This window comes from Carcharodon carcharias, chromosome 7 (assembly GCF_017639515.1).
Source record: "Carcharodon carcharias isolate sCarCar2 chromosome 7, sCarCar2.pri, whole genome shotgun sequence".
NCBI lineage: Eukaryota > Metazoa > Chordata > Chondrichthyes > Lamniformes > Lamnidae > Carcharodon > Carcharodon carcharias.
Window position 1 is genome coordinate 42018122 of NC_054473.1, and position 144179 is coordinate 42162300.

At 44.7% G+C, this 144179-nt stretch overlaps 1 protein-coding gene across 6 annotated transcripts; it reads right to left on the minus strand.

Moving 5' to 3' along the window:
* Window positions 1–57780: 57780 nt before the first annotated feature.
* On the minus strand, window positions 57781–116129 carry LOC121280500 (protein FAM3C-like). 6 transcript variants are annotated; one of them, XM_041192555.1, is made up of 10 exons: window positions 116050–116125; window positions 109620–109681; window positions 90695–90813; window positions 78344–78451; window positions 75180–75309; window positions 72688–72746; window positions 72534–72584; window positions 67410–67494; window positions 64431–64557; window positions 57781–58486 (listed from the first exon to the last, which is right to left on the minus strand). In XM_041192555.1, the coding sequence occupies exons 3-10, from the start codon at window positions 90705–90707 to the stop codon at window positions 58397–58399; spliced, it is 663 nt and encodes a 220-aa protein (XP_041048489.1). In that variant the 5' UTR covers window positions 90708–90813; window positions 109620–109681; window positions 116050–116125; the 3' UTR covers window positions 57781–58396. The 6 variants fall into 6 exon arrangements, with proteins under 6 accessions (XP_041048489.1, XP_041048490.1, XP_041048491.1 ...); XM_041192556.1 differs by lacking the exon at window positions 116050–116125 and adding an exon at window positions 111267–111302; XM_041192557.1 differs by lacking the exon at window positions 109620–109681 and having other exon boundaries at window positions 116050–116112.
* Window positions 116130–144179: the final 28050 nt, after the last annotated feature.

Below are 144179 nucleotides of genomic sequence, written 5' to 3' on the forward strand. Positions count from 1 at the left end.
AACTGTGGTTGAACACAACACAGTGCACATAAATGGCAGATGTGACGAAGACAGATCCCATGGATTTCTCAGAAACCCACCAGACATCAGTGCCCACTGTAAATTACATAATCTCATTAAATCCCTCATGAGAGATTTCAAGACCTCACTTTTGAAGATCTAGCCTCTGAATTTCTGCTAAAAGGCACTCTGACTCAAATTGTCTCAACAACTGCTCATCTCCTGATGGTTTAATTTCTTCTCCAGAGACTATTTTTGATTGGCTTCCTGAGGCTGTACTCAAGCACTGACTCACAGGTACAACTCCAGGTCTTTTGCCATGCCAAGCAGAACACTACTATCCCAAAGGGTTACCTTTACCCCAACGGCCCTCGGCACAGAGTCACTGACTCTTCACTGCCCTTACATCTCTCCAGGGCTTCTCCTGAGCCCTCACTACCTGAAGCCTGCCAACAGTAGCACCTTTGCTGCCTGGTGTTATGAGACAGCCTTTCGGTAAAGCTGAGTTATTTAAAAATCCAAGAGGGAAATTTTAAACAACTGTCATTACCTGTATTTTTAAGTGGTATGTTTGAGATGCAACTCTAAATTCAGGAATCATATCACCAGTTCTCAAGAGGTTTTATATTAAACTAAATGAAACATGTTATTAATATACACAAGTTAAATATATACACATGGCTACAAATTACTATCATAACTTTTAACAAATTCCCGAACTAATCTCAATTAAGGCAACAGCAACCCATAGGGCAGAATTTTTTGACAGCAGGACAGCAGTTCCCGTTGTCGTCAATGGGGTTTATAATGGCCCGCTGATTTTATGGCCCCGTCCCCGCTGAAATGGGGCCGTAAAATTCTGCCCATAGATTTCTAAGCAGACACCAAGCCAAACATTTTCACCTTACAAATTCAAAATGAGGTTCATTTCACTTTGGTTCCTGTGGAGACAGGTGTAGGCTTATAGCTGCTTTGATCGTCCATTGCCTCTGCTCTGCACACACAAAAACTGCTGAAGTCATACCTAGCACAGCTAATGAATGTAAATTCTCATTGTATTACCAGCCTCTTCTAACAATAAAACTCCTTTCATAGTACCAATTTTATTAGCAATATAAACATAGGGCTTGGTCTCTGCTCGCTTGGTGCCAGATTTCACTTGCCTTCTTGGATGATCTATTCAAAAAATGCAAATGCTCTCTACCTCTCTTACATCTCAAAACTAGTACACATCAAAGCACCCAGACTAGCTGACCTTAATTCAATTAAAACAGACCCACAGACTAGGTCTGTTTTTTAAATGAAAAATACTTTCCAATAATATTATATACATTAATAGCTTCATGACACTCAGAGACTCTTCCTCTGCTCCTCTCCCAGTGGTTTCTCTCCCTGGTAGTTCCTACTGGTGGTTGCCTCCTGGTGGTTCCTTGCCCGGTGGCCTCTCTCTGTCTGGATTCTCCCTCTCTGGGTCCTCTCCCTGGGTTCTCTCTCTCTGTCCTGGACTCCCCTTGTTATGGTGCCAAAACTGGGTCCTGTGATCATTGTTTTCACGCCACACTGGCAAACCCCTGAAGCTGTGAAAAGATTGTTGAAAACAAAGCATGCATGGCCTGAAACCCCTCTGTGGTCCATGCATGCACTGGAACTCTTGGGCCTACTAGGAAATAGAGTCCTTGGCCTTTGCCTGGAACAAGGTCAGTCCAGATTTCTTAATAATGTATTCAGTCCATCTTGCAAGCACTTGGTCCCTTTCCATGATAACTTCCCCATGTTTCCTTTTGATGCAGCCACCAAATGCACCTTGTGTTTTCCCTTATGTCTTTATGCAGCATCAAGGAGATCCTCTCCAACCCAGGAGAGGATAATTAGTCATGTGCTATAGGTGACACTGGATAGTCATCCTGATACTGTTAGCATGAAAAAGAAGAACATCCGCATTGGAACATGGAATGTGAGAACCCTGTTACAACCTGGAAAATTGATGAATGTCAAGCATGAAATGAAGTGTTTGAAAGTCAACATTCTTGGTTTGACTGAAGCACTCTGGAAAGATGCAGGTAGTTCTACATCAGGTGGTATCACATTCCTCTACTCAGGTAGTCAAAAACATGAGGCAACTGTATGAATCCTCCTCGACAAAGAAGGTTCAAAATGTGTGCAGAGTTACTGGACTATCTCAGAGTGATCCCAGTTAAAATCAAAGCCCAGTCTCTCAATCTTATCGTCATCAAAGTCTACGCACCAACATCTGACAGCGAAGATGAGAATACTGATCACTCCTATGAAAACCTGATTAAAGCCAAACACCAGTGTGAGACAGATGATGGGAATTTTGCAATGGGTGATCTAAATGCAAAAGTAGGTTCCATCAGAAAGGGCAACATAGTTGGACCTCATGTCCTCATGGATTGATTGGTGTACAGCAAGTGATCAGGTTATTCTCAATATCTGGTTCAAGGAGAATCCAAGAAGGAAATATATCTGGAAAAGTCCTGGGGATGTGACTAGAAATCAAATTGACTATGTGACAATAAACAACACATTCTGAAATGCAGTTCAACAAGCAAAGACCTAACCCAGCACTGATTGCGGAAGTGACCATATACCTGTAGTTTGCACCATCAAATCAAAGCTGAGGAAGTTGAAAAAAACAGGGATATTAAAGAGACTAGCTTATGAACACTCAATACAGAGAGCTCAAAGAAAGAAAAAATTAAAGTGAAAGTTCAAAACTGTTTCGAACAGCTTGAAGACCAAAGAAACTATTCAACATGGGAAATGTTCAAAGCATCAGTATTAAAATTATCAAAAAACATCATTCCAATTAAAGAAAAACAAAAATGGATAACAGATGAAATATCAGGCCTGATGGAGCACAGGAGGAAGGTAAAGCAAATAGATCAGTGATAATATCAGGAATTGGATAAATGGATCAAAAAGATATTGAAGAGAAGGAAAAGTCATTGAATAAAAAATATGAAGGAATAGAAATTTGTTAAAATACAGACTCAAGAACAATGCAACACTGGAATGACTGAAAAAGATGATGTTAACCCCCTCCTATAAAGGATAGAATGGAAACTTGATTGTGGAGTGAAGGAATGCAACCCAACAGAAAAATGAAAGCTTTTATCAATGGCAGCAAGAATACTGGTAATTGACTTGGATTGCACGTTGCAAAGCTAACACATGATATCAAAGTTTAGAGGAATTTAAAAATTAAGTTTTAATTTCATATATTACATTAGCATAGGCTTTGATTTTATTTAGTTTTAAGATTTCATTTATATTAATTATATTTCATAAAAACATTAGATATTCAATTTACTGAACACAGATCCTTCAACTAACAAGTGCTGTTTTGAAGCCAAAAAGAAAAAATGGATCCTTTTAAAACCTGACGCATGAAATGAACAGGTTTAGTTTATATGTCATTTCACACTTTCTCTACCCATGTCCTTAGCTGATGCTGTGGAGCTTGCTAAACCCTGGAATTCCCTCCCTAAACCTTTCCTGCTCTCTCTCCTCTAAGATGCTCCTTAAAACCTATCTCTTTGGCCAAGCTTTTGGTCATCTCTCCTGACATACAGTCAGAGTCATAAAATCATTACGACATAGAAAGAGGCCATCCAGCCCATTGGAACCATGTGGGCTCTCTGTAGAGCAATTGAGTCAGTTCCATTACCCCACTCTTTCTTGCAGCCTTGAAAGTTTATTACCCCCAAATATCCATCCAATTTTCTTTCAAAAGCGTTGATCATCTCTGCATCCATGAGTTCATTACTGCTCACTGCATCAAAAAAGTTCTTCCTCGCATCCCCCCGGTATTTCACGCCCAAAACCTTAAATCTCTGTTCCCTAGTCCTTGTACCATTGGCTAATGTGGAGAGCTTTGCTTTGTCCACCTTATCTAAATTTGTCATAATCTTGTACACTTCTATCAGATCCTCCCTCAACCTCCTTTGATCCAAAGAGAGCACCCCATCTCTCCAACCTAACCTTGTGGCTAAATTCTCTCATCCCTGAAGCAAATCTGGCAAATCTCCTCTGCACCCTTTCAAGGACCTTCACATCCTTCCTAAAGAGCAGTTACCAGAGCTGGACAAAATATTCCAGTTGTGGCCTAGTCAGTTTTTTTTATAAAGATTCAGCATAACTTCCCTCCTTTTGTACTCAACACCTCTATATATGAAGCCCAAGATCCCATGCGCTTTGCTATCTACTTTCTCAATATGTCCCACCACCTTCAAAGATCTATGTACATGAGACCCTCTGTCTCTGCACACTCTTTAGTACTGCGCCATTAAGTCCACATTGTCTCTCCTTCAGCCTTCTGCCAAAATACATCACCTCACAGTATTAAATTCCATCTGCCACATATCAGCTCATTCTGCTAGTCTATCTATGTCCTTTTGCAGTATTTCCTTATGTGGCTTGGTGTCAAATTCTGTTTGATAGCACTCCTGGGAAGTGTCCTGTGGTGTACATTAAACGCTGTATAAATGTAAGCTTTGCTGCTGCCAATACATCTCACATTTCAAGCCATCTAACTATACCACTTCAACTGATGAATTTCAAACATGTCAAAAATTGTTATCTATACTTCCTTTCTCATATCAGGTTATTTTCAAGGAGGGTCCAAGAAGGAAATACACCTGGAAAAGTCCTGACTATGTGACAATAAACAACATATTCTGGAATGCAGTTCAATAAGCAAAGACCTAACCCAGCACCGATTGCGGAAGTGACCATATACTTCTAGTTTGCACCATCAAATCAAACCTGAGGAAGTTGAAAAAATAGGGATATTAAAGAGACTAGCTTACGAACACTCAATACAGAGAGCTCAAAGAAAGAAAAAAATTAAAGCGGAAGTTCAAAACCATTTCGGACAGCTTGAAGACCAAAGAAACTATTCAACACAGGAAATGTTCACTGAACAGTGAAACGCAAAACCTCTGGGCATCCCAATCAATAATGACCCAGATCCTCCAGATCATTGGAGACTGGACGCATGACCCAAGATACGCATTGGGGCCCTACCCAGGAAGTTTGAATTTCCAATGGATAATTGCCCTGCTCTCTGGGACCCTCATGAATGTCTCCAACTGTGAGCCAGGTTTGGAGACTTTGGACAGTTCCATGGGACTTACCTGGATAGTTACCCAAGAAATTTTAGATGGAAAAAATCATAGTCTAACTGTTGGATAACTAGAGAACTGACCACCCCATTCACTCACACTGACACTCCTTGACTCCACATTGACCGCCCCGACTACTCGCCCAAGCCAACTACCCACTGACCCACCTATCCACTGACCAACCTGCCCATCTGCAACTCTACCCATCTGCTACCCCTATGCACGTACCACTTCACCACACTGCTCAACTACCACCCTACCCACCTGCCACCCTTCCCACCTACCATCTCACCCACCTAGCACTCTACCCATCTGCCACCCTACCCATTTACATAGGAGCACAGGGACAAAAGATTTTGGAGCAGGAGTAGGCCATTCAGTCCTTTGAGCCTGCTACCCAATTCAATAAGATCATGGATGATCTGGCTGCGGTTTCAGCGCCACTTTCCTGTCTGCCCCCATAACTCTTGAATTCCTTGCCTATCAAAAATCCATCTAACTCAGCCTTGAATAAATTCAATGACCCTGCCTCCACGGCTCTCTGGGGAAGTGAATTCCACAGATTAATGACACTCTGAGATGAAAAAAATTCTCCCCATCTCAGTCTTAAAAGGGAGGCCTCTTATTTTTAAACTGGGTCCCCTAGTTCTAGTCTTCCCCATGAGTGGAAACATCTTTCCAGTATCCACCCTGTCAAGTCCCCTCGGAATTTTATATTTTTTTATAAGATCACCTCTCATTCTTCTAAACTCCAGTAGCTATAGGCCCAACCTGTTCACCCTTTCTTCACTTACCTCACCCACCCATCCACCAAACCACCCTGCCCATTCAATCATTTACTAACATTTATCCATTCAGTAACATTCACAGTGAACACTTAAACTTACCTTAGGGCTGCTAGTGCCATAAAAATGGAGTGCGGCTTGTCTTCTCGCTGACGCCACAGCTTTGTGATAGAGCTCCTTCCTGGTCTGTACGGTATTTTTGACAAAGCCGGGCTTGGAGGACCTGACCAGAAAAACAGAGCAACATTGGGGCATTGAAAAGTTCGAGCAGAGTGGCAATCAAACTATGATTGCTACTTTGGCAGAAGATCTGGGCCAATGTGTAAATTTTGCCCTGGGCTTTCCAATTGCCTCAAAGAACCCTAAGCTTGCCTGCATTTGTGTATTACGCCGTGCTATATGCACACATAAAGGTCAGAAGATAACATGTTGCAGATGGAAGTCAATTTGTCACAGTAATTTAACAGACAGATCTTGTATTCATCTTGGCAACACCCACGTTCCTCATTGTTTACATCAATTTATCACAATTTATATTCACAAGGCGTGGCATTTTTGTGTCAAGCCAGGTACATTACAAATTAAATAACAGGAAATTATGTCTAATTGAAGATCATTTAAGCCATTCATTTGGGAATCATTATGCTTCACTGATCGGTGAGTTCCAAGAGTTATACAGAAGGTCTATAAATGCAAGCTCACAGCTTACAGGCTGCACATTTATAACTCCAGCTTAATTCCAAAATTAGCCGCATGTTATCTATGAAATCACCATTTCTTGTTGGCAGTGAGAGCTTATTGCTTAACCTGACTGTTTGATTTCAATACTATTTTGTGATGTAATAATCAAGCTGCCTAAATCTAGGGAAAAAATCCAAATTTGTGAACCAATGATATGTCAAAATGACGTCAGTTCCTGCAAGAAGAGGGATTCGTTAACTTGTTCCATTGGATTAATAGAACAGTTTCATCTTTGCTAAAAAGCATTTACGTAGGCTGGGTTTTTTTAGAAAATGGAAAACAGCTATATTAGAATAATTTTATCAGATTTACTCAGCAGGATAGATCACCATCCAATCACCCCATTGCAGTAATAAAGTTGTGGATACTGACATTACCCCAAACCAGCCGGATATCTCTCCCACAGTAGAATACCAAGTATCAGATTCTATTTCACAATGAGGTTACATACCCTGGCCTTCTGTTATAACTGAGCAGGGTCACTGTTATTAACAGGGCAGTAATGGGGTTGGTAGCCTCATTCAGCCCAATGATACTGCTGGTGCCATTTTGGCAGAGGACTATCATTGGTGCTTGAAGCATCCACCTATTTCAGGCTTTGGCCCCTTTCAATTTGCAAATCAGAGCCAGAGGATCCCATTTGCAATTTTAGGTGAGAAATGGTTGGAGTATGTGGCATGCTGCCATCTCAGAACTCACCCCTGTGATTGCGATCCTCCCCCCTCACTCACATTTACTTCCTACAGGCTGGAATAGCCTGATATTGGCAAACTTCAATTTGACTGGCTGCATCAAGTGTTTCCATGTCAGAGTTAGTGCTGTTAGACTGAACAATCAAATTCTACTGCACTAACTCTATATGTTAATTCCTACAAGAGCTTACAGCCACTTGATTGCATTCAACTACCCAGATGCTCATTTGGAGCCCGCCAGCACAATATTAATGAGGTTACAGCTCAAAAGGCACTGTCAGTTCGCCAAGCGCGGTGATTGACCAACACTCAAAATGAACCTCAGTGGATAGAGGTGCTACTTAGGTAGCCATAAGCCATGCACACTAAAAGTTCTCCTTTCTGAAACTCTCTATGAAGTCAGCTAATCTCAGCTGAGGTTGTGGCAGGGAGCTAAAATTGAGCTCAGCAGGAAGTGGTTAGGGAGGTGGAATAAAATCAGCCAGATTTACTTACTACGTAGACAGTTCACATGCGTGATTGTCAGGTGAGAGTGGCAGCAGTTGTTGTATCCTCCATAGTTCAAGAGCCCGGTGACAGCTAGGCTTACACATGAGGATTGAGGGCAGCAGACACCCATAGAAATGTCAGATGATGGAAGGGGCCATTTTGGGGAGAATTGGTAGAAAAATAAAACTAGAAACAGTAACTGATATCCATTAGGGGAGATTGAAGGTGGATAAACAGAATAACAATACACAACTACATGCATGCTAAGCAGCAACAGCAGCAGCATGCTATATACAAAGCTAAGCAATCCCCTAACCAATGGATCAGATCAAAGCTCTGCTTTTCAGCTGTGAATGGTGGACAATTAAACAATTAGTGGGTGAAAGGGACTTCATGAATATTTCCATCCTCAGTGATGTCAAACCCACCACATAAGTGCAAATGGTAAGGTTGAAGCCTTTGCAACCATCTTCAGCCAGAAATGCCAAGTGGATGATCCACCTCATTCTCCTGCCGAAGCCCCCACCATCACAAATGCCAGTTGCCAGCCAATTCGGTTCACTCCATGTGACAAAGAAATAGTTGAGTACAATGGATACAGCAAAGGCTAAGGACCCTGACAACATCCTGGCTGTAGTTCTGAAGACTTGTGCTCCAGAGCTAGTTGTGTTTCTAGCCAAGCTGTTCCAAAACGGTTACAATACTGACATTTATCCAACAAAGTGAAAAATTGCCCAGCTAGGTCCTGTCCACAAAAGGCAGGACAAATCCAGTGTGGCAACTTGTCACCCTACTCTCATAGTTATAGAGTCATAGAGGCCTACAGCACAGAAAAAGGCCCTTCAGCCCATCAAGTCTGCACTGGTCAAACAAGTACCTAATTATTCTGATCCCATTCTCCTGCGCTAGGCCCATAGCCTTGTATGCCATGGCATTGCAAGTGCACATCCAAATACTTCTTAAATGTTATGAGGGTTTCTGCCTCTACTACCCTTTCAGGCAATGAGTTCCAGATTCCCACCACCCTCTGGGTGAAAAAATTCTTCCTCACATCCTCTCTAAAACTCCTGCCCCTTACCTTAAATCTATACCCCCTGATTATTGATCCCTCCACCAGGGGGAAAGTTCCTTCCTGTCTGCCTATCTATGCCCCTCATAATTTTATACACTTCAATCATGTCCCCCCTCAATCTCCTCTGCTCCAAGGAAAATAACCCCAGTCTATCCAATCTCTCCTCATAACTAAAACTCTCCAGCCCAGGCAACATCCTGGTAAATCTCCTCTGCACTCTCTCTAGTGCAATCACATCCTCTCTATAATGTGGATTCCAGAGTTGCACGCAATACTCTAACCAGTGTTTTATACAGTTCCAGCATAACTTTCCTGATCTTATATTCTATGCCTCGGCTAATAAAGGCAAGTATCCCAAATGGCTTCTTAACCACCTTGTCTACCTGTCCCGCTCCTTAAGGGACCAGTGCACATGCACACCAAGGTCCCTCTGATCCTTGATACTTCCCAGGGTCCTACCATTCATCGTGTATTCTCGTGCCTTGTTCGTCCTGCCCAAGTGTATCACCTCACACTTATCAGGATTAAATTCCATTTGCCACCGATCAGCCCATCTGACCAGCCCGTCCATATCCCCCTGTAACCTAAGGCTATCCTCCTCACTATTTACCACCCCACCAATTTTCATGTCATCCATGAACTTACCTCCTACATTCAAGTCTAAATCATTTATATATACCACAAACAGCAAGGTACCCAAAACTGATCCCTGTGGATCCCCACTGGACACAGGCATCCAGTCACAAAAACACCCCTTGACTATCACCCTCTGCTTCCTGCCACACAGCCAATTCTGGATCCAATTTGCCAAATTGCCTTAGATCCTATGGGCCCTTACCTTTGTTATCAGTCTCCCGTGTGGGACCTTATCAAAACCTTGCTGAAGTCCAAGTAGACTACGCCAAAAGCATTGCCCTCACCTGGTCACCTCTTCGAAAAATTCAATCAAATTGGTCAGACATGACCTCCCCTTAACAAAACCATGCTGACTGTCCTTGATTAATCCCTGCCTCTCCAAGTGTAGATTAATTCTGTCCCTCAGAATTGCTTCCAATAGTTTCCCCACCACTGAGGTTAGACTCAATCATCAGTAAAGTGATTGAAAGTATTGTTGACAATGCTATCATGTGACACTTGCTCACTAACAACTTGTTCACTGGCCCTCAGTTTGGGCTCCATCAGGATTACCTCGTACACCCGTGAACCAAACATGGACCAAAAAACTGAATTCCAGAGATGACGTGAAAGCAAATCCCCTTGACATCAAGAGTGCATCAAGGATCCCTAGCAAAATTTAAATTTATGTAATCAAGGGAAAAACTCTTCACTGACTGAAGTCATACTTAGCACAAAGGAAGATGGTTGTAATTGCTGGAGGCCAATCACCTCAGTGCAGGACATTGCTGCAGGATTTGCTCAGGGCTGTGTCTAAGGCTCAACCATCATCAGCTGCTTCAGCATTGAACTTTCCTCCATAAAGTCAGAAGTAAAGATGTTCACTGATGATTGCACAGTGTTCATTCCCAACTCCCCAGGTGATGAATCAGTCTGTGCCACCATGCAGCAGATTTAGACAAAATCCAGGCTTTGGTTGCTAAATGGTATGAAACATAGACACCAGACAAATGCTGGGCAATGGCCATCTCCAACAAGAGAGTCTAAACGCCTCCCCTTGACATTCGGTGCTGTATTATCATTGCTGAATTCTCCACCATCAATATCCTCTTTCTCAATTGAATAGAAAGAAAAGTGGACCAGGCACATAAATAATGTGTCTACAACTGTAGGTCACAGGCTGAATATTTTGTGGTGAGTGTCTTACGTCCTGACTCCCCAAAGCCTTTTCATCATTCACAAGACACAAGTCAGGGGTGTGATGAGATACTCTCCACTTGCCTGGATGAGTGGCTTCCAACAAGATTCAGGAATCCTCACACCATTTAAGACAAAGCAGCCTGTTTGATCGGCACCCCATCAACCAGCTCAAACATTCACTCCCTCTATCACTGCACACAGTGGCTGCAGTGTGTACCATCTCCAAGATGCACTGCAACAACCTGCCAAAGGTGTCAACAGCACCTTTTAAACCCACAACAACTACCATCTGGAAGGACTAAGACAGCAGCCACATCAATGGGAATACCATTACATCAATGTTCGATTCCAAGTCAGACACCATCCTGACTTGGAATTACATCACCATTCTTTCATCACCATTTAGTCAAAATCCTGAAACTCCCTCCCTAACAGCACTGTGGATGTATCTACAACCACATGGATTGTAGTTGTTCAAGAATGCAGCTCATCACCGTCTTTTCAAAAGCAATTAGGGATGGGCAATAAATGCTGGCCTTGCCAGTGAAGCCCACATTCCATGAATTAATTACAATAAATGATGGTAGGGATTCTTTCATGGGGTAGTTTAACAGAAAACACATTTTGACAGAAAGGCATTCATCCAGTTAGAGGCCAGGAATTATGTGCTGCTGATAAACATGTGGATCTTTTTGGCTATTTTCTTTGCTCCATTAGTTAAATCTAACCTCGAAGAACAAATTGTTGTTGATGCTGGACTGCTCTGGTCAGCCTTGGGAGGAGTTTAGCCAGCCAGGTCCTCCTACGGTTTTTAAAAACCTAAAGAACAGAAGTCAAGCAATGTTCTGTCCACTGCAATCCCCCTCTCTAAAAGTGAATGAAAGGACTCTTTGATTTTATGTCTTGTTAATGGAATTACAGCTGGGCCTCATTTCCATTAGATTGGCAGGCTGGCCAGCCCATCACGTCAGATACAAGCCTCCCACCCACATGCTGCAAATTCCAGTGGGAATCCGGACTGTATTTAAAGACTGAATGCACTTTTTCTGGGGAAACATAGACACCAGACAAATGCTGGGCAATGGCCATCTTCAACAAGAGAGTCAAACCACCTCCCCTTGACATTCAGTGCTGTATTATCATCGCTGAGTTCTCCACCATCAATATCCTTATTCTCATAATTGAATAGTAATATAACTGGACCAGGCATATAATTACTGTGTCTACAACTGTAGGTCAGAGGCTGTGGCTGCTGCCAGGAAAGCACTGCTGGAGTCCCAGGATTGTGGAGCAACCCAGGCCACAGGGAGAGGGGTGTCGGGGGGTTGGCAGCAAGGGCAGGGTGGTGGCTCTCAGCAGCACCCCCCTCTTCCTGATGTCCAGTCCCTCCCAACCCCCACCATCCACCAGGAGGTGACAAGCTGTCAATGACCATTACAAATTAAATACCATTTAGCAGCCCAAGCCTGGACTTTGCCTGAATCTGCTGCATGATAGCACAGTCTGGTTCATCATCTGGGGAGTTGGGAATGGAACATTGTGCAATTATCAGTAAAAATTTTCACTGATGGGAAATACTGGGTGGAAGTTGCTACATTGAAGTTGCAAATATTTCAGGATGGCTGGTGAGAACATTGAAGGTGGCTCTCAAGGTCTTGAATACCTCCTTAGAGGTCCTGCTGTTGGCCATGAGGGCCAGGAGCAAGGTTCACTTCCCAAGTGCAACAAATACAACACTCTGTCCAAGAAGAAATACTGGGGTTGCACAAGAGTGAGCAGTGGACCTGGACACAGTGCCAGTAAAGATTCAATGACTTCCCTAGGTCCGGGAAGGTGAGTGTCGCTTTACCCATTTCTTGCTGTGCACCTGCTCATAGTCACTCTCTTCCCACTTCCACTACATACACCAATCCTCATCCATATATCACTTCCCTACCATCAATCACAGGATCATATTGTACCATTTCCAATCCTTATTCCAAACATGCTCGTGTACCTCCTGCTTTCTCTTCTCATCAGTGCTGAGGGAGCACTGCTCTGTTGGAGGTGCCAACTTTCAGATGAGACATTAAACTGAGGCCCCATATGCCTGCTTGGATGGATGTAAAAGATCCCATGGCACTATTCTGAAGAAGAACAGAAGAGTTATATCTGGTGTCCTGGCCAATATTTATCCCTCAGTGACAAAATGAGAAAATACAGATTATCTGGTGGTTATCACGTTTCTGTTTGTGGGAGGTTGCTGAGTGCATTTTGGCTGCCGTGTTTCCTACTTTACAACACTTCTACACTTCAAAGAGTCCTTCATTGGCTGTAAAGTGCTTTGAGATGTCCGCTGGTGGTGAAAAGCATCGTATAAATGCAGGCCTTTTTTAGAGAGCAACCAGTTTGCCAAAGATACCAAACTTGGAGTTGTGGCAAACAGTGGGGATGATACTAATCAACTGCAACAGGCCATAGATAACCTAGCACAATGGGCAGACAAGTAGCAAATGGTATTTAATGCAGATGATGCATTTTGGCAGAAGGAATAGGAAGAGGCAATGTGATCTTAATGGCAGAGTTCTAAAAAATTGTTCAGGGATAAGGAACCTGTGGGTTCATATGCTTAAAAGCTTTGAAGGTGGCAGGACATATGAGAGAATAGTTAGCAAAGCATATCAGATCCTGAGCTTCACAAATAGAGGTAGTGAGTACAAAAGCAAGGAAGTTATGCTGAACCTTTATGAAGTTCTGGTTAGGCCGGAACTGCATTTTGTCCAGTTCTGGTTACTACACTTTACCAAGGAAATGAAAGTCCTCGGGAGGGCATGGGGAAGATTTACCAGAATTGTCACGGGGATGAGAAAATTTAGCTGAGAGGTAAGGCTGGAGAGATGGGATTAATCTCCTTGGAGCAATGGAGGCTGAAGGGAAATCTGATAGAGTTGTATAATTTTATGACAAGTTTAGATTATGATCTAAGCTATCCCCATTGGCTGATGGTACAAAGACTAAGGGATACAGATTGAAGGTTTAGGGCAAGTTGGGCGGAATCCTGTTGAAGTGTTGGGAGTTTTATCTGCTGGCTGGAGAGGCAGTGAAAGACCCACACTGCCCCTTTTCGGAAGGCCCACCGAACCACAAGGTAATCAGGCGGTGGTGAGGCCAGTGGTGGGCCTTTCTCTGAAATCAAGACCCCGGAGGTGGAGGTCTGACTTACGGAGAGCTGCTGGCAACTCTGGTGCACAGCAGTGCCACAGGGAGGCTGTGGTTGCTGCTGGAAAAACACCTACTGGAGTCCCAGGATAGCAGAGTGACCCAGGCCCCAAGGAGAGGGGTGCGGGGGTTTGGCAGCAAGGACGGGGGAGTGGCTCTCAGCAGCGCCCGCCAACCCCCAACCCACAACACCCCCCACCCCCCCCCCCCGCCCGCCCCCGTCTTCCTGATGTCCGGTCTCTGCCCCACCACAGCCCCCAGGAGTTTGCGAGCTGCTGTGCTCACCACAGAGCGACAGGCCCACCTTCAGCTGGGTTAACCAGTGGTGGCAGGATGAGGCCCTAATGTGGTTATTAATTGCTACTTAAAGGCCTTAATAGGCAACAGGGCCAGAGGGCCGACCATGGCCTACCCGCCCAGAACTAAATTCTGGTGGAGTGGGAAGGTGGCAGGGTCCTGGTGTGCCACTACCTCGCCTAGTTACATGCCCTTCTCACCCCTAAGTCCACCACCAGTGAGAGCAGAAGATTCCACCAGAGATGTCAGGCAGGATGTGAGGAAGAACAACATTTCCACAGTGAATGGTTATGACCTGGAACTTGCTGCTTACAAAAGCTCTGGACGGGTAGGCCATGGTCGACCTTCCGGCCCTACTGCCTATTCAGGCCATTAAGTAGCAATTAATGACCACATAAGAGCATCATCCTGCCCCCACTGGTATTAACCACGCTACAGGTGGGCCTGTCACCCTGTGCTGAGCATGGCAAGTTGCCACCACCTGGGGTTTGCAGGGGTGGAAGGGACTAGACATCAGGAAGGGGGGGGTGGGGGCGCTGCTGGGAGCTACCCCCCTGCCCTTGCTTACAAAGGTGATAAAAGCAGAGATGAAAAATGATTAACAAAGGAAATTGAATGAACACTTGAAGGAAATAAGATTGCAGGATTATGGAGATAGAGTGGGAGAATAGGACTAGCTGGATTGCTCTGCAGAAAGTCAACATGGATCTGATGGGCCAAATGGCCTCTTTCTGTGGTTTAACACTCTGATTCCACAATCCAACACTCCCTACCTTTCTTCTCTCACTGACCAACACATGGTTATCTTTCAGGCAACACAAATATAAAAACCACCCTAAGCACATTGCAAAATTGAATTTTTAAAATTCTATCATTCCTTAATGGATACAAAAATAAACTGATCACCTTTGTGCAATCCCTTAGTGTCTGTTTTCTGTGTACATTTGCTTGTTCTAGTGCTCCGGTCAGGTGGTTCCCCAGTGATTGCAGCATGGGGAAGAATGCTGTTCTTTAATTGAGGAGACTGATTGGCTTCAGAGAATGACCTTGGGCAGCTCTGGGCCTACATGGCCTGGTTTCAGACTGCACCATCTTGGCTCAGGCTGCATTAACCTTGGCAATCTGGCTGGCAAGCAAGAGCAAGTTAAATGGAAGCAGGAATGCTGTCATCCCGAGATCACAATAAGTTCCTGCTCCATGAAGCCATTGCTACTCTAGCAAGGCAGTGCCTCAGAGATCCCACTGATTCGTTGGAGAACAGATTAATGGATTGCTGCAATGTCCTTTGATGGAAGCTGCGGTATTGCAGTAGAAGCTGTAACATCGGCTATCAAATGCTGCACCAAGCTGGGTCCCATAGGTGTCCTAATGGAGGTGACCAAGTAAAGCCCTGTGCCAGTTGGTGCTTGTCTCCATCCTCTTTGATATTAAGGGCAGACTTTTTGGCAGGATTTCCACTGCACCAATCATTTGGTGATGTACACCCATCAGTATTCTTCTTATCCTGACTTATTGAAGTTCACATCTGATTCTGCTGCAGGAGAGCTAATGTGCGGCCTTGCTTACCAGTGGGCTGGCACCTGCACTATCCCCCCCACCTTTGCTTCAGCACACTCGTGCCTGGTGTCTCACTATATGCAGCTCCCTCCTCTATCCCAGCCTCCAAAATAAACACAGTGTCAGCCTCTGAACTGGTGATTGTGAATATAAGATCAAGTGATAGTGCATTCTTCCCCTTCTTTCTCTGATTGGGATGTTTCGAACTCTTGGGTATCTGAAATATAAAAGTGACAGGGTTGCGTTGTGGTGAGGGGAGAGAATAAAGTAAGTGTATGCTTACACCATCTACAGTTTGAAGGGTTGCAAGAGATTGTGGGATGTGGAAGAAGTGAGATGAGATCAGGTGGATTAAGTGTGTGGCTACCCTTAGGATTGATCCCTTCAGCCCTGCCAGTAGGCATTACCTCAGGAGTGCCCCACCCCATGATAGATAGCACTATCTTGTCAACGGATGTTAAAACATAAATATGTGCTTGTTCTTCCCCAGTTGTTTCTTCCTGTCTCCTATTATGCACCACCTTATCATATAAGAAGGAGGGAAGTGTTTCAGTGAGTGCCCTGAAATATGTTTGGATGATGTGACTGTCATGGTTGAATAGCTTCTGGTGTGTTAATCATGGGTACAGGCTTGCAGAGGCTAAGCACGTGAGGGCAAGGTAAAGCATAGGAATGGTAGGATTGATTCCTGATTGATAGAGATTGTTGGTAGATGGGTGATGGGGCTGAAAAGAATTGGGCAGTGGAGAAGGCTGGTGGAGAAGTTGGCAGGACATGTCATGTGAAGATTGAACTCACTCACCTTGACACCTTGTGTCAGGTTGTTAAACCTCTTCCTGCACAGCATCCAAATTCTTGGAGCAACATTTCTGGCTATTGCTTTTTCATACTATCCCCTAAGCATATGTCCGGAGGACTTCCTGCCCCAACCGATACAGAATGATGTCTTGCATCAAGATCTCCAGTCATTGTTGGAAAGATTTGAAATCACTATCTTGCATGTTCAGCCATTGCTCAAAGTATCACAGAACAGATTAATTTTTCAAAGGACACCCACTCCAATGCATCTTCCCTCTAAGAGATGAAGGCTGCCTTTAATTATAGTCAGTCACAGTATTGGGTCTCCTGCTGATGAAATCAGCCAATGAACAGAACAGGTAGTACTGGTCACATGGAGCAATCATTTAAAACAGGAGGCAGCAAAAATTTAACATCTCAATGAATGGACATAGGTTATTAGATTATCAGGAACCCCACATTCATGTTCAGGGTTATTCAATTTAATCTTTTGTACCTTAAAGTGGCTTGCATGTCTCAACCTGAAAATGTACAGAGTCCATGTTTCAAATTACAGAAAGCAATAAAAAAAAGTCCTCTAAACTGTGAAATTATGAAGTTTGAGAACTGAGTAGGGAAAGTAATTCACTTAATAAAGCTAATCACATTCGAATCATATGCCAAACTACCGAAAAAAACAGCTGTTAATGTTTGTCCATAGAGGTGCTACCAAAAGAACAATTGGAATCTAATTTAGAATCGGTGAACACAGACATTAAAAAACTTGTACATAAACAATTCACACTGCTGAATCCAGGTGTGCAAGCAGGAACCTATTTACTTGGAAGCAGGAAATCAAACTGTGCATCAGAATGTGCTGCATGATGGAAGATGAAGGTCACTGTGCCCTCTATAGAGTATTTGGGCGTATTTCTGAGCTTTGCTTTTTTTTCTATTCATTCATGGGATGTGGGCATCGCTGGCTAGGCTAGTACAGCAACAGCGAGAGTGCTTCACACCTGATGACCAGGTTCTTACCCGCAATGAAGAGGCAGCGTCGCTCCCACGTTCCCAGTTTTCTTTTGCACCATAGGCACTCGCTCCTTCCAGTTTCTAACGCATGCCCTGGTCCCTCTGAACAATACCCCCAGCACCTTTAGGCCATCAGCCCTGACGGTGAAGGGGACAAAGAATTGGTCAGCCCAGTTCCCAAAGAACATCGTTCTTGCCACGATTTACCTTGGCTCCTGAGGGCAGTTCGAACTGGTCGCAGACGTGGATCAGTCTGCACACCGACAGTGGTTCCGAGCAGAAGACGGCTACAACGTTCATGTGCAGGGAGGCTTTGATCTGAGTGCCCCCACTGCCTGGGATCATCACTCATCTTATGCCTGGATCCTTCGTGATGGACTCAGCAAAGGGTTCTTTGCAACACATGAAAAGAACAGGCGAGAGAGGGCAGCCCTGCCTGTCTCCAGATTTAATAGGAAAGCTATCTGATTCCCACCCATTGATTGAGACTGCACTACTGATGTTAGTGTAGAGCAGTTGGATCCAATTGCGAATTCCCTCCCCAAACCCCATTTTGGAGAGCACATCCACCATGTAGGTGTGCAATATTCTGTCAAAGGCCTTCTCCTGATGTAGGCAGATGAGGCAGGTATCCACACCCCTGTCCTGTACATAGGCAATCGTATCCCTGAGCAGCACGAGGCTGTCAGAGATCTTCCTGCCCGGCACACTGCAGGTCTGGTCAGGGTGAATGACCAATTCCAGAGCGGATTTGACCCGATTGGCGATGACATTGGACAGAATCTTATAGTCCACATTCAACAGTGCAATGGGTCGCCAATTTCTAATTTCCTCCCTTTCCCCCTTGTGCTTGTAGATGAGGGTGATAATGCCTTTCCTCATGGATTCTGACATACTGCCGGCCAGGAGCATACTCTCGTACACTTCTAGCAGGTCCCACAGAGCCGAATACAACTCCGCCGGCAAGCCGTCGCTTCCGGGAGTTTTACTCTTCTCAAAGGACTCAAGGGCCTTAGTTCGTCAGGAGTTAGCGGTTTGTCCAGGCTCTCCCATCTACTAAAATAAAAACAAAAAACTGCGGATGCTGGAAATCCAAAACAAAAACAGAATTACCTGGAAAAACTCAGCAGGTCTGGCAGCATCAGCGGAGAAGAGAAGAGTTGACATTTCGAGTCCTCATGACCCTTCGACAGAACTAGGTAAATCCCAGGAAGGGGTGAAATATAAGCTGGTTTAAGGTGGTGGGTGGCGGGGGGGGGCGTTGGTGGGGTTAGATAAGTGGAGGGGGGTGGTGTGGTTGTAGGCAAAAGCAGTGATAGAAGCAGATCATCAAAAGATGTCACAGACAGCAGAACAAAAGAACACATAGGTGTCGAAGTTGGTGATATTATCTAAACGAATGTGCTAATTAAGAATGGATGGTAGGGCACTCAAGGTATAGCTCTAGTGGGGGTGGGGGAGCATAAAAGATTTAAAATATTTAAAAATAATGGAAATAAGTGGGAAAAAGAAAAATCTATATAATTTATTGGAAAAAAAACAGAAGGAAAGGGGAAGAAACAGAAAGGGGGTGGGGATGGAGGACGGAGGTCAAGACCTAAAGTTGTTGAATTCAATATTCAGTCCGGAAGGCTGTAAAGTGCCTAGTCGGAAGATGAGGTGTTGTTCCTCCAGTTTGCGTTGGGCTTCACTGGAACAATGCAGCAAGCCAAGGATAGACATGTGGGCAAGAGAGCAGGGATGAGTGTTGAAATGGCAAGCGACAGGGAGGTTTGGGTCATTCTTGCGGACAGACCGCAGGTGTTCTGCAAAGCGGTCGCCCAGTTTACGTTTGGTCTCTCCAATGTAGAGGAGACCGCATTGGGAGCAACGAATGCAGTAGACTAAGTTGGGGGAAATGCAAGTGAAATGCTGCTTCACTTGAAAGGAGTGTTTGGGTCCTTGGACGGTGAGGAGAGAGGAAGTGAAGGGACAGGTGCTGCATCTTTTGCGTGGGCATGGGGTGGTGCCATAGGTGGGGGTTGGGGAGTAGGGGGTGATGGAGGAGTGTACCAGGGTGTCCCAGAGGGAACGATCCCTACGGAATGCCGACAGTGGGGGTGAAGGGAAGATGTGTTTGGTAGTGGCATCATGCTGGAGTTAGCGGAAATGGCGGAGGATGATCCTTTGAATGCGGAGGCTGGTAGGGTGATAAGTGAGGACAAGAGGGACTGGACAAGGGGAGAGAGAAGGGAGCCAAGATAACGGGAAATGAGTTCTGTGGGGCAGGAGCAAGCTGACACGATCGGTCTACCGGATCAGTTCTGTTTGTGGATTTTGGGTAGGAGGTAGAAGCGGGCCGTCCGAGGTTGGGCGACTATCAGGTTGGAAGCTGTGGGAGGAAGATCCCCAGAGGAGATGAGGTCAGTGACAGTCCTGGAAACAATGGCTTGATGTTCAGTGGTGGGGTCATGGTCCAGGGAGAGGTAGGAGCAAGTTTCTGTGAGTTGACGCTCAGCCTCCACGAGGTAGAGGTCAGTGCGCCAGCCAACAACAGCACCACCCTTGTCAGTGGGTTTGATGATGATGTCAGGGTTGGACCTGAGAGAATGGAGTGCAGTAAGTTCAGCGAGAGAGAGATTAGAATGGGTGAGAGGAGCAGAGAAATTGAGACGACTAATGTCGCGCCGACAGTTCTCAATGAAAAGATCAAGAGAAGGTAAGAATCCAGAGGGAGGGGTCCAGGTGGAGGGAGAATATTGGAGGTGGGTGAAAGGATCCGTTGAACTGGGAGAGGACTCCTGCCCAAAGAAGTGAGCCCGGAGACGAAGACGGCGGAAGAAGAGTTCAGCATCATGCCGAGCTCGAAATTCATTAAGGTGAGGGCTTAGGGGTATGAAACTAAGTCCTTTGCTGAGCACTGAACGTTCAGCATCGGAGAGGGGAAGGTCAGGGGGTATAGTGAATACACGGCTGGGGCTGGGATTGGAACATGGGGTGGGGACGGAGGGACAGGCAGGGGTGGAGGGTCCTAGATGGGTGGTGGTGTCGATGAGTTGTTGGAGCTTGCGTTCCTTAGCACTTGACACTCCTTAGTTCCTTAACACTCCCATGTACTGTCGTCTAAGACCTCCGTGATAGAGGACAGGAAGGACTGGGAGGCCGTGCTGTCTGTGGGCTTCACGTCGTACAAGCCGGCATAAAAGGATTTGCTGATCCTCAAAATGTAGGACTGTGATGACTTCACTGAGCTGTCTTCTTCCTTCAGGCTTCTGATCTCTCTGTGTACCTTTTGGAAGAAGAAGTGTGAGCATGTCTCGTTCTGCTCCACGGAGCGGACTCTGGAATGGAAGATGATCTTGGAGGCCTCCGAGCAAAGAGCGAGGCTTGCTGGCTCTTCACCTCTTAGAGTTCCTCCTTGACATCGACCCCCATCGCCTGCAGCCGGAGCAGATTCTGCATGTTTTCTGGAGTCGGGACATTTCCCTCTGTTCCTTTCTAGCTTTCTGGGTGCCTTTGAGGACGAAAAACCTCTTGATGTTTCCCTTGATTGCTTCCCACCAGTGTGTCAGGGACTCAAAGAGGGGTTTTACGGTTCTCCAACCTCCGTAATCCCTCTTGAGCTCCTCAATGTTCTCTGGGGTCAGCAGTTTCACGTTTAGCTTCCATGACCCCCTGCCCACTCTCTGGTCCTTCTCTAAGTAGCAGTCAGCCAGTAGCAGGCAGTGGTCAGAGGCTTGACGTCGGTGGATCTGACTGCGAATGAATGGGACACAAACAGGAAGTCTATCCTGGAACGGACGGACCCGTCTTGCTGCGACCAGGTGTATCTATGCTGCGCTCCATCTGCAGGGTTGCTGAAGACGTCGTTCAGCTTGGCATCCTTTACTGTTTCCATCAGGGATCTGGACGTAGCGTCCAATCTGCTGTCGGCACTGCCGGATCGTCCAGCCGCATCGATGATGCAGTTGAAGTCACCGCCCAGAATGACCGGCCTGGAGGTTGCCAGCAGCAGTGGGAGCTGCTGAGAAACCTTCAGCCGCTCAGCCCCTTGTGATGGGGCGTAGAGGTTAATTACCCGGAGTGGAGCATTCTTGTACATTACGTCTGCTACGAGGAGGCGCCCGCCCACCACCTTCTTAACCTGGGAGACGGTGAAGTTGCCTCCCCGCAGCAGAATACCCAGGCCGGAGGAACAACAGTCGTTTCCTCCCGACCAGATCGATGGCCCATGGGACCACCATCGTGACCATTGCCTGTGGGAGCTGAGGTGCGGTATCGCACACTCCTGCAGAAACAACAGGTCAGCTTTGACCTTGGCAAGGTAGTCCAAGGTCGCAACACATCGCGTAGTAGATTTAATGCTACGCACATTTATGGATACAATCTTTAAACCCATTTTAAAGCATTAATTCTCTTACCAAACCTGTTGTCTCCGAGAGTCCCAGACCTTTAGTCTGCTCCTTCATACCCGTAGTATGCTCAAATTGCCTCACTTTGGATGGGCTGAGGAAATCCCCATTGGCAGTGTTCTGCTCGGGTGACACCTGGGGGTCCGTGCAAAGAGCGGGGTTTGAAATGTCCTCTGTTGGAGAAGCTTCTCCAATCCTCTCCCCATCTGGGGCGTTGCTGCTCCCGGCTTCGCGGAGCTGGGGTGCGCTGAGCGCCTCACTGCTCCCAGATTCCTGGGGCTGTGGTACACTGGCCTCTTCGGGTTGTGGGCAAAGTTGGGGTGCGCTGGTCTCCTCATTGTCTCCAATGGTCTGGAGCTCGGATGTCTCATCCTCCAACTCCTAGAGCTTTGCTGCTTCTGTCGGTGCCACCCTGGCACTTCTTCGTCCGAAGAGCTGCTGCCCTTGTTATCCATGTCGGATGGGAGACACCTCTTGCCACTTGTCTGGGAAATGGCTTGGTTCTTTCTTAGCCCCTTCTTCCTTTTAGCTCTCTTCACCATCTGCCACTCCCCCTGCTGCTTTCCCACTGCTGCCTCCTCCTCCTCCATTGATTCGCTCTCCTGAGGAGTGGGAGGTTCATGGGGCAGTGCTGTTGATTGGCCATCTGTTGCCTCACTCTTTTCCTCCACCTTGTCTCTCTCTGTGTCCCCCTTTGTCTCGTTGTTCTCCCTGGGGGCCTTGGTGGTTGGAGTGACACGAAGCATTTCTTCTGCTTCCCCCTCGTTGGCTTTGGCTGCCTGTGCATAAGTGAGGCAGCGTTTGGAGCAGGTCTTGTAGAGGTGACCTGCCTCGCCACACAGGTTGCAGCACTTAGCCTGTTCGCAGTCTTTTGTCTGGTGCCCTTCCTGTTTGCAGTTCTTGCAGAGGACGGCACTGCAGTTGGCCGCCACATGACCAGCCTTGCCACATGAGCGACAAAGTTTGGGTTGCCCACTGTAGACAAGGTAGCCACGGCTTCCCCCGATAGCGAATCTGGAAGGAGGGTAGAAGGGGCTCCCTCACCGTCGGTCTTGAGAGTGACCTTAACCTGGCGTTTGCATGTCCAGATCCCTAAATCGTCTCTAACCTCAGTGTAGCTCCCAACCTTGTCGAAGTACCTGGTGAGGAAGGTGAGCACGTTGACGACAGGGACGTAGGGGTTGTAAAGATGCACTGTCACCACTCGGTCCCGTTGCAACGGCAGAGCAAAGAGAGGCTCCTCCATCAGGATCTTCATCTCCAGCAGGTCTTTCTTCTCCTCGAACACCTTCAGGAACTTGACGCAAGCCGCCACTCACTTGAATGTCACATCAAAATATCCAGTGCTGGGCAAGTCTTGCAGGCAGTAGATCTCCGCAGCTTCGAATCCACATGCCTTAAACAGGATCCTCTTGGTGAAGAAGGCCTGATCCATAGATGCTCCTCCTTCACTGTCCTTCACCGTGACTCGGACAGTGTTAGATACCCCATAGTATGGGGTTGGATTGGCTATAGCATTTGCTTCACGACCTTGCCCTGGCAGAACCATAATCATGGTCTCTCCCCTGCCAGGTGGTGTTGGTGAGCAACAGACTGCATATTAATCTCAGCAAACACAAGGTACATGAAACAACACAGGGTAGTCATCATCTCTTGGGGACAGGAATAGTAGGGTGGGGGAGGGGAGGAATGATGGTTTAACTTCTGGGGGTAGAGTTTCTACTTGGAGCACAATTAGCAATCCAGACGCAAATTGCACTGTTTTTGAAAAGTGTTTCTTCCCCCATGCAAACTCATTTACATATTGCTGAATGCAAAATCTGCCATGAACCAATTCAATTGGACAGTGTTTTAAGATGCAATATCTTTTCAGAACCATGCGGGAGGATTTTTCCCTTGCCGGGAGGGCTTGGCGGGGATGGGCAGGAAGTCGACCGCTGCCCGTGATCGGGGCCTGGACCGTGATTTCACGCTGGTGGGCCAATTAAGGCCCGCCCAGCGTGAGTCGTGCGTGTCAGCGTTTCCTGTGTGGTGGGGGGAGGAGGGTGAGAGCACACGTTTGTACATGCGCGCTGGAAAAACTCCGAGGCACAGAGCTGCCTCAGGGAGAGGAAGAGTTTAAAACATTAAAAATAAAGATTTTTAAAATGTTATAAAACACGTTCCTTCATGCGACTTTGTCACATGAGCAGGGACATGTTATTAATGAAATGTTTTAATTTTTAATAGCTGTTGGAAAACTCATCCTGTGGATGAGGTTTCCAAGAAAGTGCAAAGGCTGCTTGGCCATTTTCATTCAATTACCTTTTTAATGGCCTTAATAGGCCTTTTAATTGTCGGTGGGTGTGGTGCCAACTCCAGCAGATGCCCGCTAACTGAAATATTGCGCGAGTGCGCGATGATATTGGGACGCTCACCAGACATCATCGCTCGCCATGATAAGCTTGTTCAGGTCAGGCAAGCGCCTGCCTGACGAGTGTTATATTCTGGCCCATTTGCTTTGAAGTAGATTCCCTGATACATTTAAGAGTGGCAACATGGTGCAGTCTGATTAACACAACTGAAAATGGGTTTAAAACAAAAAAAAAGCATCTCAGCAGATGGAAGTGTGGTGAGGCAATGGGACTGCCAGGTAGAAGAAGAGGAAGGCCTAAGACCAGACGGAAAGATGTGGTAGCGAGAGGCTTGAACGCAGCGAGATTGGAAGAGGGAAGGGTGACTGACAGGAGGGAATGGAGAAGGGTGATCAACCAGCATTGTGACGACCCCAAATAAAAATGGAGAAGCAGAAAGAGGAAGACAAAAGAAACGCATTTGTGATCAATTCACCACCTGAGAGTGACACAATTTTAAATTACCGAAAATAACTTTAGAAGCATACAGAACCGTTTGCTAGTTATATTGTGGCATGGTAGACAGTCTCTTAGTAAGTTAAAATAGTGACATTTAAAAGCCTTTTGCACATGCCTATCAGTGTCCTTGCACTGAACAGATGCACATTCATTTTCGGAGCCTTCTTGAAGGCCTGTGATGAAGTCAAAAGGTGATTAATTCACCATGGAGTGCAGCCAGCTTTCTGAGCAACGTGGTTAAACTAGTGTAAAGAAATCAAGGAAATTTGAACATAATTTGCATTTAAAATTCAGCAATAAACCAATATCAGGCAAGTTACTCAAAAGCCCAGGCAACGCAACCCTTGATGTTTTCTTCACTGATGTTGACATTTACTTAATGATATTATATAAAATGCAGAAAAAGTGAAGTTACAGGTGCTGCAAAATTGTATTTGTCCTAGTGCTAGCTCGAGAACTGTCCAATCCCAATTGCCTAATAATTTATTGTATTGTGTAGATGGTTGCAGATATTTCAGGACAGTCCAGGCTAAAGCTAGATAGTGTAATCTGTATTATAGACTATATTGTATAGATATTGTATATATTGTATATTGTAGACTATATTGTATAGACCTAATTATAGGATAATGTCAACAAAATTAGAGAAGTGATATATGCATTGCAACAAGAAATATTTTCATTAAATTGCAAGTAAAAGTTATGATGGAATATAACAGGGAAATCTATGACAGACAATTTGCATATATAGAATCACAGAATCACAGAATTATTACGTTGCAGAAGGAGGTCATTCAGCCCATCGTGTCTGCACTGCCTCTCTGAGCGTTTTAACTTAGTGCCAATCTCTTGCCTTTTCCTTGTAACCCTGCACATTGTTTTATTTAAATAGTTATCCAATGTCCTCTTGAAAACCTCATTTGAATCTCCACCACACTTACAGGCAGTGCATTCCAAACCCTAATTACTCGCTGTGTGAAAAAGCTTTTTTTCACCTTGCATTTGCTTCTTTTGCAAACCACTTTAAAACTATGCCCTCTGGTTCTCGATCTTTTTATGAGCAGGAACAGTTTCTCTCTATCTATTCTGTCCAGACCCCTCATGACTTTGAAAAATTCCATCAAGTCTCCTCTTAGCTTTCTCCTCTCTGAGGAAAACAGACCCAACTTCTCCAATCATTCCTCTTAACTGAAGTTTCTCATCCCTGGAACCATTCTCGTAAACCTCTTCTGCACTCTCTCCAATGCATTCACATTCTTCCTATAGTGTGGCATCCAGAACTGTACACAATACTCCAGCTGAGGTCTCACTAGTGTCTTGTATGAGTTCATCAAAACCTCCTTGCTCTTGTACTCTATGCCCCTGTTAATGAAGTCCAGAATACTGTACGCTTTAGAAACAGCTTTCTCTACCTGTCCTGCCAACTTTAATGATTTATGTATATTTACACCCAGGTCTGTCTGCTCCTGCACACCCTTTAGAATAGTATCCTTTATTTTATACTGTCTCTCCATGTTCTATGTACCAAAGTGTATCACCTCACACTTCTCTGCATTGAACTTCTCTGCCACCTATCTGCCCACTCCACCAATGTATCAAGTCCTTTTGAAGTTTTACACTGTCCCCCGCACAGTTTACAATTCTCCCAGTTTTGTGTTGTCTGCAAATTTTGAAATTGTCCCCTGTACTCCAAGGTCTAGACCATTTATATATATCAGGAAAAGCAATATAAACCTCTAGGGAACTCCACTACAAACCTTCTTCCAGCCTGAAAAGTACCCATTAACCATTACTCTGTTTCCTATCCCTCAGCCAATTTTGTATCCACGTTGCTCCCGTCCCTTTTATTTTACCTACATTTACAGCTCAAGGAATGCAACTTCACAAGCACGAATTTAAAAAAAGGCATAGCTTTTTAAATTTATTAAAGAAAATATAATCAAGTACAAACCTGCTATTAGAAAACCTCTACCAATCACTAACTCCAATAATTCAATGGCTCACTGCTGAAGAAAGGGGATATTCTGAAACATAAATCAGAAATCCAACAATAAAACAGCAGCACCATCTGGTGGTGTACAAGGCCCATCCATTAAAATCACCACAGTCTCATTTTATTGTGGGTGGACAGGAAACGACTTGGCCAACATGAATTCCCATGGAAACCAGTTGATAGTTAAAATCCAGGTTCAAATGTGTGTAGGCAACAGAACCTATGAACAAGATTGAAGTAACAGTGTTCAACTATTCACTCATAGCAGTAGCTTAATCTAACAGGAGCACAGGGGTCAGTAACAGCACCAAAGTAACTCAGACAAGAAGTACTGACTAAAACATTGGAGAGTTAGATAATATTAGCCTTGTAAATGTGTGCTGGGTTTTAGTTTAGGGTTTCATAAATTGAGTGGATAAGCTTCTATAATGGCCAATGTAATTTAATCTTCAACTATTAAATGTAGCTTTCAAAAGTCATCTGCTTTTTAATATCATTCTCTGTACATACCTAATATTCCATGTGGCCGTTAGAAAAAAAGATTTTCCAATAAAATCTTAAGGCAAATATTTAACTTTGAGAGGCAGATTCCTCTCACTGTGTGAACTTGAGAATCAAAAGGAATTCAAGTTTAAGAGGTTGAAATTCATTAGTTTTGCCAGCTACAAGGCGCTAAATTCTCCTTTGACACAGCAATTCGGTTGACCCACACAGGAGGTAAGCATGAAATTTGGTGCCTGCTGTATGGTTTGAGGCATTATCTTAGGTGTCTCTGGCAATGAACAAACACTAGGCTCATTAAGATATTTAAATAGGGATCCTGCACTGCTATTCAGACCCTTTTGGGAAATTGGCACCTGGGAACATTTATTTTGGCCATTTTGAAGACCTTGCAGCAAACATGGGTCAATGAAAGTAACAGTTTAAATGAATCCTCCCTCCACTTGTTGTAGGTTGCTGTGCTGGCTGCTTTAGCTTAATTTGGTAAATTTGCATTGCGCAAATCTGAGGCAAGATGCCGATCCGCTCTGTCATCTCTGTGCACTTTTGCTGAACATGTTGTTGGAGACCTTCCTGCCTCCTGAGAGGACGTTCGCCTCCTGGTCTCTTCCACCAGTACCACCAAAACAAGATCCAAGAACCAGAGGGCCCTAGCGGCTTCCTTCTTGTGCTAGCGACAGTTGTCTACCTGAAGGGTTCTCAAAATTTTTCATATCGTCAACAAGAATATGACTCTTGGACTTTTAAACTGCTGAGTTAAGTGTAAAACCCTGCAGACAGGAGGCTGGGCCCATGAAGACCTGGGACTGCAGATGCCCGGGCTTATTGAGTACAGTGGGGATTGTTTTACTTGAAAACAGACAACGAAAGGAGACAGAATACGCATTCTTCCCTTTAATACAATCAACCCAGAGAAAGACTTCACCTCACACGAAACTGAAGCCCATCAAACTCTTGCATAAATAATCGCTACTAACTACTAAGGCAGGAAGGGACAATCAATTCAATTTTGTGAAGCCATCAATATTCCACACATACAATGGCTTTCAGTTCAAAAACTAATTACTAGGCAGGAAGACAATGATAAACATCATGCGAGCCCATTAAAAACAACGAGACATACAATCACCTAAGGAAGCCCACCAAAGTCAAACAAAGAATTAACCTTGATTTGGATTCCGATAAGAAATTTGAAAGACAGTATAACTGGCCTGGTCTGTTACGAGAGAGAGAGAGAGAGCAACCAGCTAGCAGAAGGGTGAGAGGGAGAAACCTGCTAGCAGAAAGGTGAGAGGGAGAAATCTGCTAGAAGGGTTGCAGTTTTGAAAGCTGACAGAAAGGGAAACCAGCTAGCAGGCAGTGAGCAGTTGGGAGCTGTTGAAACAGAGTTTAAGCAAGAAGATCTGGGGGTGGCAGGCTCAACCGAAGACAACAAGGCCGCAACCGCAGCCCTCCACAAAGACTGACCACCCACAACCGCATCCTCCACTCAACTGAGGAATCTTCGCAGATTCCACACACCAGGACCACGTGGGGATGGCAGGCCCCAGAAGACACAAAGAGCGTACCCCAAAGCTGCAACCGGCTTACCTGGCTGGATTTCAAGCTGTCAAGGAACCTTGGTTTGGTGAGTATGATCCCTGACCTCTCCTAGTTCAATTTAGTTAGGTTTTGGAGGTGGGACAAGGGTAAGGGGATTAGTAGCATGATTTTCCCTCATTATTCCATGTGCTTCCCATTCCTAACTAAGTGTACTTTGTAGGTCTGTATAATCTCAGTGTAATCCTAATGTTATAAGTTCATTTGTGACTTCAATAAACTCAGTTTTTTTCTTGCACCAAAACCAGGTGTCTGCTGCACTTTGTCACAACCCCCAAATAAGTCTAAGGTCTAGAACCCAGGGAGCGGGAGTGATTCGAACCACTCAGAAGTCAGAGGTGAAACTGACTCACACCACCACCCCCTACAATCGGCAAAGTGCACCTCCCCTTTAAGAGGTGCAAGCTGCCTTTAAATAACTGCCAATGTTTCTACTCCTAGATTGGCAAGCTATCAATCATTAAGATTAGCTACATTGGCATGTTGCCTATTTAATGAAAGGAGGCTCCTAACCAGTTTGGTTCCTAATTGTGCCCATATAGTCTGTACAGGCTGATTTTGAGACTGAACACAGGCCTAGGCAAATTGCTACTCTTAATACTTCAGCAAAGGAAATACATGTTGCCAGTGACATTCAATGAGTCTCACAGAGATTTTAACACCAATATTTCTCAAACATTCTATTCTTTGTTATTTCCTGTGTCAGTTTTGTTAGCTTCCTTTCATGTTCAAATATTTCAACTGTCCTTGGATCAAAATGCATTTTTATAACAATGAATGATAAAGAATTATTTTTTAAATAAGTTTCTAATACTCACTGAGGGTGATTTTAACTGTGTGTAAAACAGCCAGTAACAGGGTGGCTGCCCATTACATGTCCTCATAAATTTCCTTTCCACTCAAGTTGATAAAGGGAAAAATTGGGTGATGTATATAATGGATGGTCAATTGGACAACACCCTTTATATACCATCAGTTAAAATGAGCCCTCATATGTTGCAGAGACACATGGGACAGAATTTTCTGCCTATCAGGTGGGTGGGCCCGACCCAATCTCCGGCAGGTGGGGAGCCGATCCCCATCGGAGAAGCGGGCCCCGCCGCCATTTTAAGTGGGCGGGCCAATTAAGGCCCGCCCAGCGTGACGTCCGGCAGGAAGCGCTATGCGTTTCCTGTGCAGGCGGGGGGAGATTCCCTAAATGCGAGTGTGCGCTCTTTGGCGCATGCGCACGAAAGAGTGCACAGCTTCCTGAGGCTAAGTGCTGTCTCAGGGAGATCGCTGACACTTTTAAAAATATGAAAAATTAGAAAAAAAATTCCCTAACATGTCCCCTTCATGTGACAATGTCACATGAGATGGGACTTGTTCATAATTTACATAATAAGTTTATTAAACTTTTAAAAACCCCACATGAAACCTCATCCTGCTGGTGGATGGAGTTTCATGTTTTTTCTATTCCCTGCTGGGGCTCCTGGCCGACCTGCCAACCTTAATGTTGGACGGGCAGGTCCTTTAATTGTATAATTGACCCTGTCAATGGATTATGTACATAGTGCACAGAATTTTGACTATAAATTTATTGGTGTCATTTGTAGTACACACATTGAGGTTAGATTCATCCTTATAATATTCATAGTCACTTTTGGATGTTCATTAGCAATGACCAGGTTTAATACACTGTCACATTACATGTAATTTTATGATCTATTTTACAGGATTGAATTGCCATTTAGTGGGCACTTAAGACATAGCCATCATCACTTGCCTGCATTGTTTTGCACAAACCTATCATAAAGTGAGATCAGATTTAATTATCAAAACATTCAACATACCAATTGGAAACATCACCGAAGCAAAATTGTAACATAAGCCAGGATTTTACGGCCCCTCCTGCCCAGCAGGACATTACGGTCCTGTCGAACCGAAAAGAGATTTAAATGGCTCACTGCATCTGCTGGGGGGAGACACGTTGCAGCAGGCCTGTAAAACCCTGGCTATAATGTATTAGTACTGTTGGAAAACTGTCTATTTTGAACTATGGATGTCTAGAAGAAAAATGTCAATTTTGCAATGCAATGTCAAAGGCAAACCACATTATAAAATTCACCAAGCTTTCCCAGATCCACAGGCTGAGCAGCAGTTTGATTTATTAAGCTTTTGTGCATCTTCAGTTTGCATAAATTCATGGTTACGAAGAGAAATAAGAATTCATTCAAGGCAATTTTCATTTATTGAGGAGTTATTGAAATTGTGGGACATCACCACTGTGCTTCATAGAATGTTCATTTTTGAAAACAGAAGCACTAACTCAAAGAATCCCAATTTTAGATTTTTTTCCACTATTTTTTGAGCAATATACTCAGGACCAAGAATATACACTCTGAAGTTCTTCTTGCAAATGTATACAAGCTGTGACCTGTGGGTGTGGCTTGCAACATTGCTAAATATGTGAAGGTGAGGTGAAGCTATGAATGTGAGGCATAAGTAATGCTTGGTGGAAATTGTTGCTAGGTGAGTAATAGGGGTGTGATGAATTGAGCAGTGTTTGTGGCTAATTGTTTAAATAGTGGGTGTGACATTTGAAGATGCATTTATTGACCTTGATTACTCATGTGGGGTCATTAAACTTCTAACTGCACTGCGTCAAGGTCCTCAGGGCTAGACTTCAGGCTGTGACTCCAAAAGCTATCTGGTCCCACTATCTTCATAATATCTGTCAGGAGGGCATATTAGTCCCCAGTGGATACAGGACCTCTCTCTTCTCCTTCACTTCCTGCATCAAGGTTTCCAGTGTTGCATCTAAGAACCTTGGAGAATATTCTTTGATGTGTTGCGCCATTAGTCTCTTCTTCCTGCTCTGAATGTCTTCCCCCGGCTACTTCTACAATGTGCAGCAGCTAGAATGCAGCCTGGCTTTAACCAGTGCTTAAAGGTGTGCTTTAAGTTGCGCTAGCCTGGCATGAATGTGGGCTCACTGCTGAGACATGGAGCTACTGTATTTACCATTGGGCTGCACACAGTAATCATGTAAATGAGGAGGTACACACATTAGAAGGAACATGTGCAGATTAATCGCACATTACAAACTCCAAGCCCAGTTTGAGGGCTACCCAATTTTGCCCCTTCAAAGTCAGCAAATTATATCAGATATTAAACAAAAAATGCCTACAGTGCATAGTGAAAAAAGAAACAAACACAGAGCCTGCCCTCCAGGCATTATCTGTGTTTCAATAGTCTCCAACTCAAAGGATAAGCTTTATTCTCTCATCTCAGAAAATAGATGCACCTCACACCCCCGGCAACCCCTACTATCATTTTACATGGCGGATTTAGTTCAGGTCTGAAATTAATAAATTCAGTGTTGAGATCAGAGGGCTGCATTGTATCCAAAAAAAAGATGAAATTCTCTTCCATTGTAGGGGTCCAGAATGGAGAGGTTATGGGAATTGTATTGAGAGTGGTTAGCTAGAAAGAGGTTAGGGTTACACTGGCAGACAAAACAGAAGTTTTAGGCATAGTGATTATCTAATCTGCAGTTGATCTCCCCAGTGTGGAGCAGACCATACTATTAGTGGCTACTGTTTATTGGTTGCAGTCTTAACCAGAGGGAGTGAATGTTGGGGCCTTGACCAATGATATTGATGAAAAAAGTGTCAGGGAATTCCAAATGTATGTTAAGGTATTGAGAGAGTGAATCGGAGTGCTGTGAGGAACTAGTCTCCTCAGGAGGAGATTCTTGCTTTCTCCATGGGCAGAATTTTCCGGTTGGCATGTGGGGGCAGGCCCCGCTTGCATGCATGTAAAATGACCCGTGGTGACATCGGGCGAGCGTCCCGATGTTACCACACACCATCACGATATTTCATTGGGCAGGTGCACGATGATCTCCGCTACACGCCCGCCATTAATTAACGGGCCACTTAAGGCCCTTGAGGCGCTAATTGACGGTGAATTTTCAGCACCTGTGCAATCTTCAGGTCGTTGCACGGGCGCAACAGACAGGTGGGTAGGACACATTTGTATAAACCTCATCCACGGGCGGGATAAGAGGACTCACTTGGGTCGCGAGTGTGCTCTGTCAAACATTGTTTTTTCAAAGTTACTGATACTTGCCTGTGTGATCTGCAATACTTCAAAACGCATACCAGCTGCTTGGTCTGGACTCACGACCTTCAGGTCAGCACTCGGCAGAGAGGAATCTTTTTTGGGCCTGCAGGTTTCAGGAAGCCTTCCCTTAGCCTGGGAATGGGAACTGAACTCTCCTCTGGAGACACCTCCTCTGAGGAGGAAAGGAGGGCTAGAAGGGGGAGGAGGCCAGGAATGTACATTCAGCCTCCAGGGGAGCCACCTTTTGGAGGTCAGGCGCAGGCACAAGGGGTGCAGGGCCAAGAGGTATTCCAAGGCGGAAGAGGCCACAGAAGATGCCACTATCCTACTGCCAGGATATACAGACAGCAAAGCAGCTACCTCAATATGTCTGAGGTGCAGTGCCGAAGAGGCTCCGCCTCTCAAGGGAGAGGGTCAACTATATCTGCTAGATGATTGGGCCCGAGATCTCCCCTAACTGTGTGGGTGGACATCCCATGCCTGTGGCTCTAAAGGTCACAGCTGCCCTCATCTGCTATGCCTCTGGCTCCTTCCAGGGCTCGATGGGTGGTCTTTGCGGTGTCTCCCAATCAGCTGTCCACACTTGTGTCAAGCAGGTCACAAATGCTCTTATTTCAGGTGTGCATTGACCTGCATCCACTATCATTGAGACCAGGCAAGCCAGACACAGCGAGCCAGAGGCTTCGTGGCCATTGCTGGCTTCCCCCGCGTCCAGGGTGCAATAGACTGTACACATGTGGCCATCAAGGCGCCAGCAGGTGAATCCAGTGCCTTTGTCAACAGGAAGGGCTTCCACTCCATGAACGTGCAGATAGTGTGTGATCACAGGATGCTGATTCTACAAGTCTGTGCAAGGTAACCAGGCAGCTCCCACGATGCCTACATCCTCAGGCACTCCTGGGTGCCGGGGTTCTTCAGTGCTCCAGCCCAGCTTGATGGATGGCTGCTGGGAGACAAGGGCTATCCCCTCAGAAGGTGGCTCATGAAGCCTCTCCACCATCCAAGAACAGAAGCTGAGCAGCGGCTGTGGTGGAGAGAGCCATTGGTCTTCTCAAGATGTACTTCTGATGCTGGACCGCTCAGGGGGCGCACTCCAGTAGCTCCCAGATCGTGTGTCACTGATAGTGGTTGCATGCTGTGCTCTCCACAATCTGGCGCTGTGGACAATGAAGATGTAGACACAGTGGCTGCGGCTGCACACGATGAGTCCAGCAGTGAGTCCGAGGATGAGCACGCACAGGGAAATGCTGAGGGGGTTGACGCTGACCCGGGCACACTCCAGGGAGGCAGGGACACCCGGGAGGATTTAATCCAATGAACCTTCAGCTAGCACACCACATATGGACCTCCAGGACAAGCCTGGGCTGCAGGCTCCATATTCGAGACCTAAGTGCAAAATCTGCCTCATTAGGAATATTAACTAAGGTCCTTGGTAATAAAGCTGAATGTCCCACAAACCCCTCATTACATTATTGGAAACCATCCACTTGCAGAAGAAAAGAGTCAACCTCAGCCATGGTGACATGTCTGAATTTAATATTGCAAAAAAATAAATTTATTGAAGCAAATTGAAAAAGGTGTTAAAAATCACACCAACTCAAAGACCTCATTGCAGGCTAACACAAAAGCACCAGTGATAAACCCGTGGTGTGCCTAAGGTGCCTTATGTTTACATTTTCGGGTGCTATGTCTTGATGCTGATCCTTCGCTGGGAGTGGATCTGAGACAGCCTGCTGACTGCTGTCCTGCTGGCCTCAATGACCTTGGAGGTCATCCTCTGGTCCATGAAGCTTGTGCTGGCCCCCACACACAGTTCCACAGTTGGCATTGCCCCAGTCATCACAGACTCACCGGTTACAACAGTCACTGGCAGAGGGGCGAAGGAGCTGCCGCCCTCATCTGGAGCGCCCTGAGAGGAGCCCACAGAGATGACAGGCAGCTGCTGCGCTGACGTGAGGTCACTTCGGACCTCCCTCTTCACCGTGGATGGATGGGCGCCGAGCTTGGTAACTTGGTGCCCAGACCATCTCCCACACTGGCACTGACCAGCTGAGGTCAATGCCGATGTGAGGGCTTGCTGGTCCGAGTCCATCCCCAGGAAGCCCTGATGGCTCTTCTGGATGAGCCTCTCCACGAGAGTCACCACTCTATCCACGGAGGACGCATGGCGCTCGGACATGAGGCTCATTGCATCGGTGATAGTCCGCGTAGACTCTTCCACCATGGAGACCAAGTCAAGCATAGCCTCATGTATCTCCTCCGATGCCCCCGCACACTCAGCTGCATTTCCTGCATTTGCTGCGTTGCAGACAACCCCAGAGGCACATCATCAGGCACCGACTGAGCATGTGCCTGGTCCCCTGCAGTCCTCTGACTGCTGGCGCCATGGGCACTCTGTCTCTGCCAGCTCCTGCACCTACTGTGAAGTGCCCTCACCGCTGTGCCCCGGGACACTAGCCGATGTTCTAATTCCCACCGAGGTGCTAGTATCTGTGCTGGTGCCTGCCTGGCAGAGATGGTGTGACGCTGGTGAAACTTCAGGACCCTCAGGTGTGAGAGGGGCCTCTGCTGCTCCTCCTCCCAGCCCTGCTCCGATGATGCTGAAAGGAGGAACAAAGACATTGGGTCAGTTAACATGGAGACAATGTCAATGTGCACCCCTGTCCCCCGGATCATTATGTGCTCATCCTTCCATAAGCAATGGTCAAGCCATGTTGCAAACTTCAATCACTGAACATTCAGCACTGCCATGGCTGTTGGGAGAACAATGGTGACCTCACTGCTGGGCAAACATACCTACCCGTGGCACCCCAGCCTCACCGACACTGGTGGACCTGGGCGCATGGCGCCTCTCCAAATCTAGGATCTCCTGCCCGGAGAGGCTGGGAATCAGCAACTGTGCTGGGCCGCTGCCAGTCCTCACCCCCTCCGCAGCATTATGTGTATTCTTCTCCTGAAAAGGAGAGAAAAGCAGTGATTAGTGCTACTTGTACCTGGACTCTCTTTGCAGATGGCCTATCCCAACCAGAGTGGGACATTGCAGGGCTCCAGTGTCTCCTCATCCTGCTGCTGTTAAATGCTCACACAAAGATGTTAGGCTTGTCTCCACCCCACCACCCCCTTGGCAAAATGCTGCCTACATCATATTAGGTACCACACAGTCTAACCTTTCATACCAAGGAGGAGCAAGCATGTGGAGCACAGAGGACAGCAGATCATACCACCTTGAAGCTCCCCTCCCCGCGTGTCATCACCCTGACTTTGACATGTCCTGGAGTTCCAGCACTCAGCCTAGGTGAAGCTCCTCCAGGTTACCCCCAAAACAGTAATGTGGGTCTCAGCGTACCACATGCTGCGGGGGCAGAACCCATCTCTTCACCACCCTCTCAGGGCGTCGTCAGCATGGGCAATATCTGCTGGCCCACCTAGCGAAGGACATATGCCGTCAATGCAGTCACTACACTCAGACTTTGGGGGGGTGGGCGGGCACCGGGGGGAATGCCTACCTGCTGGGTTGTGACCAATGCCAACATTGGTACTCACCCTTCCTGAGCGCAACAGGTCATTGAAGCGCTTGCGACACTAGACCCAGGTGCACTGCACCACGTTGTGGGAGCTCATGACCTCTGGCACCTCCTCCCATGCACATTTGATCATGTAGGGGGGCATCCTCCTTCCATCCTGGGGTTCAAGGACCTCCCGCCGTGCTGCCACCTCCTCGAGGAGGGCAGCCAAGGCAATCATTGGAAAAACAAGGGGCACAGTGCCCCCCGACCCACCCTCTTGTCTGGCCTGTTCACCAGCAGCGCTCTGGGGAGCCCTTTCACCGGCCATGATTCACAGCCTTTGAAAGGCTGCAGCAGCTTTTTTAAACAGGCCATCGGGTCACCATTGGACCCGGCGGCCATTGCAATCCCGCCACCGCCCACTCACTCCCGCTGACCTCGGGAGCTGTGATTCACACTGGGTGGGCCTAAAATGGCGGCGCGGACCCAATCGCGAGTAGCAATCCGGTCAGGCAGGCATGATGGGAGGGCCCAACATCGATTTCATGGCTGGCTGGCCAATTAATGGCGAGCTAGTGTGAAACGTTCACTGCAACGCAGAATGCTGCTGGGGTGGGGGCGGGAGGGGGCGAGCGTGGAAGTTTGCGCATGCGCGCAGATGTGTGTTAAGAAAGCTCCTTGAGGCACAGAGCTGTCTCAGGGAGCTGAAGATTTTTAAAATCAAAAGCAACTTAGAGATTTTAGAAACATGTCCCCTCATGTGACTGTCACATGGGGAAGGACACGTTATAAATGATATTTCAACTTTTTTATTCTTAATTCCTGTTGGAAACCTCATCCCACCCATGGATGAGGTATCATAAAAAATCCGAAGGCTGCCTGGCTGATTTGCCTGCCTGCCAACTGTAAGGCTGGATGGGCAGCAAAAAATTGCATTTAATTAATACTTTAATGGCCTTAATAGGCCTGTTAATTGTCGGCACCCACTGACTGAAACGTGGCGCGAGTGCGCGATGATGTCGGGACGCTCGTCTGATCTCATCGCGTGTCATTTTACGCTTGAGCGGGTTGAGTGCGAGCCTGTTTGCTCAGTGAAATATTCAGCCAATAAGTATATTCATACTGTAACTAAAAATTCTAAGGGGAGGACCCACCATCTGTGGTTAACTAAAGAAATTAAGGAAAGCATCAAACTTAAGGAAAAAGCATACAACTGCGAAAATGAGTGGCAGGTCAGACGATTGGTCAGAATATAAAGAATGGCAGAGAATGAGTAAAACGTTAATCAGGAGAAAGAAATTACAGTATGAGAGGAAGCTGGCTAGAAATGTAAAAACGGAAAGCAAGAGTTTCTACAGGCATTTAAAAAGGAAAAGAGTAAGTAAAATGGATGTTGGTCCTGTAGAGAGTGAGAATGGGGAGTTAATAGTAGATAATAAGAAATGGCGGATGAAGTGAACAAATCTTTTGCTTCTCTCTTCACTATAGAAGATACAAAATACATTCCAGTAAACATTCCAGTAATAGCTGTAAATCAGAAGGTGGAAGGGAGAAGGGAACTTTGTGAAATTACAATCACTAGGAAAGCAGTACTGAGCAAACTGATGAAGCTGCAGGTTGACAAGTCTCCACACCCTAATGGACTTCATCCTTGGGTCTTAAAAGAAGTGGCTAATGAGGTAGCAGATGCGTTGGTGTTAATTTTCCAAAATTTTCCAGATTCTGGAAAGTAGCAAATATAACCCCTCTGTTATAGGCAGAGGGAGGCAGGAAGCTATAGGCCAGTTAACTTGACTGTCATGGGGAAAGTGTTAGAATCAATCATTAAGAAGGTTATAGCTAGGCACTAAGAGAAATTCAAGGTAATCGGGAAGAGTCAGCATGATATTGTGAAAGGGAAATTATGTTTAATCAATTTATTGGAGTTCTTTGAAGGAGTGACAGGTGCAATGGATAAAGGGGAGCCCGAAGACGTGCTGTACTTGGATTTCAAGAAGGCATTTGATAAGGTGTCACATCAACAGATATTGCAGAAAATAGAAGCTCATGGTGTAGTGGGTAACTTATTAATATAGATAGAAGATTGGCTGGCTGGCAGAAAATAGAGAGTGTGCATAAATGGGTATTTTTCCTGATTGGCAGGATGTAACGAGTGGAGTCCCACAAGGGTCTGTGCTGGGGACTGAAATTCTTACAAGTTATATCAATTACTTAGGTAAGGGGATCAAAGGCATGGTAGCTAAGTTTGCAGACAACACAAAGATAGGTAGGAAAGTATGTTGTGAAGATGACATAAGGAGGCTGCAGACAGATATAGATAGGTTGAATGAGTGGGCAAAAATGTGGCAGGGGGAGCATAATGTGGGAAAATGTGAAGTTGTTCACTTTGACAGGAAGAATAAAAAACCAGAGTATTACTTAAACAGAGAACAACTGCAGAATTCCAGGAATCAGAGGGATCTAGGTGTTCTAGTGCTTGAGTCACAAAGTGTTAGTTTGCAGGTACAGCAAGTAATTAAGAAGGTTAATGGAATGCTACCCTTTATTACAAGAGAAATTGAACATAAAGATAAGAACATTATGCTTCAGTTGGTGAGACCATATCTCGAATAGTGTGTTCTTATTTAAGGAAGGATGTAACTAAATTGGAGGCGGGTTCAGAGGAGGTTTACTGGGTCGATAACTGGAATGAGCGGGTTGTCTTATGAGGAAAGGTTGGACAGATTGTTTCCACTGGAGTTCAGAAGAGTGAGGGGTGACTTGATTGAAGTACACAAGATCCTGAATGGTCTCGATAAGGTGGATGTGGAAAGGATGTTTCCTATTGTGTGTGTGTCCAGAACTAGATGGCACTGTTTTAAAATTAGGGGTAGTCCTTTTAGGACAGAGCTGAGGAGAAGCTTTTTCTCTCAGAGGGTTCAGAGGCTTTGGAACTCTCAGAGTCAGAAGGCGGTGGAGGTAAGGTCATTGAATATTTTAAAGGCAGAGGTAAATAGATTCTTGTTAGGCAAGGGAATCAAAGATTTTTAGGGGTAGATGGGAATGTGGAATTTGAAGCACAAACAGATCAGCCATGATCTTATTGAATGGCGGAGAAGGTTTGAGGGGCCGAATGGCCAACTTCTGCTCCTATTTCGTATGGTTGGCTACAGATGAAGAGGTAGTCTCTTGTGTGTCGGCCTGCTTTGAGTGCAGCTGGCATCTATTGCGTCAGGACTAATCAGGTGCTGGGCTGCTTATTTACATATGCAACAGGCCTAACATCTGTGTCAGGTGTGGGCACTGCACAATGGTTTTTTGGCCTTTATGGCGAATAGTCCACATAGTGAGCGTATGCTTCTTGCCTGTCAAATTGGAGACTTAGGAGGCCATTTAATACCCAAAATCTGGATGCTGAGACGCCCAATTTTTAAAAACCATTACCTTTTTTTTGCAAAAATATACTTTATTCATAAATCTTCAAAAACATTTCGAACCATTTCAAAATCACCATTACAAAAATACAATCAGGTTCAACTTTTACAACATGAATCACAAGTTGTATCAGTACAGACAATGAATATTACAATCATTGGCCGACATTCATTTTAAGCTGTACAGCCCGAGGGGCTCTTTACAATTCCCAGCCCCCCAGTGCACTGTGGCAGAAAGGTCTTAGGCAGCGACCCTTCCCCATTGCGCCTTTGTGGCGGCTGCCCCAAGCTTAACTGTGTCCCTCAGCACATAGTCCTGGACCTTGGAATGTGCCAGTCTGCAACACTCGGTCGGGGACAACTCTTTGTGCTGGAAAACCAACAAGTTTTGGGCAGACCAAAGAGCGTCTTTCACCGAGTTGATGATCCTCCAGCTGCAGTTGATGTTTGTCTTGGTGTGTGGCCCTGGGAACAGCCTGTAGAGCACAGAGTCCTGTGTCACAAGACAGCTCGGGATGAACCTCGACTGAAACCACTGCATCTCTCTCCAGACCTTCTTCGCAAAGACACAATCTGCAAAGAGGTGAACAACGGTCTCTTCCCCACCACAGCCACCTCGAGGGCAACGTGCAGAGGGGGTGAGACTCCTGGCATGTAGGAAGGATCTTACAGGGAGGGCCTTTCTCACCACCAGCCAAGCTACGTCTTGGTGCTTGTTGGAAAGTTCTGGCGATGAGGCATTCTGCCAAATGACTTTGTCAGTCTGCTCAGGGAACCATCCCACAGGATCCATCCTCTCCTTTTCCCTCAGGGCTTTTAAGACATTACGTGCCGACCATTGCCTGATGGACTTGTGGTCAAAGGTGTTTCTCTGCATAAATTTTCCCACGAGGGAAAGATGGTACGGCACAGTCCAACTAATTGGAGCGTTCCGCGGCAGCGTGGCCAGACCCATCCTTCGCAACACTGGGGACAGGTAGAACCTCAGCATGTAGTGACACTTGGTGTTTGCATACTGAGGGTCTACGCACCGCTTGATGCAGCCGCACACAAAGATGGCCATCAGTATGACGGTGATGTTGGGCACGTTTTTTCCCCCTTTATCTAGAGGCTTGTACATCGCGTCCCTGCGGACACGATCCATTTTCGTCCTCCAGATAAAGTGGAAGATGGCTCGGGTGATCGCCACCACACAGGAGTGTGGAATGGGCTAGACCTGCGCCACGTACAGCAACAGCGAGAGTGCCTCACACCTGATGACCAGGTTCTTACCCGCAATGGAGAGGGAGTGTCGCTCCCACATGCCCAGTTTCCTTTTCACCATAGACACTCGCTCCTTACAGTTTCTAACGCATGCCCTGGTCCCTCCGAACCATATCCCCAGCACCTTCAGGCCGTCAGCCCTGACAGTGAAGGAGACAAAGGATCGGTCAGCCCAGTTCCCAAAGAACATGGCCTCACTCTTCCCACGATTTACCTTGGCTCCCGAGGCCAGTTCGAACTGGTCGCAGATGTGGATCAGTCTGTGCACCGACAGGGGATCCGAGCAGAAGACGGCGACATCATCCATGTACAGGGAGGCTTTAACCTGAGTGCCTCCACTGCCTGGGATCATCACTCTTATGCCCAGATCCTTCGTGATGGACTCAGCAAAGGGTTCTATGCAACACACGAAAAGAACAGGCGAGAGAGGACAGCCCTGCCTGACTCCAGATTTAATAGGAAAGCTATCTGATTCCCACCCATTGATAGAGACTGCGCTACTGATGTTAGTGTAGAGCAGTTGGATCCAATTGCGAATTCCCTCCCCAAACCCCATTTTGGAGAGCACATCCACCATGTAGGTGTGCAATATTCTGTCAAAGGCCTTCTCCTGATCCAGGCTGATGAGGCAGGTATCCACACCCCTGGCCTGTACATAGGCAATTGTATCCCTGAGCAGCACGAGGCTGTCAGAGATCTTCCTGCCCAGCACAGTGCAGGTCTGGTCAGGGTGAATCACCAATTCCAGAGCGGATTTGACCCGATTGGCAATGACCTTGGACAGAATCTTATAGTCCACATTCAACAGTGCAATGGGTCGCCAATTTCTAATTTCCTCCCTTTCCCCCTTGTGCTTATAGATGAGGGTGATAATGCTTTTCCTCATGGATTCTGACATACTGCCAGCCAGGAGCATACTCTTGTACACTTCTAGCAGGTCCGGGCCGATCCAGTCCCACAGAGCCGAATACAACTCCGCCAGCAAGCCGTCACTTCCAGGAGTTTTACTCTTCTCGAAGGACTCAAGGGCCTCAGTCAGTTCATCAGGAGTTAGTGCTTTGTTCAGACTCTCCCGTGTACTGTCGTCTAAGACCTCCGTGATAGAGGACAGGAAGAACTGGGAGGCCGTGCTGTCTGTGGGCTTCACGTCATACAATCTGGCATAAAAGGATTTGCTGATCCTCAAAATGTCGGACTGTGATGACTTTACTGAGCCGTCTTCTTCCTTCAAGCTTCTGATCACAGAGCTCTCTCTGTGTACCTTTTGGAAGAAGAAACGTGAGTATGTCTCATCCTGCTCCATGGAGCGAACTCTGGAACGGAAGATGATCTTGGAGGCCTCTGAGGCAAAGAGCGAGGCTTGCTGGCTCTTCACCTCTTAGAGTTCCTCCTTGACATCGACCCTCATCGACTGCAGCCGGAGCAGATTCTGCATGTTTTTCTGGAGTCGGGACATTTCCCTCTGTTTCTTTCTAGCTTCCTGGGTGCCTTTGAGGATGAAAAACCTCTTGATGTTTCCCTTGATCGCTTCCCACCAGTGTGTCAGTGACTCAAAGTGGGGTTTCATGGTTCTCCAACCTTTGTAATCCGTCTTGAGCTCCTCAATGTTCTCTGGGGTCAGCAGTTTCACGTTTAGCTTCCATGCCCCCCTGCCAACCCTCTGGTCTTCCTCTAGGTGACAGTCAGCCAGTAGGAGGCAGTGGTCAGAGAAGAACACCGGCTTGACGTCGGTGGATCTGACTGCGAATGCACGGGACACAAACAGGAAACGTATCCTGGAATGGACGGACCCATCTTGCTGCGACCAGGTGTATCTATGCTGCGCTCCATCTGCAGGGTTGCTGAAGACGTCGTTCAGCTTGGTATCCTTTACTGTTTCCATCAGGGATCTGGACGTAGCGTCCAATCTGCTGTCGGCACTGCCGGATCGTCCAGCCGCATCGATGATGCAGTTGAAGTCACCGCCCAGAATGACCGGCCTGGAGGTTGCCAGCAGCAGTGGGAGCTGCTGAAAAACCTCCAGCTGCTCAGCCCCTTGTGACGGGGCGTAGACGTTAATTACCCGGAGTGGAGCGTTCTTGTACATTACGTCTGCTACGAGGAGGCGCCCGCCCACCACCTCCTTAACCTGGGAGACGGTGAAGCTGCCTCCCCGCAGCAGAATCCCCAGGCCGGAGGAACAACAGTCGTTTCCTCCCGACCAGATCGATGGCCCATGGGACCACCATCGTGACCATTGCCTGTGGGAGCTGAGGTGCGGTATCGCACACTCCTGCAGAAACAACAGGTCAGCTTTGACCTTGGCAAGGTAGTCCAAGGTCGCAACACATCGCGTAGTAGATTTAATGTGACGCACATTTATGGATACAATCTTTACACCCATTTTAAAGCAGTTAGTCGCTTACCAAACCTGTTGTCTCTGAGAGTTCCAGACCTTTGGTCTGCTCCTTCATGCCCGTGGTGTGCTCAAATTGCTTCACTTTGGATGGGCTGAGGAAAGCGTCCTGAACCTCCCCATTGGCAGTGTTCTGCTCGGGTGGCATCTGGGGGTCCGTGCAGAGAGCGGGGTTTGAAATGTCCTCTGTTGGAGAAGCTTCTCCAATCCTCTCCCCCTCTGGGGCGTTGCTGCTCCCGGCTTCCCGGAGCTGGGGTGTGCTGAGCGCCTCACTGCTCCCAGATTCCTGGGGCTGTGGTGCACTGGCCTCTTCGGGTTGTGGGCAAAGTTGGGGTGCGCTGGTCTCCTCATTGTCTCCAATGTTCTGGAGCTCGGGTGTCTCATCCTCCAACTCCCTAGCGCTTTGCCGCTTCTTCTATTGGTGCCGCCCTGGCCCTTCTTCGTCCGAATAGCTGCTGCTCTTGTTATCCGTGTCGCATATGAGACGCCTCTTGCCTCTTGTCTGGGAAGTGGCTTGGTTTCTTCTTAGCCACTTCTTCCTTTTGGCTCTCATCACCATCTGCCAATCCCCCTGCTGCTTTCCCACTGCTGCCTCCTCCTCCTCCATTGATTTGCTCTCCTGAGGAGTGGGAGGTTCAGGGGGCAGTGCTGTTGATTGGCCATCTATTGCCCCAATCTTTTCCTCTACCTTGTCTCTCTCTGTGTCCTCCTTTGTCCCATTGTTCTCCCTCGGGGCCTTGGTGGTTGGAGTGACACGAGGCATTTCTTCTGCTTTCCCCTCGTTGGCTTTGGCTGCCTGTGCATAAGTACGGCAACGTTTGGGGCAGGTCTTGTAGAGGTGACTTGCCTCGCCACACAGGTTGTAGCACTTAGCCTGTTTGCAGTCTTTTGTGTGGTGCCCTTCCTGTTTACAGTTCTTGCAGAGGACGGCGCTGCAGTTGTCCGCCACATGACCAGACATGCTGCATGAGCGACAAAGTTTGGGTTGCCCAGCGTAGACAAGGTAGCCACGGCTTCCCCCGATAGCGAATCTGGAAGGGGGGTGGAAGATGGCTCCCTTACCGTCAGTCTTGAGCGTTACCTTAACTTGGCGTTTACATGTCCAGATCCCCAAATCATCTCTAACCGTGGTGCAGCTCCCAACCTTATCGAAGTACCTGGTAAGGAAGGTGAGGACAGGGACGAAGGAGTTGTAAAGATGCACCATCACAACCCGTTCTCATTGCAACGGCAGAGCAAAGAGCGGCTCCGCCGTCAGGATCTTCATTTCTGGCAGGTCTTTCTTTTCCTCAAACACCTTCAGGAGTTTGACACACGCTGCCACTTGCTTGAAAGTCACATCAAAAAATCCAGCGCTGGGGAAATCCTGTAGGCAGTAGATCTCCGCAGCCTCGAAACCACACACCTTGAATAGGATCCTCTTGGTGAAGATGGTCCTATCCATTCCTGTTCCTTGCTCGCTGCTCTTCACCATGACTCGGATGGTGTTAGGTACCCCATAGTAAGGAGTTCGACTGGTTATAGCCTTTGCTCGTTGATCTTTCCCTGGCAGAAACGTGATCAAGGTCTCTCCCCTGCCAGGTAAGTTAAAAAGTTCTAAAAACCATTACCTTGCAAACACCAAAATTGTATTATACAATGTTCAGTGCAACATCCTGGTGTAGATCTGACCAAACAACGTGTAATACCTTTTAAGCTGTTCCTGCTCCAATGAGTATTGGCATACTTGGTTGAAAAATTGCCAATATTTACATAACCAAAACAATCCTGATAATCATTAACCAGTTTTAAGGCTTAAAGTACATTTTGGAACAATGAAGGAGTTCTTTCAGAAAATCAAATCTCAATTTGGATACAAAGAATATAGGGTTGCAATAGTTATATTTAGCTTGAAGTCAAGGTGACACAGTGAGGAACCATGACATGACAAGAGCAGACTCTAACCAGAAATCAAATAGCCAATGATACATTCCCTTTAATTCTGGCTTTAAATCCAGCGTATTTTCCCCCAAATCAAAGAGCAGCATTTGGAACAAATGGGAAAGAGTGAGTGGAGAAAAAGGAACAACAACTTAGCCAACTGTAGTAATACTCAAAAAAGGAGCAAGATTGGTTTGACAGATTACACGTTGCGCATCTTTATTGCCAAAGCGTCCTCATTAACGCCTGTCCAAACTTGAAGCAAGAGCATGGGGTGTAACATCTGAGCTCCCCAGTGTCGGGTTCGGAGGGTGCCCCAAAGATGAGCTGCGGAATCCCTCTGGGAAGTTCCCAGGTAAGGCTTTGCATGGCAATTGCCCAGAAGTGCACACTTCCTCTGGGTAATTGTGCTGCGCTGGGAACCATCCGAAAATGCAGTTTAAATTGTAAACTTCGGATGGTTCCACCAGGGTTATGCCAATAGTTAATCAGAAAAAGGTAGAAGAATTAAATCCTCTTCTAACTTCTGGGCAGCTATTGTAAAGACCCAGACCGATCCCCACACAGGACTCCCCCATCGCTGACTAACCAACCCCATGGTATTCCACACCTGCTGATGCCCCCATGGGACTCCGGGACTCCCCCCCCGCCCCAGCATGGGACTTCTTACCCGACAACACCCCCCCACCCCACGGGCACAACTCCTACTACCCCAACCTGATCTGACTGCCCACCGCCCAATGTCTAACCCACAACTCCAAAATTCCAACCCCCCCCAACCCCTCCTGATGTCCAAACCCCCAGACCCAACCCACGAATGTGCAAACTGCTCCACCCCCACCCCCCATGCCTGACCCACTCCATCTCCCTCTGACGTTTGAACTCTCCACCTGATGACCGATCTCCCTACCCCCACAAATGTCCGCCCCCTCCCAACGAATGTACAACTCACTGCACACCCTCCCGATATCCAACCACCCCAGCTCCTCCCCCCCACCGAATGTCCGACCCCCCAACTCCCCGAATGTGCGGCCGGCTGCATCCCCTCCCGAAGTCAGACACCCCTCCCCCTCATTATGATCAGCCAGATCTCAAAGGGCTGAATGGACCACTCCTGCTCCTAGTTTCTATGTTTCCCCACACCAACCCCCTCCCCACATCCGCACCTGACCTCTGAACAACCCCAGTCCACAAATCCTTTTCACTTAAGGCACTTACCTTCTCTCTGGCCTGTAAATTTCAATGGGACCTTTAAACAGACCTGCTTTACGACAACTAATGCCATTAAAAAAATGGGGCATGTCCTCCTTCAGCTGGAAGGTGCTGGACTGCAACGTTGGACTTGGGACCGTCGGCCTGAGTTGGGAGGTTGGGCGAGACAGGCACAGAAGAAATTTGGCATAGGTAAGTGGGCACGGAGTGGCAATCCAACGTCGATTTCCACTCCAAGGAAGTTATTGCCCCATATACTTTTCTCTGTATTCATTTTAATCTGAACACCTCCAGTCATTAAGATTAGTGGCTGCTATGTTCCTTCTTAAAATGATCAAATTGTTCATGTTTGAGGCTTTTCAAGTAACTGCTCTAATGCACAGTTCAGAGACAGAGGGCATGGCTCGGTTTCTACAGTAGCATTAAGAAAGCTGTCGTTCCTGTTATAAACAAATACAAGGGAAAGGGAAACCAATATTTACACAAAATGAAAACGTATGTTTTCAAAAATACATTGCAAAAACTTAAAATAACATCTAAAGTAAAATATATGTTATTTTAAAAACAATATTTTAATGTGTTAGTTCACAATGAAACAATTCATATTATCTGGTTAATGTTACAGTATTTTGACAATATTAACAGCACAGTCCCTTCTATCAACTGCTACTAATATAGTACAGCAAATAAAGATTTTTAGAGCTGAAGCTGTGAATCATCACAAATATTACCAGAAATATTTCACTTATTGTTATATTTAAGGATTGAAACTTGTCATGATCTTGAGGAAGAGTATTAACTTTTAAAAAAGAAATGTGAACTCCCAGTTATTACCTGAAAGAACCACACTACAAGGATTCAAGTTTGAAACTAAAACTTTTACTATACAAGAATTAAACAAAGCAAGTATTATTAACTTAACAATATATTTTATAAACCCTTATTATTTAAACCCCAAAATCTTCATAGACCACTTCCCATTCTGTTTTTAATTCCACCCAAGAGTTCTGCTATATTTTCCAGAATCTTGAGAGTTATTTCACCTTTCCTAATACTAAACCTAGGTATGCCACAGCTCTCAGGAATTCACTTTAATTCCCCTCAGTTTTCCAGTCTGGCCCTCAGACTTCCAGAGTGCTCTCTCTCGGTACAAGGATTTCACTGACCATCTCTTCCACTCACTTTATCAGGCAGATCTGCACATTTTAATTCCTCATGAGCTGGGATTTTTCATTCTGAGCATGGGTTTTCTGCTTAGTGACTCCAATTTAAGAACACCACTGGCTTGTAATGACCTCTATGCTCCTTGTTCTGGCTGCCAGCAGATGTACCACTACCTTCTCACGATCTTCCAAGTTGACTGCTGTTTCTGTGAGAAAAGCACATAGATTAACCCAAAACAAAAGAATACTTCACTGCAATCTATCCCCACAACAATGTGGCAGACCTGGTCCCAGATAAAGATTTTGATTAACTTCAATTTTAAACTGGTCCTTTGATTTAAAAAGTGTATGGATACTTTAAGATCTTCCCTTATTTGCTACAAAACATTTATTTGATCAGGGATCCACAGGAATAATTTAAATCACTTATAAAGACAACTATTATTGATATACAGGTGATGGGCATTGTCTGATTAAAAACTGAGAGCACATATAAAGAGAGTCAGCTAAGGCATTGGGTGAGTTGTGAGGAGGCAGAGATCTATGATACTGTATCCTGTGAATAAACCTATTAACAAGGAAAAGATCTATGTCTGGTTTTGCACTTTGTTATCTGGCTTAGCTCCATTTACCAAAATAGCAAAAAAAATGATTGCCTAAAGCTGAAGATTGGAAATTAAGATTTTTTTCTTCAAACAGAAGGTTGTAATCTGAGTTATTTTTGAGAAGAATGGCTGAAACCAAGCGTAAACCGTGAGGGTATGATTTCCTGCCTATATTCTCTGAATCTGGATCTTCTGGCCAATGGAAAATGAAGTAGATATATGGACATGAGTTATGTCCTTACCAAAGAGAAAACAAGGTATGACCTTGGCTATGTTGCTTCCTAACAAAAGCAGGATCAGGGCAATATCCAGGCTTGTGCTGATAAGTGGCACATAGCATTCATGTCACACAAGTGCCAGGCAATGACCATCTCCAACAAGAGAGAATTGAACCATCTCCCATTGACATTCAATGGCATTACTATCACTGAATCCCCCACTATCAACATCTTGTGGGGGGTTACCATTGACTGAAAACTGAACTGGACCAGCCACATAAATACTGTGGCTACAAGAACAGGTCAGAGGCTAGGAATTATGTGGCGAGTAACTCACGTCCTGACTCTCCAAAGCCTGTTCACCATCTACAAGGCTCAAGTCAAGAATGGGATGGAATACTCTCCACTTGCCTAGTTGAGTGCAGCTCCAACAACTTTTACAAAGCTCGTCACCATCCAGGACAAAGCAGCCTGTCGATGCTTAGTGGCTGCAGTGTGTTCCATATACAAGATGCCCTGCAACAACTCACCAAAGCTCCATCGACAGCATCTTCTGAACCCTGAACTCCTCCACCTGGAAGGACAATGGCAGCAGATGCATGGAAACACCACCATCTGCAAGTTCCCCTTCAAGCAACATACCATCCTGACTTAGAACTATTCCTTCACTGTTGCTGGTCAAAATCCTGCAACTCCCTTTCTAATAGCACTCTGGGGTTTCCTACAACATGTGGACTGCAGCACATGGTTCAAGAAGACAGCTCACCATGACCTTCGCACGGGCAATTCAGAATGGGCAATAAATGCTGGTCCAGCCAGTGATGCCCACATCCCATGAAAGAAAAAAATGTGCAAAGTATTTTTGGAGCTAGAGACTCATCAGTTGGACACTGAAGTAGGTTTAAATAATCTATTAAAATTTATGTATAAAATTTATAAGAAAGATGATCTTTTAAATGCATAGAGGCGTGTTTAGACTTTGATAAATTTAGAAAGATAGGTGGTTATTCTGTTGAGGAATGTATTTTGGAATTTTACAGGCTATATACAATATTGCAGAATTTCTATTTGAAAATTTCTTGTTCAGTGCTCACTTTCAAATTGTCAGAATTGCTAAGGTGGTGCACATGGATAGGCTCCTTGTCTTAACTGGAATTAGATTCTTAGAAAGATACACTATTTTGGAACAGATATCTAAGGCTTAAAAAAAAATCCTGGCAAAGCAGTAATTTCCAGGGGACCTCATGGCACAAATGAGACATTCAACAGTATCACAAGATATGGAGGATTCAATGTACGAGGCATTTTGAAACCTTTCAGATATGCAGGGCAGGTGTCAATGCAACAAAGGAATCACAGACAAAAGAAATGAGGATGAAGATCTTTCTGGTAGATCTGGCAGACAACAGGAATGGAGTATTGATAACAGAAAAGTGAATGCCAGAAATTCCCAGGGAATTAGTAACAGGTGTTTTAGATATGGTTTGAAATATCATTGTGGCAAATTATCCGAAATGGAAAAATGGAGTTCTCAAGGCAGTGCACCACATGGAAGGTTCGGAAGGGGAAGATGATATTGATCAGACTGACGGAATTGTACTGGTCACAAGCTTCAGGCTGATAATGAGTATACTGTTTGGATTAATTGCACTGTTTTAGACAGTGGTTGCACATCCGCAGTATGTGGAATGGATTGGTTGAAATGTTATTTGGACTCACTTTGTAAGGTCAAGGAATATGAAAGTTCTACATGCTTCAGGTTCAGGAAAGACAACATGTTAACATCACTGAAAAGGGTGGTGACTCCATGTAGAATAGCTGGGGTAAGCGCCTTTATTAGAAAACAATTATCTTTGAAAAGTCCGCAGATTTGCAATTTATCCAATTAAGATATTATTGCATTCCTTTAACAAAACCTAGCATCTTTAATCAGAATGTTAAAGAAGTGCTAATTGTATCATGTGATAGGAATTTGAGGAAAAAAAGCAAATTGCTTTAAAGTTACATCAACAATTTGCTCATCCATCTTGTCACAGGTTAAAAATCCTACTAAAGGATGCAGGGGTAGTTGATGATGAATACACGAAGCTTATTGAGGAGATTAGTGCAAAATGTGAAAAATGCAAAAATTATCAGGGGACACCATCACGGTCTATTGTAAGTTTCCCATTAACACGAGACTTTAATGAAGTAGTAGCTATGGATTTAAAGGTGTGGGACAAGGACAGAAACATTTTATTTACATTTCATAGACATGGAAATATGATTCAATCTGTCTACAATAATACACAGTAAATACAAAAGAGTGATTGTAGATAAAATCATAGAAAAATGGATCAGGACTGGACTGGGGGCAATGGCTAAATTCCTAACTGACGGGGTTGGGGGGGGGGGGGTTGAATTTGTTAATGACTAATTTAGAGATGTGTGAAAATATGAACATTTGAGTGATGAACACTGCAGCTGAAAGTCCTTTCAGTAATGGGCTTTGTGAAAGAAATCACATGGTGATTGACAAGATACTCCCATAAGATCTTAGCTGATCAACCAAATTGCAAACTAACATCTACCCTAGCATAGGCAATCCACGTGAAGAATTTTCCTCAAATGGCTGGTGGCTATAGTCAGTATCAATTGGTCTTTGGGAGATATCCAAAAATACCTTCAGTGGTGTGTGATCATGCCCCAGCCATGGAAGGGACTACAATGAATTCCCCCTTTTCTGTGCACTTGAATGCCCTACACATAGGGAGAAGGGAATCCATCAAGGCAGAGGTTTCAGAGAAAATTTGGTGAGCTTTACGGCATCATAAGACCGTCGGAGATAGGCTTTAATCCTGGGGATTCTCCCTCTCTGGGAGAAGGTCAGAAAGAGTGGAAAGGTTCAGGTAAAGTGATAGGATGTGATGGGAAGATAGTGGTTCTCCAACGTAGTGGTCAAACTATTAGGGTACATTCATCTAGGTAAATCTGGATTGATTATAAACTTGCACACTCTGAGCAATTAGTAAAGGTGATTAGGCCGCCTGAACCTCACATATTTGTATGTTTGACAATTATGAGGAGCAGAATATGGTAGATATGGGGCTGGATGACAATAGGCAAAGTGATAACAATGTACAGGATAGGGCTATTTTTCCCAAAAGATAACAGCCAAAAGTCGATACTAGGGTAACAAATGTACCAGAAGGGTCCAGTGAATGGAGGGATGCCACCATTGTAGGAGAACAGGGAACACCAATGGCAAATTCAAACACTGGCTAATGTTCAAGATGATGGACAAGAGGGAAGATCTATGGACCAACAAAATGAGGTGAAACATTGGAAAGATAAAAAAACACAGTACAAGTTCCCATAGCAGATCTGGAAGTAACATAAGGCCCTAGGAAATGATCACGTACCTGCAACAGAACCTCTGATTGTGGGAGGGAGAGATCACATAGCTGTAGTCCAAAACAAGACAGGAGGGCAAGGCCAGGCCTCAGTTTGACTAGAACAACTACTGTAGAATAAAAGAGGAATGTCACTAGAAGTAAAAGCCCTTATAATCGGAAAGTTTTGGTGGCTACAAACAAATTAGAAGTTAAATTGTTGACAGGTAAAACAAAAAGAGTTGGATAGTTGGAAAGAATTTGAGGTCTATACTCTGAAGTGCCCAACAGGGGAGAGCCAGCCTTATCAAACAGGTGGATATATATGGAAAAAGTACACCCTGATGGGATGTATAAGGCTAAAGAGGGACTAGTGGCTGGAGGTTTCAGAGAGAGACTTGGTGATCAAGATGGTAGAGTAGAGTCCCCCATTGCAGGAAGAGCGATCTTGAAGAGTTTCTTAGCTCTTTTAGCCACATATTGGTGGGAATGTAAGTCGATTGATATAAATGCCACATCTTTGTGGGGTGAAAAATTTCAAAGAGAAGTGAATCTGAAACTGCCTAAAAAGTGAATGATATAGAAGGGAAGCTGTGGCACCTAAATGTGTTAATGGATTAAATAATGCATTGAGGGTATGGTATTTCCCAGTTAGGTCTGTCTTGCTAAAAGTAGGCTGTATTCAGCTAAAAGAAGACCCAGCAATGTTCTGCTGGCATCACAAAGAGAAACGCACAGGCATCTTTACGCTGCATGTTGATGATTTTCTTGGCGGGGGGGTGGGGGGGGGTAGTGTGGTGGGGGCTGTGTGTGTGTGTGGGTGGGTTCTGCAGAATTTGAGCAATTTGTTATAGGTAAGATAAAATGGGAATTTAAGATTAGAAGTCAGGCTTCAGAGGTCTTTAAATATATAGGGTTAGATATTGATCAGAATAGGTCCAGAGAATGTCTAGAAATTATTAATCATACCATGAAAAATCAGGCCTGGTCCTCATAAAAATGCGATGTTGCATCCAAAGAAGAATAGAACAGTTAAGAAGATTAATTGGACATTTAAACTGGCAATGCACTCAGATAAGACCCAATGCCAGCAATGAAGTATTGGAACTTAGTACTATGATGAAACACGCTACAGTTGAGAAGGTTCTGAGAGCAAATAAAACATTAAAGAAATTAAATTCAGTGAAAAACACACTCAAGTTTCTATCCTTGGGTGATTTGAAAGAAAGGAAGTCAATTGTTTTCAGTGAAGTTTCCCATGCCTATCTTCCGGATGGGTATTCGAGTACAGCTCGATTTATAATATTCTTGATGGGTGAAAATGGAAAATGTTGTCCCTTGGCCTTGGAAGCCAAGAAAATAAAAAGCATGGTTAAAAGTACCCTAGCTGTAGAAACACAGGCGCTAATGGAAGCTAAATATGGGATTGTACCTCTCTAATATTCTGAAGGAAATCCTATACAAAGGGTATTCTGAAAAAGTTTGCCCATTGAATGATATGTGGATGACCATTCTGTTTGGGGTAATGTTCATTCAGCAAAGAATTTCATTGAGAAAAGGTTGAAGATAGATGTTAGGAAATTTTGGGAGAGAAAAGAGGTTTCTAAAATAAAATGGGTAGATACAGATACAATTATCAGACTATTTTACAAAGAGGAATACTCGCTCCATGAAATTGTTAGAAGTCCTAGAGGAGGGATGTCTTGTCTTATGATGAGTTGTAAGAAATATGGAAAACCAAATTTTTTCTTTGACTGTATTGTAATTAGTTAAATATGTTAGAAAGTTTTTGCTTAAAGAAAGAAAGGGGAATCTGTTAATGGTTAGTTGATTATGTTAAAGATACAAAGGTGATGGGCATTGTTTAAGGACTGGGAGCACATATAAAGAGAGTCAGTTGGGACACTGGGCGAGTAGCTAGGCGGCTGAGATCTGTGATGTTGCATCCTGTAAATAATCCTACTAACAAACAAAAAATCTGCGTCATGTTTCACACTTCATCTGGCTTGGATCCATTTAACATAGGAATCTTGTCTCTATCAATAAACTCAGGGAGAAGTTACCCATTGTTTAGTGTTTTCAAACTTCTACCTTTGACCTCGAAGTAAACATACGGTAGAATTTTCTGCCTGGCATGTGGGTGTGTGCCTGACACGCTGGAGTGTGAAATAGTGCGTGATGACGTCGGGTGAGCGTGCCCACGTTATCGCACACTTGCGTGATATTTCGGTCGGCGGTCGCATGTAAGAGTCGGAGGTACATCTGCTGACAATTAAGAGGCCTATTAAGGCCATTGAAGTAGCAACTGACGGCGATTTTTTGTTGCCTGTCCAACATTATGGTTGGCAGGTAGGCTTTGCCTTTTTGAGGAAACCTCATCCAAGGGCAGGATGAGGTTTCCAGGATTAATTCAAAAAAAGATGACAATGTTTTGAAACATTTTCCATTGTCCATATGTTGAGGTGTCTTGGTCTGACATGTGGACATTTTTCCTGATTTTACATTGTGTTTTGATTGATTTTAAATTCATCAGCTCCCTGAGGCAGCTCTCTGCCTTCAGGGAGCTTTCCTACCGCCCTCCTCCCGCCCCACTCTGGCAGCACTGAGCCTTTCAGTGTGCCTTTCATGCTGGCTGGTTGCTAATTGGCTGGCCGGAGTGAAATCACGTTCAGGGCTGATCGTGGTCCCCTTCCCCAGCCGCACCTACCCATGGACTATCCTTTGAATGGTAATTATCTTAGGATTGTTTACCTGTTTTTCAAATCCAGGGTTTTCCATTTACCTTATATTTAATAAGAACATAAGAACTAGGAGCAGGAGGTAGGCAATTCAGCTCCTCGAGCCTGCCCCGCCATTCATTATGATCATGGCTGATCTCATTTCGGCCTCAACTCCAATTTCCCGCCCTCTCCCCATAACCTTTCAACCCATTACTAATTAAAAATCTGTCTATCTCCTCCTTAAATTTATTCAGTGTCCTGGCACGCACTGCACTCTGAGGTAGTGAATTCCATAGATTCACGACCCTTTGAGAAAAGTAATTCCTCCTCATCTCTGATTTGAATCTACCACCCCTTAGCCTAAAACAAAGAATGCCAACCAGAAAAACATCGACTCCACATCTACTTTGTCTTTCCCCTTTAGCATCTTATATACCTCAATTAGACCTCATCTCATCCTTCTAAGCTCTAGTGAGTATAGGCCTAAACTGCTCAATCTCTCCTCATAAAACAAGCCCCAAATCTCTGGAATCAATCTAGTGAACCTCCTCTGAACCACCTCCAATGCAGCTACATCCTTCCTCAAGTAAGGGGACCAAAATTGTCCACAGTACTCCAGGTGCGGTCTCACCAATGCCTTGTACAGTTGCAACAACACTTCCCTATTTTTATACTCTATTCCTTTAGCAATAAATGCCAAAATTCCATTTGCCTTCCTTGTTACCTGTTATAGCTGCATACTAGCTTTCAATTCACGCACAAGGACACCCAGATTCCTCTGCACTGAAACATTCTGAAGTTTCTCTCCATTTAAATAATAAGTCGCCTTTTTATTCTTCCGACCAAAATGGATAACTTCACACTTATCCACATTAAACTCCATCTGCCAAATTTTGGCCCATTCACCTAACCTGTCCATAGCCATTTGCAAATTTCTTATTTCTTCATTGCAGCTTACTTTCCCAATTATTTTGGTGTCATCTGCAAATTTAACTAAATACCTTCTATCCCTGAATCCAAGTCATTAAAACAGATTGTAAATAGTTGAGACCCAAGGACTGAACCCTGTGGCACCCCACTAGTTACAGTTTGCCACCCAGAAAAAGACCCATTTATCCCGACTGTCTGCTTTCTGTTGGTTAGCCAATCCTCTATCCAAGCTAATATATTACCCCTAACTCCGTGTGATCTTATCTTGTGTATTAATCTTTTGTGCGGCACCTTATCAAAGGTCTTCTGGAAGTCCAGATATACTACATCGACAGGATCCCCATTATCCACTTTGCTTGTCACATCTTCAAAGATCTCTGACAAATTAGTCAAACACAATTTACTCTTCATAAAACCAAACCTTAATCCCAACTAAAAGTTATATCCCTAAAAAATACGAATCATGAAATTAGGCATTTTCATAACAAACTTTTCAGAAATCTATTTCGAAGGAACTAAAACTAATAGATCAAAGTGAACTATAAATTTGAGACATTTTGAATTTTTTTTCAAGTGAGGGTTATTAGTGCAGAGAATTGTATATTTTCATTTTTGGGTAACTATTATCAATATCCAGCATTCCCAATTGCCCAAGCAGCTGCAAAGTAATGCTGTCGCTAGCTTGTGTTGATGACTTGTCTCAGCCTTGAATGCAGCAAAGCAATGTTCAATGCATCAGCACAATACTTTCATTTCCCAGAAGCAGCTGTTCTTGCCCTCTCTCTGAATAAGATTAACAACCAATATCAAACTTTGGACAGCTTAATGCTATAGGTTCATATCCTCTGGGAACTGGAATCAAATTTCCCAAACTCATTGCACATATGGAACTTACAGTCAGCAGGGATGAGAGAGAGAGAGAAATCTCTCTTATGACTCTGGGCGAATAGGCAATTGAGTTAACTTGCAGATACCAGGTGCAGAATCATAAAAGCTGCCCAGTAACAGTCCAAACATGTCTGTAATTATCCTCCAATTGCCAAATTCATTATATGAGTGTTACAATATTTCTCTCTCTTTTTCTTTAATTTGTTTGTGGAATTTGCGCTTAACTGACAAGGCCAGTATTTACTGTTGATCCCTAACTGTCTTTGAAGAGGTGGTGGTGAGCCACCTTCTTGAACCATTGCAGTCTGTGTGTAGTCCTAGGATTTTGACCCAGTAACAGGATGATGAAGGAACAGCGATATGTTTCCAAGGCAGAGTGGTGTGACTTGGAGGGGGACGTAGTGTTCCTGCCCTTGTTCTTCGAGGTGGTAGAGTTCATTGCTTTGGAAGGTACTGTTAAAAGAGCCTTGGAGAAGTGCTGCAGTACACCGTGTAGATAGTATACTCTGCAGCCACACTGTTCCAGTGGTGGAGGAATTGGATGCTTAAGGTGTTAGAAGGGTTGCTGCTCGAATGGGCTGCTTTATCCTGAATGGTTTTGAGCTTCTTGAATGTCGTTGCAGTCATTCGGGCAAGTGGTCAGCATTCCATCACTGTCCTGACTTGTGCCTTGTAGATGGTAGAAAGACTTTAGGGAGTCAGAATATGAGTTACTCACAGCAAAACACCCAGTCTCTGACCTGCTCTTGTAGCTATAGTATTTATGTGGCTGGTCCAGTTAAGTTTCTAGTCAATGTTGGCACCCAGCACATTGATGGTGAGGAAGTCAGTGATGATAATGCCATTGAATATGAAGGAGAGATGGTTAGGTTCTCTTTTGTTGGAAATGGTCATTACTTGACATTTAAGTGGCAAGTAACATTTGTGCCACACCTCAGCCCAAGCCTGGATGTTGTCCAGGTCTTGTTGCCTGTGGGCACAGAACAGCGTCTGAGGAGTTGCGAATGGTACTGAAAATTTTGCAAGTAACCCCATTTCTGACCTCATGATGGTGAGAAACTGAATCTAATCGTACCTATCCAACACCGTGTTATGATGAGTTCACTGTATAATTGAGGTACCTGGAAGGTGTGGGGCGGTACAATAACAGAGCATGTTATGTCGAACAAACAAATTTGCAATGAAATATATGTACACACTTGAATTTACAGCAATAGCATTAGCAAGAAATGTAATATGCAAACAAAGTGCACTGTTAGAATTTCCTTAGTTTTATCAGTGCAATCCGGGAGAAATTGGCTGAACCAATGCAGATCAGGAAATTTTAAACGCAAGTTACAGCAGTAGTAAATTTAGTTTTTGCACTCTTTAACATTAGTTCAAGCAAAATTTTGCCCAAAACTGGCCTCTGCCCATGAAACTGGCCACAACCCCGGACTGACATAATGAATATGGCCAGTTTCAGTCAATAACAGTCTTTAAATTGTAAAGTATTAGTTCCATTTCTAACTTCATACACCCACTCTAAGCTCTGCCATCCAGCTCTTGTATCATTTTGTTCTAAACAGTGTAAAATGCATTTCAATGGCCCAGTAATGCAAACCGACAATGAAATTTTACATGGTGACAATAATATATTTGTGCAGATGGTAAAAAACTTTAAAAATGGTCATTTAGTGGTGATGGGTATGGTGTGCCAATGCAGTGCCTCCAAAGAGATTAAAAAATATGGCAATCTATCAAGAAGTAACTAATCCAGCTTCCTTGGCACGCAACCCTCCATTTCTACTGCTTCAGGCCAATTTCCGTACTTGTTCTTTGCTTTGTCATTCTTCAGGACCTGTTAAAGAAATATGCATCCTTAATGACAATACTTATGGGGCCAAATCTTCCATTCAGGGTCGGAACCCCTATTTCCGACCCTGAACAGACAAAAAAAGTACACACTTACCTTCCTCCAATATTTCAGGGCAGTCTTCCGAAGGAGAATCCTTCCAAACTGACTCGGCACTGCAAGCCTCAGTGGGAGCAGTGGAGAGAATCCGTGCAGAAACTACGCCCCCTTTTAACAGCACTTACTGCCATATTTTGTAAGTAAAGAGCTTAAATGTCCTAAAGATTCTTTGAAAAGCTACGGAGAGAAGGTAAGCGGGTGGAGTAGGTTGGGTGAGGGGCTAGGGTAAGTAAGGTGAGTGGGTGAGGAGACAGGGTGGTGAGGTCAGGTTAGATTGAGGGGAGTCAGGTGTCAGGGGGATAGTCAGAGGATCCGGAGGGGGTTTGGGGCTAGGTATGTTGAGTCAGGGGGTGAAAATGATTTGGGGGTCCATTGTATAGTTACCAAGATGTTAGACCAGGTTTTAATCTATCTAACATTCCCTGTGTAACAATTCTGGTAAATAAGTCAGAATTGTCCAAAGTCTCTGACTCTGACACAGAGTTGGAGTTTTTTCCAAGTGGTTCTGGGGAGCAGGGGAACTGTCCATCAAGTTCAAACTTCCCGAGCAATTCCCACAGGGTCATTGTGTCGGAAGTTCGCATATCTTAGAGGGTATGTCCATCCCGTCCCCAACAAATGGAGCCCAGAAGATCTGGGCCAAAGTGTATCTTTGTTTCTTGATTGAAATGTAGCCATTCTCAGTGACATTTGTGATATATTGTTCTTTGTTTGGGACTGAACAAGTTTTCTCCGATTTATGGACCTTCCCAAAATGTACAACCAACAACAGGAATTCAAGTATTTCAACACTTCTAAGTAAAGAATTTACAAAATGTTCCAGTCCCACAATGAAGCTGGGGCTGTGTATCCAGTCTCTGCTTGAGTTCACACTAGTACATCCTTTTTCATGGTTATCTGTAAGGTTCAGCTGTCCTGTTCTCTGTTAAACAGACAGAAATAACTCAGCATCTGGGCAGCAATAGCATCTAAAGATGGGAAGCTGCATTGGGTCCACACTTGAGAATAGCAATGAATAGACTGGACATTGGCATGCTTGGAACATTGGTTTTCACCCTCTGCCCCATGCTTATGGTTGTCAGTAGAGAATCTCATGAATTAAAAATAATAGATTGTGAATTGTCAGATAGAAATGTAAAGTGTGAACCATAATGTGCGCAAATGTGAAATTGTCCATTTTGGCAGGAAAAATAAAACAATAAGCAATTATCTAAATGGTGAGAGATTACAGAGCTCTGAGATGCAGAGGGATCTGGTTGCCCTAGTGCGTGAATCACAAAAGGCAAGGCTAGTATGCAGGTAAAGCAAGTAATTAGGAAAGCTAATAGAATGTTATTGTTTATTGCAAGGGGAATTGATTATAAAAGTAGGGAGGTTATGCTTCGGCCATACAGGACACTGGTGAGGCCACATCTGGAGTACTGGTGTACAGTATTGATCTCTGTCATGAGGATATTAATGTATATAATGTTATTGGAAATTATTTTAAATTGGACTTGTAGTAGGGTCTATGTCTTGTGGGTGCGAGTGTGTGTGTTAATTGGATTAAAGCCAGCTAGTCTGGGTACTTTAATGTGTAGTAGTTTTGAGATGTTAAAGCAATAAGGTAGAGGGTATATTTGCATTTTGTTGAATAAACCATTCAAAGACTGGGGGCAAAATCTTGCTCCAGGCTAGGAGACACCAAGCAATATGATTATATTACTAATAAAATTATTAATAAAATACTATGAAAGGGGTGTTATTTTTAGAAGAAGTGGATTTCAAAGGGCCTGGTGATATAATGAGAATTTACACTCAAAGGAAAGGCTAGGTATATACAGAAGGGTTTTGTGCAGAAGTCAGAGGCATGTAAGATCTAAGCCTGTAAGCCTACCTCTGTGACTGCGAAGGAACCAAATTGAAAGGAATCTCATTTTGAATTCGTAAGATAAAATGTGCTTTGCCTGGTGTCTGTTTAAGTTGCCTTGGGGAAGATTACCTGGGAGTGATTAATTTGGGGATTTGTTTAATAGTTATTATGGTAGTAATTTGTAGATGTGTATGTGTTTAATTTCTTATTAAAATTAATAAGTGTTTAATTTAATTTATATAAAACATCTCTGGAGGCTTGGTGGTTTCATTTCTGAATTCAGAGTTTTATCTCAAACATACCAATTGAAAATATAGGTTATGACAGTTGTTTAAAGTTTCCCTCTGGGATTTTTAATAATTCAGCCATTACTAACTGCTGTGTCATAACAGTCTTCTTATTTAAGGATGGACATAAATGCATTAGAAGCAGTTCAGAGGAGGTATACCAGACTAATACCTGGAATGGGTGGGTTGTCTTATGAGGAAAGGTTGGACAGTTTAGGCTTGTATTCACTGGAGTTTAGAAGGGTAAGAGACAACTTGATTGAAACCTTTAAGATCCTGAGGGGTCTTGACAAGGTGGATGTGGAAAGGGTGTTTCCTCTTGTGGGACAATATAGAATAGGGGACACTGTTTAAAAATAAAGGGTCGCCCATTTAAGAAAGAGATGAAGAGACTGTAGGAAGGGAACCTCGGGCCAAGGGCTCCAGTGTGTGTAAAGAATGTGGAAGATTGCACACAAACACATGACTGCAGGGGGTGGGTGGATGGGGTCAGTTCGGTGGGGGGGAAGGAAGGGGCCATGCAAAAGGAGAAACAGTTCAAAAATGCGGTCTCTGCCAAAGCTGAGTCTGGTTAGCATCAGCTCAGTTGATATGCTTGGAGTTAAGCTAGTGAAGCAATTATGCTCAATCAAGCAACACTAATTCCTGAGAGTGCCAATGATTGCTCCTCTAGTTTTAACACCTCGGGTGCAGACTTCAAAATCAACTGAGTGTTATGGAGCAGCAGAACCATTGGGTGACTGGGCAAACCTGAGGATCCCCTTGGGAGAAGTGGGAATGGAACGCTCACTGAAGCACTCTGAACCCCTAGCATTATTGTTATGTAGGCATTGAACATTCACCCTCATGGTCCAATGAAACCATGCAGCCTTGGAGTGCAGGTTAGGATAATGCTAGTGCCTGAGAAGAGACCTCAGGATGCAGTGGAGTGGCCTAAGCTGTCGTCGCTTGGTCATGTGTTGTAGGGCAGTGCAGAAGGTACAATGAGGCTCATGCCGCAACCTGGACTTTGGTGGAGCACACCATTGGGATCCTGAAAATGAGGTTCTGGTGCCTCGATGGATCTGGAGGAACATTCAGGTACACTCTCCAGAGGGTGGCACGCATCATCGTGACTTGCTACGAGCTACACAACCCGGCGATGCAAAGTGAGGAGGTGAAAGCTGCACGTTTCCTCCGATGAGGAGGAAGCAGAAGGGGATGAGGGGGATGAGGGTGATAAGGTCCTGGAAGGGGAGGATGCAGGCGAAGAGGCCATTGCATTGACCAGATGAGGCAGGCGTGCTCGTGAGGCCCTCATTGCCACAAGATTCCATGAGGAGGAGGATGACAAAACGCAGTGAGGACACTCCTGAGATCTTCACATCGTCTGGGAACGTCTGACACCTGTCTGGCTCAGGGCAGTGCACATGCACTCTGTGAAGAGGCTCATATCATGGAGACGCTGCTGAGATACAGCGGGCACATGGACTTGATCCTTTGGCAGGCTTCATCACCTGTTCCCTTCAGCACCACACCTTTACCTGTCAGGAATGGTGTCAAGATTGGGGGGCAGCCCTGCCTCAAAGGCGCTGAGAACACACAGAGAACATCTCAGGACCCAGTGATGCTTCAGTACGAGATTCTTGCAGCAAACGCAATCGACATCAATGTGCTGGCTTCACTGATCTGGAGAGTGACTTTGAACCGGGACAATTACTGTGGTCATAAGTTTATACACTGCACAGAGAAGAGGCCTTGGACTGCGACACTTACCTTCAGTTTGGGCAGGAACAAAAATTTTACATCTGGAGGAAAAAGAGGAAATTTGAAGGAAACAGAGAAAGAACATCACTTTTATGATGCAAAGGATGTAGCACGGATTCAATGACAATGGGGAGGAGAGTTCCCACTGCCTGCTCCTAAAAATGAGAAAATGAGACAGAGTGGATAGAGATAATCAAACAGTATATGAAGAGGGGTGTTAAGAACGAATTTAATGAAAGAGGGAAATGGTTTAAAATAGCAAGCTCAGAAAGGAGAGACAGATAGAAGAGGATGGTGATGGAAAAAGATAAAGGGTTAGGTGGAGGCTAAGAGGTTTAGGGTTTCAAATCTATTAAATTAAAAAGTCAGGAAATGGACTCAGTGGAATGGAGAGATGTTAAGATAGCCGTGATATAAATTGGCTTTGGCCAACACTGGACTGAGAATTAAATATCCCAAGTTATAACATTTTCAGGAGGCAAAGAAAATTAAAAAAACTGGGAGGAGGGATGGCATTGATACTAAAATACGCTATTACAAGAATAGAAAAGAACATTTATATTAATGCCAGTACACAGCGTTTTTCTGATATAACTTATGATACAACTTGCATTTGCAAATTGGGAACCTAACTCCCGCTTCATGCCCCACTGCAAAATTAGTTTGCCCTTTACTCAGGAAAACCAGTGGAAAAATTTTCCCCTATTGGTGGGGAAGTGCAGGAGTGGGCCCGATCAGGGGCGTGCCGCCATTTTATGTGGGCGGGCCAATTAAGGCTCGCCCAGCATGATGTCCGCCAGGAAGCACTATGCACTCCCTGTGCAGGCGAGGGAGATTCCCTCAGCCGAGAGTTGAGCAAAAGAGTGCATTGATCTCCCTGAGGCTAAATGCTGCCTCAGGGAGATCAGCTCCAAATTTAAAAATGCTAAACAAATGATAGTAAGATTTCCCTGATATTTCCCCTCATGTGACACTGTCTTACTTTTACTGAAATCTTTATTAAATATTTAAAAACCCTCATGAAACCTCAACCCACTCGTGGATGAGGTTTCATGTTTTTTCTTAAGGTTGGATGGCCAGGTCCATTCATGATGTTAATTACTTTGTAAATGGCCTCAGTAGGCTGTTTTCAGGTCGGAGGGTGAGCAGCTGATTCGGCTGCGCCCCTGCCGACCTGAAAATGGAAATGATGCTGGGTGATGTCGGGAGTTCCACCCCAGGAAAATCCTCACCCAGGTCTACATGTGGATGAATGGGCAGCTCTTAAAGCAACTATGGTAGATCACAATCAATATAGTCTTAAAAAATACTTACCTGAATGTGGAGCTGGGAGCTGGGAGAAGGACCCCACATTCAAAGAATGCAGGCGACCACCTCTCTCCATCATTCTGATTGCTGCCACTCACCTCCCCTGCCCAGACATATTAAATCACCACTTTCCACCCACTTCCTTGCTTATCTGAAGGCCACAATGCAACACCAGCAATGGCCTGATCTCCAATCCTGTTTAGCTGGCGAGTTGTCTGTAACTTTTCACGACTCACTAGGCTGATGGAAAGGAGGCCCACGGCCCAATATCTGGGCACCTCAGGCCATGCCATTCAGGCACAATGTTTGTTGCCTGTGCCCTCAAGGACAAAAGTGGGCAGGTTTGAATTTTCGGGCAATAAAAGTATGCCCAAAGATGCCATAATACTTTAATTTTGCTTTGCTTAGTGAAGCTTCATAAAAATAGTTTGAAGTATTACAAGGTGGAACAGAACAAAACTGTTAAACACCACAAGTACACAGCCATCAGCACTCAAATCATGAACATACAAAAAATTTGTACATAAACTATCAACATTCAATCCACCTATATATAAATCAATTGTGTACAAACCATCAGCACTCAAATATTAGATCAGATTAATTAATTTGGGTTGAAATGATATTTTGTTCATACCTGTTCAAATGGACTTTTCTCATTAATTGATTTTCCTCCAACAAAAACCCAGTTGTCTCGAAAATTCACATCATGAATTAAAGAGCTTCCTAGCTCAGTAAAAAGTGTTCTTGCTTCATCAGTCATCCTAAAAAAGTCAGTGAAAAAATTATACTAATGATCTTTAATTTATAATAATAATAATTTATAATAATGTTTAATTTATATTTACTTCACGCAACCTCACTTTTTTTTAGAGAAACGCAGGCTAAACTGCAAAAGCTATAAATAAGAACTATTACGAATCAGAAGAGTCTGGATGACACTCTGAATTAACACACTGCCCTTTGACTTCTGAAGCTGTATTTTAATACAGCTGAGGCTGATGAGATGAAGCCCTCTGAATGGCTGCAAGGGAGCTATCTAAATGATTTTGGACAGTTGATATATTTGGTGTGAGGCATAGGATGAAGTTGTGATATTCAACATTTCCACCTAGCAACAATAAAAGCTTCCATTTATATAGCGCCTTTACTGCTGAAAAATTCCAAGTCACTTTCTAGAGGTGCAAGGAAAATACCAAAGCAAGTGATGTTAATTGTGATGATCAAGAGCTTGACCAAAGGAGTCTAAAGTATGGCCTTAAAGGCAGAAGAGGGTGGAGGGGTAAGGGAATTTCAGTCAGTGGGACCTAGACAGCTGCTGAAGGCATAACTATCAATTGTGGAGCAAAGGGAGGAGGGAGGCACAAGATGTTGAAGCCAAAGAAACAAAGTTTGGCAGTGAGGATGGAAAGAGGTTACAGAGATATGGAGGAATGAAGCCATGAAGGAAGGAGGCCTAAACTTTTAAATTTGAAGTTTTGGGCCACTGGAAGCCAATATTGGTTACAGAGGACAGGGGTGAGATGTGAGAGTGAGGATGGGCAGCAGAGGTTTTGGGAAGGCTGACTTATGGAAGATGGAGAATGAGAGTCCAGCCTAAAGAGCATTCGAATAGTTGAATCTGAAGCTGCCAAAGACATAAATGAAGGCTTCAACAACAGACGGGTTGAAGTAAGGTTGAAACCAGAGGTGGGAGTGGCAGTCCTTGAGATAGAAAAGTCATGGGATTGAAACATTAACTGAAGTTCAAATTGCATACCAAGAATACTGACAGTCTGATTGAACTTGACACAATGGCCAGGATTTGGATGGGGTGAATGATAATGTTGACTGTGGAACAAAAACAGAATTACCTGGAAAAACTCAGCAGGTCTGGCAGCATCGGCGGAGAAGAAAAGAGTTGACGTTTCGAGTCCTCATGACCCTTCTGTCGAGGACTCGAAACGTCAACTCTTTTCTTCTCTGCCGATGCTGCCAGACCTGCTGAGTTTTTCCAGGTAATTCTGTTTTTGTTTTGGATTTCCAGCATCCGCAGTTTTTTTGTTTTTATCTCTATGTTGATTGTGGTACAGGCTGATATAGAATTGATCTTTCTAACAATTAGCTGGAGGAGTTTCCTCTCATCCAAGACAGGCATTGTTGCATGTGATTTATTTACATTCTCATAAAAAACCATTTGCAAATCTGCACAACATGGAATTCACATTGAGGTTATAATTTATCTCAATGACCCAAGTACAAATATTGTCAACTTGCTTTGGGGTGATGTCTATGCAGACTTAAGTTACTTATATTTTGGCATTATTTAATTTTATTCCAGGATGCTGGCATCTAGGCATCATCTACCCTTTAGAACCTGGCTCCCATATCATAGTAGCAGGTGCATAAATCATTTTTTTAAAACACTGCATTTATAAACCGCATTTTAGGGTAAGGAAATCTAATATAAACTTGGAATGCTGGCACACAGATGAACAAGAGCTATTAAAATGCAAAGTGTGGACATTGAAATAGTGGCTACCACAGACAGACCCGCCCAAAATCAGCTTGGAAATACACAATGGGTGAAGTAGAACAGGCCGTGCCACAGCTACTGCAGAGAGATTGCAAGTGACACAGGTAATGTCAAGAAAGTTTTCAGCAGAGGAAACAGGCTGAAAAGCTGCGCTCTCTGCCTCTCTCTATTTTGGAAAAAGTGTATGTCACCCAGTTCAAGAAATCAACCATCAGAAGCCCATCAGTGAACTGAGAACTGTACATTCTTTTAATTTTTTTGTTGGGCTCTAACTTCCCTTATTTCTGATATGTCTGTGTGTGTGGTGTGCGTGTGAGTGTTTGTGTGTGTGTGAGTGAGTGAGTGTGTGTGTGTTTGTGTGTGTGATTGTGTGTGAGTATGTGTGAGTGAGTGAGTATGTGGATGTGTGTGAGTGAGTGTGTGTGTGTGTGTGTTTGTGTGTGTGAGTGTGTGTGGGTATGTGTGAGTGAGTGAGTATGTGGGTGTGTGTGAGTGAGTGTGAGTGAGTGAGTGAGTGTGTGTGTGAGACCGCGTGTATGTGTGCGTGTGAGTGAGTGAGTGTGTGTGTATGTGTGTGTGTGTGTGTATGAGTGAGTGAGTGAGTGTGTGTGTGTGAGACCGTGTGTGTATGTATGTGTGTGTGTGTGTGTGTGAGTGAGTATGTGTGTGTGTGTGAGTGTGTGTGTAAGTAAGTGAGTGAGTATGTGTGAGTGAGTATGTGTGTGTGTGTGAGTGAGTGTGTGAGTGAGTGTGTGAGTGAGTGTGTGGGTGTGTGTGTTTGTGTGTGTGTGTGTGTGTGTGAGTGTGTGTGGGTGTGTGAGTGTTTGTGTGAGTGAGTGTGTGTTGTGACGTTGCATTTTCATTATTTTTCTCAGGTTTAGTGATTAATAAAATTTGCTCTCTTGTTAACTCAAGAAAACCTTTATTGCTCACTGCATAAATAATTAAATACATTTGGATTCAGAAAAAGCATATCCTCATAAAAAATAAATTTAAAACCTTTGTTGTGACCAACCAAGGAGGCTGAATAGAGGAGAGCCAGTATACTCCTTCTCACCTGGTCTTAACAATGACCCATGATCCAATCCTGCCTTTACTTACTTTGTTGCCGGATCATCAAAAGAAGCAAGTAGAAAAAGAGTGCCAGGTTTCACCCGATGTAAGAAATCCAACAGCAGCTTAACATCTGGAAGAAAGGAAATTAGAATTCCCTTACTTTTATTAATTTAATTTTCTTATATGTGGATCTGTTCATTGGTTTGCATTTACAGATAATGGGCCAGAACTTCCGAGAGGTGGCAGTCACAGTTGGATCCGCTATGCTCCTTCTTCCCTATCTTAGTCGGCACGGCACATTCCTTGCCCAGCCTTCTGACTCAGGCCTGGTGAGAAGGGTGCAGTGCAGCGGATCCCGATGCCTTCAGTCAAGGGCAGCAGGGCTGGAGGAAAGGAAGCCGTGCCCCTTTTGTTTCACAGAGCTAGCTGCCATAAAGCAGATAAGTTTAAAGTTCCAGTACCTTGAGAAGCCAGGGACAAGGTAAATGTGTAAAGTAAGTGGGTAGGATTTGGTGGTGGGGGTTGGGTGGTCATTGGGTGGGGGGGGCATGTGGATCATCTAATCAGTGGGGCGGTTCGGGTGGTCAGTTGGAGGCGTTGTTGGGGGTGGGGGGGATAATCGGGTGGGGGTTGGGACGGTAGTTGGGGAGTGCTAGACGAGTAGTTGGGGGTTGTAGTTGGGGGTTGTAGTTGGAGGTATGGGGGTAGTCGGGAGTCAGGAGGGTAATTAGCAGGTGGGGAGGGTAGTTGGGGGTTAGTAGGGGGATCAGAAGGGTAGTTGGGGGTGGGGGAGCTAATTAGGGGGTCCAGTGGGGGGTTGGGGGGGGGTGGTGGGGAATCAGTACTTTCATTATTTAGGAATTAGAAGTGGTTTTAAACTTTCTAATTTTTCCTAGGTAACTATTCTGGTAAGACATTTGGAACCATCTGAAGTCTCCGATTTAAATTGGAGCATTGGATGGTTCCCAGTGCAGGGGATTTGCCCAGTGGAAATTTGAACTTCCTGGGCAATTTCCATGCAGCTCTTGCATGGGGACTTCGTGGTGGAAACTCCAGGCCAGCACAACTTTTGGGGTACCACAAAGGGCCCAGGAGAGAGGGCTGCAGATGGTGCCAAACACTGGGGTCTGGGGCTGGTGGGGGTAGGGGGGTGGGGTGGGGTGCCCGGGCTCCATGTTTTAAAGAGAGTTTCTCATCATCCAGTCTGAACAGCCAGAACCGCGGACCAGCTTAAAAAATTTGGAAGTGGAGAGATCCAATCTTTTTAAATCCAGTCTGTCGGTGTCAATTTCACCAGTTGCTGCCTTGCTTCTGACCTTCAGGCAACTTTGTTGTTCCAGTTTTTCTTTTGAAAAGCCTGCCAGAAAACCGAAGGTCAACAGCAGCGCAGCAAATGTCAGGAGTGTTCTTGCTCGAAAAATGGTCAGTTAAATCCCTGCAATTTTAAGAGTGTGAGTGTACATGTGATGCACGTGTGGTGCATGCAATGTGTGTGCAGGGAGTTTAAAGAGTGGGTGGGGGTGGTTGGTGCAGAGAGTTTGGAGGGGGAGCTGGGGAGGGAGTGGGGAGCTTGGGGAGGAGGTGGGGAAGGGGTGGGGTGCTTGGTGGCTGGCTTGGGGGTGGTGCAGAAGGGACAGAGGCTTGTGGGGGAGATGGGGAGGGGGTGGGGGTTGTTGGGGGTAGATTGGAGGGAAGGTTAGACAGGGCATCGGGGGAGGTTGCAGTGTGGGTTGGAGGGAGGCTGGAGAGGGTGTTGGGAGAAGATTAGAGGGGGGTTGGCGGGGAGGTTAGAGGTGGGGCTGGGGGGAGGTTGGAAGGGAAATTAGAGGAGGTTTGGGAGGGAGGTTGGAAGATAGATTGGGGGAGGTTGGAAAGCGGGTTGGAGAGATGTGGGGGGTTGAGGGAAGGTTGGGGGGCTGTAGGGGGCCTTGGGGAAGTTGGAGGGGGTGTTGTGAGGGAAGGTTAGCTACAGACTTGAATTGTCTTGGAAAATGTGGTGATTTCTTTGTAGGCACTTTCCTAAGGTCAGTTAATTGTTCTGTGATTAATTATCCTTTGGGAATCAACATTGGGCTTCCAATTTCACCATTGCTTCTGTCACTCTGCCTACTGCATGCAGATGTAATGAAAGAAAAACAAAACCTACATTTATACAGCACCTTTCATGATGTCTCAAATCGCTTTACAGTAATTAAGTACTTTTGAGCTGTAGTCACTGGTATAATATAGGTAATGTTATCAAATGGTGGAGCAGGCTCTAGGGGCCACATGGCCTACTCCTGCTCCTAATATGCACATGCGTATGTCATCTGGGATGAATGAAATGAACTGGGCTAGATGGCTGGCGAACAGAGGGTGGAATGATGGCGGGAGTTCTGCTTATTTCACTGCTGATGAAAGTTTACTGTGAGCAGTCTTTGTGGGTGATATTGCCAGGACAGGAGTGTGTAATGGGCTCATAGTAAATCAGAAACCTGTTTTACACTGCACATGATTCTCATGAGTCTTTTCCATTGACTTAAATCTTGTCCTTTTGTTTACTTACCTATTATCCCACTCTATCTCGTTGCTTTTATGAGTTTTTGGAGGTATTGAAAGGATGTGATAAAGTTGTGTTGCATAGTAGGTATTGAAAATATATTGTAGCATGAGGCAGCAATCAGCAGAGTGTTCAGAATTGCTGATCAAGAAAACACAGACACAATTGTGAACCATTCAGTCTCCGTCCTCTGGCCTCTGAAAAGTTGTGTTGCACAGACAAACCTGAGGGTTCCAAAGTTTCTCACTGAGAGTGAAGACCTATGTTGTTCAATCATTCCACTTTGTTGCTCAGGAGTCATTTGATCTTTCTACTCTGTGGGATTACTGATAAAATAGAACCCTATTACACCCCTTCTGTGAAATAATTATATTGAACAATATCATGCACTCAGGCAGGAGAAAGTCTTCTACTTCTACAGAATGGAAAAGATCTTGTGCAGTTTATCTGGGTTGCAAGTATTGAATCTTTCCCCCTAATATGAATTGACTGCCACCATGTCCATAGGGTGCAATGTGCAGGACATGTAAATGAGGGCTGAGGCAATCACCAAAATTAGTTTTTATCATCTGCACAGTGTTATAAATAAGTGCTGGGATATTTTCCTGTCAAATGAACAATATTGCACAATACTGTTAAAATAAAAGTTGTACTCTCTAGTTCATTTAATAGTTGCAGTGGTATCATCTACAGGGTGCACACAAATTAACACTGCATTATATTGTTAATATTGTTAATTAATAATAATTAATATTAAAGAGCCATGCTGCATATATAAATATCAGATGGTATTTGTAACCAGATTCCAACAATGGCTCTAGTTATCAGTTTACTAGGGAACTACAGGCCAGTCAGTCTAACCTCAGTGGTGGGGAAACTGTTAGAAGCAACTCTGAGGGACAGAATTAGTCTACACTTGGAGAAGCAGGGATTAATCAAGGACAGTCAGAAAGGTTTGTTAAGGGGAGGTCATGTCTGACCAATTTGATTGAATTTTTCGAAGAGGTGACCAGGTGTGTAAATGAGGGCAATGCATTTGACGTAGTCTACTTGGACTTCAGCAAGGCTTTTGATAAGGTCCTGCATGGGAGACTGATAATGAAGGTAAGAGCCCATGGGATCCAAGGCAATTTGGCAAATTGGATCCAGGATTGGCTGAGTGGCAGGAAGCAGAGGGTGATGGTCGAGGGGTGTTTTAGTGGCTGGATACCTGTGTCCAGTGGGGTTCCACAGGTATTGGTGTTGGGTCCCTTGCTGTTTGTGGTATATATAAACTTAGACTTGAATGTAGGAGGGTTGACAGTAAGTTCGCAGATGACACGAAAATTGGTGGGGTGGTAAATAGTGAGGAGGATAGCCTTAGATTACAGGAGGATATAGATGGGCTGGTCAGTTGGGCTGATCTGTGGCAAATGGAATTTAACCCGGATAAGTGTGAGGTGATGCACTTGGGCAGGACAAACGAGGCACGGAAATGCACGATGAATGGTAGGACCTTGGGAAGTACCAAGGATCAGAGGGACCTTGGTGTGCATGTCCACCAGCCCTATAAGGTAGCAGGACAGGCAGTTAAGGTGGTTAAGAAGGCATATGGGATATTGCCTTTATTAGCCGAGGCATAGAATATAAGATCAGGGAGGTTATGCTGGAACTGTATAAAATGCTGGTTAGGCCACAGCTAGAGTATTGTGTGCAGTTCTGGAATCCACATTATAGGAAGGATGTGATTGCACTAGAGAGAGTGCAGAGGAGATTTACCAGGATGTTGCCTGGGCTGGAGAGTTTTAGTTATGAGGAGAGATTGGATAGACTGGGGTTATTTTCCCTGGAGCAGAGGAGATTGAGGGGGACATGATTGAGATGTATAAAATTATGAGGGCACAGATAGGGTAGACAGGAAGGAACTTTTCTTCTTGGTGGAGGGATCAATAACCAGGGGGCTTAGATTTAAGGTAAGGGGCAGGAGGTTTAGAGAGGATGTGAGGAAGAATTTTTTCACCCAGAGGGTGGTAGCAATCTGGAACTCATTGCCTGAAAGAGTGGTAGAGGCAGAAACCCTCTTAACATTTAAGAAGTATTTGGATGTGCTCTTGCAATGCCATGGCATACAAGGCTATGGGCCTAGTGCTGGAAAGTGGGATTAGAATAATTAGGTACTTGTTTGACTGGCGCAGGCTCGATGGGCCCAAGGGCCTTTTTCTGTGCTGTAGACCTCTGTGACTTTATGACCTTGCTGTGATTGTTTGGTGAATTATTTGGTGAATGTTGAAAGGGAAAAAATATCATGCAAGATTGAGGGGTGGGGGGCGGGGGGGCTGGGTTGTTAAATTGGGGGGTGAGGAGGAATAAGGAACCCAGAAAAGAAGAGATCGATTTCTCCCTCTGGACATGCGTACCACCCTAAGTATGACTCTCTGGAGGTTAGAAGTTATGGACCATTAATTGATATTGAAACTATTATCTTCTGTTTGTGCTTATATTGAATCTACCTCACTCCCCTCCCTCTCCCCCACAGCATCTAGCAATGGTGACAGGTGATAGATTGGGTGGATTACACTTCCATTTTTGCAGTATTTGAAAACAATTTAGTTAAATCAAATCAAATACAGTTAAATTTTTAAAAATCTTACCTCCACTCCACATGTCAAAAAAGTCAGTTGCTAATAGATCACCAGTCGAAGCTGTAGCATAAAGACATCTACATTACATATTAGAAATAATTACTTGGCAATATGAAGCTATAGGAGTATTTACACATTACATGTTCTTGGACAATTTACTCACCATTAACTAGAGCAATGTTTAACCCTCTTCCGATGTTATTCCGTATACCATTCATGAGTCTATAGGAAGGGGAAAAAAGGGATATCTCAAACAGCAAGTCATTATTTTACCAGGATTTTGAATTTGTGATTAGTGCAGTGCCTATGTGATAGTCTTTGACAGTGTCATGGACACTTTAAAACAGGCTTGTCCAACAGGCAGACCGCGGACCAGATGCCGCTTTTGAAGCCAGTTTCCAAAATGCTGGTCAAACTAGCGACCCTTTCAGCAGCAAATGTGGGAGAGAAACAGTCTCTGATTGGAGGAGCAGTGAACACCAGTGCTGGTGAGTGTGCTGAAAAGAGGTTTTCTTTCGGGTGAGGTGGTGGCCGCACCAAAGCTGGGGCCCGGGGAGTGAGAACACAAGCTCTGGAGACTGGGGAGTGGGAACACAAATGTCGGGTCCCGGGTATGAGGAACAGAAGCACTGGGGCCTGGAGAGCAGGAACACGAGTGCCGGGACCCAGTAGCAGGGAACCAGTGTGTCGGGGCCCGGCAGCAGGATGTTAGGAAGAGCATAGGGAGCACATATAAAACAAAGGGTACAATTCTAAAGCAGGTGGTGCAGCAGAGGGATCTGGGTGCATATGTGCATAAATCATTGAAGATGGCAGTACAGGTTGAGAGAGCAGTTAATAAAGCATACAGTATCCTGGGCTTTATTAATAGGGGCTTAGAGGACAAGAGCAGGGAGCTAATGGTGAATTTGTATAAGTCACTAGTTCAACCTCAGCTGCAGTATTGTGTCCAGTTCTGGGCATCGCACTTTAGGAAGGATGTGAAGGCTTTAGAGAAGATGCAGAAAAGATTCACGAGAATGGATCCAGGGTGAGGAATTTCAATTATGAAGATAGATTGGAGAAGTTAAGACTGTTTTCCTTGGAGAAAAGAAGGCTGAGAGGAGGTTTGATATTCAAAGTCATATTGATAGTCAAAATCATGAGGGTTCTGGACAAATTAAATAGGGAGAAACTGTTCCCATTCGTGAAAGGATCGAGAATGAGAGGGCACAGACTTAAAGTAATTAGCAAAAGAAGCAAAAGTGATATGAGGAGAAACTTTTTTACGCAGTGAGTAGTTAAGGTTTGGAATACTCTGCCTGAGAGTGTGGTGGAGGCAGGTTCAATTGAAGGAAATTAGACTCTTATCTGAAAAGGGTTATGAGGAGGAGCCGGGGAAATGGCACTAGGGTAGTTGCTCATTCGGAGAGCTGTTGTGGACATGATGGGAAAAATGGCCTCCTTCTGCATTATATCAATTCTGTGATTCCGTGATTTTCTAAATTCTTGGGAAATACAAGCCGCTTGGGGAAACATCCCTTTGTAATTTAAACCTTGGCATCCTGGTATCAATCAGGTAAATCTATGCTACACTCCTTCTTAAGGCAATATATTCTTCCTAAGGTGTGCTGCCTAGGACTGGTACTAGGTACCAGGATCTAACTAGGACTTTGTTTGGCTGAAGCACAATTTCTATCTCATTGTATTCTAGCCCTCTAGTTCCATTAGCCTTTTTGTTCACTTTCTGTACCTGTTCATGGGAAATACTCTGATCTATTCTTTTTCAGTCTAAGTTCAAACCCCTCACACATGTCTCTCTATCCATCTTTAAGCCACTCCCTAAAACGTGCCTGCTGACTAATGCTTTTGGTCATCTGCTGTTACGTGGCTTGGCATAAAATTTTTTTCGATAACACTCATGTGAAACTCCATGAGGTGCCTTACTACATGAATGGCACTATATAAATGGAAGTCATAATTGTTATTGTTGTTTTAGGGCCATCCACGCGCTGCTGGTGCCAGATTGGTAGAGCTTCTGCTAATGTCACTCCAAAAGGAACAGATGGGTGTGGCATTGGTGGACTTATTCTATGATCTACCTTTCCTCCTCTAGATAAACATCTCATTCATTTGTCTCCTTCACAAGATGGGTTGACATGAGGTGGGAAACGCAGTATGCTGCCAGTACTAGGGACCAGCCAGCACCCTCATAGATGCTAAGGCACCATAAATGTACTGATTTCTGAATTAAGTGCTATGCTCATTTCTATCCAAACATGACAAATTTCTAATCTTGTCTGAGATTTCAAAGCGAAGTACCGGGTAAGCACTAAAATAAATATTTGAAAGCCAAACATTAGATTTAGAAATAAAAACAGAAACTACTAGAAAAACTCAGCAGTTCTAACAGCGTCTGTGGAGAGAGAAATAGAGTTACCGTTTCGAGTCCGTATGACCCTTTTTCCGAGCAAATCCAAATATCCAAATAAGGGGCCCGATACCTGTTTGAAGACTGGGTGACCACTTAGCAAAACGCTTCCATTCAATTGGAAAGCACGACCCTGGGCTTCTTAGATTTAGAATAACCTTCAACAAAAGAAACCTTGTGGGATGTTTAGAATTCAAAGAATGTTTATGATCCAGTTGCAGCAGAGTTATATCTTGGTTACTCACACTTTATCATTGAAACAAATGTTGGGTCCGACAACACTAGCTGCCCCACTTCTGATTCTAAATGAAAAATAGTTTTCAGGACAGTGTATTTCCATTCCACACAGGGGCTTCTTAACTCTTGGTTCTGTAACTGTAAAAAGCAAAACATTTATAATATGCTCCTTATAACTCAAAAATGCTAAGGCCTAGAAATTGGTTGATGTCATTCCTGCTTTCTAGGTGCAAAATGGATGTCAAAGCATCCAATGTGGCAGGTGGAGAGCGTGCACATGTACTGCTGCCTGACATATCGAACTGCTGCCTGACATGTCGATAAAGGCAGTAAAGGAAGTATCTAGGGACAGTGCTGAAACAAGCAGTAGGCACTTCACATATCCAAATAAGGGACCCAACACCTGTTTGAAGACTGAGTGATCACTTAGCAAAACACCTCCTCTCAGTTGGAAAGCATGACCCTGAGCTTCTGGTAAAGCCCCAAACACTCCTTCCAGATGAAATAGCATTTTAGGTGTACTTCTTTCAGTTTAGTATACTGTAACTGCTGTTCAGTGTGGGTCTCATCTACATTGAGGAGACCAAACATGGATGGGGTGACCACTTTGTGGTCAATTATTCTGACCGGGTTCACAGCTGACATAAAGTCATTTGCCACAGCAGCTCACAATATTTTACGTAAAAGTGCGCATGCATGATTAGTTCAGCTACACAGATGTCCCTTTGTCAAGCTTCTTGGCTAGTTGACTGAAGAATAGGGAACAAAGTGAGTACAGGTGAAGTAAGAGTGAATAGGGAAAACAACAGTACAGCTCTGTAACCAAACGGATTGAAGGATTGTAAAATTAACAATGTGAGAACTGAGAAGGAAGTGTGGGTTAGCATGGATACATTTATGTCAAATCAGGTACAGGGAAAAAGAAATATTGAAATGAAAATAAGTTTGAATTGAGAGAGAGAAATGAGAAACAGAAAGGAAAAATAAAAAAAAACATCTTTAGTATCTCAAATGACAATTAAAACCTGAAAAACGAGATTCAGCACTTATAATAGTTAATTTTTGATGCCAGAGAGGATGATTGGCCGTATTATAATGATCATGTTGTTAAAAGGATAATTAGACTGAAATGGAAAAGATTTAATTTTCTGTGGTGTATTTAGTTTGGATGCACTGTGCAAAAATAAGGGGCCCAATTTTCATCCCCATATGTGGGCCGGTGGGCACCATCATGCCCCCAGGCCTTTTCCTGGAGGCATGATGGGGGTTGAACGTAGTAGGTAGCCAATTAAGGGGAATTAAAAGCTTGTTGTCAAAAACTGACTGAAATTTTACAGTCAGTCTGAGGGCCCAGAGAGGTATCAGGGACCAGGTCAGCTTCTTGGAGGTAGCCTTTAGCTGCAAACTAAGGGGCCACTGCTTCAAGCAGGCTTTGAAGCCCTCGACCTGCCTGGCTACAGCTGCAGTCATAGACTATCCTGCGGAAGAATTCCCCTCCACAATGGTGGTCTGGATGTTGAATCCATTTTTAAATTTAAAAGTGTAAAAAGTTGAAGGAGAGGGCACCTTAAAATGGAGGCACTCTATTTCTTTCTCACCTGAACTGTAAGCTGCTACTCCTCCTAAGCTGTAAGGTTTCTTATTGGCCCCACCAGTTTTGAGAGCTCATCCGCCATCTTTAATTGGATGTAGAGCCCACTCTCTGACCATTAACTGGCCAATTCGGTGACTGTTTCCATGAAGTGCAGGGTCATGGCCCCATTTGACTCCAATGTCAGGGTCCCAACCCAAAATCCTGCCCAACAACATCACACCATTCAATGCATTTCAAAGATGAGTCAGTGAGATGTCACCTTCACAAAACTAAGGTTGGAATGGTGCATCTCAGATAGCAACCTTTGGCTTTCCACTTTCAACTATGCATCTACTGATGCCTGAAGTTGCTGTAGCATTGTGAATAACAGAGAGCACAACTTACCTCATCATTATTTTGTCAGTGTACAGATAGGAAGAGTACTGGTTTAATTGAAACTTCTAGGAATTTGTATATCAAGGTCTTAGGGCAGCATAAAAAGACTAAGAAACATAGTTAAGATCCTCTTTAAACAAAAAGAAAAACTATGAAATTTAAAATTAAGAAAGAGAAATGATATAAAACTGAATGGAGGTGATTTTTCATTCATGCTGAAAAGAGAGACTTGATGCTGAAGCTTTTCATCTTGCATTCATCAGGACAAACGTAAGAATGCCAAATCTCAAATGATCACAACAATTTATTCCACACAAGAAAAGGATGCTGATATGTTGGCAATGATTGTCGTAATCATTTGAAATTTGCCATTCTTCTCTTTGTCCTGATGATTGTAAGACAAAAAGCTTCAGCAACATGTCTCTTCTTGCAACAATATTCAAGTTCTGTACTGCTTAGTGACTGATCTTTCATTTTTGCTGCTGGGCAGAAAGTGAGCAGTAGCAGATTGCCTGTTTTACATGCCATCTGAGTTTTGGCTTCAAAGAATAAATCATTCAGAACATGTGGGTTTAATTGGATTTAATTCCATGATCTTACTGGCAACATCAGAAGTTTTAGTAACATTGGGCTGAAATTCTTTAAAACTGAAATATTTCTTGTTCCAATTAGCAGGCAATTTGTAACTGCAATTGTTCCCCAATGCCCAAAGCACCAGACAAAGCCAGAGATTATTTTCTCTCAGTACAGCACCCAGCTGTTGACTTCCCAGGAGTGAAACTAAATATTGGAGCAGGTTGTCCTCTGAGCAGACATGCTTAGTTTTATTACTCAGCCTTGCGGAAATAGTTGGCTGTTCAATTTGAACCCAGGACTCTTTACTTTGGCATTCCTTGGGTAAATGAAAACCAAAGCAACCGATCACAGTTCTGACCAAGATGCAAACTAAAATGTTAACACAGCTCTCTCTCTCAGGTGCTAACTGAATCACTGTGTAATTTTTTGATCTCATTTCAGATTTTGCCTGAATTGATTTTTTGTCAAAATTCTTAAACCCTTGTCCAGGTTTATACTTCAATTTTCAGCCTTGATCAAATCTAGCTGTTGCTCTCGCTGACAGAATGAAGTAAATATTTCCAATATAAAATGTTACCTCTGCTTTTCATCTATTAATATTATAAATATTGAACCCAGTGTCCATACCTTTGAAATATTTCACATCATTCAGCTTTTCTTTAGAATCCATGAGTTTACTTGCCAAATACAATGTCAGAACACTGATGAGCAGCACCACTACACCACGTATCAAAGCTGTAAGATAACATGGAAATGAGTTATTCTTCTGTAGTAAGGTGAGGTACCCTGTCCTTTTAAGAGAGTGCAAGTGTACTGATCATGTGACAGCACTGATGAATCACTGTACAGCGCGGGCAACTGGGAACTGTAAGTTTAGTTCTGGAGGTTTCTGAGTGAGCATGTATGATCTTGTGCTCTGCCCTATGTCTCAATAAACCACCACCGTTTATTCTTACATCAGTCTCTCCCCGTTATTGATTGCAAGCAGCAATTGATGAGAACATAGGAAGGTGTGCAGTTAGAGTTTGGTTGGCCAACTAACTCACTTACCCAAGACATAAAAGTGGCGACAACAATAAAGAACAAAAATAAATAAATTTCAAGATGGGTGAGCAAAGCATTAGAAAGAACATCTGTACTTTCCTTGTAAAATAGGCAACAGCTGGCAATCGAAGCAGAAAGCAGTGCTGCAGTTTAAAATTTTAAAAAACCTTGTAAAATCGTGATCATGGGGATCCCGCCAAAACTCAAAAAGAACGCAAAACCCAGCAGAGAAAAACCGACAGCTACAGAGGCAGAGTTAAAAAAAACGGTGACTGCTCTTAAAATGGCAATACATTTAAAAGGGTAAATGCATGAAAGATAGCTATGGACAGAAAATTATAAGAGACCCTAGAGAGAGGGTGACTCCATGGTAAGACAAACACCTAAATTTGTCATTACTTGGAAAGCCTATTGGAAGTGCAGTCCCCTTGCAGTCATTCATGATGCCACAGCTCGAGTGTGTTGATCCATTCAACCCCATTGCAGATGACTGTCGAATACCTAGTGTTCATTTTTGCCGTTAACGACATAGTGGGGGAGGAGAAGAAGAGGCGATTCTTTTATCCTCATGCAGTAACAAAATGTATGGGCTGATCTGCAGCCTTAATCGCCTAGCGCCCCAAATTCAAAGACTTTCGACGAGTTAATAAAAATTGTACAGAGCTGCCTGAGACCAAAAGCCCTCAGTTACAGCACTTTAAGTTCAATTCACGGAACAGGCTTCCAGAGGGGACAATAGCTGACTATGTGGTCGTTTTAAAGGCATTAACTGAACATTGCAAATTTGGAAAGTCCATTAGTGATATGTTGAAAGACTGGCTGATATGCGGGATTGGAGATGATACTATCCAAAGGCGTTTGCTACCTGAACCTAGTCTAGACTTCAATAAGGCATTAGAATTAGCTACCGTGATAGAGAGTGCTGTTACAAATTCCAAGGTTTTAAAAGATGCACAAAATGGTGCCGTGCATCTAGTCGAGCGGGACAATCCAGCAACAAAAGGCGCGAAAACGTCACACTCCATGGAAAGGCAGGAAACGGTCTCTAGCTCCAGACCATTGATAAACAACAGTACTGCAGTGAAAACCCACAAAATGAATGAGAGAATACATCCAGGTCTCCAAAGGGCAAACGACAATTCAAACAAGTTGAGCCCTTTTTCTTCCACCGTTATGGACACATAAGGCGGCACTGCAGAGAAAGGCTAAAACAACATTACAAAGGTAGAAGGAAAAATCGTGAAATATGCCTCATGGAAGAGTCTGAAGAAATAGAATCAGACATCCATTCGTTATATAACTTCAAAGTGGATAGAACTGAACCAATCCATGTAGCCATAATGATCAGCGGACCACCCATTAAGATGGAAGTTGATACGAAAGCAACAATATCTGTCATTGGAGAGCGTACATTTAGATATCTGAGTAAATGAACCCATCTTTCGAAGTTAGAAGTTTCGGACACAAAGCTGAGGACATATAGGGATGAAGAAATAAGACTGAAAGGGTTATATCAAATCTTGGCAACGTATAGAGATCAATCTGAAAGGTTGCCCTTGTTAGTGGGTGGCTGGAGAGGGCCCCATCTGGCAACTGGCTCGAAAAGATTAAATGGAAATGGACCGCAATTTTTCAAATTACAACGAAAGGCTTACAGGAATTGTTGCAAAAGTATGCTTCCGTTTTCAACGACTAATTAGGAAGGATTCCAGGCCAGAATCCATGTAGACCCAAATACAACCCCCAGATTTATAAGAGCCAGGCCAGTCCCTTATGCTCTATGGGACAAAGTTGAAACCGAGTTGGACAGACTGGAAAAATCGGGCATCCTACAACCAGTGCAATTTTCTGGGTGGGCAGCACCTGTCATACCTGTACTGAAGCTGGACCAAAGCGTGCATTTATATGGTGACTATAAGCTAACTGTCAATAAGTGGACAAACTTGATAGACACCTGATACCCAAGATTAAGGAATTGTATTTGAACCAGAGCACACCACATATTTGAAAGCAGACATGAGCCATGCCTACCAGCAGGTAGCATTGGTAAAGGACTCTAGGGAATTCGTCACCATTAACACACAACGAGGTTTGTATCAATATACATGTCTACCTGTTGGGGTCTCCTTGGCGTGTGCTACTTTCCAAAGAACAATGGAAAACTTGCTCCAAGGATTGCCCCATGTTATCGTTTACTTGGATGACATATTGGTCACAGGACTGACCAACGATGAACACTTAGCAAATCCTGAAGAGATGCTCAAGTGCTTGACACAAGTGGAGGCTTGTTTAAAACAAGAGATGTGTCTGTTCCAAGCTAAGGAGGTCATTTACTTGGGCCACAAGGTTGATGTGCAGGGCTTGCATCCTGTGGAAGAAAAAGTCCAGGCCATTTGTGAGACACCTGCCCCAAGAAATACCACAGAGCTTAAGGTCTTTTTAGGCATGGTAAACTACTATGGCTGATTCCTCCCAAACCTCTCGACTGTGCTGGCCTCATTGTACAGCCTGCTTAAGAAGAACCAGAAATTAAGTTGCCAAGCCCCGCACCAGGATGACTTCCTGGAAGTGAAGCAATTGTTAAGATTGTTAACCTGTGATGCACTCCCTTATGGAATAGGGGCCGTTCTTCACAATTGGATGGCGGATGGTTCTGAACAACCGATTGGTTATACATCTCACGCACTCAGTGTCGCAGGGAGACAACATTCCCAAATTGACAAAGAGGGTTTATCTATTGTGTTCAGCATCTGGAAGTTTCATCAATATCTCCACAGTCTCAATTTCCATATTATAACCAGCCACTGAGATTATTTGGAGAAGATAAAGCAATACCACCTGTTGCATTGGCACACATCCAGAGATGGGCACTAATATCAGGCACCAACAAATACACTTATGTTCACCGTTTGGGAACTCAAATCGCACATGCCGATGCACTAAGCCGCCTTCTCCTGCCAGCTAATAACGGGGAGGCTCCCATTCCCCAGGAACTGGTCTTAGTGCTAAATTTTCTGGATCCCTCCCCTGTTCAGACCAGACAAATCCATGAGTGGACAAGTCGGACCCACTATTGTCTAATATCTGGGAGCTGGTCTTGAATGGTTGGTCAGGTGGATTTAAGTCTGAGGAGATGAATCCCTATTCTGATCGCAAATATGAAGTCTCCTGCCAGGGCAACATATTACTCTGGAGAGCAAGGGTAATCGTGCCCCCACGGGGGTGAAGGCCGTTATTAGCCAAGCAACGTAGTGCACACCCAGGCATTCGCCGGATGAAGATGCTCGCACACAGCTATTTGTGGTGGCCAGGCATGGACTTGGATATGGAAACCCTGGTCAAAAAGCTGTCCTCAATGCCAGCAGGTGCAAAAGCTCTCCCCTAGCTGCATTGCATCCATGGGAATGGCCGGGGAGACCATGGGTGCACCTCCACGTCAATTATGACTCCTATTCCAAATGGATGGACATCTATGAAGTCCGGTCGCCCATGCCAGCTGCCACCATAGACCGTTTACGGCGGAGTTTTGCAGTGCATAGGTTGCCAGAGGATCTCATGCCCGACAACGGGACAGCTTTTACCGCTTTTACCAGTGGGAGTTCCACAGGTTCACGACCCTTAGTGGCATTACCTATATCAAAATCTCACCCTACCACGCAGCATCAAACGGTATGGCTGAGCAGGCAATCCAAACCTTTAAATCTGGGATGAAAAAGATGGAAAGGGATTCCATTGGCACGAGAGCACGAGATTGTCCCGGTTCTTGTTCACACACCGGAATACGCCACACAACGACCAGCATTGTAACTGCAGAACTACTAATGAAGAGACATCTCTGCACCAGCCTGACCTCTATCCGGCCTAATTTAGTGGGAAGGGTGGAGAAAAGCCAAGAGGCACAGAAGGCCAGGCATGATGGTCATGGTCGCGAAAGAACATTCACAACGGGAGATGCTGTCCTCGTGAAGAACTTTGGAGATGGGCTCAACTGGCTGTTAGGCAAGATGAATGCAGTAACTGGACGCCTCTCCCATAATGTATTGGTAAATGGCCTAATAATTAGACAACATGTGGATCATCTCCGCAAAAGAACATCAGTCCCACGAGAAGAAATGTAATCTTCATCTACGCTCAAGTTTGTACGCTCGAGTTTGTGCCGCATGTAGAGGACAGGTCACATGATTGGGAAGCACCGGTGGGGCCTGTGGGACCTGAGGCGGTCAGGGAGACAAACCTGCCAGTTTCCACTGAGGAACCTAGAGGACAACTATCCCCTGAAAAGAAGGTTTCGGAAAAACCAGCCAAGGATTTTGGACAGAGACGCTCAACACCTCCGAGAAAGCCTCCTGCAAGACTTGACCTGTAAATAGTTATTGTGTAAACAGTTAATGTGTTTTATGCTTGTTAGCTGTACTTTTAAGTAAAGGGGGAGGGATGTTGTAAAGTGAGGTTCCCAGTGACTTTAAGAGAATGCAAGTGTACTGATCATGTGACAGCACTGATGAATCACTGTACAGCGTGGGAACTGGGAACTGTAAGTCTAGTTCTGGAGATTTCTGAATGAGCACGTATGATCTGGTGCTCTGCCCTATGTCTCAATAAACCATCACTGTTTATTCCTATATCAGTCTCTCCCCATTATTGATTGCAAGCAGCAATTGATGAGAACATAGGAAGACATGCAGTTAGAGTCCGGTTGGCCAACAAATTCATCTACCCAAGACATAAAATCTTCATAGCATTACAAGTGAACTTTACTGTTCATAAGATAGTTTCTGGGTGTTCAGCTCCCTATGGACCTCCTTATTAGTTCATCTCTTTTCTTGGCCACCAATTTCCCTTTCTCAACCAATCTCCTCTCTTCCACTGTTTAAGGCCCCCTACTACTAATTACGACTGCATTTTAGCCACAACTACAAGTTGATTGCCAGTGTAAACTGTCATGGTCCATTCCCTGAATGGGTCTTCTCTTTGCTCCCCTGTATGAACAGTGAATCTTTTCTCAAACTTGGCTTCCAACTTCTTGGATTTCTTGATGCCTGAAGATGAAGTTTTCTGCACTGGATTATACTGTGAAACTCAGCTGCTTTGTCTTTGATCTGCTACTCTGTTGCTTTAATCTTTTTACACTGTAACTCTGTTGCCTACTTGCACATGCTCATTCCCCACCTGCTACACCCACGGTTTCTCCTGCCAGTGATGTCATTGTTGTGAGCTCTGTGTCCACTTCAGTTCGCTGCCTCTTTCCCGACCCCTCACCGACATGCTAACTGCTGCTTTCCCTTCCTAACCTCTCGCCGTTATGCTTGCTGACCCTCTCCCAACCCCTCTCCTGATCACTCACCATCCCTGCTGTATCTCTCCTGATGCCTTGCAGCCTGTCTGCTGACCCCTCACTGTCAAAATTGCTGTCCCTCCTGGACCCCTCACAGCCACTCACCTAACACCTCGCTGTCAAGTTTGCAGCCCCCTCCTGATCCCTCGCTGCCCCACTCCCGGCCCTTCACTTCCATCTCCTGACAGCTCACTGCCATCTCGTGACCCCTCGCTGCCATGCTCGCTGCTGCTCTCTACCTATTCACTGACCCACTTGTTATCCCTCTCCTGACCCTTTGCCACTCTTACAGCAGCCTCCCACTCACCGCTTCTTGTAGCGGGCCCGCACCACACCTCTCAGGTGACCTTGCCACCTCACTTGCTATCCCGGTAACCACCTGGTGAAGGGTTGTGTGTGGGGTGGTGAGGGGAAGGCAGGTGGAGGAGGTGAATGATAGGGAGAGGGGCAGTGAGTGGGGGAGGTAAATGGTAGGGAGAGGGGCAGCGAGTGGGGGAGATGAATAGTGGGGAGAGGAGCAGCGAGTGGGAGAGATGAATGGTGGGGAGAGGGGCAGCAAATGGGAGAGATGAATGGTGGGGAGAGGGGCAGTGAGTGGGGGAGGTGAATGATAGGGAGAGGGGCAGTGAGTGGGGGAGGTGAATGATAGGGAGAGGGGCAGTGGGCAGGGGAGGCGAATGGTAGGGAGAGGGGCAGTGAGTGGGGGAGGTGAATGATAGGGAGAGGGGCAGTGAGTGGGAGAGGTGAATGGTAGGGAGAGGGGCAGCGAGTGCGGGAGATGAATGATAGGGAGAGGGGAAGCAAGTGCGGGAGATGAATAGTGGGGAGAGGGGCAGCGAGTGGGGGAGGTGAATGGTAGGGAGAAGGGCAGTGAGTGGGGGAGGTGAATGGTAGGGAGAGGGGCAGTGAGTGGGGGAGGTGAATGGTAGGGAGAGGGGCAGCAGGTGCGGGAGATGAATGATAGGGAGAGGGGCAGTGAGAGGGGGAGATGAATAGTGGGGAGAGGGGCAGTGAGTGGGGGAGGTGAATGATAGGGAGAGGGGCAGTGAGTGGGGGAGGTGAATGATAGGGAGAGGGGCAGTGAGTGGGGGAGGTGAATGGTAGGGAGAGGGGCAGTGAGTGGGGGAGGTGAATGGTAGGGAGAAGGGCAGTGAGTGGGGGAGGTGAATGGTAGGGAGAGGGGCAGTGAGTGGGGGAGGTGAATGGTAGGGAGAGGGGCAGTGAGTGGGGGAGGTGAATGATAGGGAGAGGGGCAGTGGGCAGGGGAGGCGAATGGTAGGGAGAGGGGCAGTGAGTAGGGGAGGTGAATGGTAGGGAGAGGGGCAGCGAGTGGGGGAGGTGAATGGTGGGGAGAGGGGTATGAGTGGGGGAGGTGAATGGTAGGGAGAGGGGCAGTGAGTGGGGAGCTGAATGGTAGAGAGAAAGGCAGTGAATGAAGGAGGTGATCCAGTCGAGCTATATTAAAACCATTAAGAGATTCAATAGGGCAGTGAGGAGTGGGGAGGGATCAGTGAGGGGTCAGGAGGGGTCAGCGAGCAGGGCAGGGAGAGGTCAGTTAGCAGGGCAGGGAGGGGTTGGCAGGGGTCAGCGATTGGTTGGGAGGGACCAGCAAGCCAGGCAGTGAGGGGTTGGGAGGGATCAGTGAAGAGTCAGGAGGGGTCAGCGAGCTGGGCAGTGAGGGGCTGAGTGTAATAGTGAGCGGAGGTGGACAGTGGGCGCATAATAATGTCAGAGCTGGGAGAAATCGCGTTGGCACCAGTGGATAGAACGGATGCAAGTGAGCATGTGCAACTGGTTCTGTGCAGCAGCAGCAAATGCAGCCAACTTTTAAAGCATAAAAACAAAAAAACTGCGGATGCTAGAAATCCAAAACAAAAACAGAATTACCTGGAAAAACTCAGCAGGTCTGGCAGCATCGGCGGAGAAGAAAAGAGTTGACGTTTCGAGTCCTCATGACCCTTCGACAGAACTTGAGTTCGAGTCCAAGAAAGAGTTGAAATATAAGCTGGTTTAAGGTGTGTGTGTGGGGGGCGGAGAGATAGAGAGACAGAGAGGTGGAGGGGGGCGGTGTGGTTGTAGGGACAAACAAGCAGTGATAGAAGCATTAAGTGATATCTATCACTGTTTGTTTGTCCCTACAACCACACCCCCCCCCCCACTCCACTTCTTTCTCTCTCTCTCTCCGCCCCCCACACACACACCTTAAACCAGCTTATATTTCAACTCTTTCTTGGACTCGAACTCAAGTTCTGCCGAAGGGGCATGAGGACTCGAAACGTCAACTCTTTTCTTCTCCGCCGATGCTGCCAGACCTGCTGAGTTTTTCCAGGTAATTCTGTTTTTGTTTTCAACTTTTAAAGCAACTGATCAGCTTACAGCCCTTCCCCTGCCCCATCCCCCGACTGCTCCTCACTACGAAGCCTGTGGCTGACCTATACTGGCTCAACTGGTTTTTCAGGTTCAGCTACAGTCTTGTTCCTCACCACAGATTCACCTCCAGGGCTGAAGTGTATTTTGTTGCTTCTTTGGGATCTTATCTTCAACTTCACCATTGTCTTTTTTCCTGGCCTGCAGGTAATTCTGCACTAACGTCTAGATCTTTATTCCCACGGAAATGCCTCCATTAGTACATCCCCCAATGCCCTATCCTTTCAAGTAGCTTCCGGAATTCATTCACCCGTCACACCCAACACTGAACTTGAGCAATAGTTTCTTGACGCCATGCCAATTCCACCCCACCTACATGTACTTCATCCCTTCACAAGACCTTGGACTAACTCTAGACTCCCTCCTGTTGTCCCATCTATAATCTCCATTTACCACAAGGGTATATGTATAATTGCTCCATAACCAGGCAAATGTAATTTGAATAAAAGCAACTTACTGCAGATGCTGGTGATCTGAAATAAAAATAGAAAGAGCTGGAAAATCTCAGCAGCATCTGTAGAGAGAGAAACAGAGTTAATGCTTCAAGTCGAATGTGACTCCTCGTCAGAGTTCTGAAGAAGACTCATATTGGACTTGAAATCTTCTCTCCTTAGATGCTGCCAAACCTACAGAAATTTTCCAACACTTACTGTTTTTATTTCCAATCTAACTTGAGTTTCCCTGTATTCCAATGAAGCTCAACACAAACTGGAGGAACAGCACCTCATCTTCCGACTAGGCACTCTACAGCCTTCCAGACTTAATATTGAGTTCAACAATTTCAGATCATGAACTCTCTCTTCCATTCCCACCCCCTTTCCGATCCCCCTTTTTCCAATAATTTATAATTTTTTTACAAATATATTTTTCTTTTCCCTCCTATTTTTATATTTATTTCAATCTATTGTTTCATCTCTGCCTATTAGCCCATTTCGATCCCTTCCCCCCACCCCACCCCCACTAGGGCTATCTGCCACTAGCTTGTCTTGCTTGCTATCCCTAATGTCCCCATTAGCACATCCTTTAGATAATATCACCGCCATCAACACCCCTTTGTCCTTTTGTCTATGACATCTTTGGCAGTTTCTGCTTGGCCTCCACCTATCACTGGCCCCCTATCAAGGTCTACCTGTCCCCCCCACCCCAACCACCGCACCCCCCCCCCCCCCCCCCCCCCCCCCCACCAGCTTATATTTCACCTCTCTTCTATTTTTACTTAGTTCTGTTGAAGAGTCATATGGACTCAAAACGTTAACTGTGTTCCTCTCCGCAGATGTTGCCAGACCTGCTGAGTTTTTCCAGGTATTTTTATTTTTATTTTTGTTTTGTTTTTCCTTTACCTTTCCTGGACTCCTCCTAGGATCCTTTCGTTATGCCTCCTTTCACTTCTTTCTTCTGAAAAACTCTGCCCTCCAAAATCCTTAGCCCAACTCTTGCTCCCTCAGCCCCTATACTCCTGTCATCATTCACAGGTTTCACTCCATCTCAGATAAGCTTACAGCTTCCCTTGACATCTTCTGAAGGGCCCCATCAAACTGCTCATCATTGCTTGCTTATGAGCAGCAACTCCAAATTGTCCCTCTTATTCTCTTGCTGACCTTCCTAACCAGCACCTGCCCGGTAGGGGCCAATCTTGCCAATTTCTTCCTTGTCCAAATCAACCCTCCAAGTGCTGAACCTGTGGACTCTGCCTGTGGATCAGTTATCCCTGCCCTCCTTTGCATCTCCCTCCAGATTTTCTGTTCACTTGTATGTAAACAAAGCCAATCCATCAACCCTGTGCCCACTGACCTACAGTTGTTCCTGGTTAAGCAACACCTTAATTTTAAAATTTGCATCTTTGTTTTCAAATCCTTCCATGGTCTTGTCCATCTCTATCTCAGTTATCTTCTTCAGCCCTAAACCCTCCAAGATATCTGTACTCATCTAATTCTGACCTCTTGATCATCCCAATTTTAACTGCTCCACCATTGGTGGTGAACGTTTAGTGCCAATGTTCTAACCTCTGGAATTCCCTCCTTAAACCTCTTCATCTCTCTTCCTCTTTTAAGATGCTCCTTAAAAGCTATGACTAAGCTCTTGATTATCTATCCTAATGCCACCTTTATGGCTCAGTGCTAAATAAGGTCCCTTGAGCACCTTGGGACATTTTACAATGTGAATGGTGCTCTTTAATATACACTGTTGTTGTTAAACACTGTGATGAATATTCTGATATGCACATTGAACAGTTCTGAACCAGAATCAAAAAATGCAAATCATGTGTCTTATAATATGATGTGTTATAGTGAGGTCTGACTTTCATTCCAACTGTTCCCCAAAAAATGGGTTCTGAATTAAGAATAAATTTTGGAAATACTCAGCAGGTCAGGATGCATCTTCTATCCCACAATGTCCCACAATTTCAGATCATAACCACAGCTAGCATATTTTCAGAGGTACAGCAGACACTGTTGATTATTCTACTCTTGTCGTTTCCACCCCTCCTAAACCTATTTATTGTTCTTTTATTGTCCTCTTACCAAGCTCTTTTGCCTTGTAGCATCATCCCCTTTTGTCAATTAATCACTCCTGCTTTCCGCCTGATCACAGACCTTTTTTTCTTTCCTCCCCTTCCTTCTTTCTCATTACTTAAAACCTCTACTTTCTCTCTAACTTTGTCCAGATCTGATGAAGGGTCATCAACCTGTTTCTCTCTCCGTAGATTCTTCCTGACCTGCTGGGTATTTGCAGCATCTTCTGTCTCTATTTCAAATTTCCAGTATCTGCAATATTTTGCTTTGTATTGAGAAGTTCTGAATGCCAGCCATTCTACACAGATGCCTTCCCACAAGGAGAGAAAACTGATAAACAAGCCCATTCAATCAATTTAAGCAACTAGTTATAAAACATCAGACCAATTGGCGATGGAATGCTGTCCAAGGAGATATGGAAGGAGAAAGAAGCGATAAAATATCTTATTTTAAAACATATAATCTTCTATTGTTAGAAACAGTGAGGGATTAGTGTTGTAAAATTTATGATGGATTCTGATATTGCCAAGTCCACCAACATTTGGGGGTTTCTAGTTTCTTTGATACATGGAGCTGAATTTTTAAATGACCACTGAGGCGCGACTGGAGGTGGATGGGCCTGCAATCTTCCAGCACCAGTCGGCTGGTTTGCCAGCACGTCGTCAACTTTGGGTAGCCAATGATGACCCTTAAAGGGCCTATAATGCACAGTACAGACAGCTACTGGAGTTTTTTTTTCAAATTATCCTTACCTGCACTCCCTAGTTTTGTGGTTCTTATCCCCTTCATTATTTTCCAATCAACTCACCCAATTTTAACTCTATTCATTAAAATCTGCTTTCTTGAAATCTGGATCAGTCAATTGTGTTTTTCTTATTTAAATCCAATGACATTGCAAGGGGAAATATTCCCCAGTCTTCAGATATTGTACCATTTAAGATCAAGATTGGCCTCCACTTTTTCTCTATTAACTATTTGAGAATTCAACTCTTGGAATGTCTAAAGCCTCATTTCAGTTTATTTAGATTTAATTAATGTGCCCCATGACTTGGATCCTCCTATCTCAGGCCTCTTTTTTATAATCATGCATATGTCACTTTATCAGTTTACAACACTTGTTAATAACCATCTAACTCAACCTGGATGGTTACTCTGAAGTTAAACTGACTTCCTTCACAACAGCTGCATTGTTATGTACCAAGTGACCACACCTCTGAATTTCGTTTTCTGTCCCTTCTAATCCATGTTTAATGAAACTCATTGCCAATTTCTGATCTGAACCGATTAAACTGATTAAATCCACCTGCACATTCCATGCATCAGTCTCTATCTCCAGTCCCTTAATTTTTTTATATCAGTATAAATATCTCTAGTTATCAAAAACAATTTGTCACTACAAATTAAGTATCAGGTGGTCTGGTCCAGTTTCTTTGCTAACAAATAGTACCCACACATTGTTGAACTGTAATTACTTGTATAATCTCACCTCTTGGTCAGGCATATCTTACAAATTCCTTTCAAATTGGGAGTCGTGGATCTTCAGTGAACATCTCTTATAACAGAATTAATTCTTATATCACTGCAGTGGACAAACAAAATTCTAAATGCTAAAGCTGCCATGGCCAAGTTACTTGAAGACTTTGAAAGTGAAGTTCCTACCTGTGATCCTCATTTCTTATGAAGTACAGTGTGCAGGGGCTCAAATATAATTTATTTGTGTTTTCAAAACTGTTCCAGTTACTTCCTTGTATATGATCATTACATCACCTCAGCACTTCCTGAAACGGCAGATCAATTATCAAAGTAATTAAATTACAAATACAGCATTTTTTTCCTTCCGGACTGAATATTGAGTTCAACAATTTTAGATCATGAACTCTCTCCTCCATCCCCACCCCCTTTCTGATTTTTCCCTCCTTTTTGTTTTTTCCAATAATTTATATAGATTTTTCTTTTCCACCTATTTCCATTATTTTTAAATGTATTTCCATCCATTGTTTTATCTCTAACTTGTAGCCTTTTTCGATTCCTTCACCCCACCCCCACCCCCACCCCAACTAGGGCTACCTGTGCCTTGCTTGTCCTGCCTTCTACCCTGAATTAGCACATTCCTTTAGGTAATATCACCACCTTCAACACCTCTTTGTCCTTTTGTCTGTGACATCTTTTGGTTATCTCCACCTATCACTGGCCCTCTATCTAGCTCTTCTTGTCCCAACCTCCACCCCTTAAACCAGCTTATATTTCACCCCTTTTCTATTTTTCCTTAGTTCTGTCGAAGAGTCATGCAGACTCGAAACATTAGCTGTGCTCCTTTGCCCAGATGCTGACAGACCTGCTGAGTGTTTCCAGGTATTTTTGTTTTTGTTTGCAGCCTTTTTTAGTCACTGATTACTCAGTTGCTCCATCATATGTTTAATTCACTAAACATTAATCTTGAAAGATATGATGTCAATATAAATGCATAACATAAAATGCACAGAAATACATAACAGTGGAATGGTGCTATATTTTTCATTCATCAAATAGCAGTGCTCTCCTCAATTGCTCTGAAATATTTTCTAGCTGGCACTGCAGTTCTATTTTGAGCAAATGCAGAGGGCAGAATTTTGCTGTCGACGAGCAGGGGGTGGGGCCCGCTCGCCAACACATAAAATGACACGGGATGACGTTGGGCGGAACTCCCGATGTCACTGCGCCCCATTTAAATTTTCAGGTAGGCGGGGGCGCAGCAAAATCAGCTGTGGGCTCGCCGACATGTCAATGGCCAATTGAAGCCATTGACAGGATCATTTAAACAATTAAAGGACCTACCCGTCCAACCTTAGGGTTGGTGGGCAGGCCAGGAGCCCCGGCGGGCAATAGAAAAAACATGAAACCTCATCCACCGGCGGGATGAGGTTTCATACAGTGTTCTAAAAAGTTTAATAAAGTTTTACTGTAATTTATGAACATGTCCCATTTCATGTGACATTGTCACATGAGGGGGACATGTTAGGGAATTTTTTTTTTCTATTTTTAATCTTTTAAAAAATCTAAGCAATCTCCCTGAGGCAGCACTCAGCCTCAGGGAGGTGTGCGCTCTTTCATGCGCATGCGCAAAAGAGTGCACTCTCGCTTTTGGGGAATTCCTCCCCACCAACACAGGAAGCGCATAGCGCTTCCCGCTGGATGTCACGCTGGGCGGGCCAAATGTAAAATGGTGGCGGGACCCGCTTCTCCGACGGGGATCAGCTCCCCACTCACCAGAGATTGGGTCGGGCCCGCCCACCCGACAGGCAGAAAATTCTGCCCAGAGAGTTTGCAGAGAGACATCAACAGCTAAGATACCTTGGTCTTTCCAGCTAGAAAATCTGGAACAGTAATCAGTGCCCTGAATAAATAACAGAGAAAACAAGAGTAACGGCAGTTACAGAAGATAAAAGTTTGGAGTAAGAAATGGGCACTCAGCCCATCAAAGTTCATTCTTCTAGTACATCTCACAATGGTTGTTTTGCTTTAGAGTTTTTTCTATGCTGCTTGCTCTAGATTTTATGGTAGCCATATCTGGGATATCTCTCCATGGATGAATCCTACCTCCATTTGTGAGTATAGATAGCTTGTCTCATCCCACATGCTTTTTATTCTACTTAGTTAAGCTTGGGGCAAAATCCTGATTGTACTTTTTTTAACCTTCTTCAGTAGAATTTTCTCAGGCTCCTGCTACTGAGGGGGGCCTTGCATGTAGTCTTGAGTTTATCAGGATGTCATGGGTGTGGTGATATGAATAGGTAGAAAATCACAGGAAATCTACTTCCTGCTGCATGTGAGGCCCCAGTGACTGTGAGGCATCTCAGAAAATACCGCTTAATGAATACTGACTGAATAAAGCAACACCCATTAAGCTAAAATTATTGCTTTATCTTTGGCACAATGATATGTAATTATAATGGGGGCTTCAATTATCCAAATATAGGCCAGGATTATCCCCTCGGCGATTTGGGGGTGGGTCCTGCTTGCCGAGGGGAAAATAACATGGGATGACCTCGGGGGTTCCCCCCAACATCATCCCGGTCCATTTAAATCTTTAGGAAGGTGGTCGGACAGCAAAATCAGCTGTCCGCCCGCCGACCTGTCAATGGCCAATTGGGGCCATTGACAGGATCATTAAAGTAATTAAAGACCTGCCCGGCCAACCTTAAGGCTGGCGGGCAGGCCAGGAGCCCCAGTGGGCTCCAGATTATTGATGAAACTTCATCCACTGGCGGGATGAAGTTTCATATCCATTTTGTAAAATATTAATAAAGTTTATGTGTTCTTTATTAACATGTCCCATCTCATTGTCACATGAGGGGGACATGTTAATCATTTTTTAATGTTTCTATCTTTAAAGTTTTTTCCACTGTCAGTATTCTCCCTGAGACAGGACTTTGCCTCAGGGAGCAGTGAGCTCTTTCGCGTGCATGCTCGAAAGAGCACACTTTGACAGATGGGGATTCCCTCCCCACCCCGGAACAGGAAGCGCATAGCCCGCCCACTCAAAATGGCGGTGGGCCCCATTTCAGTGGCGGGGGTCAACTGGCCGCCCGCCGCCAAGCCGGTGGGGCCCGCTCGCCATCCGAGGGCAAGATTCTGCCCATGGACTGGAAGGAAATAATGCAAAGGGACAAGAAGAGCAAGAGTTCCTGTAATGTGTTCAAGATAATTTTCTGCAGCAGTATGTTTCCAGTGCAATGAGAGGGCAGGCAATGTGGGGCCTGGGTCTGGGGAATGAGTTGGCCCAAGTGGATCAAATATCAATGGGAGAGCATTCAGGGGACAGTGACCGCTATATCATAAGATTTAGGTTGGTCATGGGGAAGGACAAGGAACAATCCAGAGCAGGGATAATTAATTGGGAGAAAGCCAACTTCAATGGGATGAGATAAAAGCAAAATACCGCGGATGCTGGAAATCTGAAACAAAAACAAAAATAGCTGGAAAAACTCAATAAGTCTGACAGCATCTGCGGAGAGGAACACACTTAACGTTTCGAGTCCGTATGACTCTTCCTCAGAACTAAGAAAATATAGAAATGTGGTGAAATATAAGCTGGTTGAGGGGGGTGGGACAGGGGGTGAGAGCTGCATGGAGAGCCAGTGGAGGCAAAGAAGAGATTGCCAAAGATGTCACAGACAAAAGGACAAAGGGGTGTTGACGGTGGTGATATTATCTGAGGAATGTGCTAATGGTGACATTAAGGGTAGAATGAGCAAGTGACAGATAGCCCTAGTTGGGATGGGGTGGGGGGAAGGGATCGAAATGGGCCAAAAGGTGGAGATAAAATGATAGATCGAAATAAATTTAAAAATAGGTGGGAAAAGAAAAATATATTAAAAAAATTATTAATTATTGGAAAAAGGGGGATCGGAAAGGGGGTGGGGATGAAGAAGTGAGTTCATGATATGAAGTTGTTGAACTCAATATTCAGTCCAGAAGGAAGATGAGGTGCTGTTCCTCCAGTATGCATTGAGCTTCACTGGATCAACGCAGCAGGCCAAGGACGGACATGTGGGCATGAGAGCAGGGTGGTGTTTTGAAATGGGGGTGTTGGGGGTGGCCTGGCAGCACAGACTGAAGGAAGTACACAAGCACATGCCGGGAGGCTGGTGGAAGGGGTGGGGTGGGGGGTGGGGTGAGGGGGGGGGATGGTGGTGATGGTAGTGAGGGAAGCAAAAGCTTGTTAAGAGTGAGCATTCATCCACAGCTGAGAGTGTTCAGCAGCTACACTGATGTGCTTGGAGTTGGGCCTCTGAAACTTTTCTGCCCACTCAAGCAATGCAAAAGCATGAAAATGCCTCCAAATGCTCCAGAATTTTTTGCCCCTCAGGCACAGACTGCAAATTAATATGCATTTTAGGGGGCAGCAGAACAATTGGCCGACGGGGCAAGTTGTACAATCCCCTTGTGAAAGGTGGGCTTGGTGCAGTCACTGATGGAGGCACTCATAGCCCCTTACACTGTCTTTATTATGGTTTAGACCAATATACCCCATGGTCCAAGCTAACAGCGCAGCTTTGCAGTGCAGGTTAGGAGAATGCCTGTGCCTGAGCTGAGAGAGCAGCATGCAGTCCAACAGCCGAAGTTGTCAACAATCGGTCAAGTGGAGTGGGGCGAAGGTGGGTGGGTCATGAAGCGCACTACACACTGGCCATCCTAGTGGTGGCTAGCACACGCCTGCATGCCTTCAGACTTAACCAAGTGAGGTTCTTAGGACACATATGCTAACCCACACCTCTCTTTGATCCTGCAGGAGGAGGACATCAGCGTCATGGAGCCTGGTGATTTGGCAGTGTGCCTCATGGCTTACAGGGAGCAGAGAAAAAGAAGAAGAGAACGGTGTAGGCGCCTGGCTAGGCAAAGGGAGGAGCACCTCCGTCAAAGTGAAGGGACGGCAAGGTCTGCTTGCACACAGCTGAACATTCACAGCGAGCTGTCACTTGTAGGTGTCTTGCTAGACCCAGGGTCTACAGATGGCGCCTTTCATTCTTGGAGGTGATTACGAATCAGTGTCGCTGAAGACTGCACATGTCTGGGGAACTGGTCAGTCACATATGCCACCTGATGCGGGATTTGATGCTACAGGCACACGGAGGACATCCACTGCCAGCGGCTGTGAAAGTAATTGTGGTGCTCAATTTTTATGCCAGTGCTCCTTTCAGGGGTCCACAGGTGACCTGTGCAGGATCTCGCAAGCCTCCATGCACAAGTGCTTCCAGGAAGTCACAGACGCCATCTTCATGAAGGCACAGAACTTTACGCCATCAACTGTACTTATGTGGCACTTAGATCTCTGTGGCAGCAAACGGTCAACTATGTCAACTGCAAGGGCTTCCAATTGCTGAATGTTCAGCTGGTGTGTGAGCACCACAAACACATTCTACAGGTCTGTGCCAATTCCCAGGGAGTGTCCATGCCTCCTACATCTTTAACAGGTCTCAGATCCCAGACATCTTCCAGGGTCCACAGAGGCTGCAGGGTTGGCTCCTCAGGGACAAGGGCTACCCACAGAGGACATGGCTGATGACGCCGTGTGGCTGCAGCAGAGAGGTGGTATAAATCGGCTTATGTGTGACTCAGATTTTGATGGAGCAAACGATAGGAATTTTGAAAATGAGATTCAGGTGCTTCGACAGGCCCGGTGAAGCACTGCAGTACAGTCCCCAGAGGGTGTCAGGCATCATCGTAGCTTGCTGCACGCTCCACAGCCTGGTGCTACAACAGGGAGAGGACCTGGTTGAGAAGGAGATGGAGGAGATGCATGTATCCTCCGATGAGGAGGGCGGCGAAGGAGGTGACAATGATGAGGTCCTCGAAGGCAAGGATGCCGGCCATGAGGCCATCGCATTGGCCAAACGAGGCAGGCGCAAGATTTGTTAAGGATGATGATAAGATGCAATGAGGACAGTCTTGGCATCCTCACCTTGCATCTGTGAATGTTTGACTCCTGTGTGGCTGATAGCAGCGCACATACCCTCAGTGCTCAGGCTCATGTCATGGAGATGCAACGGAGGCCCTAATAGTTGCTAGATTCCAAGAGGATGATGACAACATGCAGTGAGGACACTCCATAGATCTTCACATTGCCTCTGTGAATGCCTGACTCATGTCTGGCTGAGGGAAGCTCGCTTGCGCTCTGTGATCAGGGTCATATCATGGAGACGCAGCCGTGAAACTTTAAATGCACCTGATCCTTTGTCAGCCTCCAGCACCTGGCCCCTTCAGGACCACAGCATCACTGGTCACACTGGTCCCACCTTAAAGGTGCTGAGAGCACCCAGAGAGAATTACGAACTCTGTGATACCTGCCCATGACATTCTGGCAGCAATGAATTGCATCATTGAGGTGCAGGCATCAGTAATGCATCAAGTGAGTGTGAAGTTGGACCATCACTTTGGTCTGAAGGTTACACACTGCACAGGGAAGAGGCCCTGGACTGAGACACCTGCCTTTATCTTGTGCAGGGACCAAGGTTTCACTTCTGGGCGATACGAACAGTGCTCATCATAACAAGGAGCCATAAGCAGGGAAACATTCTTGGGAGTACACCCATGCCCAGGCTGTGCAACTACATCTTCTTAACATTCCTAACCCTGCTGCTACATCTTGGTGCTCCCCTGACATCCCCAGCAGAGGTGGAGGCAGCCTGTGATGATCTTGGTGAGCGTCCTCTGGAGGGCCGAGACCTGGAGGGCCCTGGCCTGCTTTCTGGATCCTGCTGTGTGGCAGTGGTGCACTCCTTGGCCTGTGGAGCTGGAGCTGGTGAGGTCACAGGAACAGGGGATCGGATGGGCTGGGCACGCCCAGAGACGCCTGGGTGAATGGTCCCAGGGTGTGCACCTGCTGATCCTCCCCTCTCTGGGTGCCCAAGGGCCCCTTGCTGACTCCTTGAGGAGGAGCAGGAACTGGAGTGAGATCGAGATGGTGTGCACCCCTCTCAAGTTGACACTGTTGGAGGCCAACTGTGGTGTCAGCAATGGACTTGAGCTCGCACAGCAGTGCAGGACCAATGTCCTGGACCAAGGTCTGCATGACCTGCCACCATCCTCCCAGTGCTGACCTCGGTGCTTTGGCATGCTGGTGCTAACTCCTCAGACTGAAGGTGGACGGACTCCTCCATTGAGCCTTGCAATCTGAGGAGTACAACAGACATTCCTTCCTGATGTTCTCGAGCTTCCCTTTGCAGCTCCAGCAATTGAGGTATGACCGAGCCCAGAGGCTCCTCGTATGCCTTGGACACAACAGATTTCTGGCCTCCAGCAGTCCTCCAAGTGCGGGAAACCTGGGAAGTTCCTAACACTGCCTGCTGTGGATCAGACAAGTATGATGTGCTCACCAGATTGTGACCCCAAGGCTACCAAAGAGCTAGGTCTCTCTGAGGTGTGTGTCTTTGTGCTGGTGGAGGGTGTGGGGGAGCGCTGTGATGAGTCTTCAATTAGGGTGCCATCTAATTCTCCTTCCAAGTTATCTTTGGGGCTTGAGTTGAGGACCTGGGTTGTGGACCCCCTGGGCTGCTTCCCAGATGCGCTTGCGAAAGCAAGGAGAGATAATTAGTGCATGGCAGGAGACTGCGGAACAGGGGAACTAACTCACAGCATGGTTGTCTGATGGATGTTGCATCGCTGGACTTGGTTGAGCACCACCGACCTGTCAGCACAGGAATGGTCCAGATCATTGCCAGCCGGCTGAATGATTCTATTTTCAAAGTTTGCGAGGACCGTGATGTCGAGCATTCCTCCACCAGACCGTAACGTGTCCCATTTGTTGTGTGCCAGCTTGTCCTGCATGAATACAGAAAGAGTGTAAGCAGGACACCTACCAGGCCAGATGATAAGGATGCCTGGCATGTGTGGGTGGTGAGTGGTGCCATGGACGGGATGAGGACACAATCCGCAGGACAGATGAAGGTGTGTGTGAGAGAACGAATGGTGATGTCCCTTTAACTGGCAGTGAGTGAGGTCCCTGTGGATGTGTGATGGATTTGTGAGCATGTGAGTTGAGAGTAATGAGAAGAGTGACTAACCCTGGTAGAATGGAGGAGACACTGGATGGCTGTGCTCATTTGCAGGGCGTTGGCGCTGACCAACACTGCCACTGCCTCCCATGCTGGATTGGTGACCTTGCTTGTTGGTTTTCATCCAGAGTGGGGATAAAGTGGGCCTCCACTGTGTCCAGTAGGTGCCCGAGGCAGGTGTTGCTAAATTTGGGGGCAGCATGTTTCCTCCCTTTGGCAGCCATGGCTTTCCAGCAGCTTTCGATCCCTTAGAGAGTGCTAGCTCTGTGCAGGGGTGTCCCTTAAATATGGTGCCTGAAGGCCAGCAGGGCGGGAAAAATCAGAGGCAGTCCGGCAGTGACCCGGTGTGTTTCCTGGGAATGCGTTATTAATGAGGGGATGTGTCAGGTATGGGAGCATGAAAAGCCACCATCATAGCTGGCAAGTAAAAGGTTTTTTTTTTCCCACCCACTATCGAACCTAGTTCAAATCTGGGGCTATTCTACTCTATGTCTTTCTGCACCTGGTTTTTGATATAAGGATACAAGAAAAGGCCAATTCTCTTGTACCAAAGCCAAATCAAAAATAAGGGCCAGTATTTTTACATCCTGCATTGTAAATCTTCAATCAATGACATTCATTTTTGGAGCTAAGCCTACTCTTCAAAGATACTAATTAATCAGCAGTCCATTGCAAATATCCATGGCTTGGGACTCCTGGTCTTAGTTCTTATCTGAAGTTCATTGCTCACATCAGCAACAACAACGTGCATTTATTTATGTAGTGCCTTTAACTTGGAAAAATGTCCTACGAACATACAGACAAGGAGCAGTAGGCCATTCAGCCCCTTGAGCCTGCTCCGCCACTTAATAAGATCATGGCTGATCTCATAGTAACCTGAAACCTGTATCCCACCTACCGCCGATCACCTATCACCCTCTTGCTTACCAAGAATCTTACCACTTCTGCCTTAAAAATATTCAAAGACTCTGCTTCCACGACCTTTTCAGGAAGAGAGTTCCAAAGACTCTTAACCCTCTGAGTGAAAAAAATTGCCTTATCTCTGTTTTAAATGTGTGACCCCTTATTTTTAAACAGTGACCCTAGTTCTAGATTCTTCCACAAGAGGAAACATCTTCTCCACATCCATCCTGTCAAGACCCCTCAGGATCTTATATGTTTCAATCAAGTTGCCTCTTACTCTTCTGAATACAAGCCTAGCTTGTCCAACCTTTCCTCATAAGACAACCCACCCATTCCAGGTATTAGTCTGGTAAACCTTCTCTGAATTGTTTCCAACGCATTTACATCCTTCCTTAAATAAGGTGACCAACACTGTACACAGTTCTCCAAATGTGGTCTCACTAGGGCTCCGTACAACTGAAGCATAACCTCCCTATTTTTCTATTCAATTCCCCTTGCAATAAATGATAACATTCTATTAGCTTTCCTAATTACTTCCTAAAATACTTCACAAAAGTGTAGACAAAAATGGACACCGAACCAAAAGAGATATTCGGAGGGATGACCAAAAGATTCGTCAAGAGGTTTTAAGGAGGCTGGTAAATGAGGTGCAGGTGGAGAGTGAGTTTATGGAGGGAATTGGAGTATTGGGAGCAAAGGGAACTGGTGGTAGGACCACCAATGGTGGAATGAAGGGAGACGGAAATGTACAAGAGGCTAGAGTCAGGGGAATGAAGAATTTGGGATAGGGTTACAGCACTGGAGGAGGTTACACAGATAGAGGGGAACAACGGCATGAAAAAAGAGATTTTTAAATTGTGGAGTGCAGGGATTTGGAGCCAATTTAGGTCAGTGATGACTAGGGTGATGATGAGTGGTACAGAATATGGTCAGCAGAGTTTTCCTCTTGGAATGTGCTCACGATCCAAGTTAAACAGCCAGCTGAAATCTACATAATAAAATTGTTCATAGCATTAAAGACCTTTGCTAAATTTCTGCTGTAATGAAAACAATTTTTTAATCTGAGAATAGCTACTGATAATTTAGGGTTCTTAATCTGGAATTATCCTAAAGGCTGGTTGCTATGTTAACCTTAATGTTTTCATTATTAACAGCCAAGACCTAAGAAACAAGCCTGAAGCAACTTTCATGTGCAATGTTCTTTGTGTGCACTGAATACACCAATTATAGCTTGGTATTGTGTGCAAAACAATCTGGAATCTAACAATGAGTTGCAAGTCTAAGCAAAGTTAGAGATGTGTTCCAAACCACACCTTATTTTACTCCAGTTTCATTTTACTGCTTGTCATAAGAAACATGAGCACATAACAGGATTAGGAATCATAACTGTGGTGGGGGAGGTGCAGAATAATGCATGCCAATGAGGATCCAGGTGTTAGGGAATCTGTGAGAAATACAAGACAGAATAAAAACAATCCACAGATAGAAAGAGGCAGATTCCTAGACATTTATTTTGAGCATATTTGATTGTGGTATCAATCTGGTGTTTCACTGTGAACGTAACTTATTCAGTAATAATGGCTCAGGGTCTTCTGATCTCCAGATAATTGGAGGCCGGGCATATCCTGAAAGATGCACCACGGGACACCTCGGAAGTGCCAACTGACTCCTTGGGAATAGCCCGGGAATTTGAACATACAATGGGCAATTCCCCTGTTTCCCAGGAATCTTTGGAAAAGTCTCAAACTCTGAGTTAGAGTCGGAGAATTTGGCTTACTTACCTGAATAGTAATCCAGGAAATGTTGGATAGAAAAATCCTAGTCTACCTCCTGGGTAACTATACCAAACCATATCCCAATACTTCACGCTGACCCACTACACCCACAATCCCCAACCCCACCCATCATCTTTCCCCCCACCCCCGACCACCTCCTGTCTACCCCCTAATCCCCCGACCCCTCACCATGCCTCCTGACCGCGCCTCCCTGACTTTCCCCGAAACCTGACCTCACCACCTGACTCCACCCCCCCTCGCGGCCTGACCTGATCCAACTTCCCAACTTGACCTCACTAGCTCCACAATCCAATACCCCCTGACCCGACCTGACTAGCCTCCAACCTGACAACCCCTCCCGACACAACATGAGTACTCTCCGATCCACCTACCCAACTCACCCACCTGTTATCCTGCCACCCTGCATACCTACCACCCTACCCACTTGTCAACCTACCCACTTGCCACCTAGGCCCAACCATCTTCAGCTGCTTCATCAATGACTTTCCCTCTATCATAAGGGATGTTCGTTGATGATTGCACAATGTTCAGAGCTCATCAGATACTGAAACAGTCTGTCTCCAACGTAGCAAGACCTGGACAACATTCAGGCTTGGGCTAATAAATGGCAAGTAACATTTGTGCCACTTAAGTACCAGGCAATGATCATCTCCAACAAGAGACAATCTGACCATCTCCCCTTGATATTCAATGACATTACCATCATTGAATCCCCCATCAACTACGTCCTGGGGGTTACCATTGACTAAAAACTGAACTAGAAATACTAGTCATAGAAATACTGTGGCTTCCCAAGCAGGTTAAGGACTGGGAATTCTGAGGCAAGTAACTCACCTCCTGGCTCCCAAAAGCCTATTCACCATCTACATGGCACAAATCAGGAGTGTAGTAGAATACTCTCCACCTCCCTGGATGAGTGCAGCTCCAACAACACTCAAGAAGCTCAACATCATCCAGGACAAAGCAATCGCTTGATCAGCACTCTATCCATCAACTTAAACATTCACTCCAATCACCACTGACACAGTGGCAGCAGCGTGTACTATCTACAAGATGCACTGCAGCAACTCACCAAGGCACCATCAACAGCACTTTCCAAACACACAACCTCTACCACCTAAAGGGACAAGGGCTGCAGACACACGGAAACACCACCACCTGGAAGTACCCCTCCAAGCCTGGACCACATTCAGGCTTGAGCTAATAAGTAGCAAGTAACATTCGTGCCACATAAGTGTCACACAATGACCATGGAACAAGAGAGAATCCAACCATTGCCCCTTGATGTTCAATGGCATTACCATCACTGAATTCCTCCACTATCAACATCCTGGGGGTTACCATTGACCAGAAACTGAACTGGACTAGCCATATAAATACTCTGGCTATAACAGCAGGTCAGAGGCTAGGAATCATGCAGTGAGTAACTCACCTCCTGACTCCCCAAAGCCTCTCCACCATCTACAAGGCACAAGATAGGAATGTGATGGAATAGTCCCTATTTGCCTGGATGAGGGCAGCTCCCACAAAACTCATGAAGCTTGACACCGTCCAGGACAAAGCAGCCTTCTTGATTGGCACCACATCCACAAACATTCACTCCCTCCACCAGCGATGCACAGTAGCAGCAGTGTGTACCATCTACAAGATGCACTGCAGGAATTCACCAAGGCTCCTTCGACAGCACCTTCCATACCCATGACCACTACCACCAAGAAGGACAAGGGCAGACACATGGGAACACCACGTGCTGGAAGTTCCCCTCCAAGTCACTCACCATCCTGACTTGGAAATATATCAACGTTCCTTCACTGTCGCTGGATCAAAATCCTGGAGCTCCCTTCCTAACAGCACTGTGGGTGTACCTACACCACATGGCCTGCAAAGGTTCAAGAAGATGGCTCACCACCACCTTTTCAAGGGCAAATAGGGATAGGCAAGAAATGCTGGCCTTGTCAGTAACACTCACATCCCATGAAAGAATAATAATAAAAAAAAGTGTTGAAGGTGTAGAGCAGGTTGAAAAAGTAGTTAAAAAGGCACACAGGATTCTGGGTTTAATAAATAGAGGCACTGAGTACAAAAGCAAGGAACTTGTGACAGACCTTTATAAAACTGGTTCGGCCTTAACTGCAGGATTGTGTCTAATTCTGGGCGCCCCACTTTTGGAAGGAAATGAAGGCTTAAGAGGGGGTGCAGAAAAGACTTATGAGTATGGTTCCAGGATTGAGGGACTTCAGTTACATGGATAGATTGGAGAAGCCGAGGCTGTGTTCTTTGGAGAAGAGATGACTGAGAGGGGATTTAATAGAGATATTCAAAATAATAGAGTCAAGACAGAGCAGATAGAGTAGAAATCGTTCCCATTGGTGGAAGGGTGGAGAACTAGGGACGCAAAGTTATTGAAAAAAGAACCAAAACTGACATGAAACTTTATTACGCAGTGAGTGATTAGTGTCTGGAATGCACTGCTCAAGAATCTGGTGGAGGCAAATTCTTTCAATAGCAATTTGGGTAAGTGCCACAAGAGAAAAACTATGTGGGCTACGGGGAAAGGGCTGAGGAATGGTGCTAGCTTAGTTGCTTTTGCACAGGGCTTTTATGATTCTCTGATTCCAGGAAGTGAGTGTGCTTTATGAGCTGGCAGGAGGCGGCTTCCGGAATTGATTCTGAAGTTTACAAGCAATTTATTGACAGCTATTCGATGAGTATATTTACAAGCAGCTATAATTATCTTGATTCCCACAAGAAGCATTATGAGAAACAAAAACAAAAGTAGCTGGAAAAACTCAGCAGGTCTGACAGCATTTGTGGAGAGGAACACAGTTAATGTTTCGAGTCTGTATGACTCTTCATCAGAACTAAGGAAAAATAGAAATGAGGTGAAATATAAGCTGGTTGAGGGGGGTGGGACAGGTAGAGCTACTTGAAACGGTAACTGTATTCCTCTCTGCAGATGCTGTCAGACCTGCTGAGTTTTTCCAGCTATTTTTGTTTTTGTTTCAGATTTCCAGCATCTGCAGTATTTTGCTTTTATCAGAAGCATAATGACGTTATTTTTAAAGGAACAGGCCAGATTTACCACTAAACATGATAATCGTGCTCCAAGCCTCAGGCTAGCCATAAACAGCACCACAGTAGCTCCAATAGTATAAAGATAATAACATTGAAGAATGCTCCAGCTCCATTTCCTTCCTATTCTAAGTTCCTCAGGTTTGATGATGACAGTGGTGGGTGGCAAAGGCTGGGGGGTGCAGAATTTTTGATGGGAATATTATTAGCTCCTCTTGATAGGTTTACAAATTTTTTTGGAAGTTGTCTCTCCAACCCAGTCAGAGTGCACTTCAAGAGTAATAAGTGGCTATTTTTTATGCTTCACAGCAGAGCCTAAAGTTTTTGTTTTAGTATAGAGCTTTCATTGGTGCTATGAATGCTTAAAAAGCCCCAACCTCAGAGTAATATTGTGCTTTTCTCCCTCTTTCCATGTGACAAAACAACAGAATCATGTCGGTACGGGAAGCATGAGCACAGTACAGACAGGAGATTATGGGCTGAACTTTCCTGTTGGTGTGCGGGGGCAGGCCCCCACATGCACACACGTGAAATGACACGCGGTGACATCAGGCGAGCGTCCCAACATGCACCATCGCAATATTTCATTTGGCGGGTGAGCAATGATATCCAATGCACATCCGCCATTAATTAACGGGCCAATTAAGGCGATTTTTCAGCACCTGTGCAATCTTCAGGTTGGCGCACGGGTGCAATGGGCAGGCGGCTAGGATACAATTGTATAAACCTCAACCACGGGCGCGATAAGAGGACTCAGTGGGGTTGAGAGTGTGCTCTGTCAAACATTGTTTTTTCAAAATTACTGATACCTGCCTGTGTGATCTGCAATACTTCAAAACACATACCAGCTGCTTGGTCTGGACTCACAACCTTCAGTTCAGCACTTGGCAGAGAGGAATCTTTTTTGGGCCTGCAGGTTTCAGGAAGCCTCCCCTTAGCCTGGGAATGTGAGCTGAACTCTCCACTGGAGGTCCTTCGTCTGAAGAGGAAGGGAGGGCTAGAAGGGGGAGGAGGCCAGGAGTGCACACTCAGCCTCCAGGGGAGCCACTTTTGGGAGGACAGGCACAAGGGGTGCAGGGCCAAGAGGTAGTCCAAGGTGGAAGGGGCCACAGAAGACGCCACTATCCTGCTGCCAGGGTTTACAGGCAGCGAAGCAGCTACCTCAATATGTCTGAGGTGCAGTGCCGAAGGAGGCTCCATCTCTCAAGGGAGACAGTCAACTATATCTGTCAGATGATCGGGCCTGAGATCTCCACAAACTGTGTGGGTGGACACCCCATGCCTGTGGCTCTAAAGGTCACGGCTGCCCTGAACGTTTATGCCTCTAGCTCCTTCCAGGGGTCGCTGGATGATCTTTGCGGTGTCTCCCAATCAGTTGTCCACACTTGTGTCAAGCAGGTTACAGATGCTCTGTTCAGGTGGGCATTGATCTTCATCCACTACCGTTGGGACCAGGCAAGCCAAACACAGTGAGCCAGAGGCTTCATGGCCATTGCTGGCTTCCCCCGTGTCCAGGGTGCAATAGACTGTACACATGTGGCCATCAAGGCACCAGCAGGTGAGCCCGGTGCCTTCATCAACAGGAAGGGCTTCCACTCCATGAACATGCAGATAGTGTGTGATTACAGGATGCTGATTCTACAAGTCTGTGCAAGGTACCCAAGCAGCTCCTACGATGCCTACATCCTCCCAGGTGCTGGGGCTCTTCAGTGCTCCAGCCTGGCTTGATGGGTGGCAGCTGGGTGATAAGGGCTATCCCCTCAGAAGGTGGCTCATGAAGCCTCTCTGCCATCCAAGAACAGAAGCTGAGCAGTGGTACAAAAGGAGCCACGGCACCACAAGGGCTGTGGTGGAGAGAGCCATTGGTCTTCTCAAGCTGCGCTTCCGATGCCTGGACTGCTCAGGGGGTGCACTCCAGTACCCTCAGGTCGTGTGCTGCTGATAGTGATTGCATGTTGTGCTCTCCACAATCTTGCACTGGAAAGGGGGGACGCTGTGGACGACAAAGATGTAGACATAGTGGCTGCGGCTGCACACGATGAGTCCAACAGTGAGTCCGAGGATGAGCATGCACAGGGAAATACTGAGGGGGTATACTGACCCGGGCATACTCCAGGGAGGCAGGAACACCCAGGAGGTTTTAATCCCATGAACCTTCTGTTAGTCCACCACAGATGGACCTCCAGGACAAGCCTGGGCCGTAGGCTCCATACTTGATACCTAAGTGCAAAAGCTGTCTGGTTAGGAACATTAACTAAGGTCCTTGCTAATAAAGCTGAAAGTCCCACAAAACACTCATTACATTAGTGGAAACCATCCACCTGCAGAAGAAAAGAGGCAACCTCAGCCATGGTGACATGTCTGAATTTAATATTGCAACCAGAGAAACATTATGAAACAAAATGACAAAGGTGTTAAATATCACACCAACTCATAAAGACCTCATTGCGGGCCAACACAAAAGCACCAGTGATAAACCTGTGGTGTGACTAAGGTGCCTTATGTTTACATTTTCGGATGCTACATCTTGGTGCTGATCCTTCGCTGGGAGTGGCATCTGGAACAGCCTGTTGACTCTGCTGTCCTGTTGGCCTCGATGACCTTGGCAGTCGTCCTCTGGCCCGTGGGGCCTGTGCTGGCCCCGCCTGAGAGGGAGCTGCCAGTTCCACAGCTGGCGAATCCCCAGTTGTCACAACCTCACCGGATGCAACCATCACTGGCAGAGGGGCGGAGGAGCTGCCGCCCTCATCCAGAGTGTCTTGAGAGGAGCCTGCAGAGATGACTGGCAGCTGCTGCGCCAACGTGAGCTCGCTTCGGACCTCCCTGCTCACCATGGATGGATGGGCACCAAGCTGGGAAACTTGATGCCCAGACCATCTCCCACACCGGCACTGACCTGCTGAGGTCAATACCAATGTGAGAGCTTGCTGGTCAGAGCGCATCCCCAGGAAGCCCTGATGGGTCTCCTGGAAGAGCCTCTCCATGAGAGTCGCCACTCTCTCCATGGAGGACACATGGCGCTCGGCCTTGAAGCTCATTGCTTCGGCAATAGTCCGCGTAGACTCCTCCACCATGGAGACCAAGCTAAGCTTAGCCTCATGTATCTCCCCCAGATGCTCCCGCACGCCTGGCCGCATTTCATGTGTTTGCTGTGTCATGGACGACTCCAGAGGCACATCATCAGCCACTGACTGAGCGTGTGCCTGGTCCCCTACAGTCTTCTGACTGCTAGCGCCATGGGCACTCTCTGTTTCTGCCAATTCCTCCAGTAACTGTGAAGTGCCCTCACCGCTGTGCCCCGGGACACTAGCCAATGTTCTAATTCGCACGGAGGTGCCAGTATCTGTGCTGGTGCCTGCCTGGCAGAGATGGTGTGACGCTGGTGAGACTTCAGGGCCCTCAGGTGTGAGAGGGGCCTCTGCTGCTCCTCCTCCTGGCCCTGCTCTCCTGATGCTGAAAGGAAGAACAAGGACATTGGATCAGTTAACATGGAGACAATATCAATGTGCACCCCTGTCCCCTGGATCATTATACGCTCATCCTTCCATAAACAATGGTCAAGCCATGTTGCAAACCTCAATCACTGAACATTCAGCACTGCCATGGCTGTTGGGAGAACAATGGTGACCTCACTGCTGGGCAAACATACCTACCCGTGGCACCCCAGCCTCACCGACACTGGTGGACCTGGGCGCATGGCGCCTCTCCAGGTCTAAAGCCTCCTGCTCGAAGTGGCTGAGAATCGCTAACTACATCAGCCCGCCGCCAGTCCTCACCCGCTCAGCTGCATTATGTGCATTCTTCTCCTGAAAAGGAGAGAAGAGCATTGATTAGTGCTACTTGTATCTGGACTCTCTTCACGGGCTGCCCACCCCAACCAGAGTGGACATTGCAGGGCTCCAGTACCTCCTCACCCGGCTGTTGCCGAACACTCACACAAAAATGCTAGGCCTGCCCCCCCACCAACCCTCTACCCCCTTGGCCAAATGCTGCTGACATCACATTAGGCACCACATGGTCTAACCTTCTATAGCAAGGAGGCGCAAGCACATGGAGCACAGAGGACAGCAGATCAATCGGTGCCATGTCACCTTGAAGCTCCCCTCCCAGCATGTCATCACCCTGACTTTGATATGTCCTGGAGTTATAGCAATGCGCCTAGGTACAGCTCCTCCAGGTTACCCCCAAAACAGTAACGTGGGTCTCAGTGTACCACATGCTGCGGGGGCAGAACCCATCTCTTCACCACCCTCTCAGGGTGACCTCAGCATGGGCAATATCTGCTGGCCCACCCAGCGAAGGATACATGCTGTCAATGATTCAATGCTGTCACTACGCTCAGACTGGGTGTGGGGGATGGCACCAGGTGGGAAAGCCTATCTGCTGGGTTGTGACCAATGCCAACATGGTAACTCACCCTTCCTGAGCGCAACAGGTCCTTGAAGCGCTTGCGACACTGGATCCAGGTGCACCGTATCACATTGTGGGAGCTCACCACCTCTGCCACCTCCTCCCAGGCACATTTGGTCATGTGGAGGAATGATGGAGGGAGGTCCTCCTCCCATCCCGGGGTGAGGGGACCTCCCGCCATGCTGCTACCTCCTCGAGGAGTGCATCAAGGCAATCATCTAAAAAATGAGGAGCACATTGCCCCCTACCCCACCCTCCTGTCTGGCCTGTTCACCAGCAGCGCTCTGGGGAGCCCTTCCACTGGCCATGATTCACAGCCTTTGAAAGGCTGCAGCAGCTTTTTTAAACAGGCCGTCGGGTCACCATTGGACTCGGTGGTCATTGCAATCCCACCGCCGCCCGCCCATTCACTCCCGCTGTCCTGGGGAGCTGTGATTCACGCTGGGCGGGCCTTAATTGGCCCACCCGCATAAAATGGCGGCACAGATCACGGGATCGGGTTCATGCCGGCCGGCGTCCACACCCACTACACTTCCCACCCCCATGCCAGCCACAAAATTCTGCCGTATGTTCCCCAGATATGTCTGCTGGTAAGAACAGGTTCTGCAGAGACCAACAACATAATCAGCACTTCTGATTTAAATGTAGCTGCATTTTTATTTAAGTCAAACTAAAAAAAGTGAAGTGCCATTCTGCTTAAAATCCTTTGTGAAAAGGTCTATCTACTTTGTGACCGAGTTTTTCAGTTACTTTTGTTAAAACTGTGAGCCCAATTAATCATTCCAGCTACACTCTTGATCTTTTGCTTTCATATGGAAAGCACACAGCAGTAAAATGACAGGTAAATAAACTGTTCATTTGAACTATTACCTGAAACGCCCATGACTGTCCAAAAAGGAAATTTCGAAATGAATCATTCGAATCACTTGTACCTAAAATAAAATGATGAATGAACATTTTTGCCTATGTTTTATTGCTCTCAATCCAGAACTTGATGTTGAACATCTTGTTTTACTTGATGTTCCGACAAAATTTCACGATTTATTGTGTTCCATGTTAATCTACTGAGTGCATATTCTTTTGTTAATCCAAGAAGGAAACATATTGTGCAACTTTCCATTGTTTATTTAGGGACTTTCAAGATTTTCAATTATGTTCAATTTGTATTCAGTCATTTTAATCGCTTTTTCATTAAAAATAAGTGGTAATATATGGCACATGTTTATTGAGGTGTAACAAGCACATAATCACCCCTTCAAGTGGGTTGGGGCAATATCGCCATTATTTTTAAATTACTACGGGGATATGTTGTATTGGATGAACTAAGACAATTGGATCATGCGTTACTCATGAGTTGCCTCACCGTGGGATAAAACAATCGAGCAATGCCACAACCAGTGTTATTTGGTCTGTCTTCAGAAAATTTGGAGAAATATATATATGTAGAGGACATGGAAATGTAGTTCAGGTCACAAGGAGATCCATTCTCAAACCTTGGGTGCTGCTACTGTACAAATGGATAGAGGCCAGCGTGAACCAACTCTCATAAAAGTAAAAGCAAAGAACTGTGGATGCTGGAAATCCAAAACAAAAACAAAAACAAAAATACCCGGAAAAACTCAGCAGGTCTGGCAGCTTCGGTGAAGAAGAGCACAGTTGATGTTTCGAGTCCTCATGACCCTTCAACAGAACTCAGTAAAAATAGAAAAGGGGTGAAATATAAGCTGGTTTAAAGGGGTGGGGTTGGGACAAGAAGAGCTAGGTAAAGGGCCAGTGATAGGTGGAGATAACCAAAAGATGTCACAGATAAAAGGACAAAGAGGTGTTGAAGGTGGTGATATTATCTAATAACCTTCAACACCTCTTTGCACATTCCTTTAGATAATATCACCACCTTCAACACCTCTTGGTCCGTTTGTCTGTGGCATCTTTTGGTTACCTCCAACTATCACTGGCCCTTTACCTAGCTCTTCTTGTCCCAACTCCACCCCTTAAACCAGCTTATATTTCACCCCTTTCTTATTTTTATTTAGTTCTGTTGAAGGGTCATGAGGACTCAAAACGTCAACTGTGCTTTGCTCCACCGACGCTGCCAGACCTGCTGAGTTTTTTCAGGTATTTTTGTTTTTGTTTCTCATAGAAGTAAGTTGTTCAGATTGTTTATGGCAGTGACAGTGGCCACTGAAGCTAGGAAGGTGGATCTGATAATCCACAAACCAGAAATCTGATACATTATGATATACCATAATAATTATTCTTCAAAATTAACAGAGTTAAGACTGTGGTGGATAATGTCAATAACAAACACATTACTATCTTTGTTCAAATACCCAATAAGTTATTTTTTAGGAATGTTTTATCACCATGATTTCAAAGATAGTGGGAACAATTTTATCTTGTAACAGGAGCAGTGCATATAGGTGCTGAGACAGCTGGCAGCCATTTTGAACAGCTGGTTCTCATTATTATATGAATGGTGAGCAAGTTAGCCAATGACAATAACATTCGGCCACTCACCTAACGTTCCTGTGCAATTTCTGGTTCATGAGTTCATTGGTGAAGGCATGATGGAAGTCCCATTTACTGAGTTCATTATTCTTTCTATTTCCATTTCTGGAACATGCTGCAAGAAGGCGAAGAGTTTCCAAGAAGTTTTTGACACTTTCTTTGAGGTGTTGCTGGCAATGGCCAGAAACAGGAGGAGTGTTTTTCCTATTAAGTGGGAAGAATACAATTTAGAGACAGCGGAAGGGTCGAGAGAGGTGTGGTAATGTAGAGCTGGATGTTGTTAGCATACATCTGGAATGTATTTTCACATGGTGTCACTAGGAGTAGCATATAGATGAGAAATAGGCAAGGGCCAAGGATGGATCCTTGGGGGATGCCAGAGGTAACTGTGTCAGAATGGGAAGAGAAGCCATTGGTGGTGATTCTCTGGCTGCAATTAGATAGATAACAATTAGCAAATGATATCTCACCACACTGGATGAAAGAAGAGAGGCACTGGAGGAGAATGGTGTGATCAACTGTGACAAAGGTTGCAGACAAGTTCAGAAAGTCAAGTCTTCCATGTGTGGATTTCAAACCTCATTGCCACCCTAACTCTTGACTCTTTCTCTTTTCTCTCGGTTCTTTCTCAGCAGTAACAGCCTCTCCGAGGAAGCTCCTGAAGAGGACACCTCACAGAAGTAATATCACTCCTGAGGAAGCACCATCAGATGCTTCATTCCTCCCAAGTTACCAGCACTTGGATTTGTACTGTGGCTGGGATAGATGTTGAGTTAAAGAGATTATCATTGGTGAAACACACAGCAGAAATGAGTAGGAGCAATTTCACATGGCACAAGCAGCTTTGGAGACAACTCACTTGAAGGCAATGTTCTCTGTTAGCTCTGCTGTGTGAGACAATGATGCTGAATTCCAGGCTCTCACCATGAAAATAAAATGCTTGCATTTCAAGGACCCCAACATCATTCATAGCAGTCCACCACCAGCACGACTGTGGCCATCGAGGAAGCACATAGTAGAATGGTCCATTTGTTGTGATCACACACAAGCTGCACAGTAACACATTTCTTGTGGTTGATATTAGTTTCCTGTCTGCCCTCCTGGGGCCTTGATGACAACATGAGTACAGTCAATAGTGACTTGTTATTGCTGCAAACTCCAAAGCTCTCTAATTTTGAGTGTTGTCATCAATGGGTTTGAAATCCATTGATTCACCCAGGCAAATAAAGCGTCAATTAATTCCTTGATGCACTTATGTACTGAAAGCTGTGAGATGCCTGAGGTGTCCTCAGTAGCACCCTGGAAACAATCCTGAGGCAAGAAAGTTCAGGGCAGTTGTCACCTTAACAGACATTGGTAATGGTATGGATCCCATGCAACAGGAAGTGGATCATCATAGAGGAAGTGACAAAAGGTCAGAAACAACATGTCTCAAAAAGCACAGCTTCCACCTTCACAGCTTCCCAGGCAACGCTAGCAAAATCCCCCAAGGCCTGGAGACCCTGCTGAGTGGGTAAAACCTTATACATGCTGTCTTCTTAGATCTCTAACTGCAGCTTCTCTTGCATGTTCAGGGCTCCATCACTGTTGTTCTTGCTACTTCCTCCTCCTCTCATATATTCAGCATTGTACTTACAAAAAGTCAAATCCAGGCAGTTTTACTTCAATATTTTACCTCTGTTTTCTTTTTGCTATTCAAGATGTTCCAAATAGGAGGGATCTGTACCATTGGGACAGTCTCCACCTGAACCGATCTGGGACCAATGTTCTAGCGAAAAGGGTAAATAGGGTGGTCAACAGGACTTTAAACTAGAAAGTAGGGGGGGAGGGTAAAACTCCAAGAAGTATAACTAATGGGAAACAAAGCAGCAGTTAGCGTGTGAGGGGGTGGATTTAACTTCATGGAAAATTATGAAAAAACTGAAAAGGAAGGAGAGCCCAGGAGAGGCTATTAAAGTCTCCAGAACACAAAATAGGACAGAGTGTTTGGAAAAGACTAGGAATCTAACTTCAAGCACATCAGATAAAGGGACGACAATGAGAAAGGGGACAGGAAATACAGGACTGAAGGTGTTGTATCTGAATGCACGCAGTATGCGAAATAAGGTAAATGAGCTTGTGGCGCAGATTGAAATTGGCAGGTATGATGTGGTGGGCATCATGGAGACATAGCTGCAAGGGGATCAGGACTGGGAGCTAAATATCCAAGGATATACATCCTAACGAAAAGATAGGCAGGTTGGCAGAGGGGGTGGGGTTGCTTTGTTAGTAAGACATGAAATTAAATCGATAGCAAGAAATGATGTAAGGTCAGGTGATGTAGAATCTGTGTGGGTAGATTTGAGGATCCGCAAAGGTGAAAAAAACATAATGAGAGTTATGTTCAGGCCTCCAAACAGTAATCAGGATGTGGGGCACAAGATACACCAGGAGATAGAAAAGATGTGTAAGAAAGGCAAGGTTACAGTGATCATGGGGGATTTCAATATGCAGGTAGACTGGGTAAATCAGGTTAGTAATGGATCCCAAGAAAAGGAATTTGTGGAATGTCTACGAGATGGCTTTTTGGAGCAGCTTGTGGTGGAGCCCACTAGGGAACAGGCAATTCTACATTTAGTGATGTGTAATGAGGCAGATTTGATAAGGGAGCTTAAGGTGAATGAACCCCTCGGAGGAAGTGACCATAATATGATAGAATTGACCCTGCAATTTGAGAGGATAAAGCTGGAATCAGATGTAATGGTATTACAGTTGAATAAAGGCAACTACAGAGGCATGAGGGAGGAGCTGGCCAGAATTGACTGGGAGATGAGCCTAGCAGGAACGACAGTGGAACAGCAATGGCAGGAGTTTCTGGGAGTAATTTGGGAGACACAGCAAAAATTCATCCCTAGGAAGAAGAAGCGTACTAAAGGGAGGACAAGGAAACCATGGCTGACAAGGGAAGTCAGGGACAGCTTAAAAGCTAAAGAGAAAGCATACAATGCAGCGAAGAGCAGTGGGAAACCAGGGGATTGGGAAGCCTACAAAGACCAACAGAGGACAACTAAAAAAGAAATAAGGAGGGAGAAGATTAAATATGATTAGCCTGACCTCAGTCATTGGTACGATTTTAGAGTCCATTATTAAGGATGAGATTTCAGAATACTTGGAAGTGCATGGTAAAATCAGGCAAAGTCAGTATGGTTTCATTAAGGGGAGGTCATGCCTGACAAACCTGTTAGAATTCTTTGAGCAAGTAACAAGTAGGTTAGACAAAGGAGAGCCAATGGATGTTATCTCCTTGGACTTCCAGAAGGCCTTTGACAAGGTGCCGCACAGGAGGCTGCTCAGTAAGATAAGAGCCCATGGTGTTAGAGGCAAGATACTAGCATGGATAGAAGATTACCTATCTGGCAGGAGGCAGAGAGTGGGGATAAGGGGGTCCTTCTCAGGATGGCGGCCGGAGTTCCGCAGGGGTCAGTGTTGGGACCACAACTTTTCACTTTATACATTAATGATCTAGATGAAGGAACTGAGGGCATCCTGGCTAAATTTGCAGATGAAAAATGTTAGGTGGAGGGACAGGTAGTATTGAGGAGGGGGGGAGGCTGCAGAAGGATTTGGACAGGTTAGGAGAATGGGCAAAGAAGTGGCAGATGGAATACAATGTGGGGAAGTGTGAGTTCATGCACTTTACTAGGAAGAATAGAGGCATTGACTATTTTCTAAATGGGGAGAGAATTCAGAAATCTGGAGTGCAAAGGGACTTGGGAGTCCTAGTCTAGGATTCTCTTAAGGTTAACTTGCAGGTTGAGTCAGTAGTTAGGAAGGCAAATGCAATGTTGGCATTTATTTCAACAGGACTAGAATATAAAAACAGGGATGTGCTGCTGAGGCTTTATAAGGCTCTGGTCAGACCACATTTAGAATATTGTGAGCAATTTTGGGCCCTGTATCTCAGGAAGGATGTGCTGGCCCTGGAGAGGGTCGAAAGGAGGTTCATGAGAATGATCCCAGGAATGAAAGGCTTAACATATGAGGATCGTTTGAGGACTCTGAGTTTATACTCGATAGAATTTAGAAGGATGAGGGGGGTTCTGATTGAAACTTACAGAATACTGAAAGGCCTGGATAGAGTGGACATGGGGAAGATGTTTCCATTAGTAGGAGAGAGTAGGACCCGAGGGCACAGCCTCAGAGTAAAGGGAAGACCTTTTAGAACAGAGATGAGGAGAAACTTCTTTAGCCAGAGAGTGGTGTATCTATGGAATTCATTGCCACAGAAGGCTGTGGAGGCCAGGTCATTGAGTGTATTTAAGACCGAGATAGATAGGTTCATGATTGATAAGGGGATCAAAGGTTACAGGGAGAAGGCGGGAGAATGGGGTTGAGAAACTTATCAGCCATGATTGAATAGCAGGGCAGACTCGATGGGCCGAATGGCCTAATTTCTGCTCCTGTGTCTTATGGTCTATGGTCTTATGTATTTTACCTAGAATTAATGATAATAACCCAATTACAGGATATTTATTCAGTAATAATCTGTCGTTAAATTCCAGAAAATAAGTCAGTGTGTAAAATAATCCTTTTGTTTACAAATATGAACCGATCACCAAAGACACAAGAAAGTACAATGGCCTCAATTGAATTAGATTCTATCAAATTATTTTTTAGAGCTGAAAGTCCATTGAAAAAAAAAGGAAGTAGCAAATAGAAAATTCAACAGCACTAAACTGCAATAAAATGAAACTATAGTTTTCCTTTTTGTTAATGGCTGATGTAAATCAAAATATAAAGCAGTAGAACTTACCTGTCGTTCAGCCATCAAATCACCAGCTCTGCATTGACTGTCTAGTTGTTTTTACCTCGGTGCTTCTTGCAGTGTCTGAAACTATCAACTATCAAACCAAACTTTGCATTTTGTTGGTAACAAAAGGGGGAGGAGATTGTGACAACGTGGCATCTGCAAGCAAAGAAGCACACCCAGTTAATACATTGAGTGTTATATGGAAAGGACTCAAGGCTAAAGCTTTAATAACCCTGTAATTTCAATGAAAGAATTACATCTTGTGTATGTAAGTGACACCCAAACATCGCTCTCCTACAAGTTGTAAATTGCTAGAGTTGCATATGTCGCTGAAGTCAACAGAAGGCAGGTATAACTTGAATAAATCAGCAAATAGAGTGTATGGAATTTAATCCATTCCTGTTATAAAACTTAGTTAATTATGGTGTTCTATTAAACAAGTGTACACTCACCTTTGAACTTGACAGCTTTTGCCAATTCCAAAAAAGAGAACAGAGAGCAGGATACAAATTAGCAGAGATTGGAATGACCACTTAGTTTTGATTTGTTTTGCTTCTAATGAAACTTCTTAACAACCTTGATAGCTAATTCACAACTTAGATATGGAAAAAATTACGCTTTCAAAATTAGACTTTTAGAATCCTGTTTTATGTATTCATTTTAGAATTTTCTGGATAGTTCAATATTTTTGATTTGTAAAGTTATCAATTGTATGACGTAAACTTGAATCGATGAATGGCAAAAAGCTTGGCCCAAAGGGTGGGTAAAGGGAGTGTCTAAAAAATACTTCTGTTATCTACTTTTCTAGTTCTATATTACTAAGTCCATATCCATAATAATAAAACCTGCTCATATAAATTTATATTACTGTAATTACACTCTCCTACCAGTGGTGATGCTGCACTATCTGTTTTACGTCACCAAGCCCTTCAGTCTGACTGCAACAAGGTTCCTTTAGTCCACCCAACTGCGATTCTGAAATCAAATTAAATTTTGCAGTACATCTACAAATAATATCAAAGTATTATATAAAAATATAACCATAATTCATCACTTTAAAATGAGAATTGAATTAGGTCAGGGAATGCTGCTTTACCTGAGAGTACACAGAAGCTCTTGTGAAGACACTACAACGATATCATACAGGATATTAACCCTTGATTTGGGAAAATAGCAAAGACACTACTTAGAAGAATTGATGCTTGTGTTCTGGGATTCCTGCCCTTTCCATCTGCGCTTTTCACCATAAATAGAAATAGCATTCACTGCTTTTAGCAGAATAAAGATGCTGCTACCCTCGGTTCTGCTGTTCAGTTTATCCAAATTTTGAGAATATTGCAGGTTACAAAGTTTATGATGGAGACTTCCAATGTATTCTGTGCAGGTGAGAAGCAAAAAGATTTTGTGCACTCTAAGCAGAGTCTGAAAATATGTATAATATTGAAGACACAGAAAATGCTACAAAGTCATTACTTTTGGCTCACTTTTCAAAAATAGAACTGTAGAATGGTTGGATTACTTAGATCAAGTGTGCGGGAGAAGAATAGGTCAGGTAAGCAAAGACCACATGGATCATGCTCAAAAAAATTAAAATGGCAGGGGACCCCTTTAGCATTCCCAGTTGAACATCTTACTTTACCTATGTTACATGGAGAGCAATTCATTCAAATCAGAATTATTAATTAAGAAAAGAAAGCAGGCTATATAGTGTTTTTCACAACCACTGGACAGCTCAAAACATATAACAGCCAATGAAGTACTTTTGAAATGTCAACTTTTGTAATGTAGGAAATACAAATAGTTGTTTGGCAGTACAGAATTTGAATATTGCTGAACAAAGAGACGTCTAAGCTTTTCATCTTACACTCATCAGGACACTTGCAAGAATACCAATATAAGGAGAAAACAACAATTTATACTGTATGTGAAGAGAGTGCTGATTGGTTGGCAAGTGGCATTGCTATAGAGAATGCAACAGTGATGGTGACTGACAGTTAATTGCCAAGCATTGTTTGAAATTTAAACCAGGCAGCTCGACCTTGATTGGTCAAGGAATGAGTCAGCGAATGGCTGTCACTTATTTTGTTTAGCTGAAACAGGCACAATGTGTGCACATGTAGATTGTGGAGGTTGGTGGGAGTACCTGTACCACAGATGGTAATCTCCTGAATCCACTTGAATTGACATGAACTTGCACTTTTACATAACTAATCTTGCTGCAAAACCCACAATGCAATGAGGTGTAACTGTGCCTTTAACAAACTAAATTCATAACTGCTGCTAGGCAGCCTCTCTTACCCTGAAAAACTAACTCTAAAATTGTGAAATGTCAAATTTCTCAAGTTTATATTTCAGATTTTACCTTAATTTCATGTATATGTACCAAACTTCATTTTACTGTCTGTAAAATAATTAAAAAGTGAAGGTGATTTTTACCTCCTGGTTTGATGTTTGTGGGAATTCTTCAATGCGATTGCTGCTTAGCTTGCTTGATGGCATCATTGTTGCTGGATACCACGAGATCCCCTTTAACTAACGCCAAAATCAAAATAGCACCAGGAGGGGGAAAATCTACAACACAGAGATTACTAGATCGTTGTAGGCAGGTGCCGTTGCTTCACTGCTGACCATGAAATACGAACCATTCAATTTATTTCCTCACTTAAGTATCATAGAACCAGCTAATTATTGGCATATTGGTCTCAGATAAAATGGTTCATACATGTTCCTACTAAACTTGTATCTAAACAATTCAAGTACCACTGAAGATATTAAACTACTAACCAGGCAACATTGCACGCTGCATATACAAACATAAACCGCACCTAGAACAATAGATCACATTACTCATTTGAAAGAAGGAGGCTTTTATTTTTAACTGACCAACAATATCTTGCCCAAGAACACAAATCTTGTAAAAATTAGAGCAGAAATTCAATCTCGACCATGAGCTAGTCAATGAGGTGATGAGTTACAACAGGCCACAAAGGTTAAGATGCAGGAAAAGAATTAGAGATTCTGCATTAAACATAGTGCTATTGGTTGCTGAAGGGCTCCCTCCTCATTTTCTCAGTGCCACATAAGATGGAAAATATATTGCTCATTGCTAAAGGGAATTTTGAGCTCTGCTCTGCTGACTATATGGACTGACTAAATTGTAACACTAATAATTGAAATCCCAAGTTTCATGTGCAAGCTGCTTTTTAATGTGTTCATCAGTCATGAAGATCACAGGAATATATTCTCTTGTAGAAGCAATGACATAATATGGAACAAAAGTACAGGATTAATGCACCATATAAGGAATACTATTTTTCAAAATGAACAGGGTTATTATTGACAAAAGTGTGTTCCAATTCTTCAAAACATACCTTTATATAGCACTTTCCACAACCTCGGAATACCCCAAAGTGTTCCACATCCAATAATTTATTTTTTAAAATGTTGTTTCAAAGGCAAACATTGCAGCCAATTTACACAAAGCAAGGTACCACAAAGAGGATAATGAGGTGTTAATCTGCTTTGGTGATGTAGGTTAAGAGTTAATGTTGACCAAGACACTGGGTAAATTCCAACTGTCTTCAAATAGTGCCATGATATCTATTATGTTTGCCTGACAGGGCCTTGGTTTAATATCATAGAAAAATAGCATCTCCAACAGTCCAACTGAAGTAACAGCCTAGATTGTGTGCTGGAGTGAGGTTTGAACCCACAGCTTTCTGACTCAGAAGAAAGAGTGTTACCACTGGACCAAGCTGACAATAGATAAAACGCAGCCAGGAAATGTCCAGAAGTTAGGTGCACAATAAATACCATAACAAATCAAATGAAGCGGCTAACCAATATAGCAAACTGATGGACCAGTATTAACATGCAATGAGGAAGTTGATATATTCCACACACATAAGTATCAATCTTGACTGAGCCATCAGATGCAGACAACAGGTGAAGTCTTGGTGTGTGGGCATTGTTGGTAAGGAGAGCATTTATTGCCCATCCCTAATGGCCTTGAACTGAGTGCCTTGTTAGGCTATTTCAGATGGCAATAAGAGTCAATCACATTGTTGTGGGTCTGTCACATGTAGGCCAGACCAGGTAAGGGTCCTACCCTAAAGGACATTAGTGAACTAGATGTGTTTTGACGACAATCAATGATAGTTTCATGGTCACAATTACTGAGTCTAGCTTTCAATTCCAGATTATTTTTCATGAATTGAATTTAAATTTCACCCCTGAGAGCATTAGCCTGGGCCTCTGAATTACTAGTCCAGTAACGTTACCATGACCCTACTGTTTTCCTGTGTCAGCAAGCAATGCTGCCAGATACTCCCCAGCTGCAGAATATCAAAAGCTTATTATTTTTCTCTTCCAACTATGTTCCAATTATTAAAATGAGGCAGGAAAATAGATTTCATATATTTTTGCCAGGTTGATACTATGAATTGAATTACCCTGCTAAGGGAATTTTTAAGTTGGCATCCAATCACAACAAAATAAAATTTTAATCATGTATTTTGCACATAGAATCCACAATGGGCATGTAGAATTCAGAATTTATTTAATCTGTAGTGAAGGTTGAACCATTTGTGAACTTACCACATTTAATTTTTTGGGTTTTTCTTGCTACCAGAATAAATTCAGTATTTTACATTGTTTCCCATTGAATGGTCTCTTTCGACATTATGCAATTTATTTTTTCAACTGGTCTTTCATAATCATAATTCATTGTCTAAAAGTGACAAAGATCTTTCAGTAACTTCTCACACAATTCCTCCAATAAATGAGGCATACACACTTCCATAGCTTCTGAATATCAGCTGAATAAGTCTTAATACTGAAAGATAAATAAGGTGAATCTGTTTAAATTAACATTCGTTCTTACAATAACTGCTACAGATATCATAGCTACTTTGTTTAATGTCTCTCTATGGTAGTTAAGTGTGGAAAAAAGTCATCTCGAAGCACAATGATACAATTAACCATATTTGAACACTTGGTAATGCAGAGCAATACTTCAGAATAGAATCTTACATTTGTGTTCCTCCTTCACACTCCCACAGCAAGCATTTGAAAAAAAACAACCTACTTGATTGATTTTTCTTCTATAGAATATAAAGCTTTCTTTTGACCTACATGTTTCATTACTGTAAATAGCACCTTGATAGTCTGTCGGAGTCAGACCATCAAAATTCACCAATTTTATAAAAGCAAAGAACTGCGGATGTTGGAAATCCAAAACAAAAACAAAAACAAAAATACCTGGAAAAACTCAGCAGGTCTGGCAGCATCGGTGGCGAGGAACACAGTTGACGTTTTGAGTCCTCAACAGAACTTCAACAGAACTAAGTAAAAATAGAAAAGGGGTGAAATATAAGCTGGTTTAAGGGGTGGGGTTGGGACAAGAAGAGCTAGGTAGAGGGCCAGTGATAGGTGGAGATAACCAAAAGATGTCACAGACAAAAGGACAAAGAGGTGTTGAAGGTGGTGATATTATCTAAAGGAATGTGCTAATTAAGGGTAGAAAGCAGGACAAGCTAGGTACAGATAGCCCTAATGGGGGTGGGGTAAAGGAATCTAAAAAGGCTAAAAGGTAGAGATAAAACAATGGATGGAGATACATTTAAAAATAATGGAAATAAGTGAGAAAAGAAAAATCTATATAAATTATTGGAAAAAACAAAAAAGAGGGGGAAGAAACGGGAAGGGGGTGGGGATGGAGGAGAGAGGTCATGATCTATAATTGTTGAACTCAATATTCACTCTGGAAGGCTGTAGAGTGCCTAGTCCTCTGACACCCTACATCACATCAACAATTTCCAGTTCCCTGGCCCCAACCGCCTCCTCTTCACCATGGACGTCCAATCCCGGGATGGTCTGGTGGCTCTCCGCTTCTTCCTCGAACAGAGGCCCGAACAATCCCCATCCACCACTACTCTCCTCCGTCTGGCTGAACTTGTTCTCACACTGAACAATTTCTCCTTTAACTCCTCTCACTTCCTCTAAATCATTGAGAACTGTCGGTGTGACAATAGTCATCTCAATTTCTCTGCTCCTCTCACCCATTCTAACCTGTCTCTCTCTGAACTTGCTACACTCCGTTCTCTCAGGTCCAACCCTGACATTGTCATCAAACCCGTTGACAAGGGTGGTGCTGTTGTTGTCTGCCGCACTGACCTCTACTTCACAGAGGCTGAGCGTCAACTCGCAGACACTTCCTCCTACCTCTCCCTGGACCATGACCCCACCACTGAACATCAAGCCATTGTTTCCAGGACTGTCACTGACTTCATCTCCTCTGAAGATCTTTCTTCCACAGCTTCCAACCTCATAGTCTCCCAACCTCAGACGGCCCGCTTCTACCTCCTACCCAAAATCCACAAACAGGACTGTCCCAGCAGACCAATCTTGTCAGCCTGTTCCTGCCCCACGGAACTCATTTCTCGCTATCTTAACTCCTTCTCTCTCCCCTTGTCCAGTCCCTTCCCACCTACATCCATGATTCCCCTGATACCTTACATCACATCAACAATTTCCAGTTCCCTGGCCCCAACTGCCTCCTCTTCAACATGGATGTCCACTGGGATGGTCTGGTAGCTCTCCGTTTCTTCCTCAAACAGAGGCCCGAACAATCCCCATCCACCACCACTCTCCTCTGTCTGGCTGAACTTGTTCTCACACTGAACAATTTCTCCTTTAACTCTTCTCACTTCCTCCAAATAAAAGGTGTGGCTATGGGAACCCGCATGGGCCCCAGTTATGCCTGTCTCTTTATGGGGTATGTGGAACATTCCTTGTTCCAGTCCTACTCTGGCCCCCTCCCACAAGTCTTTCTCCGGTACATCGATGATTACTTCGGTGCTGCTTCATGCTCTCATTGGGACCTGAAAAAATTTATTAATTTTGCTTCCAATCTCCACCCCTCCATCATTTTTACATGGTCCATCTCTGTCACTTCCCTTCCCTTCCTTGACCTCTCTGTCTCAATTTCTGGTGATAGACTGTCCACCAATATCCATTACAAGCCTACCAACTCCCAAAGCTACCCCGACTACAGCTCATCACATCCCGCTTCCTCTAAGGACTCCATCCCATTCTCTCAGTTCCTTCGCCTCCGTCGCATCTATTCTGATGAGACCTCTTTCAAAAACATTTTCTCTGACATGTCCTCCTTCTTCCTTAACCAAGGTTTTCCACACACAGTGGTTGACAGGGCCCTCAACCGTGTCCAGCCGATCTCCCGCGCATCCGCCCTCACACCTTCTCCTCCCTCCCAGAAACATGATAGGGTCACCCTTGTCCTCATTTATCACCCCACCAGCCTCAGCATTCAAAGGATCATCCTCTGCCATTTCCGCCAACTCCAGCATGAACCCACCATCAAACACATCTTCCCTTCACCCCCCCGGTGGCATTCCGTAGGGATCGTTCCCTCCGTGACACCCTGGTCCACTCCTCCATCACCCCCTTTTCCTCAACCCCCTCCCACAGCACCTTCCCATGCGACCGCAGAAGATGCAACACCTGCCCCTTCACTTCCCCTCTCCTCACCGTCCAAGGGCCCAAACACTCCTTTCAAGTGAAGCAGCATTTAATTTGCACTTCCCTCAATTTAGTCTACTGCATTCGTTGCTCCCAATGCGGTTTCCTCTACATTGGAGAGACCAAACGCAGACTGGGTGACTGCTTTGCAGAACAGCTTCATTCTGTCCGCAAGCATTACCCAGACCTCCCTGTCGCTTGCCATTTTAACACTCCACCCTGCTTTCATGCCCACATGTTCCTCCTTGGCTTGCTGCATTGTTCCAGTGAAGCTCAATGCAAACTGGAGGAACAGCACCTCATCTTCCAACCAGGCACTTTACAGCCTTCCGGACTGAATATTGAGTTCAACAATTTTAGATCATGAACTCCCTCCTCCATCCCCACCCCCTTTCTGTTTTTTCTCCCTCCTTTTTGTTTTTTCCAATAATTTATATAGATTTTTCTTTTCCCACCTATTTCCATTATTTTTATATGTATTTCCATCCATTGTTTTATCTCTACCTTTTAGCCTTTTTAGATTCCTTCACCCCCACCCCACCCCCACTAGGGCTATCTGTACTGTACTCATCCTGCTTTCTACCCTTAATTAGCACATTCCTTAGATAATATCACCACCTTCAACACCTCTTTGCCCTTTTGTCTGTGACATCTTTTGGTTACCTCCACCTATCACTGGCCCTCTACCTAGCTCTTCTTGTCCCAACCCACCCCTCCCTTAAACCAGCTTATATTTCACCCCTTTTCTATTTTCTCTTAGTTCTGTTGAAGGGTCATGAGGACTTGAAATGTCAACTGTGCTCTTCTCCACCGATACTGCCAGACCTGCTGAGTTTTACCAGCTATTTTTGTTTTTGTTTTTGTTCACCAATTTTATGTTGGCTGATAGATAGATCGTTATCAGGAAGAGGTCAAATGTAATAATTATGGTAATGACTGGGTCACCCAAAGACACAAAAGGCAGATTTTTTTGATTCCTGTCAGTGGCAGGACTGGATGTTGGAGAGCTGGAAAATTGGCATTGAAGAATGACATGTTGGTTTGCCAGCATGTTCCTGCCCTGGATAATTTTGGTAGATGCAGGTTTGGGGAGTGGGGTGGGGGGGGCACTGGGGATTGTGGGTTGATGGCTTGCACCCACAAACAGTGCGTATTCTGTTAAGGCAATTAAAGGCCCAATTGAGACCAATATTTTAAGGCCGACTGCATCATTTTAAGTGCACCCCACCCCCATGAAACAACTTTCACTCCCTTCCCCATGGCCAATATACTGAGATGGCCACAGCTGCAGCCACATGCTACAAGTTTCCCCCTACAAGTTGGGTTTGGCATCTGTGGACAGTTTTAATCTAACCTTTTCCAAAAGTCTTTGGAGACGCATTAAATCCATCATGAAGTGGCTCCTCTCTCCTACATACTTCAGCAGCTCCCCACCTCTGATGATGGGTCTGCTGATCTGTGAGTGCTGGAGGACCTCCTATTGATCCTCCAGCCTCAGGAGCCCAGCCACCAAGTTACATTGAACACTGAGTGCATTCCCTGGCCATTAATTTGCCAGATGGTAAAAAACCAAGTCTGACCTCATGCACCGATGCAATGGGACCCCCACCCCAGAACTAAAATCCAGCCCAAAGTGTTGGACCTTGATCGAGACACAATAAATGAAGTGGGTTTATAAGACCTGATTCTGTGGGGTCCCACTGACCATGATTGAAAATTTGGTTGCATTAATTTTTCAAGACTAATTCTCTAACGTGTAATCACAGGCAAAATCTGAGCTGAGCCCATACACTGGCACATGGGTATTATTTTAACAATAAGGATCTCCAAATAAATCTTTGGTGAGGTTCTTCTCATACAAATTAGGCACAGTCATAACCTGGCCTAATCAAGTATGCCTCTGTAACAGAGTTGATGGTTTCTGGTTAGAAAGTTATTTTGCGTTTAAACGCTGAGGAGTTTATCCACATATTTTTTTTTGCAGCTAGGTACATAGAATCTGGCTCACTGCCATGTGTCTGTCACTGAGCTTCTTCTGTCAGCTGACAGGATTGCTTTCATTTCTAAAATGGAGCAACTCTCCTTGAGTGCACTTACATGGCAGAGACACACTTATCAGAAGCTCGAGTGATGGGTCCTGCTATATTTGTAATGGAAGTCCCTTCTCCTAATTTGAATAAGAGACTGGCACAGGAAGAAATAAAAACAAAAAACTGCTGGAAATCCAAAACAAAAACAGAAATACTTGGAAAAACTCAGCAGGTCTGGCAGCATCGGCAGAGAAGAGCAAAGTTGATGTTTCGAGGCCTCATGACCCTTCAACAGAACTAAGTAAAAATAGGAAAGGGGTGAAATATAAGCTAGTTTAAGGTGGGGTGGGGGGGAAGAAGGGTGAGGGGGTTGTTGGGACAAGCAAGCAGTGATAGGAGGAGATAACCAAAAGATGTTATAGAAAAAAAGAACAAAGAGGTGTTGAAGGTGGTGATATTATATAAAAGAATGTGTTAATTAAGAGTGGAGAGCAGGACAAGCAAGATAGGTCTATTGGGGGTGGAGTGAAATAAAGAATGGGTGGAATACATTTAAAAATAATGGAAATAGGTGGGAAAAGAAAAATCTATATAAATTATTGGAAAAAACAAAAGGGAGGGGGAAGAAATGGAAAGGGGGTGGGGGTGGAGGAGGGAGTTCAAGATCTAAAGTTGTTGAACTCAATATTCAGTCCGGAAGGCTGTAAAGTGCCTAGTGAGAAGATGAGGTGCTGTTCCTCCAGTTTGTGTTGAGCTTCACTGGAACAATGCATCAAGCCAAGGACAGACTTGTGGGCAAGACAGCAGGGTGGAGTGTTAAAATGGTAAGCGACAGGGAGGTCTGGGTAATGCTTGCGGACAGACTGAAGGTGTTCTGCAAAGCAGTCACCCAGTCTGTGTTTGGTCTCTCCAATGTAGAGGAGACCGCGTTGGGAGCAACGAATGCAGTAGACTAAGTTGGGGGAAATGCAAGTGAAATGCTGCTTCACTTGAAAGTAGTGTTTGGGCCCTTGGATGTGGAGGAGAGAGGAAGTGAAGGGGCAGGTGTTGTATATTTTGCGTTTGCATAGGGAGGTGCCATAGGTGGGGGTTGAAGAGTAGGGGATGATGAGGAGTGGACCAGGGTGTCACAGAGGGAACGATCGCTATGGAATGCCGCCGGGTGGGGGGGGGTGGGGGTGAAGGGAAGATGTGTTTGGTGGTGGCTTCATGCTAGAGTTGGCGGAAATGGCGGAGAATGATCCTTTGAATGCTGAGGCTGGTGGGGTGATAAATGAGGACATGGGGGACCCTATCATGTTTCTGGGAGGGAGGAGAAGGCGTGAGGGCAGATGCACGGGAGATGGGCCAGACATGGTTGAGGGCCCTGTCAACCACTGTGGGTGGAAAACCTCGGTTAAGGAAGAAGGAGGACATGTCAGAGGAACTGTTTTTGAAAGTGGCATCATCAGAATAGACGCGACGGAAAGAATGGGATGGAGTCCTTACAGGAAGCGGGGTGTGAGGAGCTGTAGTCGACGTAGCTGTGGGAGTCGGTAGGCTTGTAATGGATATTGGTGGACAGTCTATCACCAGAGATTGAGACAGAGAGGTCAAGGAAGGGAAGTGTCAGAGATGGACCATGTAAAAATGATGGCAGGGTGGAGATTGGAAGCAAAATTAATAAATTTTTCCAGGTCCCGACGAGAGCATGAAGCAGCACCTCCATGGCACCTCCCCATGCAAACGCAAAATATGCAACACCTACCCCTTCACTTCCTGTCTCCTCACTGTCCAAGGGCCCAAACACTCCTTTCAAGTGAAGCAGTATTTCACTTGCATTTCCCCCAACTTAGTCTACTGCATTCGTTGCTCCCAAAACGGTTTTCTCTACATTGGAGAGACCAAACGCAGACTGGGTGACCGCTTTGCAGAACACCTTTGGTCTGTCCGCAAGCATTACCCAGACCTCCCTGTCGCTTGCCATTTTAACACTCCACCCTGCTGTCTTGCCCACATGTCCGTCCTTGGCTTGCTGCATTGTTCCAGTGAAGCTCAATGCAAACTGGAGGAACAGTAGCTCATCTTTCGACTAGGCACTTTACAGCCTTCCGGACTGAATATTGAGTTCAACAACTTTAGATCTTGAACTGCCTCCTCCATCCCCATCCCCTTTCCGTTTCTTCCCCATCCCTTTTGTTTTTTCCAATAATTTATATAGATTTTTCTTTTCCCACCTATTTCCATTATTTTTAAATGTATTCCACCCATGGTTTATTTCACCCCACCCCCACTAGAGCTACCTTGCTCGTCCTGCTCTCCATGCTTAATTAGCATATTCTTTTAGATAATATCACCACCTTCAACACCTCTTTGTTCTTTTGTCTGTGACATCTATTGGTTATCTCCTCCTATCACTGCTTGCTTGTCCCAACAACTGCCCCCCCACTTCTTCCTCCCCCCCTTAAATCAGCTTATATTTCACCCCTTTCCTATTTCTACTTAGTTCTGTTGAAGGGTCATGAGGACTCGAGACATCAACTTTGCTCTTCTCCGCCAACGCTGCCAGACCTGCTGAGTTTTTCCAGGTATTTCTGTTTTTGTTTTGGCACAGGAAGAGCTTGTTTGGAGTTTGAACTGGAGCTCAAAATGCAGTGAGGTAACAACTTTGAAAAGTCAGAACAGAAAATGCAAGAAATACACTGCAGACCTGGCAGTATCTGTGTTAGTGTTTCAGGTCGATGACCTTTCATCAGAACTGTTCTGATTTTTCCCTTCTCTTTCTCAAACGCTGCCAAAGTTGCTGAGTATTTCCAGCATTTACTGTTTATATTTCAAATTTTCAACATCTGCAGCATTCTGCATTTTAATTAGCTTATACAAGTTCACAACTTGTCATAAAAGGGGCAGTTGTGGTGATGCCAGAAAAGTGGGCTAATTATTCCATTAGTCCAGTGCAGATGTATGGACAGCAGGGACTGCTTTCTATGATGTCGTAGAGATGAAGGTACTGCTGTGGGAAAACCAGTTCAGCCAGTTCAAGCTTGAACTGGCACAAACTGGTTTTGAGCAGGTCTCAGCTAGATTTTACTGCAAGTGATCGATGAACTGCTAGCTCTACTGGACTCATCTGAAATACAGTAGGGACTCCCAGTTTGTCACCAGTAGACATGAGCACTTCTCAGCTAACTTGAGCTGGAACCATATGGCACCTGCTGTCAATTTTACTTAACCAAACACCAGTGAATCTTCTCTTGATTATTCCTCTCTGATTATGTCATGATCTCAATGACTGACTTTGTTATTCATTTTAATTCCATTAACCTGCAGGTCTGGGTTTACCCTTGCATCCGCCAGGTGAATTTCCCTGGGATTGTACGCAGCCTTGCCAACCAGATGCAGCAATTCCCCCACTCCCCGTGCAGAAACTGGACGTTTCCATACTCCCCTCCTCCAACAATGTAGTAACTGGCCACTGTTTCTCTCTGTCTCCTACCTCCAGCTGCCTCTCCTCAACCTCCTCCACACCTCAGCCATGTCTCTGTCCCTCAGTCTTCCTCCTCAGTCTATACCCTCCATGCAATACCCAACAATTATTTTGTCTCGTGATTGGCGTGTTGTCTTAATGAAGATCCATCTCAGGGACATTGCAGAAGCAAAATTGCAAAAATTACATAAGTGACAATATCAATGGAGATTGCTTGTGTGGAAATGTACCTCTACATTCATATCATATTTATCTTTGTACATTTATAAGGAGAATTGGTACTTCTGTGAAGTGATGCATTACTGTTTTATTGAGAGGATCACAATGACAATAAACTACTTCATGACATCAATCATTTCTTTTATTCTATTAGAAATCCTTGGGATTGCATTTACACTTGCACCCACCAGGTGTTTTGTGAAAATGGGATTGTATAACCTGGCTGTCCTAATTAACACATTTTTCTCCATGATAATAAATGTGAAATTCTGGCCCCGCAGTGCACAGCAACTAGGTCTCACAGCTACAAAATGTTCAAATGTACAGGGGTCTAGTTCAGGGGCACATAATTTGGAAAATATGCAACGTAGTGTTTATCACCGAGCTCAATTTTAACACAGGTGGCCACTGCTTCTTCAGCCAGCACTGCCTGGATGTCAGGAGAAATTCCTGTGCAGATCCTCAGGCACACAATGCATCCTGTTTCTGGATCCTGGAAAGGGCAGTGTCTTGCATCAGTAGTTCTTTGATCATCATTAGGTAATGACTTTGAAATGTCAAGATGGTTTGCAGCTGTTAAATTTGTTGGTCACCAAATAAAACAAGTGCTTTACTTCTTAGCATATTTTCAGCTCTGTACTGCAGTGGATAAAAAAAAGCACCCCATCTTTGCACATTCTATAATATCCATGAACTATTTCATCCCTAACAACAGTGTAGCTGCTACTTATTAAGAATTGAAGGCCTGCATGTCATCTGTGCCAAAAAGATCTACCTCTCCAAGGGTTGGGTTTAGCATTGCACAACAGAATCTTCTAATTAATAGTGAGCTTGCAAACTTACCCTTCAGGAGTGGCAGATTTTGCATAAAGAGAAACTTATGCATGTAATGACGCAGTCAATGGTAAATGCTGAGTTGTTCAAATCCCAAAGGGAAACTTGAACAACCGCCATATTGTTTTGTAGTTTGTATAAATTTTGAATTGTGTGCCTTGAATTACGTCGTAATAAGACCATCAAGTCTTATAGGTTTTATAAAACCAGATTAAACTTTTATTAATAAGAGAAATGATTTTTAAATATATACATAGATCTATAAATTACTGTGATAACCTCTAAATTCCCCTAATCAATCAAACTCCCAGTTACACTTTCATTAAGGCAACAGGAAGACATATGGATTTTAAAAGACCCAAGCAAAGAAACATGATACCCTGAACAGTCCAATTCAAAGGAGTTTTCTTAACTTCAATCCTTTAAAGACAGTAGCTTGAGGCATAGATGCTGTAGGCTTCTCACACTTGTAACATCTTAAAAAGGCCTTCCCTTACAGTCTTCTCTCCTTTATACATATTTTTCTCTTCGAATGCAAATACCCCTTGTTTCACTAAGTCTTAGGATTTTATCTTCCTGATAATCTTCCTGATAATAAAAACCACTCATAGCACTACGTTTTACCAGTAATCTTTGGGAAAAATAAACACACTGTTTCCAAACTTCACCTGGCTAGGTGACACATTTCACTCCTCCTTTGGAAACAATCTAGTCTGGTTTATTTAAAAATGCAAATGTTCCCTTGACACTTGTGTTTCTAAACTTCCCCATGTTTACCTAATTAGTATTTCAAACCTAACTTTTCTTCTTACATAAAAGCACCCAGACTAGCTGCCTCTAATTCATTTAAGTCTCCCACACACACACATACAGATGCATAGACACATTCCACTATTTTGCAATAAATTCCAATAACATTATGAGAATTATGTCTTCGTGACAACGCACCACTTGGGAAATAATTCTCTGAGGCCCTTTGAGTTGTTGCTTCACCTGCCAATTGGCTGCCTTGAAGGGGAAGCATGAGTGATTTGACAAGGGCTCCCACAATTCTACGCTTTTTGGAAGACGGTCAGCAAGTGCACATTAAAGGTCATGGCATCATCACAGTACAGAATTTGCACCCTGCCAACGAATGAATAAATCATTGCACCACATTTGCATACCTCATCGGGAGGAATTGATTTTTATAATGGGAGGAAAGAAACCTGCATGAGCACCACCCAGCGATTTAAATAAATATCTGAAAGTATTCCGTTTAAACATGGCAAGCTATAGAACAATAGCCACATGTACCATTCAGAGGTACATGTATTTCCTTTCAGCTGATGGTCTCGGGGACCTTACAGCAAAACTTGGTGGCCTAGTGGAATGCAGATGCTCATCCAGCACCACTATACTTCAGAGACACCCAATATAAAATTCCTCGCTTGCTATTGAGGAGAGCCACAATTCAGTTAACTGTCTGGCAACTCCCAGTAGAAGGCAGTGCATGAAGTATGGAGGGAAATCCCCAAGATAATGGAAAATGTGGCAAGTTCACAAAAGTTCACTAGGTCCCTTAACACTGCTAACTGTTCTTCCTTCATCCAGTGCCCTTGACATGTCATAAAGTATTTCATCATTCCTCCTGTCCTCATACTCACAGACGTCTATTGGGTATTTCATAAACCAGTCTATTGTCTTCCCAGGATGGTAGCACAAGCCACATTCATGGTATCCATTAAATTTGACTGCATTCTGATTGCAGCATGTTTGGGAGAATCCACCCAGCAGCAAAGTGGATACAATCTGCCGGTTACCACTTCACCCCCTTGATTCAACTCCTTCTTCCAACAGTCGCCTTGCTTCATTGACAACTTTATCCAGGAATAATTTGATTTTCAGTTCACATTTTCTGAACCACAATCCAGCGAGAATAAGATTACTCATTCTGAGTTTGGGGGGGCCAGCTCGATGATCAAATATACAGGCCACAATGAGAATTTGGAAGTTTAATTTGGGAATTTAAATACTGGATGCCCATCCAAATTGATTATGTATGAGAAGTTATTTCTATCATTTAGTAGTTGGCCTTCCTCAGACATGTTTCTGTAATATGCTCTGTCATATACATTCTCAGTATGTCCCTCTACCAAATTTCTATGGTTTTTCTCTGTACTTCAGATTCTCTCTTATTTAATTTATTCAGAAGAATGTCTGCACTTGTGATTTGAAATCTGAAGTAACGAAGGAGTTGCCTCTGCTTAGATTTTTAATGACACATGGGTGCTCACAATTGGGGCATGGCACCTCTTCTTCTTCAAGGGCTCTGCAAGATCTGAGATAACTACAGCAATACAAATAATAGAAGCTGAATCGTAGGCTGGCTGCATTGCTGCAAAAGATTTTTTTTTGAGAGTTGACTTTGTGGAGTTAAATATCAACCTCCCACATAACATATTTACATGTTCCAGGAGATGCAGCTGACAATAAACAGTGTCTCATGGTGAATGTTAAAACCAACAACATTGCCTCTGCCTTTCTGCATTAAGATCCTGGAAATAGTAGCTCATTGAATGATTCATGGAATAAATGCCACCGGCCCATCACTGTCTTCATCTTGTTGACTCTCCTTGGCTTCACATTCATGTGCATATTCACTATCTGTAAAGGAAAAGAATGGGTGAAGGTGGAACAGCATGATTGGAGATGGTTTCATGAGGACAGGAAAATAGTGCTGCCTTAGTTTCTATTAAGGGCTAATTACCATCACATATCCTTTTTAAAATTTCCTTGGTAGCTAAGTCTAAGGGGAGACATTTACTATTCAGAGCAAAGTGAAGCTTCTGGCCTCTCAATTCAGGATACATTCATAAATTCAAGAGCCAGATTGGAGATTTTATTGCAGGAAGTTGGAAGCTCTTGCACACCATCCTGTGCATATTTTGGCCAAGATGTCATGAATGGTGAGGTCAGGCAGTTTTGGCAGTGGCATGCATCATTGTGAACAGCGGGGCTGTGTTTGGACTTTAATTGCTTCCAAATGCTTGAGATTGAATCACATTAGAAGTCATTTGGCTGCACCTGGATCCTCTGTGACTGATTGTTCACAAGCCCCATGATCATCAACAACCTCTCAGTGGTGCAGCGCACCTCTTTCTCCAGAATCCTATTCAAGAGCGCAATTAGCATGTGATAGTGATGGCTAAATTAGCTTCCAAGCCTAATATGTTGGTCATTTTTGGTGCCAGAGGTTCAAGCCTTACTAAACCTATGGAGGATGTCTCTAAAGCTCCAGGTTGATGTACTGCCATCCTGACGCTCATCCCGCTGCTGCTCTGATTGTATCATTTCAGGTTCCTGCTGTTCTGCATCATGCTGCTGTTAAGGCTGGCCGTAACCATCGTTCACATTTGCCAGTGCGTGCTCTTCCATCCAGCTCCACAGAATTGACTCTGGAATTGTGTGTTCGCCACCTGGCTCAAGATAAAGCTTGTAGTTACGTACACCATGTCTTCTTGCTGGCTCCATGGCTGGTCAAATTCAATCTCACTGGAATTCGGGGGCGGGGAGAGCAGTTTGAGTAAGAGACAGTATAAGGCTATTGAACCCAGAAAACTTCTCCGGGTTCAGACAACAAAGGTTTTGCTGTGGGGATTCAGAGCCTGGCAGCAATTTTCTGCTTAATGCCTTAAGGCCTCCTTACGACAGTCTGTGGGGGGGGGGGGTTGTGGGGTGGGGGGGAAGGGGTCTTCAGAGCCAGACGCTCCAGCCCATAAAGAGGGGTCCACCAATGCCAAATGCTTCTGTTGGATCAGCAGTTCCTGCCTCCTTGGTTACTCTAATCAATTTAATTTTTTATTGCCTCAGAAGACACATTTGCTAAGAGCAGAGCCCACCTCACTCGGTGAGGCTGCCGATGCTGAGGCCTTGTGACTAAGTCAGCAGCATCGGGAGTCTGCCCGCTGTCCTTAATTGGATGGCGAGCTCAGAGGTGGCTAACTGGGAGCTATCTCATGGGAAACAGCCTGACTGCATTCCAGCAAGTGCAGGCCTGACGTCAGGGTCCTGACTCCTGTGCAGAAAACCTGCCTTACTGCTTATTTTCCATGATAAACTGAATTTAAATATGCCACAAAATATGTATACAATGATGTAAGTTATTGTAATACATTATCATACGTGATACATTATGTAAAATACATATGTAAACCATGCAGAAATTTGAAGTGGGAGAAGGAAAATAATGCACATCAGCATCGTTTCCATTTTAATCTTTATCTACATTTAATATACCAATTCCATTTTAGTAGCGCCCTACAATGGAACCCCCCGCGCACCGAGGCTGGTGGAGTTGGCCGTGAGAGAAGCTGTGGCCGGCAGGGAAGCCCTCTGCTGTGTTCTCTGCTGGGGGATCCCAGTGTCCCAGCAAGTTAATGTCAAGGAAGCCCCACTGTGCTCTCCATCAGGGAATCCCCAATATGAACCTGGTTGGGAAACGGGATCCCCCAGGCTGAAGTCGAGGCAAAAAGTTTAAATGTAATTAAATTTTAAAAGTTTACATTTAATGAATGTCCTCAGTATTAACAGCAATGCTAAACTTACTTGTGGCAAGATGAAGGTTTCATTAATGTTGAACTCCTGGACTTACAAATACAAGTTCCAAGATGGCACCAGTTGGTTAATTGCTTTTCTTTTTTGGCACCCATTTCAAAGACTCCCATCATCCCCTTGTGTGTAAATCAGAAGTTCCACCCAACTCAAAAGCCGATTAGCAAGTATCTGTCCCAATGCTGCTCACTGATTGGCTACTATGCATGTCAGGTTTAAAAACATTTCGAGTTATTCCCACGCACAGCAAAGGTATAGAACGGTGCAGGTAAGTGCATCTTGGTGCCAAAAAACAAGCTGGGGAGAGGGGGCGATGTTTTAAAAGGGTCATATGGAAGAGGGGGTTGGCTGGGAAAGAGAGAATTTAAAAATGATATGATCATTGAACTTTCACAACTGCATGGGAAGAGATTTTAAGAGCCACGGTAATAGATTTTAAAAGCTGGGGGATCGCTTGTAAGGGAGATGATTGGGAGGAGATACAGAGTCAAGCAACAGCCTGACATAGTCATACTCATGGAATCATTACCTACAGATCTTGTCCTAGCCACCACCATCACCATTCCTGGGGTGTGCCCTGTCCTGGCAGGACAGACCCAGCAGAGGTGGTGGCACAGTGGTGCCACCACTGTGGGAGGGAGGGAGTTGCCCTCAACTTCGACTCCGACCCCATGAAGTCTCATGGCCTCAGGTCAAACATGGGCAAGAAAACCTCCTACTGATTACCACATACCATCCCCCCTCAGCTGATGAATCAGTAATCCTTCATGTTGAATATCACTCGAAGGCAGCACTGAGGGTGGCATGGGTGCAGAATGTACTCTGGGTGGGGGACTTCAATGTCCATCACTAGGAGTGGCTCAGTAGCACCACTACTGACCGAGCTGGCTGAGTCCTAAAGGCTCTAGCATAGCTGCTAGGCTGGGTCTGCAGCAGGTGGTGAGGGAACCAACAAGAGGGAAAACCATACTTGACCTCATCCTCACCAACCTGCCTGCTGCAGATGCATCTGTCCATGACTGTATCGGTAGGAGTGACCACCGCACAGTCCTTGTGGCGATGAAGCCCCATCTTCACATTGAGGATACCTCTACCATGCTGTGCGGCACTACCACCGTGCTAAATGGGATAGATTTCAAACAGATCTAGCAACTCAAGACTGGGCATCATGAGGCGCTGAGCAGCAGCAGAATTGTACTCGAACACAATCTGTAACCTCATGGCCTGGCATATCCCCCACTCTACCATTACCACCAAGCCAAGGGATCAACACTGGTTCAATGAAGAGTGCAGGAGGATATGCCAGGAGCAGCACCAGGCATACCTAAAAATGATACGTCAGCTGGTGATGCTAAAATGCAGGACTACTTGTGTGCGAAACAGCACAAGCAGCTAGTGATAGACAGAACAAAGTAATTCCAATGTGTCAGAGCTAAGCTCTGCAGTCCTGTCACATCCAGTTGTGAATGGTGGTGAACAGTTAAACAACTTACTGGAGGAGGAGGCTCCACAAATATCCCCATCCTCAATGATGGAGGAGTCCAGAACATCAGTGCAAAAGATAAGGCTGAAGCATTTGCAACAATCTTCAGCCAGAAGTGCTGAGTGGATAATTCATCTCAACCTCTTCCATAGGTCCCCAGCATCACAGATGCCAGTCTTCAGCCAATTCAATTCACTCCACGTGACACCAAGAAACGGCTGAAGGCACTGGATGCTGCAAAGGCTATAGGCCCTGATAATATTCCGGCAATAGTACTGAAGACTTGTGCTCCAGAACTTGCTGCGCCCCTAGCCAAGCTGTTCCAGTACCGCTACAACACTGGTATCTACCCTGCAATGTAGAAAATTGCCCAGGTATGTCCTGTCCACAAAAAGTAGGAAACATCCAACCCGGTCAATTACCACCCCACCATTCTACTCTCGGCCATCAGTAAAGTGATGGAAGGGGTCATCAACAGTGCTATCAAGTGGCATTTGCTTAGCAATTACCTGTTCACTGATGCCCAGTTTGGGTTCCACCAGGGTCACCCAGCTTCTGACCTCATTACAGCCTTGGTTCAAACATGGGAAAAAGAGCTGAACTCCAGAGATAAGGTGAAAGTGACTGCCCTTGACATCAAGGAAGCATTTGATTGAGTGTGGCATCAAGGAGCCCTAGCAAAACTGGAGTCAATGGGAATCAGGAGGAAAACTCTTCACTGGTTGGTGTCATACCTAGTACAAAGGAAGATAGTTGTGGATGTTGGAGGTCAGTCATCTCAGCTCCAGGACATCACTGCAGGGGTTCCTCAGGGTAGTGTCCTCAGCCCAATCATTTTCAGCTGCTTCAATGACTTTCCCTCTATCATAAGGTCAGAGGTAGGGATGTTCACTGATGATTGCACAATGTTCAGCACCATTCACAACTCCTTAGTTACTGAAGCAGTCCACGTCCAAATACAGCAAGACCTGGACAATATCCAGGCTTGGCTAACAAGTGGCAAGTAACAATCGTGCCACACAAGTGCCAGGCAATAACCATCTCCAACAAGGGCGAATCTAACCATCACCCCTTGACATTAAATGGCATTAGCATTGCTGAATCGCCCACTATCAACATCCTGGGGGTTACCATTGACCAGAAACTGAACTGGGCTAGCCACATAAATTCTGTGGTTACAAGAGCAGGTCAGAGGCTTGGAATCTTGCAGCAGGTAACTCCCCTCCTGACTCCCCAAAGCCTGTCCACCATCCACAAGGCAAAAGTCAAGGGTCATGAGGACTCGAAACGTCAACTCTTTTCTTCTCCGCCGATGCTGCCAGACCTGCTGAGTTTTTCCAGATAATTCTGTTTATGTTGAGGGAAAGATTCTGCCCTATAAGTGCGCTAGCAATAAAGACCAATGGATAAAGTGGAAAAGTAACCAGCTCGGACCAGTACTAATAATATAACCAGTTTTAGTGGCATTTCCCACTGGCATGCTAGTTCAGAACTGTTTTTCATTTCCCCCTTTAGCTGGGCCTAGCTGGCACCAGTATTACTGGAACCTCTTCCTGGGTTAGCTAACTTTTGCCTGTCTTATAAAATTATTGAAGGCAACACAAGTAGAGCAGTTAATCAACTGACAGAGAACATCTGGCTACAGAAATATGTTTAAGTTGCAGTTAATGGTTTTTGAATTAAGAGTGTAAATCAGAAAAGAACCGACAAACCCAGAGCGACTTGTGGGGGTGGCAGGGAATTTAGGATTGATGATGTGATCTCAGTCATGCTGCTATGAGGACATTAGATGTCTTCCCATTGCCTTTCAAGGGTAAAATTAGGAAACACTTCTACACACGAAGAAAAGAAGTTTGGAACCCTCTTGCACAACAAATAGTTGATACAAGGTCAATTGCTAATTTTAAATCTGTGATTGATAATGTTTTGTGAACAAGAGGTATCAAGCGATATGAGGCGAAGGCAGATTTGTGAATTAGAACCACACACCAGCCATGGTCTCACTGAATGGCGGAACGGACTCGAAGGACTGAGTGACTTAACCCTGTTCCAATGTTCTTGTAGTGGGGAAGGAAGGAAAATTGAAAATACTCCCTAGCCGCTACCAAGAGTTGGGACCAGCTCAAAATGGCATTACTGGAGGTTTAGGAGTACTTCCCCATTGGAACTCCATAGTCAAGAGAGCCTGGGGAACCTAAAGAGAAAGTTAAAGGTTTTTCATATGCCTAAATCAATAAATGGGCAGCCTAGCATACTTCAAATATTTTCCTATGAACAATCCTGATTTCATTGTTCAATGCCACCTGAGGATCCAGCTGCTGTAATGATGAGTGACAGGAAGGATGTAGACACAGACACGCTAATAAAATGTAATAGGAACTGCAATCCCCAAAGAAAAAAACAATGAAAGACCTCAATCTACAAATGCATCTGAACCTAATTTGTGAGAAGCTTGATAAATTATTAGTGGTGCAAGTGATTTCGAACACACAGACCATTTTAATTTTAATATAATTTTGCACGTAAAATAAAACTGCTGTGTTCTGTGAAATTCCCTATTATACTTTGTGAAACATATCAGTAAAACTGAACGATTGAAAATACCTTAATTACATCCTGATTGCAGTGCATATCATCAACTAATTTTTTTGCATAATCTTTTTATAATGGCACAACATAATGATTACTTATGGTTCATTTCATAATGATAACATAACTATTACTTAGGATTTAATTTTAGTTTTTGCAATGATGGAAAATGCTGACTTACTCAAATGTATAAAATCAATCACAGTGCTGAATTACTGTAAAATTTAATGGTAAAACTGAATAATGAAACCCCTCAGTAGCAATTTATAATAAATGAACATATCACACTAATAATCATTAGTATTTTTGCAAATATGATTACATAGACGTTTCATATATCCATGTTGGCTACACTTGTTTGCTCAGTCATTTACCATTTATGTGCAAATGAGACAAAAGTTGATTTGGTTTGCATCAGTGTACATAACTTGTTCGTAATGAGGTTTCATTCTGTTCAATTTCTTCCCATGTACACAGAATGCACAAAAAACTAGCACACACAAAACAGAAGCACTGAATCCAAAATTCATTCAAAGCCTGCACTTTGGGCTTACTGAAAAAGTTAAGTGAATTTCAGCGCAGTCTTCATTCTGGTTCCATCAAAAATTTCATTCCAAAAGATCCTGCAAGCAGAAAAAAGTTATAAGAGTAAAGTATGCACTTGTTGAACTTAATCTGATAATTCAAATTATTCATCAAATGCAATGCTGTAAACATAACCCAGTAATGGGAAGCAATCTTTGAGGAAAGTGAAGGTCCATAACTCACAAGCCCTGAGCAAGGATTCTTCCAATTGTGAAAGATTGGAACTTCATTAACCAATAAGATGCTCCCCTTACTGAATTGTTTCAATGCATCTTTAAACGAGAAGAAAGCTCATGGGCTAAATACAACAAAAAAGAATATTGTTGGTAATATGTGTCTCAGATACTTTGCTATTTTGTCATATGCTAGTCCTATATGTTCAGGCATTTACAGAACCTCTCTATGGATAACAAGAAGTGGATGCCTTGTGATAGTAGCCAAGACAACCCTTGATGTACACCCAATCCTTGTCACTTGGAAAAAGAACATTGGTACCTTTTAATTAAGGTTCCAAGTTGTACGTTTTTTAGGTAAGGGAAATAAATTAAATGGAATCAGATGGTGACTTTGAAGGCCCAGACTTCTGGAAAAAGCAGCTGGCACACATCAGGAAATACTGGATGTACCGGATGGCCAGCCAGCGAGTTTGCATGGATTAGCTCAGGGCATGGTAAGTCCAGCTCCAACTTGCTTCAGAGTTTCGCAGAACATGGTGACCATTCTGTCCAACATGCAGCGACTGGCCCGCACCATGTACAGAACAATGGCACCCAGCAGTGCCTCTTGCTGGCAGCCTCCCTGACACTGCAGCAATGGAAGCTCAGGCGGTTGTCACCTTGACTCCAGGGACCAGTGTCAATGGAGACTTTTAGAGTGTCGCATCACTCCTGCATTTTGTTCTTGTGCAGAGCCAATGAGATGCTGAGGCACAGTCCAGGAGAGTGGCTTTTGCTTCTTGGGAGAGTCGCTTGCTGTCTCCTTTCAGATGACAGTATGTCTGCTCCCCACCACCTACCGCACCAACTCTGCCTTGTTAATGCAGCCAGCTGGATCAGATGCCTCCTATCTATGGTGAGATAATGCAGTCTATAGCTGGACCCCAAAAACTCAGAGCTGCTAGAGGTCACCCATCATGGGCAGCTGAAGTGCCATCAGTGGAAGCTCAGCAGCAATTCAGCTCCAAGCTGTATTCCCTGGGATACAATTCATAGAAGCACTGAGATAGGTAAATACGCACAAAGGACAGACATTAGAGACAAAGGTGATTTTAAAAAATTAATCCTGTTAAACATTTCATGCAGATTGAATTAAGTTGTTGGATTCTTTTGAAAATTCTGGATTTGGTGTTGGTTGTCATAGTGAAGTGAGGGCAATACCCTTAAGGCTGAACTGAAAGAGGGAAATCGGATAGTGCTAGAAAGGGTGGTGGTGATGAACATTGTGAAGCACTCCGGGATGAGCTGATCTCTGAGAGCTCTCAGAGCTGGGGAGCAGTAGTTGATGCAGCTTGTGTTCCTTTTCGTGCAGCTCTTTCTCCTCTTGCTCTTCTTGCTGCCCATGTGATGGTAAAGACTGGTTCTTCAATACAGCAAAGTTATACAGCTTGCAGCAGATGGCCACAGATCTAGATACACAATCAGGGCTGTGCTGAATAGCTCCCCCTCAGCGCAGCATCACTTGAGCTGCCTATGCCTTAATATCATTTCTGGTGACAGCATGGCTCACATTGTAGGCACTTCTGCATCTGTGCCCAGGCTCCTGATGGGAACGAAGAGCCATGTCAAGAGGGGAAAAGCCCTAGTTGCTAAGTAACTGGGCTGTAACAGGAATAAAGGTGGCTCAGAAGACTGATACAGGCTAAATAAATCATGAATACTGCCCAGGCACCTGAACATAGATCTGCACCCTGAGCTGCTTGTACTCACAACAGAGCTGGAAATTGAGAGAGTAGAATCACTTTCTATTCAGAAAGATGCTAGGATGGTTAATTGTGAAGATGCAAGGCACTTTGTGTTCAGACAATGTGGGGAAGCCTGCAATGTGGGTGAAGCCTAGTACTGACCCATTCTGCTTTGATCTGTCCATCGGGAAGGAAATGCAGTTGTTCCCTCTGGCTTAGAAAGCCTCAGTAACCTCTAATAAGACAGTGAACAGAAAACTGGGAGGTGTCACCTACTGCAGCCTGAAAGAGCCTGTTGAATAAAATGTTAAAGGCCACAGTGATCTTGATCAGTGTTGTCCATGGCCTGAAGACTGGAATTTTGGCAGCTGCAGGTGACATAACTCAGTGAAGTGAAGCTGTCTGCCATATTGCTCCTCAGTGAAGTTAAGGTGGGAAAAGCTGTCCCTGTAGACACTGTTGGCATGGCCTCTTGGGCAGTGGTCTCTTGGTTTCCCCTCTTCTCCCAGCTGCTCCTACTTGCTTTTGTTTTCCTCGCTGCTTCCTCTTGTTCTACAGCCCTGAATGTAGACTGACCAGACCACCCATGACTGCAGTGAAACTGCTTTGAAGGCAGCCAAAAATAGTCAAGTATCAGCAAAACCTTCGCAGCATAAGATACAAATCAGTGTACAGGTCAGAAAATAAATCAAGAAACGCTCTTAGGTTAACCAACAGTAGTTGAAAAGGATAAACCAGCAATGATCCTGTGTGTAGTGGATGAGTCCTTTAATTATTGCAGTGGAACAACCTTTGCTGCCTGTTAGACCAAGAACTGCTGAGGAAGTTTATTGTGTGGCAAGTCAGATGCAGGGATAGACCAATTTTAATAAGCGTTGCATAAGCAGGAAGAAGTATATAATGAAAATGCTGTAGAAAGCAAGTCAATGCTTTTAATTAATTAGAAAGAAAGAGACCATTTGCCGCCTTCAAGACCCAGTGGCGTGAACGGACTTGGAGAAGCCATCTTCATGATTCCTCACTAAAATCCACACGAGGGAGTGTCAGACATGAAACTAATGTCTGCCACTCAGTAAGGGCGCTTAGGCTGTTTAAGATGAATGTTTGTCAATAATTAAGTGAATTATGAGACATTCTACTGGTTTAAATTAGTCTAAAGGATGATGGGCTGATCTAACACAAACCATTTAGTGTGAGGAATGTCAGGATTAGCCTTGATTGGCAAATTAAGAGAAACATACAATAGTGTTTGGTTGACGTGGCAATTGTCTTACTGAGCTCCCAAACACGGCTCAAAATAACAAATGAGATCCAGTTTATGAGAATGGAGGGAGTGGAGGGGGGGGGGGGGGGGGGGGGGGGGGGGGGGGGGTGGGGGTTGGTGGGGGGTGGAGGTTCTCAGATAACCACAATATCCAGGAAGTGTTATGGCACACCTTTAATGACAACACTGAGAAATACCTTATCAGTAAGATCCCAAAAGTTCTTCCAGAATTTGCAGCCTCCCTAAAAACGCAACATTAGTCCAGGTTTTTGGAGTCAGTGGCAAAGAAGCGGTGCTTGCTGTTCACCTTGCTGACAGCTGCCCACAAAGTTTTTGATCAGGGCATTTCTCTAACCTAGCATTTGATTCAATGTAGCGCCTACTACAGGGCATCAGTGGCATCTTGAGTATGACAAGGAACAGCGAGGCTCTTCAACCAATCAGAAGAATCCTCACTGAGACACACAAAATTCAAACTTGGCAATAGAAAGCAGACTGTATCAGCTAGATTAACAAAGTTAAATAAAGATTGGGAAAGACAGCTGGGCTTAAAAGAGATAAAGAGACTAACAGAAAAAGTTTTTAAAAATTATTTTAAAATCTTTAACACTAAATACATGCTAAAGGAATGAGACTTCACTGCTGCAAAATTAAATTTACAGGACCAGAGAGATTGTTTAACTGTTATTATTAACACTTAATCTAGGCCAACATGCTTAACATCAAGAACTTGCCTTTAAATAGCAAGATGTACCAAGGCACTTTATTCACTGGAGTATTATCAAACAAAATTTGATGCTGAGCCGCATAAGGAGATATTAAGACAGGGGACCAAAAGCTTGTTCAAAAGCATAGATTTTAAGGAGCATCTTAGAGGAAAGAGAGGTAGAGAGGCAGAGAAATTTAGGAAGGAAACTCCAGACTACTAATGGTGAAACGATTGAAAGGAACACAAGAAGCCATAATTGGAGGAGTGCAGATTTCTCAGTCAATTATAGGGGAAGAGGAGATTACGGAGCTAAGAAGGGTGGAAGTCATGGAGCAAATTAAAACAAGGATGGGAATTTAAAAATGCTTCGTGTAGGCTAGCAAGCACAGGGGTGGTGGGTGAGAAGGACTTGGGGGTGTGCGTTAAGACACGAGCAGGCCTCAAGTGTACAAAAGGTAGGACATGGGAGACCAGCCAGGAGTGCATTGCAATAATCACTTCTGGAGGTAATGAAGGCATGAATGAAGGTTTCGGCAGCAGGTAAGCTGAAACAAAGGCCCAGTCCAGCGACATTACAGAGGTGGAAATAAGCAGTATTAGTGATGATGTGAATATATGGTCAGAAGCTTATCTCAGGGGCAAATATGACACTAAAGTTACAAACATACTCGTTCAGCTGCAGGCAGTTGCCAATGAGAGAGCTGGATTTGGTAACTAGGGAGCAGATTTTGTGACAGGGCCCAAAGACAATGGCTCCAGTCTTCCCAATATTTAGCTGGAGGAAATTTCTGCTTATCCAATACTTGATATTGGACAAGCAATCAGAGATTTTAAAAACTGTGGAGAGGTCGAGTGAGATAGGACTGGGTGTCACCAGCATACATGCGAAAACTAACACTCTGCTTTCAGATGATGTTTTGGG

Bases quoted from the DNA above. Each gene is read 5' to 3' on its own strand.
- LOC121280500 (XM_041192555.1), bottom strand. The intron at 72,585-72,687 runs GTGAGTAAATTG...TTTATGCTACAG, and splicing joins AAACATTGCTCTAGTTAATG to CTTCGACTGGTGATCTATTA. The intron at 67,495-72,533 runs GTAAGATTTTTA...CCTTTCTTCCAG, and splicing joins TTTTGACATGTGGAGTGGAG to ATGTTAAGCTGCTGTTGGAT.